The 144,179-nt window shown below is 43.2% G+C and overlaps 3 protein-coding genes and 2 long non-coding RNA genes across 8 annotated transcripts; 4 read left to right on the forward strand and 1 right to left on the reverse strand.

Moving 5' to 3' along the window:
• The first annotated feature begins 6,571 nt into the window (after positions 1 to 6,571).
• Positions 6,572 to 9,545, forward strand: LOC310772790. The gene is made up of 3 exons (XR_014552517.1): positions 6,572 to 6,906; positions 7,935 to 8,224; positions 9,411 to 9,545. It is a non-coding gene; the product is annotated as an uncharacterized lncRNA (long non-coding RNA).
• A 5-nt stretch (positions 9,546 to 9,550) lies between these two features.
• On the forward strand, positions 9,551 to 15,631 carry LOC310772791. Its single transcript, XR_014552518.1, has 3 exons — positions 9,551 to 9,648; positions 11,735 to 11,836; positions 13,032 to 15,631. It is a non-coding gene; the product is annotated as an uncharacterized lncRNA (long non-coding RNA).
• A 4,464-nt stretch (positions 15,632 to 20,095) lies between these two features.
• galcb (galactosylceramidase b) lies at positions 20,096 to 37,755 on the forward strand. 2 transcript variants are annotated; one of them, XM_083632547.1, is made up of 17 exons: positions 20,096 to 20,264; positions 20,821 to 20,889; positions 20,989 to 21,052; positions 22,194 to 22,307; positions 23,349 to 23,488; positions 26,009 to 26,047; positions 26,733 to 26,860; positions 29,040 to 29,195; positions 29,652 to 29,776; positions 32,050 to 32,177; positions 33,370 to 33,459; positions 33,544 to 33,633; positions 33,819 to 33,963; positions 35,660 to 35,840; positions 36,188 to 36,351; positions 36,659 to 36,735; positions 37,271 to 37,755. In XM_083632547.1, the coding sequence occupies exons 1-17, from the start codon at positions 20,124 to 20,126 to the stop codon at positions 37,412 to 37,414; spliced, it is 1,995 nt and encodes a 664-aa protein (XP_083488673.1). In that variant the 5' UTR covers positions 20,096 to 20,123; the 3' UTR covers positions 37,415 to 37,755. The 2 variants fall into 2 exon arrangements, with proteins under 2 accessions (XP_083488673.1, XP_083488672.1); XM_083632546.1 differs by lacking the exon at positions 26,733 to 26,860 and adding an exon at positions 27,863 to 27,993.
• Positions 37,756 to 39,406: 1,651 nt separating this feature from the next.
• ak7b (adenylate kinase 7b) lies at positions 39,407 to 71,144 on the forward strand (the record flags this gene model as incomplete). Its single annotated transcript, XM_083633207.1, has 17 exons — positions 39,407 to 39,571; positions 41,243 to 41,351; positions 43,439 to 43,533; positions 44,738 to 44,848; positions 44,930 to 45,013; positions 45,333 to 45,421; positions 47,237 to 47,327; positions 47,963 to 48,040; positions 48,190 to 48,342; positions 51,308 to 51,436; positions 51,636 to 51,741; positions 52,166 to 52,294; positions 52,576 to 52,641; positions 54,017 to 54,214; positions 60,210 to 60,430; positions 70,837 to 70,995; positions 71,097 to 71,144. 17 exons carry the CDS (start codon positions 39,407 to 39,409, stop codon positions 71,142 to 71,144), a joined length of 2,031 nt encoding a protein of 676 aa, XP_083489333.1.
• A 9,100-nt stretch (positions 71,145 to 80,244) lies between these two features.
• On the reverse strand, positions 80,245 to 86,421 carry LOC310773983 (GTPase IMAP family member 7-like). Of its 3 annotated transcripts, XR_014552568.1 has the most exons (3): positions 86,291 to 86,421; positions 80,902 to 82,789; positions 80,245 to 80,863 (listed from the first exon to the last, which is right to left on the reverse strand). XR_014552568.1 is itself a non-coding variant. In XM_083634028.1 (2 exons), exons 1-2 carry the CDS (start codon positions 86,310 to 86,312, stop codon positions 81,822 to 81,824), a joined length of 990 nt encoding a protein of 329 aa, XP_083490154.1. In that variant the 5' UTR covers positions 86,313 to 86,421; the 3' UTR covers positions 80,245 to 81,821. The 3 variants fall into 3 exon arrangements, 2 of the variants coding, with proteins under 2 accessions (XP_083490154.1, XP_083490155.1); XM_083634028.1 differs by having other exon boundaries at positions 80,245 to 82,789; XM_083634029.1 differs by having other exon boundaries at positions 80,245 to 82,808; positions 86,291 to 86,349.
• Positions 86,422 to 144,179: the final 57,758 nt, after the last annotated feature.

Below are 144,179 nucleotides of genomic sequence, written 5' to 3' on the forward strand. Positions count from 1 at the left end.
CTTGGGCAAAAGGTTGCTTGCTGTGCCACATAGGCCGCAATGCATTTTAAAACAGTCATATAATTTCTTTAATAATTACTATGTAAAAACTGAACACGCACAAATAACGATGAGACTCTCTTCTATCACCTGCAAAAAAAAGTTTATTGATCCCATTTTCCGTTCTTTAGTTATGAGCCGGAGAAGATAGCTTGATTGAACGAAAAACAGAGCTTTTTTTCTACGAGCTGAGATAATGAGCCTTTTGTGAAATTAAACATTTCAAGCACATCACTGACTCTGAAGCTAATTTTCTGATGTAGTCACACCTCAAAAATAATTTCCTTCAATAAAACAGTGAAGGCAAGGGAATTTTGTTTGGAAGAATAATATTTTTAGCTGAAACCAGCAGCGCTGGCGCCTGCATGCGCTGCTGGTTGCAGCTTCTTGCTGATCTTTTGCTGCTGGTGGGCATCGGATATTCTGGCTTGCGTTTGCCAACCCTGTCCTGCTGTCTGGGTCTGTGTTGTGTACTTGGCTCTGCGTGCCCACCTCCCCCCCTCCTCCTCCCCCCCCCCCCCGTTGTGGGAGGAGTGTCTCTCTGCTCTGCTGTTTTCTCTGCCTGTGCTCAGCACTGAAAAAGTCCGCTAGATCCTGCTTTTTTACAGCCGCGTGTACCAGCTCCCATGCTTCGAGTTGAGAATAATAACAAATCCACGGCTGATCATGTGTTGCAGCGGACACGGAGGCTGTTGCAGCGGACACCGAGCCGACCGAGGTGCTCAATTGTGATAGCAGATTGGCTGCTGCAGGGGCACAGCTAAACGTTGCTTCAATGAAGCCGCTGCATACGGACGGATGCGATGCGATTTCCTTCCCCCCAATGACTTCTTCTGTGTGTTTCACTCCACGTTCTCTCATCTGGAGAGCGCTGTCGCCACCTAAGGGTTCTGTAAAATAGGTTAGACACATTCAATACCTCTGAATATTGTAAGAGGCGATGTAAGAGGCATAGATCGACACCCCCCCGTCAAAAAAAAAAATCGAGTTATTGACGCCATTTGGCGTCGCTGGCACTCTACGGTAAATTTCTAATGACGCCATATGGCGTCGCTGGCACTGAATGTGTTAATGAACAATCAATCATATGACTGATTTTCCCTTCCTATCATTGGTGGGTATCTGTTGCTTCAAAAAGCTCAAAGTGTTCTGATAGGCTGATGACTAGAGCAGGGGTAATCTGCTGTGTAAGTGTGACGTTCTATTGGGCCTAGATTATGGAGAAGCATGTGTGTATGTCCGTCTATCTGTCTTCCTTTATTTTTGTGCCTCGAAGTCTAGTATTGTGACATCCCTAATTATGAAGTCATGGTAAAAAAAAAGTTTAGGTTGTTTTCCTATATGTCTGTATTTCATTTTTACCTCCAGGCGTCCAGCAGCTGTTGGTCTGTAAAAATGAGGTTCCCCATGAGCAGCAGGAGTGGAGCCCCAGTCTGGACCAGGAGGATCCAGAGCTCTCACACGTTAAAGAGGAACAGGAGGAACTCTGGATCAGTCAGGAGGGAGAGCAGCTTCAGGAGCACCCAGAGCCCCCACACATTAAAGAGGAACAGGAGAAAATCTGGATCAGTCAGGAGGGAGAGCAGTTTCAGGAGGACCCAGAGCCTGTACACATTAAAGAGGAACTGGAGGAAATCTGGACCAGTAAGGAGGGAGAGCAGCTGCCAGGGCTAGAGGAGGCCCATATCACCCAGTTCCCATTCACTCCTGTTCCTGTGAAGAGTGAAGACGAGGAAGAGAACCCTCAGTCCTCACAGCTTCATCAAAGCCAAACTGAGGAGAACAGAGAAGCAGAGCCTCTAGCCAGCAGCTCAAATGAACAGATGAAAACAGAAGCTGATGGAGAGGACAGTGAAGTATCAGAACCAGCCAGGAACTTAAATCCAGTTCATGATTTACAACCAACTAGAGAGGGCAAGACTCCAGACTCTTCTGAGACTGAAGACAGTGATGATTGGAAGGAGAGTTGTCAACCTGAGACTGAAGGCAGTGATGATGATTGGAAGGAGAGTTGTGAACCTCAGTCAAGTTTAGACTCACTGAAAAACAATGGACTTTGGTTGAAACGCTTTAGTTGCTCAGATTGTGGTAAAAGATTTGACAGTAGCGGAAAACTGCTGAGACACATGAGAGACCACACAAGAGAGAAGACATTTACTTGCTCAATCTGTGGTAAAAGTTTTGGTCAAGGAGGACACTTGAAGAGACATATGAGAGTCCACACAGGCGAGAAACAATTTACTTGCGTAGTCTGTGGTAAACGTTGTAGTCAAGGAGGACACTTGAAAAGACACATGAGAGTGCACACAGGAGAGAAGCCTTTTAATTGCTCAGTCTGTGGTAAAAGTTGTACTCAAAAAGGAGACTTGAAGGTGCATATGAGAGTCCACACAGGAGAGAAACCATTTACTTGCTCAGTCTGTGGTAAAAGTTATCGTAAAAAAGGACACTTGACGGTGCATATGAGAGTCCACACAGGAGTTACATTTACTTGCTCAGTCTGTGGTAAAAGTTGTAGTCAAGGAGGACACTTGAAGAGACACATGAGAGTCCACACAGGAGAGAAGCCATTTAATTGCTCAGTCTGTGGTAAAAGTTGTAGTCAAAAAGGAGACTTGAAGGTGCATATGAGAGTCCACACAGGAGAGAAACTATTTACTTGCTCAGTCTGTGGTAAAGGTTATAATCTAAAAGGAAACTTGAAGGTGCATATGAGAGTCCACACAGGAGAGAAACCATTTACTTGCTCAGTCTGTGGTAAAAGTTTTGCTTGTCAAGGAGACTTAAAGAGACACGTTATAATCCACACAGGCGAGAAACAATTTACTTGCGTAGTCTGTGGTAAAAGTTGTAGTCAAGGAGGACACTTGAAGAGACACATGAGAGTCCACACAGGAGAGAAGCCATTTAATTGCTCAGTCTGTGGTAAAAGTTGTAGTCAAAAAGGAGACTTGAAGGTGCATATGAGAGTCCACACAGGAGAGAAACTATTTACTTGCTCAGTCTGTGGTAAAGGTTATAATCTAAAAGGAAACTTGAAGGTGCATATGAGAGTCCACACAGGAGAGAAACCATTTACTTGCTCAGTCTGTGGTAAAAGTTTTGCTTGTCAAGGAGACTTAAAGAGACACGTTATAATCCACACAGGCGAGAAACAATTTACTTGCGTAGTCTGTGGTAAAAGTTGTAGTCAAGGAGGACACTTGAAAAGACACATGAGAGTGCACACAGGAGAGAAGCCATTTAATTGCTCAGTCTGTGGTAAAAGTTGTACTCAAAAAGGAGACTTGAAGGTGCATATGAGAGTCCACACAGGAGAGAAACCATTTACTTGCTCAGTCTGTGGTAAAAGTTATCGTAAAAAAGGACACTTGACGGTGCATATGAGAGTCCACACAGGAGTTACATTTACTTGCTCAGTCTGTGGTAAGACTGTTGGTCATGAAAATAACTTGAAAAGACACATGAGATCCCACACAGGAGAGTGACCACTTGGTTTGTGTGTGCATGTACAGTATCTTGAGCATCTTGAGGAAACAAAACAGGATTCAATCAACATCATGGACATACAACTGCAGAGTATTCATAAAACTTAAAGGAGCCTCAGGCCATCAGAGACATAACAGAGCTGGACAAGTATCTGAGATCATAACCAACAGCCAACAGTAAAGGTAACAATCCTGACATCCATGACATTTTCAATCCATGATGAGAATTGACACTTGCCTTTTTTCTCCAACTGGAGTTATTAATCAACAACAAGCACTGATCACTGAATATGAATCACTTGGTCTGCAAATGTTTGAATTTCATTGAACATACATGATATTGAGAACAATATTGATCCTGAGAAGAACAACTTCTTCATTAACAACACACAAAGCCACTATGAATACCACACTGAGAATTTAGCAGAAAAAAAATTGAGCAATATCAATTATACATTTAGAAGCCTGAATGCAAACATTTCACAGATCAATCATTGTTTAAGAGAATTGAACAATTGGTTCACTGCAATAGCAATATCTGAAACTTGGCTAAACGAGGATCAAACTACTGGGGTTGACATAGAGGTGTATCAGCGGTACTCTTTAAATAGGAATCTAAAAAAAGGTGGAGTGGCTTTATTCACCGCCAAAAACTATAAATGTAAATGAGTTGTTTGTTGTTGAATGATTTTACTGGGTTTAATTTATCCTTGAGGCAGAGGCGTTGTAAGGTAGCTCAGAGATGGAAGGCTCCTCATGCTTTGCCTTGTGAACAAGGGACCTGGCTGTCATGGAGAGGACAGTGGCCCATATGCGTGCCGCTAAAGTAGAAAATATTACGGAAATGGAATGCATTTATTGAAGCCATGCAGTTGGGGACCATGGGCGTCACCATGATAGCTAGGTTCCGTTTGTATTTTCCCACGTGTGACTGCTTGCTTGTTGATTCTGCCTGTCGTTTTGACATGTTCAAAATGGGTTCCATGAGGGCTGAGTTTTCTACATGTTGATGGGCATAGATAGTACTGTGAGCCAAATATATGTGTGGGTTTGTGGGCAGGGGTGTCCTGCGGGGAGGGGGGTTATGTTCTGATTGCATCTGTTTGTGTATGTATTTTTTTGTAGATGTTTGTGGTTCTTACGTTTTTCTTCCTTTATGTAAAAAAATATAAATAAAACTTTTTTATAAAAAAAAAGTCATCTAGTCATCCAGAGTCGTACCAAGACAAACAAGGAAGCTACAACATTCAAAATAATTATACAAAAATCAGAGGAGGTGTATGTACAGGAACTATTTGGCTCGGGGTCCACAACGGCGTCTACCCCTAACCCTGATTCATATTTTTAATGTATATCATGTCTGATAACATCATTATCTTACAAAACAACCTATTTTCATCCTTCAAAAAAACAAGCTCAACCAAGACCAAAATTATGGATTTGTACTGTCAAATTTCGCACTACGCGCGCTCGATGCCTAGGCTCGGCCTTGCCTGCCCTATTGGCGCGCGCGTGTGTGTGTGTTGCTCTCTAAATGTTATTGCATCAGTGATGTCACAATGCCTCCTTGTGTGTGTGTGTGTGTGTGCCTCATTATGATATCACTTATGACATCAACAGTGTGTGTGTGTGCCCTCCTATGACATCACTGATCAGTCTTGTCACAATGCCTCCTTGTGTGTGTGTGTCTGTGACATCACTGATCAGTCTTGTCACAATGCCTCCTTGTGTCTGTCTGCGTGTGTGTGTGCCCTTATGATATAATTTTTGACATCATCACTGATGACTTCACATCATTAGCTATTTAAACTAATTTAAAAAATCCGGGCACCGTCAGGGTGCCCTTTACACACCCTGAAGGTTTCAGCCCGATCGCACGTAAAACGGCATAGCTGTGGCCGAACACAGAACTTGAAACAAACAAACAAACAAAGTCCACATACCCAATTGTATATATAGATACCATCTGTTAGAAATGTGCATGTCATTGTGTTGTGCTATGAGCGACTATATGTTCCTGTTGGAAGAAAAAGTGTTAATATTTTGAAAGAATTCTTTGATTTTGCAGTGTTTTGTTTTGTGTAGCCTATGTGCCAGCGGCAGAGAAAGTAATGCAGTAAGTTGAAGTTACTTGGATTACTAATATTGTGATTTTGGAAATTGTAATCCCTTACACTGCCCGTTACTGGGGAAAATAATATATGCAGTAAATGATCATATTACTGAGTAACGTAACCAACACTGTTCCTGACAGGCAGGCAGCAGAGAGGAACAGGACGTTGTGTTAGCTGATCCAGTCTCACACTGCCCTCTGCTGGCTGAGAAGCTCCAACACATCACACTCAATCTGAGAGTTCAGAGTGGACGATATATTTTCAGGCTGAATCCTTACCATACATGTCTATCGCTGTCAAAAAAAATAATAATAAAAAATAAATAAATATATATTATGTATATTATATATATATATTATATATTATATATATATTATATATATATATATTATATATTATATATATATATATATATATATATATATATATATATATATATATATATATATATATATATATATATATATATATATATATATATATATATATACATACACACACACACACACACACACACACACACCAAGTGGGCTCGTTCAGTTGTAAGTCAAAGCCACATGTGAGATGTCACAAGCACTTTTATTAAAACAAGACTGATCAAAATGAAATAGAAAGACAGGTGTCTACACCACAGAGCTATTTTTTTGGAATTTGTGATCATAATTGCACAATGTCATATTAGGACCTAGGTGAAATAACTTTCTGGGAAACTGCTTGTAATGCTGGCCCCAGCAGTGCATTTATGGTGTTACTTTATTGCAATACATTTGGCAATCAAAGCAAAGCAGTGTGTTGTGAATGAGCCTACTGGTTTTTGGGCTGGTTTTATTGGCTGGTTGATTGTGCTGGTTTTGTCACACACCTGGCAACCCTGAGTCAGGATTCAGGAAAACTGGCTTTGTGAGGTTGCGCGCAAGATAGCGGCCGCTGTATGCAAACCTTCTTGACGGAGGCCTACTTCCAGATGTGTTTCCTTTAAGTCTAGTTTGCAACGTTAATGAACCAACAGAAGACTGCATGTATGGATGATGCTATCACCATATAAACTGATGCTCTGAGAGCGAGAAGAAGGAGCTCCTGTCTCTTAGCTGAAGAAGCTAACATTAATGCTTTAGCTGTGACGCTAGCGTTAGCTGTGAAGCTAATTAACGCTAGACCGAAGTAGGCTAGCTATGGAAATGAGCCATAGTTTGTCGCTGTGTGAACATGTAGAGTCCAGAAGCTGAGAGCGGTGGTGAAGCAGCGACTAGAGCAAGCTCGTTATGGTTGGTGACATTTAAATGTTATTTTCACATGACTCACACACACTTGATGCTATTGCTGTTATGAGCGGCCTGCCCTACGCCACGAAGCTCAGTTAGCTCCCGAGTCGTAGCTCCCTAACCTGGCGTCACCACCAGGCTCTCTCTCAGAGAAGAGTTACAGTTTAGAAGGAGAAAAAGACGACGACTGTTGTTTAGAGTTTTACATGGTTCATACGGTCATGAAAACCCTGGAAAAGTGAAAACCGAAATTTTAAATACAATTTCCAGGCCCCGTAAAAGTTATGCGCGTGTGTGTGTGTGCGTGCGTGTAAGTTTTGGAATAGTCATGGAAATATAGCTAAAGTTGCAATCTGAGCATCACACAGGGTTCCCATGGAAAACTTGGAAAAGTTATGGAATTTCACTATCTCATTTTCCAGGCCTGGAAAAGTTATGGAATTAGTCAAATCCTTGAAAGATTTGGAGAAGTCATGGCATTTTGTTAGAGTAATCTTCTGTGGATAACTTTCCACATAATGTAACATAAGCCGTTTTCACACATGCTTACACGAAAATTACCTAATGTCAGATTTATTTTCTGTAGCTGTTGATGTAACAATATAGCTCTAATATGTGTTGATTTGAGTGCTTCTTGAATTGTATAATTCATCTTTTGATGGAAAATGTGTTTTATTTCAATAGCTTCCATGTGACTCTCAAGCACTCAAATCAAATGAAGAGGTGTGTGTCCCATTTGCCCAGTGTAGTAATAATTTATGGTATTCATTCAGACCGCCTTACATTACATGGAAATTATATTATGGATTGTTGAAATGTTTTGAAATTTCATCCATGAAAATGTGGGGGAACTCTGACTGTAATGATAGGACACTATGTAGTCACAGTTTCGTCTCCTAAGGTTACGGTGTGTTGACTTCATGACTGAATATATACAAATCATTTGGAAACTTGATTTAAAAACAGTTTAAAAAGTAATTGAATTAAGTGATGCATTTGAAAAACTCACTGACTCTCCCTTTTCTGCACAGCAACTATCTCGTCGTCTGTGGGTGACTGCGTGCTCTCCTCACTGTCCCTCTGGCCCAGTCCAGCAGCACCATCAGAACCACCTGGCCGATTGGAGGTCGCCCTGAACGCCACGAGCCCAGCCTCCCTCAGTGACACAGAATACTTGGGAAAGATGTCAAAGGGACCAGCAACCTCAGAAACTCCAGTACAGAAGAGAGTGAGATACAGTGAGAGGAGATCTGGTGGTGATACTGTGTGTGGCACCGCAGCAGCACCAGGACAAAGCAGCAGTGTGCAGAAGAGCAGAGAGGTATTCACAGCAGAGCGGTCTACCACTCTCCAGAATAGTGGCGTAGAGACTAGTGATGCGCGGGTCACTCAGAACCCGCGGGTCCCGCGGGCTGGCCCGCCCCGCAGGCGGTCTGGGTTAGCAAATTATGAAAATATGGCGGGTGCGGGCGGGGCAGGCTCAGAACGTGACAAAGCAACATTATTAAATAATTTAGTTAGAGCGGTGAAACACGCAGAGTAACCCTTTATTAAGACATGAACTCGCTCTCACACACGTACACACAGAGCAGTAAAGCCCAATTTATGCTTTGTCTGCAGACACTTTTGAAACGGTCGCCGACAGAAATGAGGACTTGAGTCGACACTTTCAAGTGTCGGCGAGAGGTGTCTGCTACCTAGTGAAATGTCTAGTGTCGCTGACTACGTCACATAATGTCGCGCAAGTGTGATTGGCTATATAGAGACGGGCTGCGCGTGACTTCCTTGTTTTAGTTTTCGCTGAAATGAAATGAATGAACGTGTCCCTGCTATTTTTTATCAGCCTGTCCTTGATGTATGACTTCATGAAAATCACAAAGAACAACGTGACCAACTTCCCAGAGAGAGAGGAGGTGAGTCGTGTGGTTGTCTGTCGTTATATGCGGCTGCAGTTACATCTTGCCTCTGACGTGGGTTCACTGACAGCATTCCCTCTCTTGGCTGTCTGCACTAGTTCTCTGCCTCCCTCTGTCTATAGTGTCACGTGACCGTTGAGCCGAGGAGAGAAGCATAAATGCAGCAACATGAGCGACGCTTTCTAATAAGTATAAATTAAGCTTAAAACTGTTGTCGCGCACTGGCACGCATGTGTATGTCTGTGGGAGAGAGACATGAGTTTGGACATCTTGGAGAGCACTGCTGCGCTCAGTGTCCGGAGATATATTACATTAAATTGGCCGTTTGCGGGCTGCTGGGTTGGGTTGGGTTCAGCTTTTTCAGATATTTTAACGGGCTGGGCGGTGCGGCCTGGCTCCAATGACGGGTTGGGTCGGTGCGGCGGGCGTTAAAAAACCCTGACCCGCGCGCGCATCACTAGTAGATACAACACCACCACCACCCCGACTTGGAGCAACAGCAGATAAACCAGAGCCACAACGCGGACGCCCTTGAAGTCAATCCCTTTCAAGGTCGTTCAAATGCCAATCAAAAGCCTTTCCGTCTTGCAGAGTCCCGGTGGCGCTGGAGCAGGAGACGGTCAGCAAAAGGCTCCGGTCATGTTGCACCAGTGGGTGTCACACACGGCCAATAACACCCTCTCACTGCCAGCCTTGCTGCCATGTCCTCTGCCCGAGTTGACTCCAGGGGGCAGCGCCAAGCAAGTCATGAAAAGAACAACGCAAGACGAGCCTCCAGCTGAGCCATACACTAGCAAAGTCTGTGATAAAAGCTCCCCAGGCTGTTCTGGTAAGATTGCCTAAAAAAATGCCTTAATCATTAATACATTGAATCATTTCAACCTTTATGTTATTGCATGGATCAGATGTCCGCTCTGCACTGGAAACCTGAAATATCAGCTCTGTCCCAGAGTAGCCGAGGGCCCCACATCGTAGCACCACGCTCTTCCTGCGGAAACACAGCACGGTGTCGGAAACGGCTCCAAAAAAACAATTCCGCTCGAAAAACACGGTGTCATAGTAACGTAAATAACATGGCGTCATAGTAACGTAAATAACATGGCGTCATAGTAACGTAAATAACATGGCGTCATAGTAACGTAAATAACATGGCGTCATAGTAACGTAAATAAATGTGATGCGCGTTATCTATGTAGCTACAGAAAAATAACTAATACCATATAAAAGCATCTTTCTATGGGGGACAAAGTGGAAAGACGCACTCGGAGCGCAGGGGCGTATGCAGAAATTGAATTATAGGTGGGCCTGGATCAAATTGGGTGGGCCTGGATAGGAAGGGGTGCAGATGCCCGGCCGAAGGCCGGGCCCACTCGGGTGGCCGGCCGAAGGCCGGCCGCCCGAAAAATTTGACGTGTTATTTTACTAAAAATAATGCATTTGACCATCATTTCAAGTAGAATGATACCACCCAAGCAAGAATATTTCAAGTGTTTCAAGTGCTTTACTGAAATATTTGGACCATATAATGATAATACAATTATCTCAACCTTAAAAGGTTACATATAGGTGCCAAATGTTGCATACATGAATGCTTATACTTGTGTGTATACTGTTACTTTATACAGAAATTAGAACCACTGATCCATATACTGCTGTGAGTTTAAAAAATAACAACACTGAGGCTGCTTCAAGTTTGAACAAGACGCCTTCTGGTTTATTTATCCACAGAGAGAACAAAATTCCTAGATGTCATGAAGTTGTCATGCATTAGACTCTGGAGATGATGTGCCCTGCGTTTTTACAAAAGTAACAAAACCATTGGCTAGCAATGCAGCAGCAAGTTTGCCTCTAGAAAACAACCAATTAAAAAAAAAAAAAAAAATTTTTTTTTTTTTTTTTTTGGGTGGGCCAGGGCAAGAAGTGGGTGGGCGTGTGCCTACCCAGGCCCACCCGTAGATACGCCCCTGTCGGAGCGGGTCTAGGACCAGCCACTAATGTGCACCAGGCTCTTTCTCCTGAGACAGAGCCTGGTGACTCGAGGTTAGTCCCATAGTCTAAGAGGTTAGTCCCAGAGTCTAAGAGGTTAGTCCCAGAGTCTAAGAGGTTAGTCCCAGAGTCTAAGAGGTTAGTCCCAGAGTCTAAGCCATTTCTAAACATGCAGTGAATTCCTGAACTGCGAGTTTAGCAACAAATGTCCGTTATGAGCGCACTCCTGCGAGCACCGACTGGCAGAGCGGGTCTAGTTTAGCAGCTCCCCGCTCATTTCCAGAACATGTCTTGAATGGGCGGGTGGTGGTGAGAGGGAAAGCCAGCGAGACAAGGTTATTATAGTCTATAAGTAGTTGTTAAATGGCACTTTTACAAACCATTAATGTCCCTGTGCTATGTAATTTCATGAATGGATGTACAATACGTGGCTGGATTATTTGGAAGGGAGCCAAATTGGTGAGTTAGAGATATAACGTGACAGAAAGAAACGTAAGTTGTTATAATTGAAAATGTCATTCAATTTAAGGATGAATAGCCTGCTTGGAAGAACGAATGCTAGCTAGCAGCTATATAACGCCCTATAAACAGTCACCCAGTATGGGTCAAATATAAAGTTAAACTGTCAAATGACGTTTTAATTTTCAAATGAGTAAAAAAAAAGGCTCATTAAAAGAAAGAGGAGTGATGGCGATGATGGTGAGAAGGAGCAGGTTAGTAGGGGGAGGACTGTGGGTCTCTCTGCTGTCTGGAAGCAATGTTTTGAAAGGGGAGCAAATTGAGACATTTTTGTGCACACAAAAAATGTGCATGTGCGTGCTTCACCCAACCCCCCCGCACCGCTGCAACAGAGTGCCACTTTTTGAAAAAAAAAATTCTCATGATGCTTGATAACATGTTTACACTCAGTCCTATTTCTGTTTCCATAGTCCCAAGTGAGCATCCTGATCATATTGCCGACACTGAAGATGAGAGTCCTCCAATATCGCCACTGAACAACAATTTGTTCAATTTGCTGCTATATGCTTCAGGTACAAGACAACTTCCCCCCTGTATATACTATCATTTCCCGACTTCCTTAGAACACTCTGCCGATTTTCAACCAGCTTTGCATCGTTACAAAATCTGTAGTGCCTACTTTTAAAATGACCAGCTCTACATGATCAACCCCTCCCCCTGGAAAACAAAACCAAATCACTGAAAATACATGAAAGAATATACCTTAAAATAAAACCCTCCAAATCACAATACATTTCAATAGATCTCAGGCTGTTTTATGGTTGTTAGGGTTCCTATATGCAGTGATTATTATTGGAACACAGCCTATCATTAAAACAAATTGCAGTATATCTGAAATTGTAAACATTTTTGCATGCATTCATTTAGTTTGACAGTTATTGAGACTTGATTTGAGTTAAGTTGTGGACCAGTGATGTCATTCATGCAGAAATGACATCACTGGTCCACAATTTAACTCAAATCAACTGTCAATAACTGTCAAACTAAATGAATGCCTGCAAAACGATTTACAGTTTTTGGATATTAAGATGGGAACTGATCCATTTTAAAGCTGCATCACTGAAAGTATTGAAACCCATAGCTTTGAGCTGAATTGACAAGATACCATGGTCTACTATATCGAGCGGACAATCCGATGCATGGGTGCTGCCTGCCCGCCTGGAATCTCCGAGGGGCGCGCCATTATCGCTATTGCGGTAAATACAATATTCCTGGAATGCGAGTTTTAACGAGCCAGTTACATTTCTTTGCATTCTTAGGCATTACCGTTTTCTTTATTGTGTATATCAACATACAATTGGCCAAGTTAGTACCGGTAGTTAGTTTATGGGATAGGAATTCTGCCAGATGACAGGCACTAGGCGCCATTTTCTCCTTCATTTGGAAGAGAAAATTAATCTGAAATGAAGATTTGATTGACAGCTGCCATGTCGTGATATGATTGGTTGAAATGGGGTAGAAATTTGATAGTACTAGGTGACGTCAGCAAACTGTAGATTACGGTTATGAATGAAATCTTGAAAAATTAACTTTTGATGTGAAAAAGTGTGAAAAACTAAAGAAATTCGATTTTTGTGATTTCTTTTGGCATACATTATTAATTGGGTGCACTGCATAAACAGGTATTTGAACTAAAATAAAAGAGAAGTCATTTTTGGGTTCAGCTCGACTTTAATGTAAATGTGTCTATTTCATTTGTACCGCCAGACCTCCAGCAGCTGTTGGTCAGTAAAGAAGAGGTTCCGCCTGAGCAGCAGGAGTGGAGCCCTAGTGTGGACCAGGAGGACCGAGAGCCCCCACACATTAAAAAGGAAGAGGAGGAACTCTGGACCAGTCAGGGGAGAGAGCACCTTCAAGGGCCGGACGAGGCACATATCACCCAGTTCCCATTCACTCCTGTTCCTGTGAAGAGTGAAGATGAGGAAGAGAAACCTCAGTCCTCAGAGCTTCATCAAAGCCAAACTGAGGAGAACAGAGAGGTAGAGCCTCTAGCTACCCAGTTCCCACTCACTCCTGTTCCTGTGAAGAGTGAAGATGATGAAGAGAAACCTCAGTCCTCAGAGCTTCATCAAAGCCAAACTGAGGAGAACAGAGAGGTAGAGCCTCTAGCTACCCAGTTCCCACTCACTCCTGTTCCTGTGAAGAGTGAAGATGATGAAGAGAAACCTCAGGCATCACAGCTTCATCAAAGCCAAACTGAGGAGAACAGAGAGGCAGAGCCTCTAGCCAGCAGCTCAACTGAACAGATGGGAACGGAAGCTGATGGAGAGGACTGTGGACTATCAGAACCAGTCAGGAACTTGGATCCAGCTAGTGAAGTTGAAGATTCGGGTAGTTATTTACAACCAACTAGTGATGGCAAAACTCCAGACTCTCTTGAACCTGAGAGTGAAGACGCTGATGACGATTGGAAGGAGACTAGTGAATCTCAGTCCCGTTTAGACTCACTGAAAAACAATGAAGAACGTGTGGAGAAATGCATTAGTTGTGCAGATTGTGGTAAAAGGTTTGACCGCAGGGGGAAACTGCTGAGACACAAGATGAGAGTCCACACAGGAGAGAAGCCATTTAATTGTTCAGTCTGTTGTAAAAGTTTTGGCGATAGAGGAGATGTGAAGAGACACATGAGAGTCCACACAGGAGAGAAACCATTTAATTGCTCAGTCTGTGAGAAAGGTTTTGGTCATAAAGAAAACTTGAAGGTGCATATGAGAGTCCACACAGGTGAGAAACCATTTAATTGCTCAGTCTGTGGTAAAGGTTTTACTCATAAAGTAGGTATGCAGAAACATATGGTAGTCCACACAGGTGAGAAACCATTTAAATGCTCAGTCTGTGGTAAAAGTTTTGGGCAAGAAGGAAGCTTGAAGGTGCATATGAGAGTCCATACAGGAGAGAAACCATTTAATTGCTCAGTCTGTGGTAGAGATTTTAGTTACGAAGTCAACTTGAAGGTGCATATGAGAATTCACACAGGTGAGAAACCATTTAATTGCCCATTCTGTGATAAAGGTTTTGGTTCACAAGGAGATGTGAAGAAACATATTAGAGTCCACACAGGTGAGAGACCATTTAATTGCTCAGTCTGTGGTAAAGGTTTTGGGCAAGAAGGAAGCTTCAAGAGACACATGAGAGTCCACACAGGCGAGAAACCATTTAATTGCTCAGTCTGTGGTAAAAGTTTTGGTCATAGAGCACATGTGAATAGACATATGGTAGTCCACACAGGAGATAAATCATTTAATTGTTCAGACTGTGGTAAAAGTTATAGTCAAAAAGGAGACTTGAAGTTGCACATGAGAACCCACACAGGTGAGGAACCATTTAATTGCCCAATCTGTGATAAAGGTTTTCGTTCACAAGGAGATGTGAGGCAACATATTAGAATCCACACAGGTGAGAAACCATTTAATTGCTCAGTCTGTAATAAAGGTTTTGGGCAAGAAGGAAGCTTGAAGAGACACATGAGAGTGCACACAGGAGAGAAACCGTTTAATTGCGCAGTCTGTGGTAAAGGTTTTGGGCAAGAAGGAAACTTCAAGAGACACATGAGAGTTCACACAGGAGAGAAACCATTTAATTGCTCAGATTGTGGTAAAACCTATAGTCGAAAAGTAGACTTGACGGTGCATATGAGAGTCCACACAGGTGAGGAACCATTTAATTGCCCAGAGTAGGCATAGGCCGGTATCAGATTTTGAGTGAGGCAAAAATAATACCACAGTGTATTGTATGTACCTCTCGAATGTGTTACAGTATTGTAAAATCTCTGGGTAATTTTGTTTTTGTATTTTTGCCGTTGAACAAAATGTGTTTTATTTTTAAATAGCATACAGAACATTTGGAACATTAGTAAACATATGTTACGTTAACAGTTCCTTAGGGGTAATAGCAGACATGGGCATTATACAGCCCGGGGGCAAGACCTGGTCCTCTTGATGGTTCTGCCTGGCCCGGGAGTAAATTGTGCAACAAGTAACAAGTAACGTGCATGTGTGTATATGAGAATATGGAATTGTGTACTGGTTTGCATTTTCTTTTTTTTTTTTGTCATGCCGGGAGATTTTTGTTTAGTTTAGTTTTTTAATAGAAAAAGTTTTACCAAAAATGGAAGACTCCTGCATATTATAGATTAATTTTCATAATAAGATGCTGTTTGGAGTGATTTTCTAAATGCTGAAGAATAAGTGCACAGTATGCTTTCTATCATTCAATCTAGTGATAAAATTAGAGGTTACGGCATGACAAGAAATGCTTGGTCCCCAGCAGCAATCAGTTTATCATGTGGCCCCCTGGGAAAAAGTATTGCCCACCCCAGGGTTATAGTATAACATATAGAACATTCATTATTTAATTATTTTCTTAAGACTAGGCCGAACCTAGTATATGGCTGTGATGTGTTTAAATAATTATCATATTAAACTTTTATATCTCATTTTATATACATATATTTATATATCATTATAGTTCTCTAACCATTTGTGTTGCTTTGCACAGCCCAAGACAGCATTATTCTCCAATTTCTAAAAGTGATAGAATCTATGCTTTAACTCTGAAGGCAAAACCGCCTCACTTCCTGTCTCGTCCTACTCAGTCCCCCGCCCCCATGTTTTGCTGTCGGGACGTGTCCTAAACGCAGCATTTCACCATGCAGTGTAATATTTCTGTCGTTAAAGTGCGTTTGTGTTTCTTGAGACTCCTGTCAACTGGCGATCTGTAGCTGGTAATGGCTAGCACCAGCAACACTGCTGACGCAGGCCTGCCGTTCAGCCAAAAACAGCTCATACCATCAGAACGCTATTTCATTGCTAGCTACCGTCAAGGTGTGTTAGCCGTGAACTTTTCATCTGCTAGCCCGGCTAGTCGTCACAAGCTAGTTGGCAGGGTGTTACTCGCTAGCTGTCAAGGTCTAACGCCATGTTCAGACTAGGAGGCCAAATCTGATTTGTGAACTTTAGTGACCTATTAATGACTTTATCCAGATTGGTTTTATGAGTCTGGATGCTCCAAGTCTGATTTGTGTCACTTGTCCCAAACCACATATGGAGGTAGTTTCTAATCTGCTTTCAACTGATGTGACTTGAGTGCGGACGCGCAGATCCACCAAATCTGATTTGAACGTCACTCGCAAATCATGATCAAATGCTTCTGTGCAGGAAAGCCACGTCACCAACGTACGCATTTACTGATGCCCACGTCGTTACCATAGCATCCAAAGCAGATAGGCTGTTTAGGTCTGGACACACAGATCCGACTTGAGAATCAGATTTGTGGCAGTGCTGACACACTCCCAAATCAGATTTGGGAAACCAAGATAATGATGATTAATGACTTTATCAGCAAATCAGATTTGCCTGTAATGTGAACATGGCCTAAATAACCATTGCCTCCACTCCACAAAAATCCGGGAAGCAGCAAGAGAAAGAAGACGGTAATGTGGTAATACCATATCAGGGAGGGATACATAGCCGCCCCTCCATTGCTCCACCTGATGTCAACCTGCATGAGGTGTGCAAGCGGGCAGCGACCAGGCTGGCCATTGCCTGGCCCACCCCCACTGATGGATGAGAGTGAGAAGGATATTTACCACATAACATCTTGCCTTCTCACCACATCATTCACTACAAAGCAACTTGTGCCCGGCATGCATTAAAAAGAGGTTAAACATGATCACCATGCTCTCAGCCTATCAAGCCAAACGTTTCCAGGATGTGGGAAATATGTTGACAAGGGTATTGTGGATGCTGCAGTCTGGAAGGAGTTGTGTGCCGGCAGGTCCAGGGCTGTGGCCGCATCATGGGTTTGGCTGTGGTGAGAGAGAGAGAGCGCTCTAGCTTAACCTCTCCAGCCTGCGAGACGATAAAAAACAGGACTCCCCTTACGACCCATCAAGGCCTACAGGGTTTGTTTGGTGAAGCTGTCACAGCAGTAGGCTAGCGACCTGAGAAAGAAGCAGGGAGAGGCATTTGACCTTACCTCCCCCGCAAGATGACACCATAACCCAGAGGGGGCTTAGCAGCAATGGGAGGGGGGGCGGCTCAGTGCTAATTTCAAGGGACAAAAGCCCAGGTGACTGACCAGCCACTGTCTCACCAATGTGAAAGTCAGCATCAGAATCAAGCACCAAGGCTCCCACCTGCCTACAAGAAGCCTACATGTAGGAGCTGGCATTTGGGGAAAGAGCAGCAGTCAGCACTCAAGGAGATCCCTGCTCTGAGCCTCCCCAGGACAGACTGACTTTCCCCCCACCTCACAAGAGACGCAGAGGGCACGTTCCAGACCAGCGGTATCCCGTTCAAAGCTGCAGTGCAAAGGCCCACTAGGCGCTCGCCCTATTCACAGTTCCATAAAAGCACAAGTTCCCCCAGTGCTTCCCAGTTCAATCTGAAAAGTGTCACTAAGCACTTCACATTGTTTAAAATAGATATAAATAAATCCACCACTGACGCAGCCAGGCTACTCCATAAATCAGAAATATATGCCTAGGCTGGCCTGGCCTGCTACTAGTGACCCCAGTTAACATCACTGATGACGTGTCCCAGCGCTTTCTGAAGTATGTATTTGTAACACGTCATTAATGGAAATCAGCTCTGTGTATGTGGTAGTATGATGGAAAATGTGTGATATTAGAGCACTTTTAACAACTCTGTCATGGTTGGGGCGTCCAACTAGATTCCCTGCCTACCAACACGAGCGTCACAGCTTTGTGCCCCCGTGTTACCTCCGGCTTGGTTGGGCGTCCATACAGGCACGATTGGCTTTGTCTGGTGTCCTGGTCGCTGCACTAGTGCCTCCTTTGGTCAGCTGGGGCACCTGTTCGGGGTGGAAGGGAACTGGTGGGAATATCGTGATCCCCCCATGTGCTACGTCCTGCCATTGAAGCTCCCTGCTGTCAGGTGAAAAGAAGCATGCATGGTTGGTGCTAGTCTACGGCTCTCCTCTCTGAACGCCTATGCTGCTACTGTAGTTTTACAGTAGCCTGGGCTAGTTTTGCAGGGCCTTTCTTCTTCATGGTATATTCTTCTTCTGTGGTAGGCTACCGTCACCGAAGCGGCTCACTGCTACTTTCTCTTATCAATGGCACTTTCATAAGGTATTTGGACCTTTTATCATCCACATTTTAATATGAAACTTTACACATAGACTGTCAGATATCTGCGAATAAAAGCGACTTGCGACAGCTGACAATTAACCTCTTGAATAGCCTGCAGAGAAGTAGGAAGTACGTCACTCGGTCCCCAAACTAAAACTGGTCAGGTTTGGGTAGGCCTAGCTATAGACCAAATCACCGTGACGTCACCATGTAAACAAATTTACTTCCGGGTACCACTTGGGGAAGGCGGCAGGTTTAAATGTGCGTGTTGTCAAATAAATGCTGTCAAACCCTCTCGTTGTTTTCGGCCGACTACTTTCAATTTAAATGGTTAAACGGTTGGTAAACATGCTTGTCCGACGTATCTAGCCTTTCTTCTGTGTTTGTTTTAGTGTTAGCTAGCTAATAACGTTTGCTTGTCTGTCAAACTCGCCGTTTTTTTACGTTACAGACAGAGTAACCTCGCGTCACCAGGCTCTTCTCGGCGAGAAAGAGCCTGGTACAGACAGAGCTACTGACGCCACGTCAATTTAATTTAGCTTCAAGTCTACTCTGGTCTGGTCCAACAGGTAAATTAGCTAGTCTGGTCTCCACTAACGTTAGTGAAAGTGTTGTTATGAATGATATTAAACAACAACACAACACGGACAAACCATTTTTGTCTTCTTTGTCTGTTTTTGTCTTCAACATGTCAGTTTGTGCCGTTCACCGCCATTATAATGTGTGGACCCAGGGGTACCCGGAAGTAAATGTAAACATCCCGCTGATTTGGTCTATATGTGGTCGGGTATCCCACATATCCAAATATAATCGTTTGTGAGCAGTGTTGGGGGTAACTCATTACAAAAGTAACATATTATATGTAATATTACTTTTAGCAGTAACTCAGTAATATAACTTATTACTTATAGGATTTCAGTAATATTATACCAGTTAGGCTACTTTCTCAAGTAACTCAAGTTACAAATTGATTTAGGCTACATTTTATTAAATCTAAGCACATATTTAAAAAAGATACAATCATTTCCTAATCCAACTTATTTGTTTTTATGCAAATAACCACTATAGATGACAATAACAAAGGAAAAGAATAACATTTAGAATTTTGGATTGTTTACACACTGACTTCAAGGCGGTTGAAATAATTTTTCTGGATGGTTCCGGGGCAGCAATGTCATTCTGCTGCTGCTGTTGTTTTGGTAAAAGTAATGCAAAAGTAGTGTAGGCTACTAAGTAATGAGTTACTCTACACAGAAAGTAATATTGTAAAGGAACTTATTACTTTCAAATGAAAGTAACTAGTAATATGTAGTATATTACATTTTGAAAGTAACTTGCCCAACACTGTTCGTGAGTGACCATAAACATTCGGTTTAAGCGAGAACAAACAATAACAACGGGGAATCCCTTAAACCGAATGTTTTATGGTCACTCACGATTCTCTGGAAGACTTTTTGGCTCGGTTCGAGCCTTAAAACTCGTTATATTTTGGATTTATCGAAATGTCTACGGAGAAAATGCATGCGGAACTTACTTCCGGGGCAAATTACGTCACGAAAAGTCACGTGCCGGTTGAGCGCTATTCATCATTTTGAGGCCACATGACTGGGCAGCTGTCACATGACATAAAGGAGCCAGCAGCGTCCTGTGCGCATGCGCCCCGGGCAGTCATCTGAGTAGTTGTAGCTGGTGGTTGTAGCGACAGGATGATCTCCAGACTGGCTGCAGTTGTCCCTTTATTGCTCTTGATATCTTCAGACTCCTGCTCGTGTCAGAGCTATGTCCTGGACGACAAAGTGGGATTAGGACGAGTTTTTGACGGGATTGGAGGTTTGAGCGGCGGAGGGGTGAGTTTAACGTTAGTCTAGTCCACTACTTCCTGGTTTGATACAAGGAAGTTACCTATAAAGAAAGAAGAGACATCTCGCACGTGACAACAGCGTTCGAATTGAGCATTGGTCGTGATTAACCATAACCATATTAACCAAAATGCTTCCACCATTACGTGATGTTGAGTGATTTTTTTATTTCATGAAAATGTGCCTAATAGTAGTTTTCCTGGTTTGGTCTCCAAACATGATGACACTGTCCATCAGCTTAAGCCCCTTCCTTTGGTCCAAGATACATGACCGAACAGGGCATCAGTCAACATCATGTCAAATGTGTTTTCTTTAATCTGGTGGAAGCGTTTTTCAATCAGAGGTGATTGATGGTTTGTAGTGGGACTTTCAATGCCCCAATGCTGGCCCCAATGCAAAATTCGAACCCTGTGACGTTAGTGATGTCTTATCCTTGTTTTTTTACGGTTCTTGGTTTGATAGTATAAACAGTTGGTTGAATTTCTCTATTTTAATATAATTATCATGTGTTATTGTTGTTATTGTTCTCCTGGTTCCCATTTAGGCAACATCTCGTTTACTGGTCAACTATGCTGAACCATATCGCAGCCAGATATTAGACTACCTCTTCAAGGTATGATGATGATAATAATAATAATAATATGATTTGACATGACCAGTGCAGTAGTATAATACTTGAAAACCCACTGTTCTGCCTTTTTTAAATCTACAGCCTAACTTTGGAGCCTCCTTGCATATACTAAAGGTGGAAATCGGAGGGGACGCTCAAACGACTGGTGAGATTTTGTGCAGTAGTCTAAGCAGAAATGAGTTACAGAGTCATGTGATACAGTCATGTAGTGATGAGGTCAGTCACTGCACTTGGGTACAGTGCAGGCAGTAATGCGTCTATGGTCAGAATGAATAAAATAGCATTGGTTGCCTTACAAAGCAGTAGTCTTACACTGTTGTGGAGTACAAGATAAGATGAAACTTTATTGAGGGCCAATGTAGCAGGATACAGCGAGGAAAGACTGGGAGCAAGTCAAGCAGTGTGCGGACTCTATTTCTTTTTATATGTTTCATTGCTTTTGTCCTGCACCTGCAATTTGAGTGGATGTGCGCGCTCTACTTTTTATATATACAGCGAGGAAAGAAACATAAAATATACGAATGCAAATATAATCTAAACCAAGCAGTAGAAACAGTCAATGTAAAATGAATGCAAAGCATACAGTGGCATTATGCCCATAATTTCATCTGTTTCCTCCTGGCAGGGGAAAGATTATGGAGAATAGGCTACATTAGAGTTGGGCATATTTAGAACTGGTTCCGATTCCAAAGGAATTTAAACTCCAAACGAATCTAAATGGAATAACATTTTTAATTTTGATTCTGCTTGATTCCTAAACAAATTTGGGTTGCAGAATAAATATGAATTCCGAGTTCCCTTCCGAACATATTAAGTGGTGGACACGGACCACTACATTAAGTGTTAATCTAAATCTATGACAAGCAATGTTATGATATGAATATGACTGAATATGACTTGTGAAATGTTTTTTTCCCCTTATATTTTCTTTTCTTTTCTGTGAAACGTGTCCTGTTTTGACCCCGCCCCCCAAAGATTCGGAATTGAGAATTGTTACGAACCGGAGTGGCAGAGTCCAGAATCGGAATCGAAATCGAAACAAATCCAAACGATACGCAACCCTAGCTACAGTACAGTAGTGCTGGACAGTATAATGTTTGACCAATATGGATTTTTGACGGCTGCAACTGATAATAATATTTATGGACTGAAGCTGCTAATAGCCATATTTTGTGACCCAGACTAATGAAATGATTTAATAATTAATAAAATGCCAGTATCTGCCAAATATACAGTGTGAACGTAAATGATGTTACTTTCATTTCATGTGATCATTGTTTTTCTAGATGGAACAGAGCCATCTCACATGCACTATGAGAATGATGAGAACTACTTCCGGGGCTATGAGTGGTGGCTTATGAGGGAAGCTAAGAAGAGGAACCCAAATATCACACTAATAGGTGAGAGAGCATATTGCTATTATTGCTAAATGCTGCACAGTGCACACTGTAGTGAAGTAGGACCAACACATTAAAGCTACAACAAAGATCCTGTTATCAGAAGAAACTAGAAGACCTAAGGCATCCATTGGTACCAAGCATGATATGCTAGCTTGTTGGGAAGGAGGCTAAGTAATGCTCCAAACGTAGGTTACATTTGTGTGAGGGAAAACTATATTTCAAAAGGGTCCCTTGACCTCTCAGCTCAATTTATCTGAATGAAAATTGGTTCAATAGGTTTCCCCTTTACAGATAAGGTAGGACTTTTCACAGCCTACCATTAATAGCTTGTGGATTGATTTCTTCTGTTGTTGCTCATCACATTTTGTCTCAACAAATGTGTTATGCATACTTCTGATGAGTAACAGGGGAGAGAATGTTGGCAATCTAACATTGCATAGGCATGTTAACTTGACCTGTAATGATACATCCAGATCCAGATCCAATTAAAAAAAGAATTGCATATTTCTACTACATAGGTGACCTAGGTTTAATAAATCATCATATTCACAGCAGTGCAATAGACCTTCTCAGGAATTTAACTTGTAATAAAGTAATAACAAAATTACTGTTACTGTTAGTTCCGCGGCTCGCTCTGTCCAAGCCTGAGCTTGAATGGACCAAGCAAGTTGCTGGTCCAAACTGCTCATCTCAAACAAGCCTTGGAGGGGAAGGAGGACAGGAAGGAACAGGGTTTATGGGAATTGTGTTCTCCATTTTGAGAAACAATAGTACTAACAATCCCACCGGTGCAAGATAGATGCTACCAATTGTCTCCAACCATCGTCTCATTTGTTTTTGGTAATTATACCAAGGTAGCAATATTAATTTGACAATGATATATTGCTTTTTAAAATACTACTCAAGGCTGTGTGTGTGTGTGTGTGTGTGTGTGTGTGTGTGTGTGTGTGTGTGTGTGTGTGTGTGTGTGTGTGTGTGTGTGTGTGTGTGTGTGTGTGTGTGTGTGTGTGTGTGTGTGTGTGACATGTCATGTCTCTGCAGGTTTGCCATGGGCCTTTCCTGGTTGGGTAGGCCGTGGGAAGAACTGGCCCTATGACTTCCCTGATATCACCGCATCCTATGTGGTGACGTGGATCCTTGGCGCGAAGCAGTACCACAATCTGGATATTGATTATGTCGGGGTGTGTACTTTGCTTCTCATCCCTGTTCAGGCACCTTGTTATGCCTAGTACGCCTATAGAAGGGCCCTTATTGACCTTATTCACACGGTGGCCATTTGACTAATTGTTGATTGATTGATTGATTGATTGACTTTATTCAATACTTTGAAAATAAACATTTAAGAGCCAGCTTCTCATACACATTGAATACTCGGGATGCGGAACTCTGCATGGAAGAGCAAGTCCATCCCATTCTGTCCTATAGAAGCATACAAGCAATTTCACAATCCACAGATTCTCTACTGACAAACATATTTGAAACAAATGGAGCTCAAGAATCCAGACAGATATATTTACATTGTAATATATTTAGTTCATTATCGCAAGCTACAAGATCCTAGTCTTGGTAGCAGCTTATTAGCTGGTAAGCTAATTCTGGGCCAAATTAAAAAAGTAATTGTGGTTGTTTTAGTCAAGAGTGTTAGCTAGTTTGGTAACACGTTTATGTGTATTTTGTCCTCACTTATGTTTTTAAAGTTATAATCTCAAAGATTTTCATGTAAATAAAATGTCTGTCAAGTCACTATCTATCATCAACTGAGTTAACACAATGGTTATTGAGCCCATGGCCCATTGATGGAAGCCTTTGCATTTTCAGTATTGCAGCGTTTATGAACTGGGTGTCTGTGGTGACACCCCAGAGAGGGTAGGCAGAGCTAACGCAATAGACTGGCTCTTCAACTAACTAACGTTATTATAGGTTCCCGACAACTCTTGTGTGAAGTAGTAGGGTAACAACATGGTAACAACCTACTTTTTTCCAGGTGGTTACTATGGCTGAGCAAACGGACTTACCTGCAGTTACCGCTCATCATCGCTATAGTCACATTTATGTCACTCAGTATCATATACAGTGGGGAGAACAAGTATTTGATAGACTGCCGATTTTGCAGGTTTTCCCACTTACAATTGCAATAATAATAATAATGCAAATTAATTACTTAAAAATCATACAATGTGATTTTCTGGATTTTTGTTTTAGATTCCGTCTCTCACAGTTGAAGTGTACCTATGATAAAAATTACAGACCTCTACATGCTTTGTAAGTGGGAAAACCTGCAAAATCGGCAGTCTATCAAATACTTGTTCTCCCCACTGTAATAAGGATATGAGCCGCTGTTTGTCATAAAATAAGCTTTTTACAGGACGTACACATACACACATTACGCTGTGTATTCCTCATTTGCAGGAAAAGAGGAGGGAACTGAAATCTTTGAGATTATCGCTTTAAAGGAGAATTCAGTTTTTTTTACAACCTTGACCTTATTTCCAGCTTTAATTATGATTCTTAACTCCCCCTGAAAAGTGATCAGCAATAACATTATGTGCCGAGCAGTGGCCTGGAAACGAGGAATACGGGGCACATGAAATGCTTGTATTTACGTCCTGTAAATAGCTTATTTTATATGACACACAACGGCTCATATCCTTATTATATCATAGAGACAATGAACGCTGTATTTTTTTACCTTGGTGTAGTGTGTTCACCCTGTCTGTCTGCTGTCCGTCACATTGGTAGATATAGTAGCCCCTGTTCCCCCCGCTCCCCAGTTTGGAATCCTAATGACGTTAGTCCGGACCGGCTCAAATAAATACGGGTGGCCATCAAATTCAAATTCGTCGATATTCTCGAAATCAGATAAATATCCAGCCATCCTCCCGGTGTTTACCATGCCATGGACTGCCGTGGCGGCTTGATCAACTGCTCTGAGCTCTCAACTTTCATTGATGCGAGTCCCCGGATCTCAGGTCCCTGGATGGAAAACGGAGCAATGGATGGCTGGCAGAGGTAAATGGAGCCGGTGTAGGTACAGCATCTACGATTCTGTTCGCCCTACTAGAAGTGCTCGGCTCCGGGTCCACAACAGGGTCTAACCCTAACCCTGATTCATACTTTTAATGTCTATCATGTCCGATAACATCAGTAGCTTAGCGTTAGCTTGTTAGCTAATCTAAAACTGTCGGCCATTTTGCCCACGTTAATCCCACCACGTGTCCGACATACAGTCAATCAAATGCCTGCCCGAGCTGAAATGGGAGCCGAACGATTTTTGCACCGACACTGGTCACATTTATGTCAATATCATATAATAAGGATATGAGCCGCTGTGTGTCATAAAATAAGCTTTTTACAGGACGTACATACACACATTACACATGCCCCGTATTCCTCATTTGCAGGCCGCTGCTCGGTGCATAATAACATTGTTGATGATCTAAAAAAAAAAAGATCAGGGTGAGTTAAAAATCCTAATTAAAGCTGGAAATAAGGTCCAGGTTGTTGAATTCACCTTTAACTAATGCTACTTTTATAATCTTCCGGGTTTCCTACCCCAAGTGTTCAAAATGTGAATAAGGTCAATTATATAAGAGCTGTCCAACGTCTCAACCGTGCACACTATTCATAGCATCAGCTAGCATCTAGCAAAGCTAGATAAAGGCATCTGCTATGTAACTGAAATGCAATTTCATCTGTTTCAGATTTGGAATGAGCGGAACTTTGACAGCAAGTACATCAAGGTAATCCTAACCTTTTTACCTTTCAATGTCCTTTTATTGAAGTCATTGAAATGTTTCACTACAGTATGAGTAAGCATGATCCTAATGGAAGAAACAAACAAAGAAAAACAGCCACCAGCATTTGGTTTTGCCCCATGTGAGGGTTATACAGTAGGTGTCACACACAGCCGTCAACATGTGAGGGTTATACAGTAGGTGTCACACACAGCCGTCAACATGTGAGGGTTATACAGTAGGTGTCACACACAGCCGTCAACATGTGAGGGTTATACAGTAGGTGTCACACACAGCCGTCAACATGTGAGGGTTATACAGTAGGTGTCACACACAGCCGTCAACATGTGAGGGTTATACAGTAGGTGTCACACACAGCCGTCAACATGTGAGGGTTATACAGTAGGTGTCACACACAGCCGTCAACATGTGAGGGTTATACAGTAGGTGTCACACACAGCGGTCAACATGTGAGGGTTATACAGTAGGTGTCACACACAGCCGTCAACATGTGAGGGTTATACAGTAGGTGTCACACACAGCCGTCAACATGTGAGGGTTATACAGTAGGTGTCACACACAGCCGTCAACATGTGAGGGTTATACAGTAGGTGTCACACACAGCGGTCAAGAACCTTTTGAATAAATAAATAGCGCTGTTCCTCTGAGAGCATATCGTTTTGTCGCCAAGGTGCTCCGGGACATGCTGGATAAAGTCGGCCTAACTGATCTGGGCATCATCGCGGCGGACGGCGATTGGAGTGTCGCCAATACTATGAACGTTGACCCCTACCTTAACGATGCTGTTGAGGTGGTTGGGTAAGTAGACCTGGTTCAAAGTCACATGACCCCTACCTTAACGATGCTGTTGAGGTGGTTGGGTAAGTAGACCTGGTTCAAAGTCACATGACCCCTACCTTAATGATGCTGTTGAGGTGGTTGGGTAAGTAGACCTGGTTCAAAGTCACATGACCCCTACCTTAACGATGCTGTTGAGGTGGTTGGGTAAGTAGACCTGGTTCAAAGTCACACCAGGTGGCACACACAAACTCTTGAAACTTGCAATGCATAATCACTCCCTTGCCCCAATGGCAATCACAACGTCGCTGTAACTTTCTCTTTGAGTTCACTGGATGGGATTTTGGTGCCTGATAACTGATTTACAAAACATGTGATTTACATTTCTTTATTGCCCAGTTGGGCTCACTGGTTTGGTCTTTTTTTATTTTCATACGCTCTCATGAGGTAGGCCTGTGTTCAAGCCTCAACTGGGCAGTAAAGAAATTGTCGCTTCTTCTTATGAGACATACAGTATTTGGTGTGCTGGGTCAAGTAGACCTCAATGTTTGTGGCTGTTTTTCTCTTGTGCGTGGAGAGTCAACGTTAATAGTTCAGTGATGAAGTCACATGATATGCTACAATTGTGCATGCTGCTGTGTTTTATGCCCATGTGCATGCCACAGTATTTTCCACTCAAGCATGACATCATCACTAATAAGCATAGGTCACTGACTTTGATGTGTGAAGTTGATGGACATATACAGTATATTGCTGTGGTCATAAAACATATTTGTAATTGATATTGATGTTTCTTGATCCTTAGATCAAGAAAAGTTGAAGCCCTTGGAAAAAAAAAGCAAAAATCCCAATCAATTTGAAAATTAGTATTGTCCCCCCCCCCCCCCCCCCCCCATTCCTGAAGAACATTATTTTTGCATATACCAATTTCTTACCCGATCGTAGCAAATACTGTATAGCCTAGCCTAGCTGCCAATCACCTTCTTCCTCTCCTCTCCGTCTCCTTGTGCCTGGGTTCCCCAGCTCCTGCGCTACACTCTGGACAAGAGTGGCTTGGAGAGGGTCAGGATCATAGCCAGTGATAACCTGTGGGAGCCCATTACCCTGTTTATGCTGCTAGACCAAGAGCTCAGCAAAGCTGTAGACGTGATAGGGTAGGATCCTTTTCTGTGCCCGTGAAATGAAGCTTGTATGCATGGCCTCTTGCCTCCGTTTCGGAGACCTAACATCTCTCAGCCTTGAGAATCCTAACCTGATGCGATTGCATGTGATGTCATTGTATGGAAATGCTAAACCTGGAGTCATCTGTAAAAGATTTGAGCACACAATCTATTCATAGCTTTCAAGGGGCGTTACGTGCTGCCGGGAACGCCCACCTGACGGTCAAAAAAAAAACTTGTTCATTCCGTTGCCCGCCGAGTCGACTAGTTTCTCACGCTGTGTTTGTTCAGCCAAAGTGCCGGATAGCCTACCTGTTGTGCTATCGGTTGCACTAAACCGACGAGGAGACACGCCTGGCTTGTGCTTTTACAGAATCCCGTCGGAGAAAGAAAGGAGGAGGTTGTGGATTTGTGCGATTAGACGTGGTTCAGTCGCTGGGGAGGGCAAATGCAAATGGCTTTTTTTTCTACCATCAAAGTACACACGTCTTTGCTCTTTGCGGCCAACATTTCATCAAAGGTAAGCTCAAGTAACGTTAACGGGGTATTAATCATTATTGTAACGTTACTTGAGCTTACCTTTGATGAAATGTTGGCCGCAAAGAGCAAAGACGTGTGTACTTTGATGGTAGAAAAAAAAGCCATTTGCATTTGCCCTCCCCAGCGGCTGAACCACGTCTAATCGCACAAATCCACAACCTCCTCCTTTCTTTCTCCGACGGGATTCTGTAAAAGCACAAGCCAGGCGTGTCTCCTCGTCGGTTTAGTGCAACCGATAGCACAACAGGTAGGCTATCCTGCACAAGACAAATGTGACACCCCCTCTAACAAATGATTTCAGGGGTCCATTTTTTTTAGACTTGCAGTAGGAAGTTACCCAATTCTCAGCTATCTTAAAATTAACTTTTGTTTATATATATACATATATATATATATATATGTATATATATATATATATATACAGTATATATATATATAATCTTAAATGCGTGTATACAGTATATATATATATAATCTTAAATGCGTGTATGCCCTGGCAGGGCCCACTACCCAGGCACCACCACTGTGATGGAGGCCCTGAAGTGCCAGAAGAAGCTGTGGTCGTCGGAGGACTACAGCACCTTCAATGATGAGGAGGGAGCGGGCTGCTGGGCTCGGATCCTCAACCAGAACTACGTCAATGGACGCATGACTTCGTGAGTAGACTATATCACAGATTATTGCTTTAACTGAAATGTAGGAGATTGTATTGTAAGAATAGATGAGGACTACAATTTTGAATAATCCCTCCATGATCACACACTTGTGTATTTTAATCCTTGGTTCATGGAAGAGATTGTCCTCCTCCAGGGCCTTTTCTGGTGTTTCCTCGGGTATTGAAAACATGTAGACACTAGACAGTAAAGTCTATAGTCAGGTGTGTATTCACAAGGGAATGGGTGTCTGAACACTCCAGGATTCACATAGCAGTCTTTTTAAGATGGAAAAAGACTTGTATTACTGTTCTGAAGTCCAAAATAAGGAGAATACACCTTGGGTATTCATTCATCATTCAGCATATTTACGTCATCAGAAACAAATAGGCGGTCTTTAATATGCAGAGGAAAGTTTGTGTGCAGCTGTGTGGCTGAGGCTTGTGATTCTTCTTCCAGCACCATATCCTGGAACCTGGTTGCCAGCTACTATGAGCAACTGCCGTTTGGACGAGACGGGCTGATGACAGCCGAGGAGCCCTGGAGTGGCAACTATGTAGTGGAGTCTCCCATCTGGATCACAGGTCTGGATAGCCTCCTGCATTTTAAGAGGAATATTTTACAATTATGACATTTGGTATCCCTGTGCATCTATAGTACAGGAATACCTAAAGGGGAGAGTAGACAATGCAACCCAGAGATGTCGGAAAGTTTCAAATTCCGACTTCCAACTAGGAAAAATGTATAATGTCAAGTTCCTCAAGCTGGAAACTTGGGAAAGATTTCTCAACCCTCAAGGTTTGTCAAAATGGCAGCATACATTGTAAAGATATTTTTAATAGTTTTTAATCCTCATAGTACACTTTTTATTTCATGACCCTAAATCTAACAAAAATACGAATGTGGTAAATGGTTAAAGCAACTACGAGCAACATTTTCACTTGTTATGAAACAGTCTAAATGTAATGGTGATTCCTCACATCTGACCTCTAACAACAGATGAGACCAAAGCCGAGTGAATCGGCGAGTGCTCTCTTGTTGTTTATAGTCTCTCTCCGGGACGGAAAGACGTGGAAGTGAAACGAAACGGTTTATGGCAGCTGCCGTAAACCGTTTCGCTCTAACTACAAAATTACTTCCAAACAAACTGCTAGAATATAATGAGAGATGTTCGCGAGAGTAGAAAGCCCCTGGAAGTAGCGAGGAAAGCCGTTCTTCTTGTTTAGGGTCTGTTGCTAGGCAGAGCGAAACCATTTTGTTTTACTTCCGCGTTTTTGTGCTTTTGTCCCATGCGTGATTATTGACACTGAACATTTGTTTCACAAGTGAAAATAATTTTGTTCAGGGCCGTTAATGAAATCTCTGGGCTGGGCAGCAGTGTTTGTGATGTGGGAGATTCGAGGTGTCAAGAGGCAAGAGCTGTCAAAAGGTAACAAAAGACTCGCTCCTGGCCAAGCCTGGCGCTTGACTGCTGCGTAGGCGGTAGTGATGCACGGGTCAGGGTTTTTTAAGGCCCGCCCCAACCCAACCCGTCATTGGAGCCAGCCCGCCCCGCCCAGCCCGTTAAAATATCTGAAAATTCCGAACCCAGCCCAACCCAGGAGCCCGCAACGGCCAATTTAATGTAATATGTCTCTGGACTCAGGAGGAGCACAGCACAGCTTCCAAGGTGTGCAAAGTAGCTAATAACTCTGTCTCTCTCCCCTCTCTCTCACACACACACACACACACACACAGACACTCACATGCTGCCTGCGCGACAACAGTTGTAGCCTACTGCTCTGGATGAGTTGTGCGGCTGCTTTCATGTCGGTCTTTCTTCAATTAATCCATGGTCTTCAGATAGCGCGACTACGCTTCCCCAAAGTGCGGATGGCGTGACCACAGTGTTTCAAATGGAGGTAGCAGGTATAGAGGTAGGCACTAGGCAGGCTACAGAAACAGTTCTTATTCTTCCCCATTTCTTTTAATGACCTCATGCGCTCTCAATTGGCCATGTTACAGTAGTAGGCTACTAAACGTAGTAGTGCAGCAGGTGCGCAGACGGCTTGCAGATACGGCTAGACTAGCTGTCTGATTTCTTTTAATTACTTCATGCGCTCTCAATTCTTCACAGCCTACTCACGTTGCAGTAAATTTGACAAATAGATCACAGTCGAGTCCACAACAGAAAATCTGCGGTGGCATTAGTTTTATGGACACTTCAAATAATAATTACAGCGAATAATCCTTCCAAAATGTTTGTTTTGAGAGCACATAGGCTACCTCATTGAAGCGTTTCTTTACTCCATGTAGGCTATAGAGAGTGCAGCAGGAGTCTGTCTGATTGTGTGTACCTGAGAGAGAGTTCACGTCTTTAAGGTTAATTACTCTGCGTGTTTCACTGCTCTAAATTATTTAATAATGTTGCTTTGTCATGTTCTGAGTCTGCCCCGCCCGCACCCGCGATATTTTCATAATTTGCCAACCCAGCCCGCCGGTGGGGCGGCCCAGCCCGCGGGACCCGGCGGGTTCTGGGTGACCCGCACATCACTAGTAGGCGGGCACAGGGCATGGTTTTACCGCGGTGGGTTCCATAATAACGCATCCGCCACTCCCACGCCTTCTCGCTAGTGCGACTTTGACCTACTTAAACCTCGACTGTCGTTACGTTCAAGACCGTAATGACGACCTCTAGCGGTCAGCTCGCCCGCTACATCGATATCTGATGGGACAAGGTCATGTGACTAGCGGTCATGTGCACCTCACCCGCCCTCACCATTGAGTCTATGCAGCAACTGATGTTAATGAACAAGTGAGTTCATGTATTTTGGAGGAAGTATTCGTGCTAAAATGTATTACATTGTCTTCTTCCCAGCCCACACCACTCAGTTCACCCAGCCAGGATGGACCTACCTACAGACTGTAGGACATCTAGCACAAGGTGGAAGTTACGTTGCCCTGACAGACGGCAAAGGAAACCTCACTGTTGTTATAGAATCCATGGCAAGTTTTTTCCCCTTTTCTTATAAGTTGTGACACAATAATACGACACATCTTCTTTGTAGCATCCATGTTGTTTCCACATTACGACTTAAAAGCTCATGAACACACTGAAGTCACAAGAACGACTTCCCAACTCGTGCCCCAGCACGTGAATGCAGCATTTGTCATAGCCTAGCCGTAGCCTACAGTGTTTCCCCTAGTGTGTGTGTGTGTGTGTGTGTGTGTGTGTGTGTGTGTGTGTGTGTGTGTGTGTGTGTGTGTGTGTGTGTGTGTGTGTGTGTGTGTGTGTGTGTGTGTGTGTGTGTGTGTGTGTGTGTGTGTGATGACCGGCTCCTAGGCCACAACAAAAGAGGGAGATGTACTCAGACAACTTTAAACAATAATCTGAATTTATTACAAAAAGTAAAGAATATGCTACATAGAATACAATGGAGTGTGGTAGTCCGTATCAGTGGTGTCTGGAAGTGTATGGGTGCAGTGGGACATGTGTGCTGTGTGTTGTCAGTGTAAAACAAAAGACAACAGTGAGAGCAGCGTGGTCTCATGAGGTAAGAGTGGCTCTGCTGACTGGCAGGGCAGGTAGCCCTAAGTAGAAGGCCTGGCAGCAGTGATCAGGTGCTGCCCCATCTCCAATCAGGCTAATCAGCCCAGCTCAACAGCCAGCAACCTGCAATGCAAAACTAGAAACTGTATGCAGGCCAAAGTCATCGGGCAATAGGCCCTAGGGGTGTGTGTGTGTGTGTGTGTGTGTGTGTGTGTGGGGGGGGGGGGGGGGGGGTTGTTTTGAACATCACACAACCCGCGCAAAATGACTCGTATCACTACCAGAATTTGATCCATTCGGTCCGATGAGATTTGGAAAGTCTAGAAGAGCCGCATAACTGAATTATTTATCCCCATTCAAATGAGCAGAAACCGGACATTAGCCAGCTAGGCCCAAGGCCAGGTGGAAGTCTCTGGTGCACATGCTCCAGGCCAGCGTGGGAATGTCGCCGGGCGATATGAGGTTTAAAAACTCTGGTACTGTGTATATTCAGAGAGAGTTATCTGGTGACGATAGGCACAGCTATGTTACAGCTATATATATATAGCTATATCTAGCCATTTATTAACCTAAGAGACCAATGTTGCATTAAAAAACTAAAATGCACGTGAGATACATGAGCTTTTTTCTTTCCCATCTCCTTTGCAGACTCACGGTCATTCAGTTTGCATTAGGCCTCCACTCCCAGCCTACAATCTCACCTCCCAGAATGCAACCTTCCAGCTGAAGGGATCCTTTGTAAGTTCCTCTGTGATCTTCCATCAAACTGGAAAGCTAACGACTGATACTTTGGTCTGATTCAAGGGTATTTGTTGCTCCTAGGCCTCCATCAAGGCACTCCAAGTATGGCGCTCGAAGTTTGACTTCAAGACAAAAAAGCCTTCCTTCTTCGAGAAACTCGCTCCGCTGAAGGTGAGAGACGAGATGTGACAGCTTGACACAGCACTCAGATTTGGAAGTTGTTTGAGTGCGAGATTCAAGCTTTGAGCATGTTCTTTCCTCCATGGAAATTTCACATTGAGCCACAAAACAAATTCAGTAACTAAACTATACACGTTACGTTGTTATGTCTTTACACATGTTTATGACGGTTACAGCTTCTGGATGGCTCATTCACCTTGTCTGTGGCTGAAGATGAGGTTTATACATTAACCACCATTGCAACAGGCCAGAAAGGGAGATACCCAGACCCACCTCCCTCTGCTCGCTTCCCCCGCATCTACAAGGATGACTTTAATGTTGGTAAGTAACAGCACAGACAAGACAGAACTTCACCTGTTCACAGGGTTTCTGTTGCTCATAGAATTAGGCAAGAAGCCCCAAGAGGCCATGATTTACAGTGATTTTACAATGGCTGAGAGGTGTTGTGTGCCTTAAACAGCCCTTAGCTGTTGAGAGGTGTTGTGTGCCTTAAACAGCCCTTAGCTGTTGAGAGGTGTTGTGTGCCTTAAACAGCCCTTAGCTGTTGAGAGGTGTTGTGTGCCTTAAACAGCCCTTAGCTGTTGAGAGGTGTTGTGTGCCTTAAACAGCCCTTAGCTGTTGAGAGGTGTTGTGTGCCTTAAACAGCCCTTAGCTGTTGAGAGGTGTTGTGTGCTTTAAACAGCCCTTAGCGGTTGTCAAATCAGGGCCACAGTGTTGAAAAAGCATTTAGATGTGTTGCCTCCTGAAGAATGATGTTGCAGAATCAACTATGAACCTTTGCAAATCTCCAAGCAGTTTTTGTAGTGTATCTATATTTCTACACTCGCCTTTGCCTTACCATTGGCTGTAGATTTCTTATTTTTTATGTATTTTATTTTTATTATGCTATTACAGATACAGGCTTCATGAACTACATTCAGAGAGCCTAGCATTGATCTGCAGCTACTCATAAATATATGTGAGACTGATTAAGTATGATAAATAGAAGTCCTTGAGTTGTAGGGTCTGGTGCTGAGGAGGTGTTTGTTCAGTCTCTTCTTGAAGGCATCAACACTGCTTGATATAATGTCTCCAACAACCACGGGGGGAAGGCTGCTCCATGTTGCTATGGCAGAGTGGAGAAAGCTCCTGTCCAGGCATTTGGTGTTTGTCCTGGGCAGTGACAGGGCATGGTTGGGTGTTTGCCCTGGGCAGTGACAGGGCATGGTTGGGTGTGTTTGTCCTGGGCAGTGACAGGGCATGGTTGGGTGTTTGCCCTGGGCAGTGACAGGGCATGGTTGGGTGTTTGCCCTGGGCAGTGACAGGGCATGGTTGGGTGTTTGCCCTGGGCAGTGACAGGGCATGGTTGGGTGTGTTTGTCCTGGGCAGTGACAGGGCATGGTTGGGTGTGTTTGTCCTGGGCAGTGACAGGGCATGGTTGGGTGTGTTTGTCCTGGGCAGTGACAGGGCATGGTTGGGTGTTTGCCCTGGGCAGTGACAGGGCATGGTTGGGTGTTTGCCCTGGGCAGTGACAGGGCATGGTTGGGTGTTTGCCCTGGGCAGTGACAGGGCATGGTTGGGTGTTTGCCCTGGGCAGTGACAGGGCATGGTTGGGTGGGAGCCTCCGGGTGGTTCGACCTGGGACATGAGCGGGGGGTAGCAGCGCTTTCAGGTCTGCCGTAGTGTGCATTTTGAAAAGAACAGTTGTTGCAGCAACTGTTATGCGATGGCTGCCTGAGAGTTGTTTGTGAGGCATTCATCCAGGCAAGGCAGGAGTACTCCATGATGCTCCTGACCAGATGTTAGCTCGGCCTCTAGGATCAAGCTTGTTGGCCAACCTCCACATTGCTCCGAGAAGTTGTCCAGCATGTTTACAGATGTTAGAAAGATGGCTGGTCCATTGGAGTTTTCTGTCAAAGCGGAGTCCTAGAACGTGCATCTGCTCACTGATACAAAAAGATTTAGAAAACAGGCCTTTCATCGTCCCTTTCCGTCCCTTTCCTCTTTCTCCCACCCTCTGTATCCAAACCTCCATTAGCCAACCCTCCCTTCACTGAGGCTCCAGACTTTGCCGACCAGACGGGGGTGTTTGAGTACTACATCAACCTGACCGACGCTGGACCGCACGTCTTCACCTTACGCCAGGTTCTCACCCAGAGGCCCATCACATGGGCGACGGACGCCGACCAGACCATCAGTGTCATAGGCGACTACCAATGGTGAGACGAGGGCAGTTGCACAAGTCCAACACCTTAATGTAATCAATCATCTTCAAACCAACCAAGATATTTTGGGATAGATGTGGTATTATGTGCTTGCAAAATCAGTAAGTCCTCGGCCTAACAGGAGCAGAATCTCATCAAATTGTACAATTTGCTGTGATCATTTTGGTCTGTAATGACTGATATTCTTCACAAGTTGTGGAGACGCACACAACCAAGCCAATTAACAAACAATTTGTTGACAAAATAAATACGTTTCTCCTCATGTCACAGTGTACCCACTGAGTTAGACACCAGCCTGTGTGATTTCTCATGTGTGGCTTCTTTACGTGGCCGTGTTTCAGGGAGAACCTGACCGTCTCGTGTGACGTCTTCATGGAGAGCGTGAAGACCGGCGGTGTTTTCGTGGCGGCCAGAGTGGATAAAGGAGGCCAGTCGGTCCGCAACGCCATGGGAGTCTTCTTCTGGGTGTTCGCCGACGGCACCTACAAAGTGACCAACGACCTTGGTCAGTAGCCCTCTAATCGCCCTCTGCTTCATTAAGCTTTGTACCGTTTTGCATAGTACACAATACATACCATTCAACTTCAATTAACAGCCCGGGCTTTTATTTGCTTCAATCACTGAGTTCAAACCCGCCTATATTTGGGACAGGCTTCTATATGGGACCTTTATTTCCTTTAGCACAAAACTCTTGCTCAGCAAAGATGGGAATACTAACAAATTGTTTATAGTGGTCATCTCTCAATGTCATTGTCTCATTATCAGCAATTGGTGTATTGTTGAGTTATTTTGTGCTCTTCTTTCCTCAATAGCTGGTAAGACTGTGCTTGCAGAGGGGCAGTCTGGCACCCGGGCGTACGGTTGGCACACCTTAGCACTCACAGTCAAAGTAAGTACAGACTTCCTCTTTTGATCTTTATTTTATTTTTATTTTTTTACAGAGCTAGATATAGTCCATTGCCGACATAAAGTCCAGCACGATTCAGCCAAGTTTGGAATAAAAGGGTCCTGGTGCTCAACAGTGAGGGACAGTGTACATAGAAAAAAGTTCTACCTGGGCACTTCACACAGACAGGTATGTCCGTCTTCTTCAGAGTTGACTCTGAAGAAGACGGACATACCTGTCGAAACGCCAGTCAGCCCCTAAATAAACGTGCAGATGCCCCCCCCCCCCCTTCCCCCCCCCCACACACACACACACACACTCTCACAAGGTGGAAACAATACCAGCTCCACTGTCGCGCCTGGTAAAAAGCTGAGAGTCAGATGAGGCCACCTCTGCCGATGATGTGGTGTCTGGGCTGGGCCTTTCAGGACCCGGGGACCGGTCTAACAAGCACCGCAACATTTTTCTTGAGGAAAAAACAACAGGGTACAAGGTGTGGTTTCACACATACAATCATGTGTCTTTGTCTTTCCTCCAGGGCCAGTACGCCTCAGGATCTCTGAATGGATATCCACTATGGAAGAATGCTGTGGTGCTAAAGCCAAAGAATGGCTGGGCAGCCATAGGAACACACACATTCGAACTGGCTCAGTTCGATAACTTTGCTGTGGAGGCAGAATGATTGACTTGACACTGTGATCATGTTGTTGAAGCCATGCTGCCTTGATTAATTTATTGACCTGACTAATGCATTGTTTAACTCTTTAATGTGATATCTTGTTTACATTTTTTGGTCCAAAAGAGATGATCTGGGTTTTAGAATTGGTTTGTGGGAAGATGGATAGTTTGTAAAGTTTTATAAAAGCATCTATGACACATTTTATTATTTCTTTGAGTCAGTAAAATATTTTGCCTTGATAAATGAACACTGAAATTTAGAGTCTGAGATGATGAAGTCTTTTAGGTTTGTGTTTTATTGTTGATTAAAAAAAAGATGTAAAATTATTTTGCAATAAAGTATTTTCAAAATCAAGTGTTTTGTTATCGTTCACATCATGGTTGTACTACAGACAAAGGTATGTATACCTAACTCAGTGGAATGAAAGACTGCCATGTCTGCTCTGCCTATAGCTAAATAGTCTTGCTGGCCAGCCTCCCCTCCCTACCGGGGAGTCTGGCGGCGCATAGTTTTTTTTTTTTTTTCTGGCAGCGCATAGTCTGGGCACCTTTCACCCCGCTTTTTGTCATGGGGGCGTAAACCAAGGAATCGGAAATAAGTGCGCCAAAAAAACGTCTTTGTTGCCGTTAGCTTGACGCGGCGAGGTTACGTTATAGTAGAGCCTGAAAAGAACAACACAAGTTATATAGGCCTATGGCTTAAAATATGTGAGATTGTGAATCTGCAATGTTTCTACAAGAACTTCTTCAAAAACTTTGTTCGGTACGCCCATCTTTTGTTTTGTTGTTTGCCGTTTTATTTTCTGATTCGTTGTGTCTAATTGTCAAGTTAACCTAGTCTAGGGCGGAACCAGGCAGGGTGGGCGGCGCTTGGCGGCAGTGCCCTTGGAAAATAGTTTCCAGCAATCCAACTTGCCATTTTCAGCATGTAGCAACAAGCTAGCATGTAGGTTTCTGCCGTTAGCTTGCTAGCTGTTAGCATAGTTGTTTTCACTGAGGCGGCAGGACACTTTACAGCGACACACAGGGAGGAGGGAGCGGAATTCGCTCTGATTGACATGGTTGGAGCCAATGACAGAGCTTGTAATAAGCCGGGAGCAGACATCCGGCAGCGACTGAAACAGTCGCTCCAATAGGGAGCAGCTGTAGAGCAGGGGAGGGCGTATCCCAATTGCCTGTTTCCGTGCAGCCAGACGACTCTCACGGAAGGGAGGGGAGGCTGGCTAGCGACGCGAGGTATTGAGCATGTGGTCTCTCTGGGCGCACAGAGCGGAGGCGGTGACGCAACGCTACCGGCCGATTCACACACACGCTTTGCGCGACGCCTTGCGCATACGCTTTAATCGACGCCTACGCATATAGGCATTGCTTCATGCACGCCTGCCGCCTATTTTCGTTCACACAGGACGCCACGCTCTGCGCTACGCTGAACACATGAGCAGCGGTTTTTTTACACTTTTCAGATCTGATTTATAGCATGGGTGAGTCCTCTTTTTTATTGTAATGTGCAAGTGAGGATGTCTGTCTATTTCCTGGCCCGCTGTAATTGTTATTTTCCCTCGGGTAATCATGTGACTATGAGTCATCAACACCATGAGTGAAACTTGCATTGAGACAGGGGGGGTATATATACATCTGACAGAAAAGACGTTAATAGAGGAACACATGAAGGACAGCTCTCCTCTCCCACTATGCTCCACCCTCCCTTTTGGGCAAACTCGGTAGAAAATATGGCCCAAGTCCACCAGAAACAACAGCCAGCTTGACAGTTCAGCGCGCCTAGAGCTGAAAAATAGAACAGACGCCTAAACGATAAATGCAGCGCAGCGTAGGCACAGCGCGAGCGTGGCTTCAGCACAGCGTGGCAGCGGTATGTGTGAACGCTCTCGTCTGTTAACAAGGACGCCTAAATTTTAGGCGTTGCTTAGGCGTTGCTTTAAGCGTCGCTCTAGGCGTGTGTGTGAACCCGGCGTACCTTCTGCTGCGCATGGCCGTGATGGGCGCGCTCCCGCGTGGTGTCTGTGTGGAGACCGCGGCTCCATGGCAACAGCAGGACAAACACATCAGCATGTCAGAGCGGAGGATGGAGGAAGTCAAACAGGCACCCAGACGAGTTTTTATCAACAACATAGACTCATACGCCTCCAAATGTATTGCTCAGGTAAACTTTTCTAACTATAATTAAAGATTAAAGATAATTTCAATAGTGAGTAATCATGTTACAAACGAGGAATTTGTCTTTGAGCAGTAGGCTATGCAGCGCAGCGATCACAATGCTTGCAGAAGATGAACAGGGTCCATGTCCATGTAGCATTAGGCTACATGTCTATGCAAAGTTCTTCAAGTGATAATGATAAGGATGGGGTTATGTCAGTCTAAAATGTTGATGTAAGTAAAGCCCTCATCGTGTGCTGCAAAGCAAGAATCTGAATTGACCCATTTAGCCTACTCAGTGTAGGCTACATTTAGTCTAAACGACTCAAGCAGAAAGGCCTATCATTTAAATTACTTGAGTAAGAGTAAAAGTAGCCTATAGCATTATAAAAACACTTTCAATAATCTTCAAAAACAACATGCTACAATAGGCCTATCTGTACTTGAGTAGCCTACCTTCCACATCTGGTTAAATGATATGGCCCATTTCAGAATGTTATTGGACTATAATTAGGCTATTGGTGCATTAATGTATTAATCACTTTAATGTTGGAGTTAAGGTGGAAGTGGTAGGCTAATTTTACTTACTTTATATAGCCTATGGCTGGGTAACGTTGCGAGGCAGCTGGTTTGTTTTCACACGTGAAAACAAACCAGCTGGCAGTGGCAGGTTAGGGTATCTTGACCTATACAAATATAGGCTATCATAATTTATTTGTGGATGAATAACTTGTAACTAGTAAGGTTATAGCTAAAGCTGTCAAATAAATATTGTGGAGTAGGCCTACAAAGTATATTATTTCCCTCTGAAATGTAGGAGTAGCATGAAATGGAAATACGCAAAGTAGGCTACCTCTAAATTGTATTTAAGTACAGTACAGTTGAGTAAATGCACTTTGGTACATTCCACCACTTTTCGTCATGTGTGTTTACCCACTATTCAGCTGTTGTCTGAATGTGTGGTGGGAGCGCCTCTGGCTGGTGACGGGGAGGTGGAGAGTGAGGGAGAGGAGGAGAGCACGAGCACAGACCACAGCAGAGAAAGATGCTTTCAAATGGTCGGGACCGTTACCGACACATCCCACGAGGAAAGAATATATGTCCAAGAGGAGTATTTTGTAAGTATCTCTGAGCACACCTTACTGACTGTAACTTACTTACATCATGTTAATATAATGATGCTTAATATAAATAGTGAAGTTGATGCATATGTAGGCTATGAATTTCTTCCCAAACCCAAAGCCTTTCCAACAAGGCAAAGGGTGGCCACTTTAAATCATCTCAAATATAGACGGTTTTCACCAGAGCGCAACCCCACAGCACTTCCTTTTTCTCAGCATTCGGTAAACTGCAGAAATATTCACTCGACATCGTTACTTTTGTTTTCGCTGCTCAGCTGTATAGACGGTTTTCACGGAATGGTCAGTCCTGCACTTGAATGTTTTTTTCTGTTCTGTCCATAGCAAACACTGCAACAGGAAGTGAGCGGGGGTTCAATTTAGAATGTTTTTGTTGTCAAGTTAAAACCGTCTATAAGATAGTTTTGACTTGTTTAACACTTTTTTTGGTCACTGCATATTTCAGTTTGTGTCTTACTTCATAGTTTTTTTGATGTCTTTGCTGTTTGCTGTAGAAGCCCAGGTTTCTTACAACATATGATTTTGTGTTTGTATGCCAGCAACCGAGAAGGGAAGAGCTTCTCCACCACCTGATGGACTGTGACATCATCATCTACAACATTACCCAGCATGCCGATCAGGTGGACGAGGCATCCTGGGCCGTCTCAGGTGGTCATATCATCATGCTCCATTTTAAGTGCTGACCAGTAGCCTGTACTACAAAGCAAGATTAGTGGTTTAGCGAGGTAACTTCAGGTTTAACCCTGGTTTAGCCGTACTACAAAGCAAGTTAACTTCTAATCACCATGGCAACTCATGCTGCAAAGCTAACCTGGTCCCGACCAGGTTAGCTTCAGAGGATAAGATCAAAATCCATGACAGACCCATATAATCGGCTCTCTGGAGTCATTCACCATTCATATAAGATCGCCATAAGAAAAATAGATTGCAGTCAACTGAGAATAGAACAAGAAAAACATTCGTGGCTCTGTAGGTTACATAATTAAATTAAGCCTACTTACCACTTTATGTCTTAACAGCTCAACGATGCGTGGAGAAATATGATCACTATTAATCACCGCGGTGCATATCATCAACGGAGCCTCAAATGGAGTGAGGGTGATATTCTCCTACATGCCAGAAAAGCCTATACATATAATATAGATATGGGATAAATATGGGATAGCCCCAATACTAAATATGCAGGCTTCTTGCATGTTTCAGCTGGAACTGTGTCCTGTAGGCTGTATGCCAATATATGAGCAAAAATAGGCTAGTTTTTATCAATGATAACTATGCCCGCATCGTCTCAATTCAGTTCAGCAGTTTTCTCTTTTATATTAGGCTATTAGGCTTTATACTAGGCTATTTTATATATGAATTATTCGATCAGTGCAACCACACACATGAGTGATAGAGATCATTATTCATTGAGCATGCGTTTCTAAATCTATGGTCTAAATAGGCTTACAGATTGTGGAAATGTATAGACTGAGATTACACATTTACATTTGTTGCTGCTGTAGGAGACAGAAATCGCTGATCAAAGTAAATCAAATGACTGATGTGAATACAAGCTGCTAGTTTAGACAGCCCTTCAGCAGACTATATCCAACGCAGATTTTCATTCTGACATTAAATCGCGGATACATAAAATATCCGCTAAAACTCTGATCACGGTGTGCTTTCATTGAACGAGGAAATGGGTGTGGAAATGGGTGTGGGCGTGGATCAACTCAGCTGTTCATAATGTGATTGGCTAGCGCACCTCTTTCGCGTGGACGCGCGCCTGTGCACGAGCGAAAAACGTGCGCGTGCACAGGCAGATCCCAGCTCCAGTTATCGAGTAAAAAACCAGCGTCGTAGTATCCTTAAACTAGATAGCTTTGATCCTGTTCAGTCAAACCAGATCAAAGTGACAGATCGCGGGTCTGTTAAGACAGCTTCGTAGTACAGGGTACTGGTTACTGTGTGTATTTCTGTAATCTGCTCTGTGATTGATATGCCTGCTAATATCTGCCATATGATTCAGAAGGTATAGTAGCCTGATAGTGTGTGGACTTGCTTGATTTAGGGCTGGAGGAGTGGACGATAATTCGATATTATTGTTTACTGTCTTTCAGTGGGATCATTGTGATGATATGAATATATTTTAATAGAGCTCAACAGTCACGTGACTTTCCGTTATGTTTCCTGCCCCGGAAGTGAGTTCCCCATTCATTTTCTCCATAGACATTTAGAAAAAGTCCTTATAGAACGAGTTTTAAGGCTTGGAACAAACCCAACCCGTGACCTACTGTATCGTGAGTGACCATAAGACATTTAACTTGGAGCAAAAATAAAAACGGGTAAGAAAATCGAAAATTAGATTTTTGAATGGGCACTTCCGGGGCAAGAAATGCCTGTTCAACTCTACATTGTGACACAGACTTTCTGCTGTCTAAATTGATGATGACAAGCAAATTGTATTTAAACTGATCAAATGAGGTATGGTAGGAATATTATTTGAAAATCTAAGGTTTGTTTACTATTACTATTCGGTTCCACGAGATGGACATTAATTTGATTATTTAACGTGATTTTGCATACATGAACCATATCGTGATATACATGTATATTGATATCGTAACAAAAATCCTTATGATTATCATGATATCGATTTCAACCATATCGTCCGGCCCTATTTTGGGTATAGCCCCCCTGGACAAAACTGTGCTGGAATGGAGTAGGTTCTGACGGTGTTGTGCTGTTTCCAGCCCTGCACAAAGAAATGGGCAGTTTTAGTCGGCCAAAGATGTTCATCCTCATATCTACAGTGATGACCTGGGCCTGCAGCAAGCCGCTTGATCCCGTGAGTTCGATACCTTGAGTGTGTGTGTGTGTGTGTGTGTGTGTGTGTGTGTGTGTGTGTGTGTGTGTGTGTGTGTGTGTGTGTGTGGAGCCCTATCAAACTCAAAATCAAAGGACACGCGCAGCAACGTGTGTGTGCCTGCGTGATTAACATAGTACATTTTGGTATGCACGCACGCGCACTATGACGTGCGCAAACAACATCACGCGTGACAACAAGATGCGTACTGTACGTCTGCCACTGTTATATACATTTTGTTAAGCGTACACACACGCGCGCGCGTTCGCATTTTTGAAACTACGCCACCGGAAGTTTATCTGCATCGCGCGCAACAGTCTGCGTACGTGAACGCGTCGTGTAGTTCGCTTCCATTTTATTCTCGGGGGGGAGGGGGGAAGAGGAGAAGAAAGAAAGAAGAAATAATGATGTAACTTTATGCAATTTGCGAGCCTGCAAAGCGGGCGAGCCCTCTCGGGGAAACCTGACAAATAAGCTAATTTGTGTTTAAGTTTAAAAAAGTAAGCTGTTGCTAAAATGGAACCATGACGTATGACTCAATGGAACGATATAGTTATATTTATAGCTACAGTTATAGTTATATGTCTTGTCACTTCGATTCTACGGATGAGCTAGTATGTTAACTAGCTAGCTAACTTCTATGTTAGCTAAGTCCCCTGCCTGCTCCTGTAACCACTTCACCAGGCTCAAAACGGCACTGGGTGACCAAAAGTTTCGCTTGTTAACCAGTTCGAGTCACGCTCTTTCCAGTGGGAGCATCAGCTTTGAAATCCGTTGGCCGGTTGTTGAACTGTAAGCAATAATGCGGCTTTGAGCTAAGCTAACGTTACGCTGGTTGCCGACTGTAGCACGGACTTGAAGGCAAGAGACAAAGCTCTTGTGATTTTTTTTAAACAGCGCTGCCACCATGATGTTGGAGTGGGACAACCTATTAGCCTTCGGTTCTTATCAATGTAAGATCTTTGGCGCAGAATCAAATTGTTAGCTAAGCACGCTGAGCCCATTTTGAAAGTCATTGAAAAGTCATGGACTTTTATATCAGGACCACAGTTGGGGCCCTGTAGTTATGGGCTACTTTGACCCCAACATGTCGAGTACTGTATAAAGTTATCTAGTCAGTTTTTTCAAATTCATAGAATTGACTGTGATCATCAACTCTTTCTGTGTTGTCTGTGTGTTGTAATAGGATGAACCGGAGATTCCTTTCACCGATGAAGACTACAGGAGAAGAAGAACACATCCCAACTTCCAACGCCACATCGACCTGGAAAAACTGACGGTCAAAATGGGGAAAACGGTTAGTTTGAAATTCCTGTGCATCGTAATTTTTTTTGCGTAAGAACACATCACGTGGACAGATTATTGTTGTTGCTTTTAGAAACGCACGGTGTTCTCAACGTACGTGGTGGCATCAGGACTTCAGTACGGGATGGGAGAGCAAGTCTTCCACTTCTTTTTCAAGGTGAGATCTGACATCTACCTGTGGCTTCCAGTATGAGCACGATCCTGTTTTATAGTCCCAGTATGTAGATTTTGTCGATGATGAATCAGAATGTTGGGGTTGTGTGAGAACGAGGAATCTCACACTATGCCAAGCTGCTCCCTGCAGCGCACCAACTGGACAATGTCTATTTTCTCAAAATGAACCCCTATAAAACCATCCATTGCGCCTGAAGGCGTCATTGGCATCTGGCTATGACTACTCTATATCACTGTTTTTAACATGAGGTTTCAGGTTTGGGGTTTAGTTACTCTTCTGATATTCTGTTTGATTGTATTAGATGTCATGGCTGGGTCAGGCACATGCAATACCTGTCTTTGGAGAGGGCAACAACATTGTCCCCACTATTCACATCAATGACCTGGCCAGGTTAGACACACACACACACACACACACACTCACTTGGCACTCCAATACTAAAACAGTCATCAAAAAGGCTCAGCAACGGCTCTTCTTCTTAAGAAGACTGAAGCATTTTACCCACAACAGTCAGGTCCTCCTTAATTTTTATCGATGTATCATCGAGAGTATCCTCACCAGCTCTTTCACCGTATGGTTTGGTAATCTTACTGTGAAGGAGAAAACATCTCTAAACAGAGTTGTGCGCCGTGCTCGCAGGGCAACCGGGGCCGACCTGCCTGCATTAGAGGAGCTCTACAGCTCTAGACTTCTGGCCCGTGCTTCTAGCATTGTTAGAGACCCCGCAGGTCACCCAGCCGCTAACCTCTTTAACCTACTTCCCCTCGGCAGACGCTACCGCTCTATGAAATGCTCTACCACTCGTTTTGCAAAGAGCTTTTTTCCAAGTGCGGTACGCAGTCTGAATGTTAATACCAAACGCTAGATCCTACACCCGCCAAGCTGTAGACCATGCCTTACTTTTTGTTGCTTTTCCTTTGTATAAGATGTCTTATACCTAACTGTACATGCAATGTTGCCTCTATGCATAGGCACCTTATCTATCTTAATTCATGTGCACTTTAATTATCTTGCACTTTAAAACTTGAGCTGGTGAACTCGGCTCTATCCAATATGCACTTGTCTCTTTTTATCTTTTTAAAATTTTAACCTTTTTATTCCTTTTATTCTTTTACACGGTATCTAAATGTTTTTATATGCTGTCCTGTGATTTGTTATGTATGTTTTTAAGCTCCTAGCACCCCAATTCCAATGCAGTCCCTACTGTAAATGGCAAATAAAGTGACTTGACTTGACACACACACACACACACACACAGACAGACACACACACACACACAGACAAGATATGGGGCCCTATCTTGGTACAGGCGATATCCCCTATTTGCGCACCTGTTTGCACATGCCTTAAGGCAGGGAAAATAGTCCGCATTGCACTAGTGTCCAGGTGTTATGCCGATTTTTGCAACCACTACGCGGCAGCAGCTAAACACATCCCCACCTCACGAGAGCATATTGTAATGATTTATACAGAAATGTAACTGTTTAAAAGTTATATAATTGTCTGGGTAGATGTGACCTCCCTGTTTTCTAAGTTAAAACAGCCCTGAAATATGGTGGGGATGCAATTCTCGGCGGGGATGCGGAAACGTTCACGGCACGTGCCGCAGGCGCAAATTAGAGCCGTGCCAAATCATCTGCGCCCCCAAAATGCCAGCGCAAACGGGATTTGGGCGGTCTTAAGTACCAGAATTATTCACAGGTGTGGCCAGGCAATGCCGGGGGCGTTAGATCAATAAAACCAATCGGATTCCCGTCTTGCAATCGCTGTTCATGAGAGGCATGCAATATGCTGTAATTCTCTCCATGCGTAATAGAGTGGACTCACTCGTGCCGAGGACAAAGAGAGATGGAGAGAGCTTGTTGACAGATCGTCTGTGTTGCCAACGACCCTCACGGTTATGGGATAGGTGAAGGTGAATAGCCTATGTCCATTGTCCAACATGTTTTCTCAATTCATTTCACTCTTTGCGATGTGACAAAAGTTTCTCAGTGAGTTATAGTTGATTGCCTCATTGAATTATCTGCTAATAATACCCAATTCTAGCAGCAGAATTTGATGTCCTGGCGTGGCAAGGCTGTGCGTAATGACATATCCAAAAGGAATCAGCTGTCCCAACCACTAGAGATGAGCTGTATCCCCTTCTCTGTCTGATGATATTTGAGTATATTTCAGAGCTAACATTGTCATTTGTTGGCTTTCAAGTGTGATTCAGACCATCATTGACCATAAGCCCAAACCACACTACCTGCTGGCTGTGGACGATTCCAACAACACCATGGAGGACATTATGAAGGTGTGTAACTTAAAAGCCCTCTGAATGGGTTGAAAATGTAATGAAACCATTTAAATGTAATGTAAAAACATCTTCAGAATGTAATCTTAAAAAAAAAGGTTAGACCCCTTAGAACTGGATGTAATACTTGTAATAATGCATTACATTATCAGGAAGTATTACAATATCAGGTATACGTTATTTTTGAGTCTGTTTCACAGACATCTTATTATATTCTGACAAGTTATTACCTTATTTTTACAGTCTATGGTTATTACATTATCCAACATCATCCCAGCCTCTTTGTGTGGATATACTCCCTCCCCTACATGTATATTTATACCATACTTTTGTAGATATGTAGGTACATACTGTAGTATATATATATATATATACATACACACACACACACACACACACACACACACACACACACACACACACACACACACACACACACACACACACATATATATATGAGATGAGATAAACTTTATTGTCACTACATGGTACAAGTATCACGAGCGAAATTCTGCTTGGTTCCCTCTCAAAATATACATCTCTTTCATATACATACATACCGTACATACATACATACATACATACATACATAGTATACAATAGATTGATTGATACACTACTCTTTTCTCCACCAGACGGTTGCCTCTGCACTTGGACCAGGGAAGATCCAGAAAAAGCCATTTGAGGATGCCTTCCTCATGCAGGATTTGAGCGTTTGTTAAACCAAGTTACAATAAACACAGTTTATAGTCATGTACTGTACGTCAGAATTGTGGAGGCTGACTCCTTCCATAGACAACCCTAACTGACAACTCTACAAATCCCTAAAAGATGTTATTAACACATAACTTTCCCCCTCCAGCAAATCGAAATTGATTCCATGTCTGTCAACCTTCGCATGGAGGCTGTATACCTCAAAGAGTTGTTCCCCAGCCTGACTTGGGCTTGTGAGGCAGGTCCTCTGGAGAACATAGAGCTGGTGGTGGAGGAGTTCCGGCAGACCCGGGGACTGCTGGTATGTACTGGACCTACAGGAAATTCACACCACACACTCGCCCTGTGTTTGAAACCAGTCCCTATTACAGAAATACAGTAGTGGACTATAAAGTGTGTTCACCATTTTTTACTAGTGTCTGTAATTCTCAGCTCTTAATTTGATTCACCAGTCCACTATAAAATACCCACAATGCACTACAAATTCTAGTGAACAGCGAATGTACCCTACATTTGCTCCCATATACCACAATGCAATACTGTTGTGTTTACCAAAGCAGAAGAAGAGTGAGGTAGTGTCCAAAACTCGCTTGATCATTTCCCATATAGTTCACTATAATAAACACTATATTGGGAATAGTGAGTGAGTGAGTGAGTGAATCCGAACATGACTACTGTATCGCCATACTGTCACAAAAACATGCAACTGAAAATTTGATGTTTTATCCTTTTATTGAATTTACTTGAATTCTAAGTTTACATGGTTGTTTCATGTTCCATTAGTCAGTAAGAACTATTCTTCCTGGGGTCCCAGGGTTTATGAGGTTGTAGATCAGAGGTGCCCAAATGCTTTCCTATCAAGGACCAAAAACTAATCTGGATGGAGGGCCGTGGGCCAAAATTAAATGTTGATGTTATTTGAAATTACATTACATTAAAATGTATTATATTTGATAGACAATTTACATTCTAAATATAATATAAATGTTCAAAATAATAATACAAAAAAAAAGTTTTATAAAAAAATTAATAGAGGTAGATTTAGTTGATTGGGGGAAAAAAAGCTTAAACATTTTCAAAGGGACATACACCTTTCTGTCAGAAAGGGCATGCAACTCAAGGTATGTAACCCTTTCAGATATCTTGAGGTGTGGTGAAGCGACCCCTTTGAAAATGGCCGTGCCAATTTTTCCCTCGCCAAAATGTAGCCTAACTTTGGAGCATTATGTACTCCCCTTGCCGACAAGCTAGGCTGACATGGTACCAATCGATTCCTTAGGTTTTCTAGCTTCATAATGGTATAAGAACCATCACACTAGCTCTAAAAATGAGCCCGCTACAGCCTCCGAAGGACGGTAATATTAGCTGCAATTTATTTTTAATTTTTTTGTCAACTCCATGGTGGGCCAAAACAAATGGAGGGGGCAGGCTAAACGTAGACTCAGTACAAGATACTTTTACAAGATACTTTTATTGCCACACAACCAGGTTGGTGGTATTTAGTTTCAGTACAGTTTACTGTGAAGCTCTGCAAAAGACAGGACATACATGAATACATTTAACATTTAACATTTAACATTTAACCCCTCTTCCCAACAATAAATACATAAATACAGCACACAAACAAGTCAAACAGTCCAACAGGTGTTTAGAGGGTGTGAGGCCTAAGGGGGGAGAGGAAGTGGGGGTCCGATAGAGTTCAGGGTTCGTATGGCTGTTGGGAAAAAGCTGTCCTTGAAGCGGGTGGTTTTGGGGTGGATGGACCTGAAGCGTCTGCCTGAGGGTAGAGGCTGGAACAGATGGTGTGCTGGGTGGGAGGGGTCCTTGGCAATTTTGCCTGCACGGGTGACTGTACGGGAGGTGAAGATGGAGTCCAGGGAGGGGAGGTCACAACCAATGATTTTGGAGGCCTTTTTGATGATGCGTTGAAGTTTGTTTATAAGGGATTATAAGTGTTTATAAGGGATTATAAGTGTTAATCCGACTGAGAATATTATTATTTAAATCTTTAAGTGTATAAGTGTTTATAAGGGATTATAAGTGTTAATCCGACTGAGAATATTATTATTTAAATCTTTTCATAACGTTAGGTGGTGCTGTTGGAAACCTTGCATCGGAGAACCAATCATGAGTGTTGTGGGCGGGCCTGCTTTCTGGGGGCAGTGCACGTTCATGCAGAACCGGTGTCTCGCAAAACATCGCCGCGTTTGCAGAGAAACATATTAATCTCTTAGAAACAAACATAACCTGTTAATAGGACATGTTTCATCCGGCCCCGGCGGCTAGAGGTCTTTCCCCCAGCGATAAGCCCGACTCCCGAGGCTACGTTACAGAGCCTGCTGATGACTTCACAGTAGCAAGCGGACCACTTCCGGGTAGGAAATTTTTTTGTAAAATAAACAACAGGTATAAACTCTCTTTGCAGCACATCAGTGTCTTGCTCTATATTGGAACTATGAAACATTGCATTGCCGCTACCAAATAAAATTCTAATAATAAATGTAGGCGTGTCTGCTGCCGGCTGTTCTCGCCGGGCTCGAAGAGACAGATTTTGACAATGAAATTCCCAAACGTTTGCTGGTTAGGTGGCGCTGTTGGCGCCGCCTAACCAAATGTCTGGAAACCGAGACTAGGCTAAACGTGGCCCACGGGCCCCAAATTGGTCAGCCATGTTGTAGATTATAGATTAGGCCATAGGTAAGAAATTAGCGGGGGTTCGGAGCAAATTGCCTGTAAAATTGCCCTTGGAATTAGAATGACGGGGGCTTTTAAATGCCCCCGTAAAATAAAGAGTTAACTTTCTGTATTTTAACGTTACTCTGCATTTGCAAAGCATGACTCAAAAATGGCCAGCTAGGCATCCATACCTGCACAACCCCCACCCCTTCCTCCTACTAGTAGAGGGTTGCATGACAGATTTTTTCAAGTGGTTTCTGTGAATAAAGTCAAGTGGACATCGAGTAGTCCTAAAAAAAAGAAGAAGATATGTCTTGGTCACTGAGTTGATGACAGCAGCCCGTAATGCAGGAGGAATGTGAACAACGCAAAACTTATACTCACTGATCAAACATTTTCATCACAAAATCGTCACAGAAAACCTGCAGACATTGGGGTAAAACAACATTGCTTTTAACTGATGTAGGTATAATCAATGCTGTGAATATTTTCAGAATTGGAGCCAATATTAAAATGCTACTGGTATTGATATTGGTTCTGTTAATATTCTAACAGATAATGCATGACTCATTGTGGAGTGTTTTCTGCAGCCCATCCGTCTGTGTGTCCTGGGTCCTCCTGCAGTGGGCAAGAGCACCGTGGCTGAACAGATCTGTAAACACTACAAGCTCCATCACATCAGACTGAAAGAGACCATCTCTGAGACCATCGCCCAACTGGTCAGCTGCTCCTCAAACACCTAAAGTACCAGTACACGCAGAGACATGACACCTAAAGTACCAGTACATGTAGAGACATGACAGACAGACAGTTATCAGTATATATATAGTATATATAGTATCAGTACACAGTACCAGTACACACAGAGACATGACAGAAAACATAATGCAGATATTACATTTCTGTCCCTTTTTATAGGAAGCTGCTGTGAAGAACGATGATCCAGAGGCAGAGACGGAGGACTCTGCAGCAGAAGCTCAGGAGCTCCTGGACACCCTGAAGAAGAGTATGGATCAGAACGGAGGTAGAGACATTGGCCCCTATCGTATGCTTGCGCAAAGGCGGGGCAAATTGTATCTGCGTCTGCCCTGGCTGTCATCTGCTATCTTCCACCCTGCACACGTGCCGATTTTATTTTTTTATTTTTTACTTTCAGAGGTTGGTGGTGGATGATGGCAATATGTTATAGTTAAACTAAAACAATACATTTCATTCAGTTCAATTCAAAATCAACATTTTGACAGGGGGGGCAGACTGAGAGTAAGCTCTCTTTTTACAGAAGGAGAAATTAAATGTGAGCTGGATTCTCTTAGCAAATTTGAATACAGATAAACAGCATATGTCAAAAATATAATGCATGAAGTATTGAAGCGGGGTAGTGGCATGAGCGGGTCTAATCAGTCAATCCGTGTCCAGCAATAGATGAAATGAGCGTTGTTGTCCTTTAGGGCATCTGGAGGAGCAGCTTGTGATCAGGGTGATGAGGGATAAGCTGAAGTCTAAACCCTGCAGAAACCAAGGCTTCGTTCTGGATGCCTTTCCCAAGACCTACGAGCAAGCTAAGGACCTTTTCTATGGTGAGAGACTGACAAAAACCTGGTCCTACTTTACATTATTAGCTACATTATTAGCTTTAGCATTATTTTTGTATTTGTATTTATTTAGCACATATTAAAATAATCGGCATACAAAGACACCATCAAATGCAATTTAAATAAAAGAAAACATGCAAGGAGATTCCAAAAAGCCCTCAAGGGGCTTGACAAAGCGGCATCCCCCAAAATATCTTAAAGGCACAAAAAAGCATAGCTTATTATCTCAAGCTAATATTTATTTATTTATTTATTCGTCTTTTTAGCTGAAGAGGACGAACCAGGTGATGAAAGATCCAAGATTCCCCCATACAACAAGAATATTATCCCAGGTCTGTCCTCTCTTCTCATTTTCATTCATCTTCAACAGCAAGAAATTCACACACAAACGTGTTCATGCTGCCAGCTAGAAAAGGCCTAGAACTAGAACCTAGAACTGGCCTGTGATTGTACATCTGCACTCTTAAAGAGTACATCAAGAGCTTCAAATCTATTCGAAATACTTGTCATTGAAGCTTCGAAGCCCAAAAATGGTATTCGGGGACTGCCCTACTAGGATCAGTGTGGCCAGGGCCTTTGTCTTGTGTCTGGATGCCTCTGTAACAGTGTCCTCTGTCTGTGCTGTAGAGTTTGTCTTGTGTCTGGATGCCTCTGTAACAGTGTCCTCTGTCTGTGCTGTAGAGTTTGTCTTGTGTCTGGATGCCTCTGTAACAGTGTCCTCTGTCTGTGCTGCAGAGTTTGTCTTGTGTCTGGATTCCTCTGTAACAGTGTCCTCTGTCTGTGCTGCAGAGTTTGTCTTGTGTCTGGATGCCTCTGTAACAGTGTCCTCTGTCTGTGCTGTAGAGTTTGTCTTGTGTCTAGATGCCTCTGTAACAGTGTCCTCTGTCTGTGCTGTAGAGTTTGTCTTGTGTCTAGATGCCTCTGTAACAGTGTCCTCTGTCTGTGCTGCAGAGTTTGTCTTGTGTCTAGATGCCTCTGTAACAGTGTCTTCTGTCTGTGCTGCAGAGTTTGTCTTGTGTCTAGATTCCTCTGTAACAGTGTCCTCTGTCTGTGCTGTAGAGTTTGTCTTGTGTCTGGATGCCTCTGTAACAGTGTCCTCTGTCTGTGCTGTAGAGTTTGTCTTGTGTCTAGATGCCTCTGTAACAGTGTCCTCTGTCTGTGCTGCAGAGTTTGTCTTGTGTCTGGATGCCTCTGTAACAGTGTCCTCTGTCTGTGCTGTAGAGTTTGTCTTGTGTCTAGATGCCTCTGTAACAGTGTCCTCTGTCTGTGCTGCAGAGTTTGTCTTGTGTCTAGATGCCTCTGTAACAGTGTCCTCTGTCTGTGCTGTAGAGTTTGTCTTGTGTCTAGATGCCTCTGTAACAGTGTCCTCTGTCTGTGCTGCAGAGTTTGTCTTGTGTCTAGATGCCTCTGTAACAGTGTCCTCTGTCTGTGCTGTAGAGTTTGTCTTGTGTCTAGATGCCTCTGTAACAGTGTCCTCTGTCTGTGCTGCAGAGTTTGTCTTGTGTCTGGATGCCTCTGTAACAGTGTCCTCTGTCTGTGCTGCAGAGTTTGTCTTGTGTCTAGATGCCTCTGTAACAGTGTCCTCTGTCTGTGCTGCAGAGTTTGTCTTGTGTCTAGATGCCTCTGTAACAGTGTCCTCTGTCTGTGCTGCAGAGTTTGTCTTGTGTCTAGATGCCTCTGTAACAGTGTCCTCTGTCTGTGCTGCAGAGTTTGTCTTGTGTCTGGATTCCTCTGACACCTTCCTGAAGGATCGGGTGCTGAACCTGCCTGAGCGGCTGGTACAGGAAACCTCCTACCGTCAGGAAGACTTCCTGCGACGGCTGGCCAGCTACAGGGAGCTCAACGTGGAGGACGAGACCGTCCTCAACTACTTCCATGAACTGGACATTGTCCCTCAACGCATGGGTAATTACAGTATTGCCAGTGAACAGCTTTAAAGGCTACGGTGTATTGATTGATTGATTGATTGATTTTTATTTGTCTCAAACCAGCAGGTACAGATATCACAATCTTTGGATAAAAAAAAAATATGTATAAAAAAGAAAGAGAAATAACAATATGATATCAAGTTTGGTCCGAGAAGGGGCAGAAAGAAGCTTATCTAGTCCTGCCCCTTCCTTACAACATTATATTGCACTTATAGATTCTCACTCTTAGTAAAACTCTAAAAAAAAAACAGAGAGAAGACAAATTAACACTATTCACAAAAGCTGAGAGAGGTTTGTGTCACAATGGAACAACTTTTTACAGTGTGGCCACTAAGGTGAGGCGTCTAGAAGAGGGTCTGTCTGTCAGACTCTATACGGATGTCTGTTCATTCGCCAGCTGGAACAAAAATTACAACCAGTTCCACATGAACGTAACACGTGACGGACGCTCTGCCCGGGCAGCGCACAGACATTTAGAATATCAATATAGAGATCGCACATCTCCTCGTCTCATTTGCTGATGTAGGTAAGATGTGAGGCATCAGTATTACATGTAGACTGTTTAATAAGCAGTTAAAAGTTTACCTTTAGGAGTTTTTCCTTCTGACTGAGTGAGGGTAAACCCCTTATTGTATAGTGTAAATTATGGAGAGTTGTGACAATAATGTGTGCCTTGCTATGTTTGCATGTACAACTACTGTCAGTAGGCTACTCGTATCAAGACAATAGTACGATGCAGTGGATTTACTGCAATTCTTGTGAAAGTTATTTATTAATAATAAAGTTATTATTATTATTATAGGCGACTATCAAAGCCCAAAAATTAGTCGCCGAGAGGCTAATTGGGGGACTGACCTGGCCCGACGCGCTGGCTGTCGAGTACGAAAAATCACTGATCCAAAGAAAGTTACGTTTTGCAGATTTATTGCAGGTGAACATACAGCGTGAAACATCCATGAATTGCATCCAAAACAGCGATCTAGGCAACGTAAACGATAGCAATCAGCAAAGTGAGACTTCCCCCTCTCACCCTCTCTCCATTCACAAAACCCCAAGCAAGCAGGTAAACAGCTGATTTTACTACGAACCGTGCCGCCAATACCACGTCACCCAAATCCCCGTATGTGACAGTGACAGGTGACTCAAATCCCCGTATGTGACCAACAATTCATCATACAGTAATAACACACAATCATACCTAGCTCCTACAATTATTATGATACTTATCATGATATAATTTGCACTGTGCCGCTCATGGGCGAAGTTTGCGTTGGTTCAGGAAGTTCACTGAACCCCCTATTGGCCGTAGCCAAAAATGCATGAAGGGATTTAAATATTAACTATATTTTTAATTATAACACAGAACTAATCTTTTATTTGAATGCCTTTCAATGTTTATTATAAAACATTGTTCTGGTCTGATTTCCAATGCTTTGGTATGGTAGCCGGTTGCAACCGCCTGCATCTCGCACACATTTTTTGTACATTTAAATGAAAACTAGTTCTGCTCAAGCACTCCTCCTTTTAGCAACGTTCTCACTTCCCACACAGTTGATTAGCCTACAAGGTTTTCAGATCTGCTAGTTATTAGGCTACTTAGTTTGCTCCTCACTCACTCACTCCCTCGCTCCTTCTCTCTCCCCACGCGTCCTCCAAGTCCATGCGTACTCCAGAAACTAGTATAAACAGAACTACGACTCCTCCGTGGTGTCCGCACCTGTCCGTGTAGTGCAGGGGTGGGCAACTATTTTTCATGGGGGGCCACATGAGAAACCCAGATTGTTGCCGGGGGCCGAACAAATATTGTCATGCCGTAACCCATGGATGGACAACTTTGATGATAGAGAGGGCCACAAAAAATGTCCTCGCTACCAGGTTTTGCTGACGGCCGAACGGCGCCAGCGCGAACAATTTGGTGCATATGAAGCCAGGTTTAGAGGAATAACTCATTTTAAATTAACAGTTGTGATGTCATTATTCAGTCTTAACCAGTGTCTGGCAAGTTACTTTCAAAATGTAATATACTACATATTACTAGTTACTTTCATTTGAAAGTAATAAGTTACTTTACAATATTACTTTCTGTGTAGAGTAACTCGTTACTTATTGCATTACTTTTAGCAAAACAACAGCAGCAGCAGAATGACATCGCTGCCCCGGAACCATCCCAAACAAATAATTTCAACCGCCTTGAAGTCAGTGTAAACAATCCAAAATTCTAAATGTTATTCTTTTCCTTTGTTATTGTCATCTATAGTGGTTATTTGCATAAAAACAAACAGTTTGATTAGGAAATGATTGTATCTTTTTTAAATATGTGCTTTGATTTAATAAAATGTAACTAAATTTGTAACTTGAGTTACTTGACAAAGTAACTGGTATAATATTACTGAAATACTATAAGTAATAAGTTATATTACTGAGTTACTGCTAAAAGTAATATATTACATGTAATATGTTACTTTTGTAATGTGTTACCCCCAACACTGGTCTTAACCACCAATATTTGATCCTTTTCTCACTCACTCCTATGTCACCACCTGCTCTCAGGGCTTGAAATTAACTTTTTTGACCACCTGCCAATATGGCTGCTAGATTTTAAAGTTACCAGCCAATTAGAATTTCCACTAGCTGAAATGTTTTTCTTGAAATAAATCAGAATATGAGTGGGTTAATTTAAGCATAAGTATCAGTAAGTGTCCCGGGATGATCAAAGCCTGTGTTGAGGGTCACACGAACAAAAATGCAGTCTTGAAGCTAAATAAATCCAAAACCAATGAGTTATTTGAGTTATTTAAATTTCTACTTCAATGTAGCCTTTTAGTCATAAAGTGCATTGAAAGATTCCATATTCCAGACTGAAATGCTATAACAGAAGTGGAGTATTGGCCAGAATGACATGAACATTTGGACACTTATTCAGTGGGTATCTTGCATGTTGCGTTCAGGTGCACTGTGTGTGTAAAAAAAAAAAAAAAAGCTTTGCAATTCCATCGCGGCCCGCGGGCCGTATTTTACCCATGTGTGGTGTAGTGTAACGTCATGCTGCCACTCGGACAGCTCACCTACGCCACGGAATTGACCTATAGGAAAAGCACGTGTTATCATTTTGCGCACAGAATGGCTCCAACAAGACCTCCACTGGCATCTACACATTACACCTACATTAGATTGCATCGCTATTATAACTGCAATCAGGCTTAAATGGGTATGCTGATTTTAAAATACACCATTTACGCATCATTGGCAGAGGAGCAGAATGTGCACTCAATATGCAGAGTATTAATATAATTTATAAAATGGAAAACGCACGCTCACGCACTCTTGTCTCGATTTGCTGAAACCTATTATGAGCCAATATGTGAGTGGCATAGCCTTGATGTAAACAGCAGATAATGTGTAATAAACTCTCTGTGCCCTGGAGAGGTGTGTGACCTTCACCAGGTCTCCGTTCCTCCCTTTGACACCTGTGTCTCACTCAGGCTCTCGCTGCTCATCCAATGGGTTAGGCCAAGGACGTAGCTGGGGGGAGACACAGGGGACAAGTCCCCCCCCACACACTTTTTAAGAAGGCAGTATTTGTCCCCTGCACTTTTTGAAGTAAAAAGAATAATGTTATATTAAAGGAACTGAGATGTGGCAGGCACTAGGACCACGCGGCCGCTCAAACTCCAGCAACCGGCCCAGTATGCCATAAATAGAAGATGAAGTGGCCCATTGGTTCATTTTCTACTGAGTGACACTGGGCCGGGCAATCATAGGATCAGCCCCTCCCCCTCTGTGTCTGGGCTGGCCCAATCACATCTCCTGCTCTGCACCGGCCCAGCCACTCATCGTGCATTCATGTGCTCCTCGGATGGTTCCATTTTCCGAGTTGGCCAGTCGTTTCCGACGCGCGGGTGTTCATGTGCTTGTGGTGTCGGGAGGATCGGAAATATGGAAACCATAGCAACCAGAGGCAAAAAAATAGAAACAGCGTCCCAGTGCAGAGTTATGTTGCTATCCACGTAGGCTGAAACAATATGGAACTTTATATTAGTGGTTTTGAACTAGACTGGTTGTAGTCTGCAAGCAATATCTGTGGGAATGTAACATTACTGGTGGAGGCGCACCATGTAGATAAACGTTATTGCTCCTACCTGAGTTGTTATCATGCAATAGATATGTTTTCTAAGTAAACTAGGTCACTCTAGGAGGACAGCAACTAATGGTAATAATAGATTTCAGCTAAAAATCAACGTTGAAAAAACAGTTTGTGCTCGCTGGGTTATGGTAAACATTTGGGTTCACCTTCTCATATCATTTCACTTTTATTTGTTGTAGCCTGTCGTTCCAGAGTGATCTCTTCCAGCAGATGTTTGGGCTTTTCTCTGCCACCAACATTTCCTGCTCTACTGGAGACACATTTGCGCTTCTTTTGTGCTTCTTTTGTCCATCACGTTGCCACAAATTGGCCATCGTTTGGTCCATTTGTGCATTTGCAATTCATAACGTTAATTGATTATGTGCGTCTCCCTGCTCACTACTTTCAATAAATGCGCTGGCGGTACATTCTTCACTGTGGTTTAACTCATTCACCGCCAAAGACGTCTTTGACGTGTTATCAGAAATAGCCCTCCCCGCCAATGACGTGTTTGACGTGTTTTTGGTTTTATTACTGCAGCGCTTAGTTCAAACACTTACCCAGCCTGTGACACAGACACGGGTCCCTAACCTCAAAGTCAAGCCGACAGCACGTTATCAAACACATACCGCAGCTGTTGTTTGAAACGAGAAAGAAGGAGGAAAGGAGGAAAAACAGAGAAACGCGCTTCCTTGTACAGAGGAAAAAACGCCATTGAAACGCCTCTCGGCGCGCTGCACTGCTGCCTTGCTGCAGGGCGAACCTGGATTGCCTAGTCAAACCCGTGACGAACATGATCGATCCGGTTCCAGCAGCGCCTGGTCCCAAAGCCAAGCCGCGGACCCGTTCCTGTGTCGTGTGGCAGCATTCGTCCCAGCCCGAACGAGAGGAGGAAAACGAGCAGCAGAGGAGGCAAAACGCTGATGGGGAAGGAGGGGGAAGGAGGTGCGATCTAGCAGCAGCTGTGGACAGAACTCTCTCTCTCTCTGTGTGTGTGTGTGTGTGTGTGTGTGTGTGTGTGTGTGTGTGTGTGTGTGTGTGTGTGTGTCTGTGTCTGTGTGTGTCTGTCTGTCTGTCTGTCTGTCTGTCTGTGTGTCTGTCTGTACACTCACTCACACTGAGCAAACTGTATTGTTGAATGTAAAAAAAGCACTTCATATATATATATATATATATATATTTTTTTTTTTGTCATTTGTGTCATAATGAATAATATTTACATGTCTGATGTCAATACAGTTCAAAATAAAAGAATTGAGAGCGAGTTCTGCCTGATATTGTGTGCTGTACATAAATGCCATTTTCTGCAATTTCTTTTCTCAGAGAGACCTTTTGGGTGAAAACAGGGTGTATATAAATGGCTATAAGTAGAGTACAGAACATGCTAAAAGCTCACTTTTTTTTTCCTGGTGAACCCAGAGACGTACATCTTCATTTTGAGGTATTGCAAATCACTCTGGTGCTAATAGATAATTTACTGTGGGTCTTGAAATATGACCAACAATTATGAAAATCTTTGGCCTGTGCTAAATATTGGCAGTCCTAAACTGGCGGTGAATGAGTTAATTGCTTTTGTGCTGCGCCTGGAACGTTACATCGATATTAATGTTAAAGTTCCATGATGATCGATGTTCATTTTGATTTTGAGACAGGCTTAATCAATAAAGCGTATGTGTTCTAAGGAACTATGAAAGACACAGAAATTAAAGTCAAATTTAAGCATCAATTCTTTATATAGAAAAGTGCAGCTGGCAAGGGTGCAGCGGCCGCACCCCCACTTCCAACGTCTATGGTTCTCTCTCTCTCTCTCTCTCTCTCACAGTCTCTCTCTCGCTCTCTCCCTGTCCAGAGAACAGCACCGGTGACGACTCCGACTACCTGCTGCTGACCCAGAAGATCATCCAGACAGTGGGCCGGCCCAGGAATTATGGGCCCAGCAGCCAGGAGGTGGAGGAGGAGGAGAGGAGCAGGGCCGAGGAGAGGCTCAGGCAGCAGGCTCGGGCCAAGGCCGAGGAGGAGCAGTGTGAGGCGGAGGAGGCCACGCAGAGGGCTGCGTGCTGGGAAGAGTGGGTAGGTGCTGGGACTGGTAGGATGTGGAGGTGGCTGTTACACTGTAGCAAGGATGTCAACTATAGTCACCTATTAGGTGACAGTCACCTTCTTGATCCCAAAATAGGGCACTTAAAAAAACACGCCAACATTTTGGGAGATTAGTCAACAAGTCTGATATATTGACTCTATAAAACATTAAAAGGACAACGAATCTTTACTTCCTACCACGTTATGCAACAATGAAGCAACAATATCTCCTTTCAGCAAGGTGCCATCTTGCTTGTCTGATGTTATTTGTAACCGGAGTCTGCGTAGTAGAGTTCAGCTGAGCCCTCCCAGCCATGCCGCCGTCTGACGGAGGTTTGAGAGTGCGTAGCGGCGCGGAATACTTAGAACATCAACTAACTATTTAAAAACAAACTTATCCGATTTTTCTTTGCATTTGAACATACATTAGATACGATAAGAACTACCAAAATGACACAAACCATCTTTGGGAAAAATGTATTTGGTGTGTACTTTGACTGTTTAGTTTGGCTCATGTCCCATCGGCTAAGATGTACACGGTGAACAAATACTACTGATGAATCTGAACCCAACGCTTTCCCCCTCTGCTGCTCTTTCAAAATAAAGCACTCTTTGTAGCAGCTATGCAACACCTTCCTCTGCTGCTCTTTCAAAATAAAGCACTCTTTGTAGCAGCTATGCAACACCTTCCTCTGCTGCTCTTTCAAAATAAAGCACTCTTTGTAGCAGCTATGCAACACCTTCCTCTGCTGCTCTTTCAAAATAAAGCACTCTTTGTAGCAGCTATGCAACACCTTCCTCTGCTGCTCTTTCAAAATAAAGCACTCTTTGTAGCAGCTATGCAACACCTTCCTCTGCTGCTCTTTCAAAATAAAGCACTCTTTGTAGCAGCTATGCAACACCTTCCTCTGCTGCTTTTTCAAAATAAAGCACTCTTTGTAGCAGCTATGCAACACCTTCCTCTGCTGCTCTTTCAAAATAAAGCACTCTTTGTAGCAGCTATGCAACACCTTCCTCTGCTGCTCTTTCAAAATAAAGCACTCTTTGTAGCAGCTATGCAACACCTTCCTCTGCTGCTCTTTCAAAATAAAGCACTCTTTGTAGCAGCTATGCAACACCTTCCTCTGCTGCTCTTTCAAAATAAAGCACTCTTTGTAGCAGCTATGCAACACCTTCCTCTGCTGCTCTTTCAAAATAAAGCACTCTTTGGAGCAGCTATGCAACACCTTCCTCTGCTGCTCTTTCAAAATAAAGCACTCTTTGTAGCAGCTATGCAACACCTTCCTCTGCTGCTCTTTCAAAATAAAGCACTCTTTGTAGCAGCTATGCAACACCTTCTTCTGCTGCTCTTTCAAAATAAAGCACTCTTTGTAGCAGCTATGCAACACCTTCCTCTGCTGCTCTTTCAAAATAAAGCAATCTTTGTAGCAGCTATGCAACACCTTCCTCTGCTGCTCTTTCAAAATAAAGCACTCTTTGTAGCAGCTATGCAACCCCTTCCTCTGCTGCTCTTTCAAAATAAAGCACTCTTTGTAGCAGCTATGCAACACCTTCCTCTGCTGCTCTTTCAAAATAAAGCACTCTTTGTAGCAGCTATGCAACACCTTCCTCTGCTGCTCTTTCAAAATAAAGCACTCTTTGTAGCAGCTATGCAACACCTTCCTCTGCTGCTCTTTCAAAATAAAGCACTCTTTGTAGCAGCTATGCAACACCTTCCTCTGCTGCTTTTTCAAAATAAAGCACTCTTTGTAGCAGCTATGCAACACCTTCCTCTGCTGCTCTTTCAAAATAAAGCACTCTTTGTAGCAGCTACTGTATGCAACACCTTCCTCTGCTGCTCTTTCAAAATAAAGCACTCTTTGTAGCAGCTATGCAACACCTTCCTCTGCTGCTCTTTCAAAATAAAGCACTCTTTGTAGCAGCTATGCAACACCTTCCTCTGCTGCTCTTTCAAAATAAAGCACTCTTTGTAGCAGCTATGCAACACCTTCCTCTGCTGCTCTTTCAAAATAAAGCACTCTTTGTAGCAGCTATGCAACACCTTCAGTGGAGTCTGAGAGTCACACTTGACTATAAAGCAGCAGATACCCTCGGAGGTGTTGACTGGGAGTCGTGTCAGAGTAAATACAGCCACATTTTGGTCCACTTCCACGAAAATGACCCGTCACCAGAGGAAGCGCCAACAATGGGAAAGCAGTTCCCACACAAGAGGAAGACGTCACAAAAGGTATGTGGGCCTAGTAGCTATAATGTTTCAGCTAATAGTCCAATAGTTTCAGTTGGAAGGGATCGTGTTTCATGAAGTTAAGAGTAACGTTAGGTAAACGCTTTGTTGTTGTTGTTGTTGTTGTTGTTGTTGTTGTTTATTTACACATATAAAAACAATTACAAAAGAATACAATATATAATCAGCATTGAATGTGCAGGAGAATTGCCTAAAAACCCTCCAGGGGCTTAGGTGTGGCATTCTCCAGGTAGCGTATTATCATCAGATTTTCATCAGTATAAAATACCCCCCTCCCATCCCTCCACCCACACCCCCCACACCCCCCACCCCACACACACACACACACACACACACACACACTCACACACACACATAATGCATACAAGTGGAATAAATGCTAAACACTAAAGTGGGCATTTACTGTATGCTGTATAGCTTCAAGTTTTTGTAAGAAGAGTAAAAGAATTACAAGAAAATGAACAAAAGACAACAAAAATAAAACAAGCTATGTTTAGAGACAGCCATTAGACCACAGTTTGTATAGGCAGCCCATATGGAAAATATTTATTAGCTAGGAGAAGTGATTTCAATGCGCTTTTGAACTTCTGTGAAGAGAAATCCAAAAGATGTGAGGGCAAAGAATTCCATATCTTGGACCCTCTGTAGAGTATACTGAACTGGGATTGAAAAGTACGGGAATGGGGTGGTCTGAGGAGACTAGAGCTGCGTGTGGAGTAGTTATGAAATTGGTAACCATATGCAAACATGTCATGAAAAAAAGGGGGAAGGTTGCTTGTTGCTTTCTTGTAGTATTGCTTTGTATAAAACTGGAGAAGGATTAGGCCTAGCCTGGGTAAACCTAGCCTCCACGTGACCTCTATCTATGTGCTATCAGTCACATAGATAGAGGTCACCTGGAGGCTGGGTTTACCCAGGCTAGATTAGGCCTACACAAACATCCCATGCAAGGCCTCTATTTGCTATGCAGTATATCATACTATTATTAACAGCCAATATGCCATGTCACGCTTGACCCATAACATGTCGTTATTTATTTTACTGCCCGCCAGAGTTGAATGAAATGGTGGCCATTGGTTTATCATGATCATGTACTGTAGCTGCTTTCTAAGATATGAAGCCTTGTTAGCTAAGCTAACTTGAGAGGTTTTGATTGTTCAGGTTCTAGCACAACAGAAGGGCTAACAGAGTTGTGTTTTGTGTTCACAGGTCAATTGACTACCAAGCTGAAGGCCATACGGCTCAAATACAGGCAAGCAGTTGACTCTGGCAGGACAAGTGGCCATGGGTGAGTGGTCCTGCTGTATTTTGATCTGTGTGAGTCCATTTGGGGAGGCTCACCGGCGACAAACGCAATTCCCTTGGGTGTCGAGACCCCACTCGACAGCTCGTCTGGTTGATCTTCAATGGCCAGCTCGTCTGGGAGGTCTACGCCCGTGCCGGATGAGAACCCAGTTGGGGATGATGCAGTGTCTGAGGAGGTGTTCAGAGTAAACACTCTTCCCAAACAAATCAATAAAGGATCTGAATTGAACTCAATAAACTGAATTTCTAACTTTTGTTGTACAGTAGGCTACCTCCAATACACTGGATATTGTGTTTGCATTCCCACTCTTGATTATTGCTTGTTTACATTCTGCTTGGTGGTTCAGATTTATGCTATGTGGGTTCATGGCAGAGTGTAAAAAATCGTAAACATTTAAAATCGTCAGGCTAAATTCTGGCTGTCACCCCAAAAACCTACAATCCGCTACAGAAAAGTTAATATAATTATAATTATATTAATATATATTATATATATATTAATATAATTATATTATAATAATATAATTTTTTAACTGGCCCCTGGCCTCCTGTCATTTTGCAAAAGTGGCCCCCGGGCAAAGCAAGTTGAGTATCCCTGCACTGGTATGATTGATCATGATTAGAATTTAAGAACATGGGAAGAAAAGATCATCAAATGATGTTCAGAAGTTCAGGTTTATTTAGAACAAATCACCACGTCACACTTAACAAATGTTCACTGCATTCCAACTATTCCAGAGAATATACAGATCCATGCATGTTGCCATAACAATGGCATTGGCTGATAGGCCATGTTCACATTACAGGCAAATCCGATTTGCAGCAAAAGTCATTAATCATCATTATCTTGATTGGTTTCCCAAATCTGATTTGGGAGTGTGTGCACGATGCCACAAATCTGATTTGGGCAAGTGTTCAAGTCGGATCTGTGTGTCCAGATCTCCATATGTGGTTTGGGACAAGTGACACAAATCAGACTTGGAGCGTCCAGACTCATAAAACCAATCTGGATAGAATCATTAATAGGTCACTAAAGTTCACAAATCAGATTTGGCCTCCTAGTCTGGACATGGCCTAGATGCACAAAGAAAGCCCATATATTGAAACATGTCATGTTGTAAAAAGGAGAATGAGAAGAACAAACAAATGTATCAATATTTGCATTCCAACTATTCCAGATAATATACCGGAGCCATACACATTGCCATAGCCAAGGGCGAATACCTGGTTTCCCAAGTGAGGGGGACACAATAAAATGTGGAGCGCCTACCCTCTAGGGGGGTCCGGGGGCATGCTCCCCCGTAAGATTTTTTTTTTTACATTTGAAAGTAAAATGCATCAATTTGGTGCACTCTGACGGCAAAATTAAGAGGCTAGATCTATGAAGAACTACACACATCACTCAATACATGCCTTTTAGACACCACCTCCTCCAACTCATCAGAGCTCTGGTATGAAAGCAGTTGACATGAACAAGGCATAGTACAATACTGATGTGAAATCCAGAGCCATATTGAAATCACGTCGGTTGTATTATTATTTTTTTTATTTTTTTTATTAGTGTACTTTATTTTAAATTCAACCATGTTCACTGCTTACCATGTTCACTCCTTCCTCTTATTATCAAGAAAGTAAAATCACCTAACCCTTTATACAGCAGCACCATGTATTATTATTTTTATAATAATTATAATAATTATTATTATTATTATTATTCCACAGTGCACAGCAACACTTACAACCTAGCTGCAAAGAGCCGCTTGGCCCTGTATCAACCTCCCTGTCTTCAGGCACCTTCTCCACCTCATCTGATCTCTGATTTTTAAAAAAAACACATTTGAGTACCAGTTTAAAAAGTGGGGCGGACAGAATCTAGGTTTTGAAAAGTGGGGACATGTCCCCCCTGTCCCCAGTGGAAAATACTCCCCTGCCTTCATGTGAAGTTAGTGATACATTTGAGGTTAATGAGCCATGAAGACAGTAACTTAGTTGCAAGTAAATTGCCATGTTACAAACTAAAAACTTTAGTTGAATGAGTCGCATTGGTTAATTACAGTGCGGAGGTTTGCCTTGATCCTGGTAAAATAGGAAGTCAAGTCTGCCATTGGTCCATCATCTGCACTATGCATGCGATTTATGTAAAAAGAAGGCAGTTTCAGACAGCTATAGTCATCATTATAGTTTCCATATTCTTTAGAGCACCTTTTCTCATTATCAGAGACAACACACTTGTGCTCTGGAGCGGTGCACCAGCCCCCCGATCCCCTAAAACCTGCAATACATCTTCTGGTAAGTTTACTGAAGACGGTGTTGCTGAGCTTGTATTCCTTGTACCCATGCAGCAGAGTAGACAGGGTCTGCTGATACACACTGATGGCACCATAGACTGTATCATAGTTTATTGTATGTACAGGCGACATGCCGGACCGTGAAGAATGTTGAATCTGGCTATTCAGCCGAGCCGCATGGATCAGCATCTGGACATGGAAGGCAGCTCCATTCACCCACTGTTTGAGCCCAGGGGTGCTCCACTGGTTGTCATGTAGCAATGAGTTTCTGAGGCGTACGAGATCGCTACTCAGCTTAAACTCCAGCCTGTCAATGTCTTGCAGTATTCGTCTCTCTTGGCGGAGGTTTATCTGGTGACTCTTCAGGTACATTGACATTGTGTCCCGGACATCTTTGGCTTTCTCTTCAGCGAATATGCGGGTCATCATGCTATATGTATCTGGTTCCTTATTTGTGCTTCCCAAGACCAGGAACTCCATCATCATGGAAATCACGAGTGCTCCAAGTCCCACAGCGTTGGGGACTTTGTTCAGCGCGGCTACAGCAGAACCTATACTGTTGATGTAGTTCGGAAGATTGACCAGCTCGTTTTTGACCTCAAGGTTGGAGTTTGTCCCAGAATATTTAATCAGGGTCTTATCTATAGCAACATCTGGAATTAGGCAAGTTCCTTTAGCAAAATGGTAAAGATCAGCACTTAAAGCGTTATAGTCTGGTCCTGGGCTTGAAGGTCCAGAGCCCATGTTGGCACACTTGCTCTGAGAGGTTCCGAGAGAGAAAGAGCGTCTAACAGCGAGACAAAGTCCGAGAGAGTGCAGGTAGACAGCAACAGATTGAACAGCAGGGACTTCAGTATGCATGAGGAATGAGTCTGACACATATAAAGCCATGGTGACGACACTGGGAACCAATGGGGTATTTGAAAAGATAGGTGGTATCTGTTTGCCCTCGTACACTGTGCCAGCAGCCCAGGGTCCAGGAGTATAGATTTAACAAGACTAGCTAGACCTAGTTGAAGCCGGGCCTCCTCTTGGCTTCCAGACCCTACTATATGTGCTCTGTACTGCCCGTGACCTGCTCTTTCATTTTCAGTCAGGTTTTACCCTGGATATATTTTGATTTTAATACAATGTTGGAAAGATGTCATTTATGACCCTTTATTACATGGCTTTGTTGAATAGCCTACACTAGTTTGAATTTGATTGGTTAATCCCAGCATTCAGGGAGCATGGTGGTACAGTGGTAAGCGCTGTCGCCTCACAGCTAGAAGGTCCTGGGTTCGATTCCCACCTGGGACGCTGTGAGCGCTGAAGGAATGCGTGCCTGTTCGCATGCCCTCGAGTGCCCACCGCCCGGGAGGGGTTGTCAAAAGGGCCTTTCTGTGTGGAGTTTGCATGTTCTCCCCGTGCCCCCTGGGGGTTTCCTTCATATAGGAACCCCACACCAAAAACATGTAATATCCTGGTTGCTGATGTGGTGCCTCCTCTGGTCGTTCGGGGCGCCTGTTCGGAGGGAGGGGAACTTGTTGGAATAGCGTGATCCTCCCATGTGCTATGTCCTACCGGTGAAGCTTCCCCTGTCAGGTGAAAAGAAGCGGCTGGCTAACTGCCCATGTCTCGGAGGAAGCATGGAGCCAGTTTCGGCTCTCCCCAGATCAGCAGAGGGTGGAGCAGCAGCCAGGATACAAAAATAAAAAAATAGCACTAATGGGGGATAATAATGGGATAAAAAAATCAGGGGGAAAAAAAAATCCCAGCATTCTATGGAAGAGCCCTGGACGGGCCTAAAATTTAAGCCCAACCCGAGCCCGAGACAATCAAGCCTGGACCGGCCCGGGCCCTAAAGGCCGTTTCACACCAGTGCGGATCTCCGTGCGAATAATCGACATTAAAAAAAATCGACATTCGCAGATTTTTTTAAAAATTACTTGTAATTGAAGCTTGCACACCGCGACCAGACATTCATGTGGCATTTTATTTTTATTTTAGTTTATTTTTTATGGACATTGACGTCCGTGGATTTGACCAATGAAATCCTTTGTTTACAACTGATGTCATACCCAAGTAATCCATAGTCCCATGTGGTAAACCCTGACCACATGCTCATACAGTATAGGCTACATACTGTATTATGGATTGGGTTTTTTTTTTTAATCATTTTTTTTTAAATATATTTTATTTTTCAATTTTCAGAACAAAAGTGAAACAAACTCAGATACACACACAAAAACAAAACAAAAAACAAACAACACATACCGACATTACAACACAGTGCTACCAGACATGTAAGGTGCTTAGGTACTTAAAAAGGTAAAAAATATAATAATAATAATAATAAATTAAGGAGTCCTTTAAAGTAGCTGGACGAGTCACTCATTTCTAACCTCGTCAAAGTAGGCCAGGAACGGGTCCCAAATAGTCGAGAACTTCCGAAGTGAGTTCGCCCTCATGTACCTGAGTCTCTCCATGCGCACAACCGAAACCATGTCCGTCAGCCACAACTGAAAACATGGTGGAGAGTGAGACTTCCACTCCTTCAGAATGAGTCTCTTGGCAACAGTCGTCCCCTGCGTCAGAGATTGCTGCACAGCCGTAGGGAGGAGTAGAGAAGATTCAGAACAGCCAAAGATGGCAAGTTCCGCCTCCGGCTGAAGGGCTATTCCATAGGCCTTAGAGCGGAGGTTCTCAAATGTTTTTCAGCCAAGGACCCCTTACAAGATAGAAAATATACCGGGGACCCCCTGATTCTGATTTGTGATTTTGGGCTAAGCTTAATTGTTTCCACGGTAACATGCTTGACTTTTAAATTGATAGATTTGTTAGATTAGAATGTAATCCATGAACCATTTTAGATTTAAAGCATACAATATTTCCGTTGGGACTATGAAGCTTTTGCACACAAAACAAGTGTTTATTTTTATTTTCGTTTTGCGGACCCCCTGGCAAAGTGCCACGGACCCCTGGGGGTCCCCGGACCCCCATTTGAGAACCACTGCCTTAGAGTACCAGTCAAATATTTTGGCCCAGAATCTGGACAGTGAAGAACAAAACCAAAAAGCGTGTGACAGTGTACCCTCTAACACCTGACACCTATCACATAGTGGTGAGACAGAAGGGTAGATCCTGTGCAATCTAGACTTGGAATAGTGAAGTCGATGGGTGACTTTAAATTTAATCAGCTGGTGTCTGCTGTTAATTGAGCAAAGTTGGAACACAGACAGACTCCTGTCCCAAATAAATTCAGACAACTCAACACCAAGTTCCTCCTGCCATGCCTCTCTAATCCTCTCAGTGGAGGCCCTGATACAATCATCAAACAGGTACACAAATCTAGAAATAATATGCTTGGAGTGAGGGGGGGCTCAGCAAAACATCATCTCTAACTTGTAGGTATCTGAACCAATGCGTGTTGGGCAACTCAAATTTCCCCTTCAGAAGTTCAAAGGATGTGAAATGACCTATTATGGATGGATTCACCATACAGCGCCATCCCCCCTTCTTCTTTGCCTCTTCCTTTTCTAACAGTTGTTGCAATATTTTCATCTCATCCTCGATCTCTTTTGCTCTCTTTCATCACTGTGTGAACGTGTGTGTGTGCATGCCTGCGCCAGGGAGGCAGACAGAGAGTGTCTGTATAGCCTAAAACTACATCTTTATTTTATTTTATAATCATACTGTTCATTTCTTAAATTTGACTGGTATGCCTGGCTATGATATTCTGATATTTTTGTCCTAAAGCTATTTAAAAAAAGGAGGGGGGGGCAGTTTGGCCCGACCCAGGCCCTAGAGATAGTGATGTGAAAGTCAGCCTGACCTGGGTGAGGCCATGCCTCGGGGCCCCTCAGGCCCCTCAGGCACCAGAATGCAGGGCTCTATTCTGTTATGTCAGTAGGATATAACAGACCACTGCTATACTGTATAACAGACCGTATGCACAGTTCTGATCACACAGCCTAGATTATATCAATGCGCAGAAAGCATTCTGGTCAATTCTGTTGCTTTAATAATCAACTTGACAACGGGGGTGCCTCTAGTACTTGCCTATTGATTTCTTTAGCCATGTAATAAGCGGGATAATGATGGTTGAAAGAAAGAAGATGAATGAGATTCATTTTAATCTGGATTGTGCTTTCAAACTTGAATGTAAATTTTGAATAACAGAAAATAGACTTGTTTTTCCAACTTCACTCTGAGGTCACTGCCCTTGCAAGCAACTGTCCATGAGACAGTCACCAGGTTTCCATGAAGTTTCGTGAACAGATAGGACTTGGGCCAAGGAACAATTGATTACATTTTGGTGGTGATCCAGATGGGTTTTCTGGCAAAAATAGTTTTGTATAACTAACAGAGAAAGATGCTTGATTCCAACTCCTGAGGGGATGTTTGCAGTGCAAACAAAGTGCAAAACGGCCTAATGTAGACATGTCCCAACAATGTTAAGTAGCCTACTTGATAGATAACCTTTAGTGGAGTTTGACACTAATGTCAAGTACTTGATAGATAACCTTGATAGTTTGCTTCATATGGAGATTGATGCATTATGTTATGTATGTTGGCAGAGTAAGCGTTTGGAGGAGGTGAAGCAGCAGGAGAACGAGCTGCTGGAGGCCCGCTCGCTCCCTCTGAGGAGCTACCTGATGAAGAACATCATGCCCACCCTCAACCAAGGCCTGATCCAATGCTGCCAAGCCCGGCCGCAGGACCCAGTGGACTTCCTGGTAACAAACTCGCGTATATTCTATTAAAGGAGTGTTCATGAGACATTGTTCTAGCTCTCACGCTCTGATCTGATGACCTGTTTTGTCTTGGCTTGTTTCAGGCGGAGTACCTCTTGAAGAACAACCCCCGATATCAAGATGACAATTGAAATTTAAGGAGGGAAATAAAGTTTTCTGATGCAGGTACATTTCATTAACCTGAGGCAGCTGGATTTGCATCCATCTTGCCACTCTCCAATCTATCGGTTTGAATCAATCGTCCTATGAGGCAGTTATGGGCGGGCTTTAGGTGTGACGCCAGTGAGAGCGAGCCCGTGATAGATATGATGGACAGATGGTTCATCCAATCACCTGCCAGGTATTTTTCGAAAGTGCCTGCCCTTTGAAACGGTTTCAAACGGTTATGTGAAAACAAACAATCTGGCAGCGTCAGGTTAACATTTCATTTCTCGTCATTAACATACAAGACTAGGTTCAGGTTTCTATACCTCTATGTTGATCCAATCTGTTGTATAATAAATATGGTTCCACAGAACAGCTTGGTGTAAAATGCACATTTTTGCATCATAATGTATGGCACTCTTTGGAATATTAGACACCCAAGTTAATTCAATTCAGCTTGAATATTGGGGTGGGACCTCATGACACTGCATGTCAGCCATCGCATTCCAACTGTCCCTCAATTCACGCTGGGACTTTGATTAGGTCTGATTTTGTAAGCGGCCCATTCTCTGCCCCTTATATTTACCCACAGCTTTGTTTGTGCTCCCATGTGTCGGGAATGATTTAAAGGAACAGCTCAGGGACTGCTGCTCTAGCTGCTGCTAGCTGTACTTTCATATAGGAACTAGCTAGCATGCTGCTCTAGCTGCTGCTAGCTGTACTTTCATATAGGAACTAGCTAGCATGCTGCTCTAGCTGCTGCTAGCTGTACTTTCATATAGGAACTAGCTAGCAGCTAATGACTGCTGCTCTAGCTGCTGCTAGCTGTACTTTCATATAGGAACTAGCTAGCAGCTAAGTACTGCTGCTCTAGCTGCTGCTAGCTTCACTTTCATATAGGAACTAGCTAGCAGCTAAGTACTGCTGCTCTAGCTGCTGCTAGCTTCACTTTCATATAGGAACTAGCTAGCAGCTAAGTACTGCTGCTCTAGCTGCTGCTAGCTGTACTTTCATATAGGAACTAGCTAGCAGCTAATGGGAGCAGTTCGGTCAAAAGAAAATGGTTCATGAAACTGCTCACAATACCCCATGCGAGATAATAAAGTTTTATTTAACCTTTATTTATCCAGGGAGGAGCATTGAGAGCATGCTCTCTTTTTCAAGGATGCCCTGATTACAGTGTACATCACAATTAAAACAATTAAAATCAATAATAAGATTGTGGCATATATAAAACAATAAAATTATGAAAAAATAAGTCCCACACAGGATGTATCCAGGTAAAAAGAGAAGGAAAAAACATAATGGGGAGTCTTCATAGTTCCCTCATTCTATTATCCTTGTGGGAGTCTTAGGGGATCAATCTGTGCATCACCTTATATATGCATATACACATATGTATATACAGTATATATAATTATACATACAGAAAAAGAATAGCCTTAAATTACAGAAGTAACCTAAAGAAAAGGAGTTGCACACTCAAAATCTCCTCTGCTGTGTTTTAATGGGTTACACCTTAAAACACAGCAGAGAATCTCCTCTGCTGTGTTTTAATGGGTTACACCTTAAAACACAGCAGAGAAGATTTTCAGTGTGCGACTTCTTTTCTTTATGTTACTTTGAATTTTCATTAGTCTGCACCTCTTCAAACTTTGTGGGTGTGCTCCACTCTATATACCTTAAATTAAAGAAGAAAAAAGTCTCAGTCCCACCCAGGATTGTTTTGTTTTATTTCCATTTGCAAGAGTCAGTTTAAAGAAAGACAAAAGGGTGAGGAAAGGCCACTCCCATAAAAAATAAGAGTTAAATCCATCCCACAGCATGAGCTCCATTCAATGATTGAGATTAGGAGAATATCGGTCTATTCACCTCCACTCTGTTTCTCCTATCTCTTGATCCCTTCAATAAACGTCTCCACTTCACTGGGGCTCTCTATGCGTGTATGATCACCGTGTGTTACCAGTGGTCGGGCAGGGAACAGCTGCCATAACCAATCCCCATACTGTATCTCTTAGTTTCTGTGGCACCGTGTCAAATCTCTTTTGTTGTTTGTGCACTTCGGCGGACAGGTCCGGGTAAAACCTCACGGGCTGCTCTTTAAACAGGACTTGTTTCTTTGCCCTCACTGTATTGAGCACAAGAACCTTCTCTCTGTAGCTCTGAAACAGCATTATCATTGTTCTTGGTGGTGTGCTGGCGTCCTTTCTCGCCCGTATGTGCTCTCTCCAGGCTCAGCTTAGTGCGCTCCAAACCCAGTGCGTCTGGAATACATCTTTCAAGAAATGCACATGCATCAGTTCCTTCTGCTTTTTCTGGCAGGCCGATTAGTCTCAAATTTGCTCTTCTTGATCTTGATTCGAGATCTTCCACTTTAGCTCCCAGGTCTTTTTTTTTTTTGTCTCAAGTAACTTTACTTTAGCAATTAAAAGATGTTACATCATCTTCGGTGGAGGATATGCGTACTTCAGCCTGGGTTACACGTTCTGTGCCGATCAAATCTTGTGTTTACTTCAGCTTTCATACTGCTGATGGCTGCGAGGATGGTATCTGTATCTGTATCTGTATCTGTATCGTCCTTTTGTGTTGTAACAGGATCATCCGGTATCATCCACTTCAGTTTCTAATGCTGCGCGCCTGCTGCTTGGTTTCATGGATTTTTCTTCTGTCCCATTGTTGCCTCAACACTTTATCTAACAAGCAGTTTAGTGTTTAGAAGCAAAAAAGTGTGAGTTTAACCAGGATTTGAGAGAAATTCCGCAGAGTAGCGAGGAGCACACCTGCTTAGCACGCCACCATACGGGAAGTATGAAAACAGTTGCAATTCTTATGCAGTACATCCTCAAGTACATCCTCAAGTAGTGCCTTGAACGACTCTATGGAGACCAGTCGGTCCAGTTTGAGAGTCCTGAATCTTGTTGCATCTATCAGGAGCATAAACGATTAGGGCTGCTCCGATCCGGCTAAGCCACGATCCGATTCCGATTCCTGGGGTCACGATCTGATTCCAGAATCGATTCTCGATTCCAACGATTCTCGATTCCAACGATTCTCGATTCCAGAATCTAGAATTGATTCTCAATTACCGGTATGTAGTTTTATATTGCAATAACACACAAAGGTAAATCTAAGACAAAAAATGACAAATGTATTAATGCTGAACTTCAAATTCAACTTCTGAAGTATTACAGTCAGGGCCTAAATTCATTTTGCAAACTAGGGGGGAATTCCCCCCTTATGTTCTTCAGATAAGATGGATTTATAGGCTGGGGGGGATCTGTAGACTTTGAGAAGGATTTAACCAGAGTTCTTAAGTGCAAGAGGTGGTGGCACCGTGGCAGTACAGTACACAAATGACATGAACATTTGGACACTTATTCAGCCGGTATCTTGCATGTTGCGTTCAGGTGCACTGTAAAAAAAATATTTTTATTTTTTATTTTTTTACAATACAAAGAAGAATCGATTCTTGGGAGTTTGGAATCGATCCAGGAATCGTGGCATTAAGAATCGCGATCCTTTCAAGAATCGATTTTTTTGGAGCACCCCTATAAACGATTCTTTCCTGACTTACTATTCATACGTGGAGTGACCAGTCTAATGTGTGTCTGAGAACGTGTCTGATATACTGAAACTTAAAAGTGAAGACAATAGAATGGAAGCTTACCACACAAGGCCTTATAAAAAAAAGACAATGCTTATCTCTACGAACAGTAGAGAAGGACAACCCACTTTTTTTTTTTAATATAAAACACAATGATGAGTGTGAAACCCATCACCAGTAATAAACCGCAGAGCACTGTGAAATACTGCATCAAGAGGCTTCAGCATGAAGGTGAAGCATGCATGTATGTAAAGTACATCACCATAATCAAACACAGACATTATTATTGTATTATAATCTCATTATTAGAGATTGCACAATGGTCTTTCTACTAAGGAGAGAAAAACAAAGAAACCAATCTTTCCCCTCAGCTGGTTGATTAGTTCATCTGAATCTGAATCTTCTGGAGGTCTTTCCAACATCAGGGTCCGCTTGGCTTCTGTGCAAGCCTTCATTTCATGGCCTCCGGCTCAACGCCTGGTTTCCAAGAATTCAAGGTCACGTGACTAGTGTCACTGTGCCCGCCCTCTTGCCCGCATAATGGCAGGGGACGCCTTTCTCTTTGTAAAATAACAACAGGGGCTCGTGACCGAACGTTAGTGTTTGAGGAGTTGGGAGTGAGAGTGGGTTGAACGTTAGTGTTTGAGGAGTTGGGAGCGAGAGTGGGTTGTAACTATAGCTCATCTAAAACATTATTTAGAATATTTCATCTATAAAGGCCAGTTAGGCAATGTTTGTACCTGACATGTTTCGGCTGCTGTTTCTGCAGTCTTCATCAGAGGTGTCACGTGATGTTGGTGTGACGTCATTTATGCTGTGTTATGGAGTTTTTTCTCATCCCACCTGAAGTGGTGGGATGACCGTGCCCCCCTGGCGTGTGCCAGGGCAGTTCCATCGGTGGATCAGAGAGGCGGTTGAAATCAGGAAGCGCGCCCCAAAGACTGTCAACCGGGATGAAGGAGCTTACCAGCTATCCCACACCTGGGACACAGTCCTGCAACGTCGCCCCCTGCCGTCAGATGGACCATCAGACGGCAGGGGGCGCCCTGCCCTGGCACACGCCAGGGGGGCACGGTCATCCCACCACTTCAGGTGGGATGAGAAAAAACTCCATATAACCGCACCATAAATGACGTCACACCAACATCACGTGACACCTCTGATGAAGACTGCAGAAACAGCAGCCGAAACATGTCAGGTACAAACATTGCCTAACTGGCCTTTATAGATGAAATATTCTAAATAATACAGTATATACAAGTAGGCCAAATGAACCTCTTTAGTATCATCTAAAACAGAACATCCCTTCCAGTTTTCCGAACTGGAAAAAAATGAGTCGGAGATACTCACACAGAAGTGAGAAAGTTTTTGGGGATGATCAGGGATTTATAATAACTGCGGAGATCGTCTGCAATATTGGTGATTCTATTGAAAAAGAATAGTATGGCAGCTCATTAAAAAATCAAAGTAATGAACATGAACTGTTCATTTTTGGGGACTGTGAACTTAGTGACATTTGACCTTTAGGCCAGACATCAGAAAAGTTTTTACTTGAGTTGTTAGTTTGGATATCTCTTGCCTGCTTCCTGTCTATGTAACATTCTCAGAGCTGAGGCAGCCCCTAACCCTGTAACAGTGGCATTATAACACTAGGTGGTAGTCTTAGCTCACCTATGAGGTGATAGGAGCGAGTCACACTCAGTTGAAAGAGGATGATTGTGAGATTTACAAGACGTCCTCGCCTTAGATCATCTAAGAGGAAATGTGTTTTAATGCTTCTAATTTAAATGATTTAATGTACAATCCAATGTACAGCGGCCTCTCAACCTGAACTCTGGCCTCTCTCATGTGTAGAGCAAATGACAAATGGTAAGGCACGGCAAGTTTATTTGTATATCACATGAGAGTGCTTTACATCAAATAGATAAAAGGGAAGAACATAGAGAAAAAAATACAAAGTGAAAAATATACAATTAATGTAAAAGAACAAGCACATTGCATTACATTAGAAGAATCAAATCAAGTCAAATAGAAAGATATTTTACCCCCCTAAAGGAAACATAGAATCAAGTGGAGTTACTTCTTGGCATTGAGTAGTGACTCTTACAGTGGTGACACTGTCAACCAGTACACCGGTAGTCCTAACCTACTGTAATCATGCCCTCTTCCAGGTTCAGCATGGGAACTAAGGGATTTCACCTCCATTCATTTTTCCATAAACGCTTCGAAAAACCCTTATTAAAAGAGTTTTACTTGGTCAAACCAAGTGATAAAAGAAAGTGACCCCCCCCCCCCCCCTTTACTTTTGGTCCAAGTGACATAGTGTTCTATTACCTGATTCTGTAGCTGAAACGCTTTGTTTGACCAAGTAAAACTCTTTTTATAAGAAATTTTCAAAACATCTAGTTGTTTACTGGCACCATTCACCCATGCAATTGACAGTTCTAATACTAGTGAGAAAGGACAACTTCCATCGTCTCACATAGACTAATAGGTTTCCACCTTAATTGAGACTTATGCATGCAAGTGCCTTATGTTTGACGCCAGGTTACCCCACATTCCCTTCATATGTGGGAGGGGCATAGCAACAAGCTTTTTAAAATCACACATAGCTGCATCTACACTCGTTAAATAGCCCAAATATCCCCAGATGTTGTGTCGATTTGTTTTATCAGAACTGCCAAGTTTCACCAAAAGTTTGGAGTGAGACTTGAGGTGAAGGGACCGTCGGCGGCGATAGAAAACAGGTGTGGAACAGGCAGACATAGAGAAGAACACATTTAGACATTAAACAGGGGCAGACAGGGGGGACCTCCGGTGGCCACAAGCATGGTGGCATCAGGCCTTGATGCGTTATTATGGAGATTTTTTATTTTTTTAATGCGGCCTTGATGCCATGACAATATTAAGGTAAAATAGTATTGGGGTTTTAAAGAGCATGGTGCACGTTAGAGACCACTTTTTATTAATATGTGGGACTTGTAGCAATAGGATTCTCTTTTGTTTTTTGTTTCCCCACACATATCTGCATCTAGACTGTTATTTGTAAAGCAGCTGGCACACGCGCCTGAAAACGCGCAAATCGAACATAACACATGTGACATTCCCTCGGATCATTAAAACCAGCCTGAGACCAGCCTGGAGTCGGGTTCCGTCAGCTGAGATGGACGGTGGGGTGCACGGTCTCTGCTCCTCCAAAATTATATTTCCAAATAGGCATTATTTTGCTAAACCGATTGCATATTGGGGTTTGCATATTGGTGTACTAGTTACGTTTGTCTACTAAAACTTCATAAAGTGCCATATTAACCATAGATATTAACCTTTATAGAGCCCCAACTAAACGGTTGCCTTGGGGGGGAAATGGCGTCGTGGATTTTTCTCCTGCTCCTTCAGTGCCGAAATGCATTCTGGGCAGTGTTGAATTATCGTACCAGAGGGTCAAAATGATTGTTGTTGGAGGTAAATTATCGTACAAATTATGTAATTATTATTACAGTACCGTAAGTACAGTAGCCTGAGTGACGCCACAGGTGTTATCTGCCCAGCTGGCTTTTATTTTATTTTATTTTATTTATTTATTTTAGCATGTGCATTATATTGCCACCTTTTTCTCCATATTTCTGCCCTGGGGGCATGTTTTATTTATTTATTTTCTTATTTTTATGTCTTTTGGGGGTATTTTCATAAGAATCTTGAGCCCAAACTGTAAATAAAAATTAAATAAAAAATATTTGCACCATGCTCTTTAAGTATTTTTTACAGTAAAAACAACAACAAAGAAAAAATGAAAGAAACTGATTACAAACACGAAATGAAGAAATACATTTTATTATTATTCTCATTATTGGAGGAGACATTTAGACTTATGCCTAATTGACCCTCTTGGTAAAAACGTCATTTCTCTTTCAACTTCAGCCTTCAGGTCCTGCATCCTTTGTCGCTCTTCTGCTTTCAGCTCCTTTAAAAGCTTTCGCTGTTCTTTGTTTCTCGTGCTTTTTGCTTTTCTGAACATCTTTGTGGTGTAGTGGCCCCCGCCATTATCCATCGCCATCTTGTCAATTTGATCAAGGAGCTGGTTGATCTGTGAGTGGTCCTTCACTTCATTGTTGAAGACGTGATATCGCCCGTGGCATGTCTGAATGATGTCTTTCAGGTCTTCACTCTGTGAAACAAAGTCTTCAATTGTTTTTGTCTTCAGTTTGTCTCCATGAGTGAACAACACCATGGAGTATTTTGCCGACTCTTCACCAAAAGTGGTTTGAATCATCTTGACTGTTTCTTTCTCCTCCTGTGTGAACCTGCCCAGCTGAAGAACGACCAGGAAGGCATGAGGACCGGGAGCAGACAGAGAGATGCACATCTTGATCCTCTTCAACACTTCCTCTTGGGTAAAGTTTGTGTCAAACAGCCCTGGAGTATCGATAACGGCAACCTTTCGTCCTCCCACCTCCCCCTTGGCTTTCTTGCATTCAGATGTCTGGGAAGTCGGAGACAGTTCAGACTCAAAAGCTTCTCTTCCCAATATGGTGTTTCCTGCTGCACTCTTCCCTACTCCGGTCTTCCCAACCAAAATTATTCTGAGTGCATCAGTCTTCCTAGACCCTGTAAAGATAAAACATGCCACAATCTTTTTTTTATGATTTTACACTGCTACTGCCGAACCTCAGATTGTAGGTTAGTAAAGATATTGTATCGTACATCACAGTGCAAGGTGCCTGACATTTACCTGACATTTACCTTTACCTAGAATGTCAAGCAGTTAACATGGTAAGAATCCAGATAGAAAGGCCTTCACAGTGGGCATCTACAGTAGTAATAGCCATACTGCTGAGTTATTTTAGTGATGTCAATCCACTCAAGCAACTTTCTTTAGACTTTCCAGCCCTCAATCCATTATCCTAGACATATAATAATCACAATAATCATCAGCAGCATCTTTATTTACATAGTACTGTTCAAAACGGTTACAAGGTGCTTTACAAAAGAAATAAGATTGACAGCAAAGGCAATAAAAGCAGGGTAGAAACTATAAAAGCAAGGCAAGAACCATGGGAGGTCAAAAACAATTAGTAAAACTCCTTACACACCGGGGGCGATTTTTCTTCTTCATGCGATTAATTCGCACGTCAATAGTATTTTTCAAACCCTTAAAGGAACACTCCGCCCATTTTCAACCAGCTTTGTATCATTAGAACATCAGTAGTATATCAGAAAACTGTAAACGGTTTTGAAGTCTGTCATTTAATTTGACAGTTATTGAGTGTTAAAGTGTGGACCAGTGACATCACTGGTCCACACTAACTCAAATTTCTAACTCATTAACTCAAATCAACTCTCAATAACTGTCAAACTATTCATCATTCATCTAGTTTGACAGTTATTGAGAGTTGATTTGAGTTAATGAGTTATTAATTTGAGTTAGTGTGGACCAGTGACATCACTGGTCCACACTAACTCAAATTAATAAAATTAACTGGTCCACACTTTAACACTCAATAACTGTCAAATTAAATGACAGACTTCAAAACAGTTTACAGTTTTCTGATATACTACTGATGTTCTAATGATACAAAGCTGGTTGAAAATGGGCAGAGTGTTCCTTTAATTAATGCACCCTTATTGAAAAGTGTTACACATTAGCTAACATTAATTGATGGTTATGATTATTAAGTATTAACTAAGTATTAATTAACCCTTAATTAATGTACCCTTATTATAAAGTGTTACATCAGTCTGCGGGAAGGAAGGGGAAGTGTGAATATATAAACATTGGTTGACTTTTTACAGATATAAAAAAATGAAATATTCATCAGTTGAAATAAACAAGATGTGTCAAAGCTCAAATACACACACACACACACACACACACACACACACACACACACACACACACACACCTACAAGCTAGATTTACATTGACCATTGACAGACACTATTTAATTCATGGTGATTTGATTGATGTAACTGGGTGGGCTCAAGATGACCTTCTGAACAATGGAAGGTTATGTCCAATTTGAAGCTGAAAATAAGATGGGGCCTAGAATTGAACCCTGTGGGCCTCCACTGTGATGTCTGCTGATGATGAGTTACCCTGTGGGCCTCCACTGTGATGTCTGCTGATGAGTTACCCTGTGGGCCTCCACTGTGATGTCTGCTGATGATGAGTTGCCTTTGTTGACTGAAAGCCCTCTGTTTGAGATATCACAGTTCAACCAGTGAGTTTGTGCATGAGACCACCCAGTTCCTCAGGCAATCTAATAACACATCAATAACACCACAGTCTTCAGTATTGAAGGCAACAATGAGATCTAAAGGAATTCAAATTGAACATTCCCACGTATCTGCTGCTAAAAGAAAGTTGTTGGTCATGCGACCAGCCTCTGTGCTGCTGAACCAAATTGCAATTTCTCAAAGATATTTTGTTGGGTTGATACAAGGTTACTAAAAAACCTTAGGTTGGCTTGTAGTTTGCAGGAGACATGCGTTCATGAAGAGGAATGTTCAAAATCCACCTAGACAGTTTTACATAATTTATTGAGAGGCTTATGTACACAAAGATCAATATTCTATTGCAATAAAACATATTTTTTAAATCATGTTATTCAATATTCACTCAGTATTAGTATTCATTGTCAAACCAAGAAATTGTTAAAGATGTAGAATAATACAAGTTAAATTGTTACACATCGTGAAAACGTGATCACAGTGTCATGTGTCATATAAATTAGCATCTGTATACTAAGGGTTTACATATTTGCAGTTGCAGATTAAGCAAATTAAAGCTGCAGTAGACAGTTTTAAACAACATCAATGGAATGTTAACCATAACAACATAGTAGAGAGTAGAACTTGAATAACGCGTGTTTGTGTGCTGTGATTTGCTCGTTAGATTAGTTGTTAGTTGCTAGTTAGATTGGTTGTTTTTTTGTCACCCACAACCAAAATTCCAAAATTATAATGAAATAATGCTGCCTACTGCAGCTTTAATGAAGCAGCCTTGTAGCATGACTTCAGCAACAACAAAATCAGTCAATCATTAGGATTGAACTGTATATCCTTATTGCACGTTGCATTTATCTGAGATTTGAATTGTGACTGCACCAATGACAGCTCCAAGAGCTGCTCCAGCTGCTGCTCCTACTACCATGCCAACTGGCCCTCCTGCAATTCCAAGCAAACCTCCAATGGTGGCACCACAAGCTGTTGCTATGATCATTACCGGAGCTGTGACGAAGGCATTTGATCTTTCAGCTTGATCTCTGGCTGTGGCCTCATATCTGAGATGTACAATTTTCTCTTCCCTGTGAAGGGTTTTTCCCACAAATTTGACTCTCAGCTCTCCCAGTTCCTTTTGCCTCTGTTCCTCAGACTCTTTCAGGAGTCTTTCTTTCTCCTTTTCTATGGCTTCTTCTGCTTTCGTGAACATCTCGTTGGTGTAGTGGCCCCCGCCATTATCCATCGCCATCTTGTCAATTTTATCAAGGAGCCGGTTGATCTGTGAGTGGTCCTTCACTTCGTTGTTGAAGACGTGATATCGCCCGTGGCATGTCTGAATGATGTCTTTCAGGTCTTCACTCTGTGAAACAAAGCCTTTAATTGTTGTTGTCTTCAGTTTATCGCCATGAGTGAACAACACCATTGAGTATTTCGCAGACTCTTCACCAAAAGTGGTTTGAATCATCTTGACTGTTTCTTTCTCCTCCTGTGTGAACCTGCCCAGCTGAAGAATGACCAGGAAGGCATGAGGACCAGGAGCAGACAGAGAGATGCACATCTTGATCCTCTTCAACACTTCCTCTTGGGTAAAGTTTGTGTCAAACAGCCCTGGAGTATCGATAACGGCAACCTTTCGTCCTCCCAACTCTCCCTTGGCTTTCTTGCATTCAGATGTCTGGGAAGTCGGAGACAGTTCAGACTCAAAAGCTTCTCTTCCCAATATGGTGTTTCCTGCTGCACTCTTCCCTACTCCGGTCTTCCCAACTAGGACAATCCTCCGTTCATAGGATTCTGGTAAACGTCCAGACCCTGTCATACAAAAATATACCTTTTGTCATACAAAAATATACCTTTTGTCATACAAAAATATACCTTTTGTCATACAGTGCGTGGATACCTTTTGTCATACAGTGCGTGGATGTTAGAAAAGTGAATACTAGTTGCACACCTTGCACTGAAATGCACAAACTTCATGGTTGAGATAAGATTTTTTGCATGTCAGTGCATGTTTTCAATTTCAGGCAGTAGCAAAGTTACAATGACCAGAGGTTAATAATTACATATATGAAATAACAATGAAGCCTATAAATATGTACCAGTATGTTTTATTTCATTTCTCCTCCCCCCCCCCCGATTTATTCTACCGTTTCCTTGTCTTTTACTTTTTACTTTCTGCCATTGTCTGGTTTTGTTTTATTTCCTGTGAAGCACTTTGTCATTGCAATCTGAAAAAGACCTGCTCACAGCATAATTAAATATACGGAGTAAAAATATAAACGCAACACTTTTGTTTTTGCTCAAATGTTTCATGAGTTAAAATAAAGAATTTTTCTATGCACACTAAAAGCTTATTTCTCTCAAATTTGGTTAAAATCCGTGTTGTCTTCTCCTTTCTCCTCCTTAAAATATATATCTTTTTTAAATAATAAAAATAAAATAAATAAAAATCATGTGGGGGGAAGGGTGTCACTCAGAACCTGCAATAGCATTCAGTAGTATGTAAAGCAACACCATTCAGCAAACATGTCCTGGAATATCCCAGAGGAGCCACCGAACTTGCCGTTTAAGTACAGCGACATGGTTATGACGTAGTTACGACATGGGAAGTAGTGTACACTATACATTCAGGCAGTGTCTCGTCATAGACGCGTGTTCAATGGGTCAGCATGGGGGAACTCCTCCCGTTCTTCCCAGGCAGCAGAGTTAGCATTTAGCTGCTAGCCCAGCCCAGGCAGACAGGATCGCGAATTCAACCTCCGCATCTGAACAGACCTCTCCGTCCCTGCTCCTGAATCCCCAATCCTGTAGTTTAGAGCTGCAGCACCTCCTGCTGGTGAGTCAGATCATTGAGATATATTATTGGTTTTCAGACTGTATATATATGGACGTAGCTATCCCATTCAATTTCATTCCTGGCGGAGATCAAACGACGGGTTTTAGTGCGACGGAGAGGGTTGAGAGGGTGGAGCTAGGGGGGCCGTGGGATGAGCACTGATTAGCATAACCTATGGGGGTGATCTTACGTGCTGACAAACAGGCCCACCTTAGCTCACAGTGGCAGCTCCTCAAGCTAGGTCAGACTGCTAACAAGCTAGCTAACAGGCTATGGGCTACATGCAGGCCATCCACCTCTGTTCTCGTTGCTCCGGTCGGGACCGTGAGGCAGTGAAGAGTCATCCCACATTCACGTTACGTTGAGGTAGGCTAAATTAACACAAAACTACAATAAAGGTTTAACCAAAGATTTATCTGTTATTGACATTATAGCTATTATAACATACTAAACATATAAATAGTGGGACATTGCAGAAATATGGCCAGATATTAGTGTCTTGTTTCGCACTGTGTGCAAAGGAGTCCCGGATGACGACGTGCTATTTTAAACTTTTATTTTATTTAGCGGAGCGGGCAGGCAGGTGGACTGTATGACAGGAAGGCAAACTTCACACTGGCTTGACTGACTACTGAAGACACGCCTACACTTGATGTGGACCTATCCCAATCAGTTCTGATCAACATCCAATAGGGGTCAATAGACTCTAGAGCAGTGGTTCTCAAATGGGGGTCCGGGGACCCCCAGGGGTCCGTGGCACTTTGCCAGGGGGTCCGCGAAAAGTTTTCAGGAAAATAAAAATAATATATATATATATTTTTTTTTACGGAAAAATATTGTATGCTTTAAATCTAAAATGCTTCATGGTTTACATTCTAATCTAACAAACCTATGAATTTAAAAGTCAAGCCCAAAATCACAAATCAGAATGAGGGGGTCCCCGGTATATTTTTTATCTTGTAAGGGGTCCTTGGCTGAAAAACATTTGAGAACCTCTGCAATAGAGTATCACATTAACATGTCCTAGGTTTAACCATAGACTGTAAACTCGCCAGTAAACAGGCGAGTTGTAAAAGATATGACCTCCCCCACAGCAGCGTAAGGAGTCAGCCCCGGGCCCCGATGCAAGATGGTCAAACCGGGCCCTGATAGGATGGCGCAGCACACCGCAGCAGTGCTGTGAGCCCGACACCCTGCACCCCACCTCGGCGTGCAGCGGAGTGGAGCCCCGGGCCGGCCGTCTGGAGCTCCTGTGGCGTCGAAAACCGGGTTTCTGAAACTGGGCAGGCACTACTTCACAATTCCCCCCGGAACTGTGTAACACCAGAGAGGCTGACAAGCGCACTCACCCAGTTCGCTGCAATATACAGCAGGGGCCCGGCCGACGCTCGGCCACACACGAGCCGGGCGACCGGGCCCCAAGCACGCCGGGCCCCGATGCAGTCGCGTTCCGCGACTGCAGACGGCTCATGGTAGTGACATCAACATTCAATTCAAGGGCAACAGATCTGGAGCATGTCAAATGCATGCTCCCTCATGACTTGTGACATCTGTGTCACTGTGTTGTGTGATAAAACTGCACATTTTAGAGTGGGCTTTTATTGTGACCAGCCCAAGGCACATGCAATAATCATGACAATCAAGACAAATGTCTCCCATGTGAGACAAATAAAGTGAACCTTGACCTTGATGCTGTTGAATCAGCATCTTGATATGCCACGCCTGTCAGGTGGATGGATTACATCGGCTAAATGCTCACTAACACTGATTTAAACAAAATTTATGAACAAAATATGAGCGAAATAAGCCTTTTGTGTGCTTAGAAAAAGTATTTTATCTTTTATCTCAACTCATTAAAGATGGGAGCAAAAACAATTGTGTTGCATTTAAATTTCATTGAGAAAATGTCTTCCATGTGGTGCATTCAAGGGATTCTTTCCAAAATATTAATAAATCATCATCACTTTTCAACACTCAGTGTATCTATTTTTTATTTTATTTATGTTTTTATTCAACAATTTGTGGGAAAATATGAATACAAGAAAATATCGATTATAATTCTTAAATATACCTTTTTGCATGTATCTTGTTAAGTTGAGGTTAGTGTAATATTTTACCCCTTGTTATCTCACAGCAATAGCGTACACTTTGATATTTCTTGCATGCTACAGATTTGACTACAGTTATTCATTTAACAATACTTTTCGTGTGGAATAAACTAAAACAGAATTAATTTGGCACAGTTGTAAATGTTGTCTGGTTCAACTATATCACTAATTTTCTCAAAGACAACATATAAGACAAAATACAGAGAACATGTGAGATAAAACCAGCACAAATAAATAAATAAACAAATACATAAATAAATGTGTATTGACAGTATTTTGAGAAGAGTTAATGAGGTGAATCACAGCAACTGGAAAGTTGTTTGTGGAAAATTATGTCATCTATCAAAATTATATGTAATGTGATCTTACCTTTGTAGGTTACGACACTCATGTTGAACAGCCGCACTAAGTGGAAAAGGATCCCACTGTTGTGTGTCTTGTGATGTCTCAATGCCGAGTGAATTCTTCTTCACAACTTTAGAAGTCTTACCTCTGCGTGGGTGTCGCCGCTGAAGGACTGGAATTTACCACCACAAGGAAGTGGTGAGGCCGTAATGCTGATAGCCCACAAGCAGAACCAGCTGAGCGAGGCGGAGTGCAGCGTGTCACTGGACCGGCTGGAGCTAAGCTCTCCCAGCCCCCACGCCAAACCTAACCTCCCCCAGACCCTAACCCTGGCCTAAACCTAACCTCTTCCACCCCCCACGCCTAAACCTAAGGTCGGCATTGCGGGTGGTCAGCATAGCGGGTGGACACCAAGGAAGTTCAGTGTGTTTTTGTTCACTGCCACAGAGCATGTCCTATGTTCAAAATCACATGCACCATCATTAAAGTTAGCTCTAGGATTTCAATGTTGTTCTCTTGGGCGGCACCTACATGTGGCAATGAGTGGTAATTGCAGGTGAGATCCAAACAGTGTTGCATAGTGACATTAGTCAGTTTGTTTGGCCATAGTAACCATAGTAACCAGCAGTAACTCTAGCAGAGATCAGAAAGAAACTAGCTTGTTATCCTCCTTCACACAAGAGTTGTCAGGAACCTAATCTGCACAGTGAATCTAGTGTGTTAGCTCCACCCACCCTGTGAACCTACAGACACCAAGTTCATAAAGTTGCAATACTGAAAATGCAAAGGCTTCTATCAATGGGCCATAGGCAAAATCACCATTGTGTTAACTCACTATCAGATAAATATTGAGTTAACAACTATTTATTTACATGATAATCTTTGAGATGATACCGTTTAAATAATATCCCAAACTGTTTTGCCAAGTCAACATTTTGCGAGCTGAGAAAATAACTTTCAGGTAAAATGTGTTTCTAAAATCAAAGACATAGGCTAAGCCCCGGCACTATGGTACATGTGTGCCTTTTCTTCCCCCTATTCCTTCTGTGTGTCAATAACTGTTTCTCCAGTGACCTCTCAAATTCAATACCTAGTGAGATGTAGGCTATCACTCACAACAGCCATCCTGTAACTGGTCTGTCCTGGATCATGGTATAGCCTACAACAGGGATGGGCAACTTTGATGATAGAGAGGGCCACAAAAAAATGTCCTCGCTACCAGAGGGCCAGATTTTGCTGAGGGCTGGGGGCCGAACGGCGCCGGCGGGAAAAATTTGGGGAATTTGAAGGCAGGTTTAGAGGAATAACTCACTTGCTAAAGCATTCATTCTCCCAAACGGGTGCCATTTGGGTCCACAATGTTTGATGAGGTGCATAAGGCACAAAACATGTGTCAAAGTCTGTCTCCAAAGCTCAAACCTATTAATTCAAGTGTTCTTGTTAACATGATATATGAGAAAATACTATTATTAAAGAGTAACATACTATGTTTAATCATTTTTCATTAGTACATGGCATTTGTAGCCTGTCCGTATTGAACAACACGAATATCACCAAAATAAATGTCAGATTTTTATCAAACCTTTATTAAAAAACTATTAATCAGATTTATATTGATCCAAATTATGAACATTATTTTGGTTTAAAAAAAATCAGATTTGTGTGCTTCCATCAGTTCTTACCACCCCGTCACACTAACTTGTTTTGTCTATAAATACTCTTGCTTTAAGTTACAGTGCTTTGAGTTCAGCTCCCAAGTGTTTATGTAATGTTTTCCTGTCTATCTGGTACTATATCTCCTGTACTCAAATATAAAAGAATGACGTTGTCTAGGAGCAGGAGGGGTTGAATCAGACATTTCAGAGGCTCGACAAAGATACAGTATCAGTACAGTATACTGTATCATCTGCTGAGATCAAATGCTGACAACCATCTTGACAAACATGGAACTGTTGAGCAGGTCTCTCAATCAGTTGTTTTGAATGTCACGTTGTGGTGTCACATGGCAAAGTTCAAGAAGATGTCAAATCTAAACTGAAGTCTGAATTTCTTTGTGGTCTGAATAAATAAATATATATATATATATTTTTTTATATATATTTAAGGACAGTTTATTAAGTTGAAACAATTTCGCAATTTTTTCCATGCCCTTGTTTGCTTCTGATATTAGAGAATCAAAGTTAGTGTGTAGAATTAAACTGATATCATCAGCAAAAGAAATGGCTGGACTCTGTTTCCAGGCAACTAGATGATTCTCGTCAAACTTTTGTTTTTTAAAAGAATACCCGCTCACTTTTTGGCGCAACTAGGCTTCCGATATAATAAGGTTGCTCCATGCGACCCTACCTGTGACTTCAACGTGCAAAAATAAGGTGAGTTTAATGCCTGACACAGATTCCCGAACGGATTTCTGCTGGTCCAAGAGCCTGAGGGCTAGGCCTGGGATATGGCTTGTGTCCATGATGACATGAGAAGATATGCTAGAAATGCGCTGCTTTTGTCCTCGCCATGGGAGTTACCAGAAATGGCTGTTTGTCCGTACTGTTCGTAACAACCAACCCATGTCAACAAGGGAAAGCAAAAGGTATGAATGGTATGAACCACAAGACTAAAACAACCTAACACTTCCTTGTTAAGCTGCATTCCATTAGCTGCAAACGGACACAATTGCTTGTCCACAAATCTGCTGATTCTTTTCTGTTGTCATTCTGTTATCCTGTTGTCATCCTGGAGATAATGGATGCAAAGGCTACAATGCTCATTTGCAAGAGACCATTCATTTTTGGCTCTTAAATTCTCATGTTGTTGGAATTTCCTTTCAAGTTGAAGTTACTGCAAACTGCCACTTGATGTCAGTATTGTCTGAGTATAACACTACCAGGCAACCCTGATGACTGAAAACATACCCCCCCCCCCCCCCCCCCCCCACACACACACACACAATGCCCATTCAAGTGTCCAGTACATAGTCAGTCACTGATTACCGTACTATTTACTCCACAATGAACAAAGAATGGCAGCTTCTTGAAAAGCAATTTAATTTGGGCAGCACTTTGGTCAATTACCTGTCAGAGGATTTCAATGTGAACAGTCTGTGTGTTTGACAGCCTCGCCTCGGCCCTTCAAATCATATTGTTTGTAAAATCCCACATTAACTTGTTTGTTCTAAGAATTAATTTTACAAACCAAACACCTTTCTTTTTCCGCCGGTGATGCCACTGAATGTTTAAAGTGGATGAGAGCAGTCAGTTAAATTATGAACCATTTGCATACTGTGACATTTCAGAACTGGCAAAGTCTCTGTGTAGGTGGGCTGCAGTCTTCATGGCAACCTGTCAAGATCCCTCTGACTTCCTGCATTTGACACCAAAGTCACCCCTTGACTGTGATTTGTTTTGTTTTTTGTTTTTTTATCTTTAGCTATTCAGACAGGTTGGGCCTTTGTCTATCGATCTTTATTTTTGACATTATTGCTTGGTTCTTTCAAAGTTATGAGTTTGCCAAATCCAGCATGCTAATGCTAAGTCTGTTTTGTCAGAGATTTGATGAGGGAAGTGGCTGAGTTTCTATTCATAGCACCGACTGAGGTTGAATAGCCTCTATTCTGGTTATTTCTCTTGCTGTTCCTGTCAGTTTTCACAGATCTTACCTTTGTGTGGCACAGCCAGTGATTTAACCGGCCCTTTTCTCTGACTGATTAGTGCCCGTTTTGCAAGACATGTCTGTGGCCGACATGACTGTCTTTCAGAGGCTGTAGGAGACTCATTTTTAAAGCTAGAGTGAAGATACTGGTATCATATGAAACTAGAAGACCTGACACCATTGCTTGTCCACAACCAGGTCATGCTTGTGAAAAAGGGGGCTAAATAACACTCCAATAAACACAATTTTGGTGAGGGAAAAACCGGCACAGCCATTTTCAAAGGGGTCCCTTGACCTCTCACTTCAAGATATCTGAATGGGAATGGGTTCGATGGGTCCCCATGAGTCTCCCCTTTACAGACATGCATACTTTATGCTAATCCCATGCAGCTTTTGGCAGTATAAATGTGTCATTCTCACCTATTCTATTTGAGTATTTCTGCATACTGGAGTCCATAAACAGTTTTGGAATTGCATAAATTGGGAGAGCTGAGACTCTTGTAGACTCAATGAGTCTGATTACATTAGTCCCTATAGTAGGCATTTCATTGTAGTGAGAGCATTTCTCTAAACTTGACCTCACTATGATAATGATACAAGTTTATTTAGGAAAAACCCCTTGAGATGAATCATCGTGTGTGTGTGTGTGTCTAGCTCAGCCGCTGTGTGGCCTCGCCCACATCATCACTGACATGATGACATCATCAGTGATGTTACAATGCCTCCTTGTGTGTGTGTGTGTGCCCCTTATGACATCACTGACGACATCAACAGTGGGACAAAATTTAAACAGAAAAGAGAACAAAGAGCCCACATTGCCAAATTATATATATATATATGGTGTGTAACCCCGGGTTAAATACCCAGAGATCAAATTTATTCTGTTTTATAAATCCCTGAGTAATAATGGCCATACCTTACAATAATATAGGTCCTGTCCCCTTTAAGAACATTGCCCTGTCACTTTCACTTTTATAGTTTGGTAACGCTGTCAAACATTTCCCACCCGAGATGTGACAAACTAACTTGCTTCTCGTCTTTGGCTGCTTCTGATTGGTCAGTCTAGAGGTAGGCTACATCACGTTTCTCTAAAATACTATTGGCTAATGGGGTAGCTGGGCGGGACTGAAGTTTTGGGGTTTGGTGGAGAGTTTTGCTATCTGCGGTGTGTTTTTCCTTTTAAGGTAGTGGCTAGCTACACAAAGCAAGCCAAGTCTATAATTTTGTAACACTCTATATGTAGCAAGACTCAGTTGTAATATGTGTGTCTGTACGGCTAAAAGTTTGCATGCTATGCTGTCGGAGAACTCACCCAATGCATATTGTAGCCTGAAGCTAACTGAGAGGCTAGGTTTCTGCCTGCTAGCATTAGATAACGTGGAGGCTGCTAGTGTTTTCCGTTCTGGAGGAGACGACCAGCCATACCAGATAGCACACCGTGTGACCAGGAAAAGCACGTGCAACGAGGGAGCTCCATCCATGTCCATTCATCGCCACTGGGACTGTCGGCACTGTTTTCATCCATCGCCAGCACTGAGGTGAGACTACCCGTTTCCTTCTTTCTTCATCCGCGGGACCGAGGGGGACCAGAGGGGGACCAGCGTGTGGGACACATGAGTCCTGGAGAGGATTCACCCATCAAGAGGATTTCTTGTAAAAGAAGAGCATTTCTGGGAGGTCGGAGACTGTTGAACTGTTGCTAGCACCAGTTCAGCTCTGAGGTATCCACACACACACATTACATACTGTACCGTGCGCGATCCGGCCTGCAACTGGGGGGTTATTTTATGTTAGTGTTTTGCCGGCTTTATTTGTTTTGTGGGCCCACACTAGTAAAGGTACAGTTGCTGTTGAGTATTACCAACATTTGAGTATTTAGTGGTAACATTTATAGACTGTATATACTTATGGTCTCAGTCATTTTTCTACAAGTTAAAGAAAAGTATATCATTTTGGGTGTTGGTACTGACAAGAGTCAGCATTTGATATTCTAAGGTTTAAAGGTACTTACCTGCATACAGGGCTGTAGTGGTGGCTAAACGCACGTAAACACCGTTTACGTACCTTTTTCAATGCTCTGCAGCGTTTAGGCACCTTTTAAGATCGTTTACTCACATGTTTAAATCGTTTATGCACACTTATTATTGCACGAGTTTTAACACGTTCGCGTAAACTCCGTTGATGCGGAGACCACGCCAAGCACGTCACACACCAAAAGAAAAGAAAAAAGATTACAAATGGGCATGGCACTGACCAGGATCTCCGCGAACCGTAGCCTATTTTTGTGGAGCGCTCCGCGGGAAAGGTAGCCTACACGGCCCCGGTCACGTTGGTGCCTTTATCGAGCTGTGCCTGCCTGCCCAGACAGCGCTCCCTTCAAACAACTTAACGGTGCCATTGTGCCAGCGATGCGCAATGTGCATTTGGAGATGTGCATTTGGAGACCAGCTCATGGTGAGCTGAACATCGGTAAGGTTGGTTAAAAATGTGTGTCCGGAGTGGGGAAAATCATATAGGCTCACCGTTTTACAACTGAAGAGTGAATCACTGGTGTAAGAAACATGATTGATTTCCCTCTGATCAAGTAAAGTTTGTAACATTAGGTGCGTGCGAGTCGACTTGAATAGTCCAGGTGCTACTGTATAAAGCCAATATAATACGACCATGTTGAAAACTATCTAGAAACATACTGGTGTTTGTTGTGCCGAGATCTGTATAAATAAATATTGGCTGACTAAAATTTAGTGGCCAGAGTGGCAGAACCACTTTTATTTCCATGTACAGTATGTTGTCTACCTATCCTTGCCCAATGTGTTTGTGGACAGTTTGAATTATATATTGGTATTCAAGAATCACAGATTCAATCTGTCTACATATTTTTAGCTATAAAGCTGAAGCTGACAATCACAGGTACAGTGTGTGTGTGAGAGAGAGAGAACTATATTACTCTTCAAACTGTATATACTGGGTTCATACAAGGTCATTTAAAGTAGGCTACCTACTGTATAATTTAACTTTTCATACCTGGAGAAATTCAACAAATGTTCAATAAATACATTTTATATTGATTGTTTAGGCCTAATTATTTGTAAAGTCACAACACATTAGAGATGTGTGTAGTTCATTTTGCTCTCAAATGCACCAGGTTGATGAATTTGACTTTAAAATGTAAAAAAAAAAATCTTCCGGGGGAGAATCCCCCCGGACCCCCCTTGAGGGGCAAGGCCCATCCCATAGCCAGCTACTTTTTCTATCTGGCTGGCTACTCAGAAATGTGGGGGAACCCCCTGATATACCTTATAGGGCTATATGATTCAGATTAAGTTGTTCTATATACTCTCATATTTTGTCTTGTATATCGGTCACGGAAGCTTATTTATCCGCCGTTATAACACTGCCGGTGCCACGTGAGAAAGCTGCCTCGAGTCAAAAGTATACTTTACCCACCTTTTTTTTTTACCACTACAGCACTGCCTGCATACTTACCTGCATTTTGATTTCCACCTTTTGGGGTAGTGAAAAGGCTACAGTAGCCTATAGACGGTTTTCACCAGCTGCAACTCCACAGCACTTCCGTTTTCTCAACTTCTTCTTCAGTGTTTTATGACGGTTGGCATCCTTAAATGTTGCATTACCACCACCTACTGAATTGTAACATATTCACCGTGCTAAGTCTGCTAACTCTTTACAGTGTCCACTTTCTCAGCTGTTCAGAGGGAAACACTGACATACCTCTATTTCTATTTGTTTATTTTTGCTATGTAAATGTTTAAATATTAAGATAGGCCTATGCATGCAATAACGTACTGATAGTCAGCTCAGCTTACTCTGTAACATGTAGCTTTTATTAGCCTATCAGGCTAGCTCCGGACCAGACGACAACGCTTCCTACTACCCAGCGTCTGCACGTCTTTCCAAACTATTACAAAACATAAAGACCGAAATAGGCTACGTTGTTACTGTGTCTGTCGGAGACACGGCCTAACGTTAACATTTAATATGAGCCGACTATCAGCCTGCGCTCAACTATGTATACAGGAAGTAAACCGGATATTCAGGTGGGTTGTGACGGTTGTTATTGTTGTCAAGTTAAAACTGTCTATACATATCTGAGTTAATTAACTTAACTTGAGCCAGAAAAATAACTGTTTTTTGTTTATTTTATTTCATGCCGCTTATTTACATCTGTGGAAAAGAAATATGTTATATTTTTTATATAAAAATCCCTCTTTTAAATCCCGCTTGTAAACCCTCTTCAGGTTTACAAGCAGAGGGGTTAAGATACAAGGTAAAGCATTAAGACAGTACACATATCATACTTTAAGTTATATTTTATTAGGGTTAAAACGCCACATGACATAAATAGGGGTGGGGTTTTACATAAAAGGACCCAGGGCGCTTACTCCCATCCTAGTATAGCGGGAAAAGCGATATATATACAGGGCTTAAAATTCACTTTGCAAACTAGGGGGGAATTCCCCCCTTATGTTCTTCAGATGGGGGGGATTTATAGATTTTGGGGGGGATCTATAGACTTTGGGGGGGGGATTTTTTCAGGTGATACTATAACGATAGATAGATATAGATAGAGTACTTTATTCATCCCCGTAGGGAAATTCTGGCGTTACAGCAGCAGTAGCATCAATGACAGCAACAACTAATTAAACAATATAAAGTTACACAAATTAAAAAAAGTAAAGTGCAGAGCAAAAACAGCAGTATCAACATATTGCTAGAAAGAAGCAAGAAACAATACAATACGTAAATATGCAAACTACAATATATACAACTTTACCTCCACCGCCGTTACATCTTTCGTTTCCCGGAAACTGTACGTATATTACATAATAATACTATTATTTCTATGACTAAAGCTGTACACTGTTTGATTATTTATATTATAATTGCAATGACTATGCCGTACCCTGTATGGCTTATTATATTACATGGTAATATAGCTATGACTATGCATTGTGAGTGTGCAAAGTGCAAAGTTGGCATGAGTGTGCACTGTGCATGTGCAGTATGGATTCAACACTCAGGAGGGTCATTATAGGAGGGTGGGAGGGGAGGGGAGGTGGGGGGGGAGAGAGGGAGGGGTAGGGAGAGGAGGGCCCTCCCCTCTCGGCATGTCCAGGAGTTATTGTATATTGTTATTGCGGTGGGCACGAAATACCTCCTGTAACGGTCCTTGCTGCAGGGGAGCTGACGGAGCCTCTGACTGAAACCGCTCCGTTGTCCAGCTAGCAGGTCGTGTAGGGGTTGTGTCGTGTCATCCATGATTTTAAGTATTTTTTGTAGCATCCTTCCCTCCACAACCACCTCCAGGGGCTCCAGAGTGGTCCCCACCACAGAGCCTGCTCTCCTAAAAAAAATACCTGCTTCTCCTGTCCGATAAGCGATAATACTGTAATTTCACATTTTTGTATTTAAAAAAGGAAGTAGTTTATGCACACCTGAGTCTAAATTACTATGGCAGGGGTACTCAATTAAAATTCAAAGAGGTCCAGATAGAGAAGATTTCCTCAAGCGAAGGTCCGGAACATTGTAACGTAGCTTGCGTTATGATTCAGTGCCATTGAATTTAGGCTACTTCAATGATTGCAGTAGCCTAATGGTACAATGTCTGTATGTTTAGTTTAGTTTAGTTTATTAAGTTTATTTGTCAGGGACCATGTGCAAAAAATAACATTGATCTCAAAGAGAAAAGATGCTTTGCACCAGATTATAGCAAATTGCTATTTTCCATCTGCAGTCCCAGGGCAGGGTTGCCAGCACAAACAACAATACAATATATTATATTACATAACAGATATCAACATAACAGATATTAATAACATCATATCAATATCAATAACAGATATCAACACATCTTCGTTATACAGATTATACATATCACTACAAATCATATACACATAATCACAATTTATATACAATACACAAGGTATAAATATCACATTATGCAGTTCTGAAAAGACGAATTAGTAATAAAGCAGACTAATGTGGGCATTGTTGGTTATTTATAATCCATTTCTTAACTTCACGTGAAAAAGTATTAAAATCTGTACAGACTTTCAGGTCAGTGGGGAGTTTGTTCCAGTCCTGTATAACTTTAAATGAGAAGCAGGATTGAGCAAAGGCAGAGCCTCTTTTTGGAACTCTACACTCCCCCCTTGAGGTCGACCTTGTAGTTCTGCTGCTGGTCTCAGAGCAGAGTTGCACAAAGGTCTTTAGGGGTGGGGGAGCAGCATTATATATGATCTTAAAAACCATACGGATATTGGAGTACATAATTGTATTTTGAAAAGTTAACATTTTATATCGGGAGATTATATGGCAGTAGTGATATTGTCGTGCTTTCTTATCAAATATTTTCAGGGCTTGTTTGTGGAGTGACTCAAGTGGCTTTATAGGGTTGTCTTATTTGCCTGAGACCAACATAATATACAGTAGGAAAAATGAGAGAAAATCATTGCGTTTAAAAAGATCTTGGATGCCACAGTGGTGAGTGAGTTTCTAATTTGTCTAAAATTGGCTAGATTATATTTCAGTGTCTGGCTCATTTTTCTTATATGCTTTTTAAAGCTCAGAGTGGGATCCAAAATGATGCCTAAGTATTTAAACTCATCAACATTTTTTATTTTTTGTCCATTTACAAAAATGTCAGGACAATCACCATGTCTCTGTTTGTTAGAGAAATACATGGTGACTGTCTTTCCAACATTCAAGGTTAGACAGGAGTCCTTTAGCCACGTTGCCACTTTGTCCATAGCTAGTGAGAGTTTGGCAGCAACATGAGATGCGTCTTTGCCATGAGTGTATATGCCTGTATCATCAGCATACATCAATATTTCACATACAGATGGCAGATCATTGATATATACGCTGAATAATAATGGTCCAAAGATTGAGCCCTGAGGTACTCCTATTGTGCAGGCTTTAGAGGATGACAAAACATCATTAATCCGAACACATTGGGTACGGCCTGATATATATGATTTTATCCAGTTTATTGTGTGTGAGGAAAGTTTATAATTAGACAGTTTGGAGAGAAGTATATGGTGATTTACAGTATCGAAAGCCTTGCGTAGGTCAAGAAATCCTGCGCCTACAACCCCACCTTTGTCCAGGTTGGATTTAATGCCTTCAATGAAGTAGCAACAAGCTGTTTCGGTTGAATGTTTTGATCTGAAACCAAACTGCATAGGATGAAGCAGAGTTTCAGCATCAAAATGAGCTACCAGTTGTTCTACAGCCACTTTTTCAACAGCCTTTGATATGGCAGGAAGTATGCTAATAGGTCTATAGGTCTATAGGTCTATGTAGTCAACGACTGACTGTTAAATCAAAATAAACATCAACAATGTTTATTTCGTTTTCATATTTAACTGGATTAATTATAAATAACTAGCCTATTATAATAATAAATACATGTTCTTTTCTCATTTCAAGTAAAAATAATGGCTGCATTTAAAAAATAGCATACAACAGAGTGCTTTGGAAAAATGTGCATGTTAAAATGAAGTGCTTTCTCAGCCAACAAACCTGCTTTTCTCTTGATAGAAGTGAGCTCCCGCTCTGTCTATCTGTCTGTCTATCTGCCTGTCTGTCTGTCTTTCTATCTATCGATCGATCGTTCGCAATGCAAACTTCGCATGTCGTTGGGCAGTGAATGTGTGTGTGCCCTCAGTCTGGATTTGAGTGTGTGCATTTGCTCATGTGTGGCGCTTCCATAGACAGCTGGTCGGGATCGCATCACACTTCACGAGACATACTGGTTTTGAACTGCTCGTGAGACCAATGAATGAACATGAGTCTGCCTGCTCTGAATTAAAACTAAAGCTTTGTTTTCGCGTTCTACTTGTTTCTTTTGAGCACTCTTGCATTTCTCCGAGTCTCGCCTCTCCGTCCGTGTGTCTCTCCTGCTGTAGGTGATATTTTTTTCCCCATGATGGCGAAGGCTAGACAAAGGCATGACCCGCCCCTCTCTGCCTCTGATTGGCCTAGTGTCAAACGTTCATCCAATCACATTCCCTTGGCTAATCTGCATCTCTTTCTACAGTCTGTGCTCAGTGGGTCAGACAGACAGCCGTTTCGCTTGCTAAGCACCGTTCCGCACAAACATAGATCGGCCTGCGCAAACCATTGCGGGATTACTCCCCCTTTATAAATTGAAAATGTGCGGGAATTTGGGAAAATGTGCGCGATTCCCGCAATCCCGCGGCCCGCGCCAAATTTTAAGCCCTGTAGAGAGAGAGAGAAAGAGAAAGAGAGAGAGAAGCAGACAGTTACATTTTGTTTCATGCCTACATCTACTGTACTGTAAGTGGTAATATTTCAAAAGCTTTGAGCTTCATTGACTGCATATTCTTAGTTTTCTGTCACTAATGTGGGAATTCATATTAAAGAGAAAGCCACTAAATGTCAGATCTGAAATATGGTAGATGCCTGTTAGGCCTAGAGTCAGTCTCAGTGTTCACTAACTGTCCAATACAGACAGAAACAACACAATCTGTCCATCATATTGCTGTCACAATAGATATACAGAAATAGATGTATTTTCGGGGGACAAGGAAAGTTTCTGGTTGAGAATTAAGAGTACTGCTATAATAAAAGCGCTGCTTTGGACTTCGAGCACTTCCCAATGTCAGGAAGGTGGCAACAAGACTACCAAGGTTACTGCTTGCAAATTAAGTTAAGCATAGTTTGGTTGCAAAGAAATCGACATGATATGTCCGTTTGTAAAATGTGTGTCTATATTTCTCTATCATATGATTGTTTGATGTGTTATTATTACTACTGTAATTTGTTACTGTTGTCAGCTAGCCCTCCTTTCCCTGTTCTCTCCATATAGTCTCTCATACTCCCCCTGCTCTCCCTCCCCACCTCCTCCCATTCCCGAACCCCCCCCCCCCTCCACTTTTCTAAAGCATGGCATCCATTCCATGTTAAAGCATGGCACCCATTATCTTTCTTTCCCCCTTCCCCTGCTCCTTTCCCCACCTCTCCTTCTCCGTTCTCTCCTCCCCCACAATTCCCATTCTCTCCCCACCTCCTCCCTCTCCCTGCTCTCTTCTCCCCCACATCCCCCCGCTCTCCCTCCCCTCTCATGCTCTCTCCTCTTCCCCCCTTCCCCTGCTCCTTCCCCACCTCCTATACTCCCCAACATTTCCCATTCCCTCCCCACCCCATCACTCTCTCACATTCCCCCTGCTCTCCCTCCCTTCTCCTGCTCTCTCCTCCGCTCTCTCCTATATTTCTATATTTTCTATATTTCTCTATCAATTGTTCAATGTGTTATCATTATTCTGTAATTTGCTACTGTTGTGTCAACTAGAATTAGCTAGACATATTTTCTGTGAAGCCCTCTTAGTTACTGCAGACAAACACTCTGCTAAATGAGGTTACAAACATGGATTTACAATAATGAAAACTTTGTAAAATACAAGGGGGAAAACACACTATCTATCAGAAATTGCAAATCGTTCCACCCGCTTATATTACTATTATTTTCGATGGATATTCACAGAAAAACTATGAGAAAATAGAGAAAAGAAAACTAAAAGCCAACATAAACCACAAATCAATACGCCTGCTCAGTGGTAAGAAGACGTAATAAGCGAGCATTTGTAAATAAATTCTGTCTGCCCTTTCCACTCTTATTCCCTCCCATCTCACCAGTCCAATTATTATAATAATAAAAAAATGAAAGTTGTTGAATGGTTGCTTAATCTTTAATAATAAGGTCATGGATCATTTGATTTGCATTTGAGGTAGGTCGCTGTTTGTTTCACATCACTAATTAACCTAGTTTTCTTTTTGATGTACCATGAAATTGGTTGTACTAGTCCCCTTAATGCTCATTACTTAACGTGTCAAAAGCACAACTTCTGCAAATTGCCTGAAGCTCTCATTAAGAAAACAGCATTTAAAAAAAATATATATTTCTTTAATAATGTATAAAATTAATGATAGTGACCAAACGAGAGGCACCTCAGGTTTTTCTTGAAGGTTTGAAAAAAAGGGGGTGGGGGGGGGGGTAGGTAGCTGGTCAGATACAGTATAAGGGGGGGGGGGGGGGGAGAAAGAAAAGGAAAACCTTGATTCCTCAGACATGATGAGCCTGCCAGAATAAAAGGTTGGCAATGTATGTTTCTGCAATCCGTGGATGCATAGAATATCACGTTTCTGAACCAAAACACGTTGCATAGAATAGATACATGTATATCAACATTATACACGTCATTCAGTCTGCTGTTGAAATAGTGCTGGGGCCAGTAAGGGTGTTGTGGTGTTGTGGCCAGTAAGGGTGTTGTGACCAGGGTGGATGGGGGGCAGTGTTGCCAGGTGGGAAATGTTGAATTATCGTACCTGAGGGTCAAAATTATCGTTTTTTTGAGGGAAATTATGGTGCGCGAGCAGCTTCTTCTTCTTATGGCTTCCGGCAGACTTGCGTCTTCCACCACTTATCTAGCCTCAGCCAGGAAGGATTTATGACATCACTGATGACATCACAATTGCTCGAGTGACATCACTGATGACATCACAATTCCTATTTTATGACATCACAGTCAATGGACACCACTGATGATGTCACAAACAGACACAGCCCGCAAAATCGTGAATAACCACCGCCCGCCCACTTAGGCAATTCTAATGATGATGATGATTTAAATCTCATTTTTAAAATCACAACACATTCAACTTTCCATTTTAAATGAGGTGCTTTTTACTTTTAAAGTTCATTTTACAACAGTAAGTACTTCCACTGAGGTAAAGGAACAGCAAAATCCTGCAGGATCACTTCTCCTCAAGGTTGGGGGACCATGTTTCCTGCAGGACCACTTCCTCTCCTTCAGGTTGGGGGACCATGTTTGCTGCAGGACCACTTCCTCTCATCCATGTTTGGGGACCAGTTTCCTGCAGGACCACTTCCTCTCCTCCAGGTTGGGGGACCATTGGCCCGTTCCAATACCCATACTTCCATACTATTTAGTAGGCAAAAAAAGAATTAGTATGTCCCAATACATAGTATGTCAGATGCAGTATGCCAAGAGTACCAGGCTGTTGTACTACATCAGCTCCTATTTCGGAGTATGCATTGATGCATGCTGCGCCAGCCAATCTTCCCCACAATCCTTTGCGCAGCGGAAGTTCTTCTTCTTCTAATGTTTTATGGCGGTTGGCAAACAACTTTTTGTGCATTACCACCACCTACTGGAGTTACGTCGCACTGACTGAGCTGCGTGTATAATCCACGCCCACCTCCATGAACACGTCAATAACTATGATAAAAACACTGACAGAAATATGCACGTTATTATACTGTTAAGAATGAGACTGCATGTAATATCATCACATCAGTTTATTAGAAACAGCAACATACATTACAATATAACAGCAATTTGTTTATTTGATTGTCTGTTCCAATTTTGTAAATGCTTAGTCTGAATTGTTTGTATAATGTACTGTTTGTTATTGCCAGACTTTGTTTATTGAAAAAAAAAAAATCAAATGTGGCGCTGCGGACGTCGGCGGAAGTGAGCAAGAGGTCGGAGTTCAGGAAGCTCACCTGACGACAGATGTGTGTCCCAATAGTATGGATTTTGCATGCATGCTACACACTACAATCCATACTTTGTGAGGGCAGCGGCAGTACATACTACAAGAAAAAAGTACAAGTATGGGTATTGGAACGCAGCTCATGTTTCCTGCAGGACCACTTCCTCTCCTCCATGTTTGAGGACAATAGGCTCGTTTGAGATGAGCAAATTCTGCGCAGATTCGACCAGCGCCTTGCTTGCCCCGTTGCATGATGGTTAGAAAGTTGTCCGACTTGCTCCGTCCTGCCCGACTGCGTGAGTCACGTGACTCTCGCGAGAGCGAGGCGGGCGCAGATTTGGAGCGAGGCGCCGCAGTTGCTCCCCACCAACTGCGCCGACTGTGGATGACAGAGGATGACGAGAAACGCATCAAGCTGAGCGCCCATTGGTTCAACACAGGTGCATCACAAACCCACAGTGAAGTGTAGAAACTTCAATTTTATATATATTCCAAGCTGTCACTCCATATTTTACATAAATACCACCTGGAATGCCTACATTAAAATTAAAATAAGGAATCTGAAGATCTGTGTTATTTGAGCAGTGAGTGTGGGTGGCGCTAATGCATGTTTTAATTTGTTTACAAACCGCTGTTAAACCAAACTGTAGAAGTCAAGTCAAGTCAAGTCAAGTCAAATTTTATTTATATAGCACCTTTCATACACAAAGGCAATTCAAGGTGCTTTACAAAAAAATAATCGAAAAAACAAGCAGCAAAGCAATGCACATATAAAAAAACACATAAAAAACACAGCCGACAGTTTTAGTTAAAATATATACTCAAATTAACAAACATGAAACATTATTTCTGTTTTAAATAAGTTACAAGGCACTCTTCAGTATTATTATTACATGTACAGTCCATTTGTTGGAAATGTACAGGAAAAATCTTTTTAAAATTACAGGCCGAGAGAGGCAGTAGTTTAGTAGCAGTTAAAAGCAAGAGTAAACATAAAGGTCTTTAGCTTGGATTTAAAAATAGGCAGAGTAGGGGCAGATCTAATGTGTTCAGGGAGTTTGTTCCAGTTATGAGAGGCATAGTGGGAGAACGCGGCTTCACCATGTTTAGATTTGGTCCTTGTAGAAGAAGAAAAGCAGCAGTGAGTGTGCCGTCGGGGGTGTTCGACTTGTTGACGCCTCGCCTGACTGTGCTCGCCTGCTCTCGTCTGCTTTCCAGGCGAGGCGGCAGTCATCTCAAACGAGCCTCATGTTTCCTGCAGGACCACTTCCTCTCCTCCAGGTTCGGGGACCATGTTTCCTGCAGGACCACTTCCTATCCTCCATGTTTGAGGACCATGTTTCCTGCAGGACCACTTCCTCTCCTCCAGGTTCGGGGACCATGTTTCCTGCAGGACCACTTCCTCTCATCCAGGTTGGGGGACCATTGTTTGGAGGTCACTGCTGGTGAGAAGGGAGAGACCACCATCTGCCTTGCCAGTTTGAATGCTGCCGTGGGGCAGTGGCACCACAATGATTATATTCACAGCGAAGGCACAGCGGCTCCTGGGTGCCTCGTGAAAATGTCTGACAACAGCTGGATAAACAGTTGTTTTTTTTAGTAGGGGCGCAATTCATGTTGCAAAGCCTGTCAAGAGACGTCTAGTTAGGGCTGCACGATATATCGTTTACACATCGTCATCGCAATGTGCACATGCGCGATAGTCACATGGCAGGACGTGCAATGTCAAAAGCAAATTAACTCGTCATGTTGCTTGATAAACTCTCACTTTAGGGGAGGAGCCTACTGAGTGAAATGCAGTCTCTCTCAAAGGAGAGAGACGCCCCGCTACTGTACTCACTCATTTAGTGCTTAGCTTCAACACAACAAACATGCACAGAGAGCTCAATAGGCTACATGCACAACTTCTTTACTTCCTGAAATTAGTACAGCTTCTTTATTTCCTGTCCTACACTATTGGATGAACTGATTAATCAGGTGTGCCTGATCATTGTTGTGACTGCAGCACACCTGACATTAATCAGTTCATCCAATAGTGATGACAGGAAATAAAGAAGCTGTACTAATTTCAGGAAGTAGTGGAGTTGTGCATGTAGCCCATTGAATTATTTTTGCTTATGTTGCGTTGCTGACAGTAGCCCGTCTGTAAACGATGTGATTGCGGAGGCGGACGTGTCCACAGATTTACCGCTATTACATGCTGACACCATAGACCCGCCCACTTTCACCAATGATGAAAAAAACTTCAGATTTTGACTAGGACATCCTCTTGATATATCTGCCACGCCCATTTCTGGCATTTATGGCGCCCCCTTTTGGTCGAATTGCACAATTTGACACACATGGTCTGTGATGATCTCTGAACATCTCCACCAAGTTTCGTGACGATTCATTAATCAATCATGAAGTTATGACAATTTAGCTGAGAGGCCACGCCCTCTCACAACTTTAAGGGTATCTCCGCAACCAAAGTAGATTTCAAAAATCCAAAAATCAGGATTGTAGAGCTTGCTCCATATATCGTCGCTGTCGTTCCAGGACCTCGAATTTCCAAAACAGAAACTTTTCAGGAAGTAAAAAAAACCTGTATGCTCTTAAACTACTGAACCAAATGTCGTTGTTGGCACATGTCTTAATTATAGTTAGTTTCCCGCTGAATGTGTCATTACTTTATTAATATCTTACCTGGATAAGCTCAAATGATGTTGTTTATATTATCAGTCCGACTTGGAAGCACTTTCTCACGGCCAGTCAAGCGGGAGGCAGTCGCATGCTCATGCACGAGCCCCCAAGCTCCAGGCCGCGGGGGCGCGCGCAGGAGCAACAGCATTGCCCCTCGCCTCTCATGGCCGAAGCGGGGGCTTTGGCATGGGGTGAGAAATAGTCTGACATAACGTAGCGTTAACGTTACTTTATTCTCGTCAGAAAACACTCCGATTTGCATGTTAAAACAAGTTTGCAGCCTAGGAATAACTGGAAAACATTGTATTGATCTATTAACGTCAGAGGAAGCCAGGATTAGTCAAAACGATATGAGAAATACACAGCACGTCTGCCGTGTGTCTTTTCCGGGTTTATTGTCCTGCGTGGGGGGGTACACACGGAGGTAGGGGGGGAATTTCGAGGTTTGACTGACAGATTGAGGGCGATTGGCGTTACGAGATTTACTCACAAGCTCGTTTTAATGCTTTTCCATTGGTTGCATTTGTTAAAAACCACACAGAGACGTGAAGGGTGACCAATGGCATTGATTCATGACAAAAAATAAAAAAGTGAAAAAAGGCACATTCGAGGTCCTGGAACGACAGCGACGATATGCTTCCTGGCGACTTCCTGGCGATTTTCCAGGCGGACCTTGAGGGTCCTTGATGCAAATTTCTAGAGCAGGTTCACCTGAACATGTGGAGAAAAATTGCTTGAACATCAGACAAACGTGGAAGTTATGCCCTTTAACGTAAAAACCTTTAATTATAGTGCCACCTTCAGGCCAATATCTGTCATTGTGAAACATTTCAGGTCTCTGCGATTTACTAACTCAGAGGAATTTGCGTCGAGGCAGATGAAGAAGAACGAGGACAACACGGAGAATAATAAACCAGCACAAAAACAATAGGGCTTCAGCCCCTTCGGAGCTTGAACCCCTAAAAATCAGCCAGTGAAAATGACCTGCAACTGGCGCAAACCGGCTGAGGAGTTTTGCCTGTATTTAGAGAGAAAAAACAGGCAGGTGGTCAAACAGTTGGTGAAACGTTCCGTCGTCTTTACGGATGTCGTTTTGGACATCTGGCGAAGATACGAGGCAGAAAAGCAGAACGGCGAGGGCAGAGATGCCTCGTCTTGATAAAGAAGGCGTATGAGAAAAGTAAATTGAAGAGGAGAGAGCAGCTGGGGAGATCTCAATTGCTGCAGAGGTCAAAAGCTGGTGCCTGCGGCGCCTGGGGAAAAGGCCAACGTACATCATTGCAATGATCTTTCTCATTACGCTTACTGTCCCGCTTGCCTGCCCTGCTATGGGAATAAATATGACAGTGTGCCTGGTGCAGTCTGGACACTACATCCTGGCTGCTGCTGGTGCAGTCTGGACACTACATCCTGGCTGCTGGGAAAAAGATGGAGCACATAAAAGTCAAAATGATGTGTCTTACAGCCGAGCCAGGTGATAGATGGAAATGAGAAAGCTGTACTTGGATTTATTGACAGAGCTGCAATTGTACAAATACGGATCCATGATGGAGGGGCTTGTCCACCGCAGCAATGATCATAAGACAAAATCAGCTGAAAGGCAAAGTCCAAAAGTTGACTCTCCCTGTATACAGTACGTGTGTGTCTGACTCCTCCTGTATACAGTACGTGTGTGTCTGACTCTCCCTGTATACAGTACGTGTGTGTCTGACTCTCCCTGTATACAGTACGTGTGTGTCTGACTCTCCCTGTATACAGTACGTGTGTCTGACTCTCCCTGTATACAGTACGTGTGTGTCTGACTCTCTCTGTATACAGTACGTGTGTGTCTGACTCTCCCTGTATACAGTACGTGTGTGTCTGACTCCTCCTGTATACAGTACGTGTGTGTCTGACTCCTCCTGTATACAGTACGTGTGTGTCTGACTCTCCCTGTATACAGTACGTGTGTGTCTGACTCTCCCTGTATACAGTACGTGTGTGTCTGACTCTCTCTGTATACAGTACGTGTGTGTCTGACTCTCCCTGTATACAGTATGTGTGTGTCTGACTCTCCCTGTATACAGTACGTGTGTGTCTGACTCCTCCTGTATACAGTACATGTGTGTCTGACTCCTCCTGTATACAGTACGTGTGTGTCTGACTCCTCCTGTATACAGTACGTGTGTGTCTGACTCCTCCTGTATACAGTACGTGTGTGTCTGACTCTCTCTGTATACAGTACGTGTGTGTCTGACACTCCCTGTATACAGTACGTGTGTGTCTGACTCCTCCTGTATACAGTATGTGTGTGTCTGACTCTCCCTGTATACAGTACGTGTGTGTCTGACTCCTCCTGTATACAGTACGTGTGTGTCTGACTCCTCCTGTATACAGTACGTGTGTGTCTGACTCTCTCTGTATACAGTATGTGTGTGTCTGACTCTCCCTGTATACAGTACGTGTGTGTCTGACTCCTCCTGTATACAGTATGTGTGTGTCTGACTCTCCCTGTATACAGTACGTGTGTGTCTGACTCTCCCTGTATACAGTACATGTGTGTCTGACTCTCCCTGTATACAGTACGTGTGTGTGTGTCTGACTCTCCCTGTATACAGTACATGTGTGTGTCTGACTCTCCCTGTATACAGTACGTGTGTGTGTCTGACTCTCCCTGTATACAGTACGTGTGTGTCTGACTCTCCCTGTATACAGTACGTGTGTGTCTGACTCTCTCTGTATACAGTACATGTGTGTCTGACTCCTCCTGTATACAGTACGTGTGTGTCTGACTCCTCCTGTATACAGTACGTGTGTGTGTGTCTGACTCTCTCTGTATAGAGTACGTGTGTGTCTGACTCCTGTATACAGTATGTGTGTGTCTGACTCTCCCTGTATACAGTACGTGTGTGTCTGACTCTCCCTGTATACACTACGTGTGTGTCTGACTCTCCCTGTATACAGTACGTGTGTGTCTGACTCCTCCTGTATACAGTACGTGTGTGTCTGACTCCTCCTGTATACAGTATGTGTGTGTCTGACTCTCTCTGTATACAGTACATGTGTGTCTGACTCCTCCTGTATACAGTACGTGTGTGTCTGACTCCCCCTGTATACACTACGTGTGTGTCTGACTCTCCCTGTATACAGTACGTGTGTGTCTGACTCCCCCTGTATACACTACGTGTGTGTCTGACTCTCCCTGTATACAGTACGTGTGTGTCTGACTCCTCCTGTATACAGTATGTGTGTGTCTGACTCTCCCTGTATACAGTACGTGTGTGTCTGACTCTCCCTGTATACACTACGTGTGTGTCTGACTCTCCCTGTATACAGTACGTGTGTGTCTGACTCCTCCTGTATACAGTACGTGTGTGTCTGACTCCTCCTGTATACAGTACGTGTGTGTCTGACTCCTTAATTGCCCCATCAAACAAACACAAATAAGAGTGATGTTGACAGAGGCGAGGTGTAGCGGGCTTTCTGCTGTAAATTGGTCTGCGGATGGATGGAATGGAACGATGTTCGCAGTGGCCGGCCTCCCGCCGCACATCGATCGTGAGCGGGGACCACCTTGAAGTCTGTTCTGTTGTCATCGCTAACTAGTAGTGGAGGGATGGATCGCTGTCGTATATGAATACCTAGAGAGGGACGATGCTCGAAGGGGATGTGTCGACGCTCCGCTGCCACCGGTTCATATCAGCAATCTTCTCTCTGGGATTCTCTTAAGAAGCTTAGGGCGCACGGCGGCAGGCATCCATTTGTTATTGGCTGTTGTGGAGTATGTAGGACAGTGGACCCAGGGGGATATGGCTGAATCAACAGGGTCACCCAAGGACTCTTTATTCTGTGTTCCTGCAAAGCAACATGGGCCAGGAATCAACTGGAGGCAGCTGCAGGTAGCCAGGCTTTCCTCTGCAAACACCCCATTTACACCTGCATGGTTTTTAAATGCGACCTGTATCCAGATAGGTTTTAACACGTTCACTGCCAATGACGTGTTAATACGTAAAAAAAAATCCAACGGTTGACTGCCAATGAATACGTCAAAAAAAATAAATGTTTTTACCCTTTTACATCTTCTATATAAATATGGGAGCCACCGAACGTGTACAACCCATTCCACCGACCCACTAAGTGGCGACAGTGCTCTCCAGACTAGAAAAAGCCAACCAAAACTGCAGGGGAACGCGCGATGAAACCATTCTCATACTGTAAAATGGATTGGCGAAAACGCTTTCGTTTTCGCGCTGGTTGCTGGCGGTGGGGGATTGCAAATTTGCATAATAGATTATGGGTGCAACACACTTTGAAACACGCAGCATAAATAAGACCAGAATCGCAAAAGCTTCATCAAAGCTCTCAACCGAAATCCCAAGAAACGAGCGAGCCCATCCAGACTTGCCCAGCGGCCGCCAGCAGACAGGAGCAGCAGCAGCCAGCAGAAACTCGCTTGTGACACGCCCGCTGCAGACAAGAAGAACACACACGGAGGGAGGAGTTTGAAGGAGAGGGGGTTTCCTGCTGTTATGGAGGAAATTACTGTTCAAAACTATTGTTTAGATGTCTGATGTCTTACTGATGCCAAAAATGAATGGTTAAAGTGACTGTTGTATCGAATTTCACAAAAAGCTATTTATCTCAGCTTAAATTTTCAGACGCTGAAACCATGCTGTATTCAAGTGCTAATGCCTACATAACTACTAACTCTACAAACTAACTCTTTTAGACAGAGAAAGCACACATTCTATTAGTTCTTTTGAGATATTTTGTGTTCACAAAATCTTAGCAGAAAAGAATCCTCGGGTCTTGAAAGATGAGCCAGAATCCTCAAAAAAAACCTTTGGCAGAAGCTACCTACAGTAAAAAAAAAACGGCTGGCAGTGAATGTGTTAAATGCGACCTGTATCCAGATAGGTTTTAAATGCGACCTGTATCCAGATAGGTTTTAAATGCGACCTGTATCCAGATAGGTTTTAAATGCGACCTGTATCCAGATAGGTTTTAAATGCGACCTGTATCCAGATAGGTTATCTGGATAATGGTAGCGTTTAAAAACCAGGTGTAAATGGGATGTACTGGGCCTGTGCACCCAGCGTGTTAGGAGCAGTTTATTTAAACTCGGGAGCAGTTCCTCAGTTTGGTTGGTTGGTTTGGTCAGGAGAGGATAATGCCGTTCCAACATGTTGGACACAAAAATGCGAGTCTCAGTCCTCAAGGGATTATTATATACACTATGTTCAAAGTCAAGAAGAACACATGTTTGTTTTTTATGGTGCCATTTGCTAAATGTGCCATCAAAAACACAAACCCATTTCGCTCATGGTGTTCTTTTCTTTTCTTCTTTAAAACAAGTCAGTAGCAATCTATAACAAAATGCTATGCTTATTCTAAACTATAAATAAAATGTCCAATTAAATCAAATGACTGTTTTTATTTATTTTTACATATGCAGATATGCATTGTTGATTGCTCGATAATATACAAATGATGTTGTCCAATGTCAATTTGCCCATGATGACATGTGACGATAGCTAGCTAGCATAGGTGAATCTGACCTGACCACAAAAGTACTGAGTGAGCAGTCGTGCCTTACATACGACGGACGGAGTTTTAGGGCCATGCATGATGAAAAATAAAAATTACAGGAGGATTTTTTTTTGTTTACAAAAAAAAAAAAAAAAAACATTTTGAGAAAAAAGTCGAAATGTTGAGATTAAAGACGAAATTTCGTGAATAAAGTCGAAATTTTGTGAATGAAGTCGAAATTTAAGCACCAGCCAGAAGAAAAAAAAAATCTGAGGAGCAACTTTTTTTTTCCCAAGAATAAAGTCGAAATGTTGAGATTAAAGTCGAAATTTCGTGAATAAAGTCGAAATTTCGTGAATACATTAAATTGTATGATCATATTCAGCCAGTGACATGGAGATTTACAATGGTGGAGCAAAAAAAAAAAATCAAGGGTGCCCAAAATTTTTATAAAAACGTCCCCGGCTCCCCCCCTGCAAACTCCGCCCATGACGGGCTGAGCACTCGATTTGATTGCACAAGTATGAAAATCTCAGAGGGCCAGTGGATTTCCTCAGGGGACCACAGGTATTTCTGAAAGACAAGCAGCTCATTCCAATCAGCCATCTGGGCCCATACACTCTTTGTTGCCAGCGGTGAGTTAGGATATCAAAGAAGAGACACATCAGACCAGAGAGGCTACCCAGCCAGCCAGCCTCAGCGTCTGACAGACGGTCCTGGTAGTGACAGCTAACCTTCAACAACAAACAGAGGCCTTGAACATCAGCCAGAAGCTTCCACAAACTTCACTTTACTTTCAGACATGGAGTCCCTGGAGACGACAATAATAGGCAACTCATGACATCGGACAACGAGGCATTTTAGACATTTTATTTGCACTATACTTTCATTTCTACAGAAGTAAATGTTTGAATTTACCCAGAAATCCAGTAGTGTGTGGTCAGTAAACTGCACACAGTGCTTTCATGTTTGCCAACCTGGACGGTTTGTCATGCTTTATACAAAAGGAACGGGAGAGGAAAAAGATCTAGGGCCCTATCATCGTAAAAGTGGTAATTTAGTGGTAATTAAAAGTGGTAATTTAGCGCTTGGGTGTGTTTAGCGCAGATCGCAGCACAGATTGTGGCCGTGCTGAATAGGGGTGGGGGAAAAAATCGATACACCACAGTATCGCGATATTTTGCCTGACGATATTGTATCGATATTTGGACGCCAAGTATCGATATTGCAAGCAAAAAAAAAAAAAAAAAAAAAAAAAATTTTTTTTTTTTTGCCGGCCATGCCAGTCCACCGGGCTACTATAAACTTTAGTTCCAAGGCCAGCAGTAAACAAATGGTTGCATATTTTCATTTTGTTTTAAAAGTAACAGTTTTGACATAACAGTAATTTACAAATTCCCCAGTTACTGAATGGGCTGCACAAGATGTTTTGTGTAAGTGAAGTGAAGTTGCAAAAACTACATAAGTACAGTGGACTGTAAGTAGACTGTAACAAACAGTTCAGTTTGTCAGGTGCATGCAACTATGACATGACTTTATGAAAGTTGTTGGTCTGTCTACTTGACAATGTTGCTGCAATAAAATGGTTGAAGTCAGATGTACAGACTGAAAAATTGTTCTTATATAAACCAGATGTTGACAAAGTTTTCCTTTGGGGACATCATTTGCAGTTGAAAAAGTAAGAAATCGCAATATATCGAGATATCGCAATATTCAATATATCGCAATATCGATATATCGCAATATCGAAAATATCGCAGTATCGCAATACTATCGTATCGTGACTCAAGTATCGTTTCAGTATCGTATCGTGGGCATCTGGTGATTCCCACCCCTAGTGCTGAAGCACATTGGGATTGTCCCTGCCGTGCTAAATGCCTGTGCGTTTGGTGCACACTCGGCGCAAAGCTCCAAATGGATGTGTTTAGGTGGAGAATGATTCACAGGTGTGGCCTTGTGCCGGTTGGGCGTTATATCAATCAAACCAGTCAGATTCCCGTCTCGCATTCCCTTTAATACAGTTTGTGCGATGCATGCTGTAATTCTCTCCATGCGTAATTTGGACATCTCACAACAACCGTCACATCATATACCTGTTGAACACATCTGTGATTTGCAGCTTTTAATTGATGCAATTTGGGTTCTTTGGTTGACTGGAAAATAGAAACGTGTATATATATATATATATATGTATATATATTAGGGCTGTCAGCGTTAACGCGTTAATCGCGCGTTAATGCGTGCCGATCATAACGCATTTTTTTTTTTTTTATCGCGTTAATCGCATGCCGCTATTTTGTCCCTTCGTCGCACCCGTACTTGTAGTCAAGCCGTTCGGTTTCCTGTCTCCTGCTTGTGCAGGAGGCATGGAAGAGAATGACAGCAATACGCTTTTAAATGGCTCGTTTTACTTAAAAAAAAAACTCCCCAAATGGCACAGTGGACAAGTCAAGAGCCGTAGTTTGCACCTTGTGTAAAACGGAATTAAAATATCACCGAAGTACATCGAGTTTGAGGCGAGACATCACCTAAAAGTAGCTAGCAGCGAGCTAGCTAGCGCGAGACTCATCGCTCATTCTTCCTTCAGAGTCTCGGATGCGCGGGTCCTCTAACCACTGAGAGGTCGGCTCCAATGGCTTCACGCAATATACACGTTATCAATACACAGTTTCCAATACCGAGCCATTATTCACATGGAAGTGCCAACGTTTTTAGCTCAGACACAGCCTTCTTCGGCTGTGTCATTTTGGGTTTCGACTGCTCCACAGCGCCGACATTGTTACCTCCTGTCTACATTCCAAATCAAAAATTCAAGATCACAAAGTACATTTATTTGCATTCATATGATTCCCAATCACGACACACTGGCAAGAATGAATAATATCTAATTAAAAATGCTTTGAAATGCAAAATAATGGCATTTTAAACATGCGATACAAAGATGCGATTAATCGCGATTAACTACCGTAAATTTCGGACTATAAGCCGCTGCTTTTCCCCCGTTTTTTGGCCCTGCGGCTTATATAAAGGTGCGGCTTATCTATGGATTTTTTCAGAAAAAAAATCAGTTTTAATTCCGTTTTACACAAGGTGCAAACTACGGCTCTTGACTTGTCCACTGTGCCATTTGGGGAGTTTTTTTTAAAGTAAAACGAGCCATTTAAAAGCGGATTGCTGTCATTCTCTTCCATGAATCCTGCACAAGCAGGAGACAGGAAACCGAACGGCTTGACTACAAGTACGGGTGCGACGAAGGGACAAAATAGCGGCATGCGATTAACGCGATAAAAAAAAAAAAAATGCGTTATGATCGGCACGCATTAACGCGCGATTAACGCGTTAACGCTGACAGCCCTAATATATATACATATATATATATATATATATATACACGTTTCTATTTTCCAGTCAACCAAAGAACCCAAATTGCATCAATTAAAAGCTGCAAATCACAGATGTGTTCAACAGGTATATGATGTGACGGTTGTTGTGAGATGTCCAAATTACGCATGGAGAGAATTACAGCATGCATCGCACAAACTGTATTAAAGGGAGACATTAAGACATGTTGGGCCCTATCATCTTGGTTTGGCATGGGGGCGGGGCGCTGGATGCTATCGTGCCCAGCGTGCAAATTGGCACTTGCGGGAGGTGGCCGAAAGCATAAGATGCAGGGAAGATAGCATAAGACATGCGTTACGGTGTACAAACCGGCGCGCAAGCGCTAAAAGCAGATAGCGTTTGTACGACAATAGCGCCCGTTGAGTAATCCAATTTTAGTAACATTACTGATGCCCATTGAGACTGTAAGCACCTTAATCCACCCTATCTAAGCAGCAATCCCATTGCTTGACGAAACTGTCCCCATACCCATGCTCAGGATGAAAACCTAAACTGTCTGCCTCCACTGATGTCCTATGTGGTGGCCTGCGGTGAAAAGTTAACGTTTTCATTTAACATTTAATTATTCCACAACATTTCATTTTCTACAGTGGCATTCCACCAAAACCATAACAATAAATAGGTTCCCTTTCATTTGATGAAAATAATTATTCACCATAATGTATCGAGATTAAAGTAACCAAATCACTCAAAACCTCACAATACCTGTGCAAATGTACTTGTGACATGTGAAGGGTTCTTGTGTGTGTGTGTGTGTGTGTGTGTGTGTGTGTGTGTGTGTGTGTGTGTGTGTGTGTGAGAGAGTGAGAGTGTGTGTGTGTGTGTGTGAGAGTGAGAGTGTGTGTGTGTGTGTGTGTGTGTGTGTGTGTGTGTGTGTGTGTGTGTGTGTGTGTGAGAGAGACAACATGCCCCAAAATCAATGTGACGATTTCCTTTATGCCCCATCTTCATTGTATAGCAGGTTATAAATGACTCTGACTTCCACACACTTTAGCATCCTGGGCTTCCAGCGGCTAAACGCTTAGCTGGGGCTCATCTGATGAATTATGACTATTTTCAGGCACTCTGGGAAGTATCAGCACTAATAAGCATTTTCATTTACAATAAAGTATCCTATTAATCTCACTGGTGTGAACCTGACTGCTACAATGAACATAATATATTGCATGTGCAAATGAGCAACACACATAAAAACAGCAACAGTATTGCTGTGACAGCCCTTGGCCCTTTAGGCCCAATTGGCCTGTTTGTTTAGTTGCTGAGCTGGGAGGAGAGACTCATCACCACCTACCTACAGTAATCGGCTAACCTCCAACACCTGTGTGGGTGTGGCTGCTCACTCCTGTAAAGGGAGGCCTGAGCAGTCAGTCTCTCTCCTCCTTGCCCTGTTCAGTTGATTTGTTTCGGTTGGGTTTGACATTTGATTTGTGCCTTTACACTCACACAAAGTGGGGGCTCGTCAAAACAACTTGTGTAGTACACTTTTGGGTGGAGTATCACACATGGCAGTAGTATTTGGTTAATTTGGAGAGCATTTTTGTTAACATTTTGTTAATTGGAGAATTAATCTAATTAATCTTGGACTCAATCTTGTGAGGTAAGCTGCTAATTGAAAATGTTTGGTGTGGCATTTTGTTTTACTGTTGTTCTCCTCTGTGGCAGCAGGTTCTAATAGAGAGTCTGTTGCATGTTTTTGTTTATTTTTAGGTGACAGATACTGTAATGCGGGTAGAGCTTCCCATGTTCCTTTTCCCCTACATCGGCTCGGGATCACGCTTCAGGGACTCTTGGGGGGTCGCTGTTTTACAGTTGCCTTCCAACCCCTGATTTAAATGTGTATAATTACCCACCGCAAGTATCTGTACGAAGAAGTCGCAGGGGAGGAATTCAGGTTTTTGGCCACTTTTGTTCGTAGAGTTTACCTCAATTTGGTTAATTTAGTTTTCTAGATTTTGGTCGGTGGTTATGGGTACCGTTTTGGATGAGTTCATTCAGTCTCCATCTGAGGTGTTGCTGGAGCAATGCACCAAAGAACAATTGGTTAAGCTGGCTCAGCATTACAAAATAGACGTTGACCCCAGGCGTTCGAAGGAAACAATAAAAAGTAGCATAAGGGCCAACCTGGAAGAATCTGGTGTGCTGTTGGGCGGGGGAGGTAAGATTGGCGCAACTTCTCCTATGGCTGGGTTAACATTTGAACAGCAGAAGGAATTGCTGCTGTTAAAATTGGAACATGAGAGCTCCAGTTCCTCAGAAAAGGCAACCAGGTCCTCCTTCCACAGGTCAGCTGGATTCTTCTTCTGTAGGTTCTTCAGCTCCGTGATCTACAGGAAAGTAGTTGGGTCAGAAATGAGGAAGATCTACCCAAGATAGACCAATTCATCAAATCACCAATCTCACACAAAGTCAGTTTAAAAAAACAAGCAGAATCATAACATCCTGATGGAATGTTGCAAAAAAGGAACGAATGAGATTGGATTTGGAATTGCAGAAATTGGGATTGATAAAAGAAGGGAAAATGTCGGCATCTGCTTTAAAGGTGGAAACTTCGGGTTCACGCTTTGATGTTACAAGTAACTTGAGGTTAGTGCCAAAGTTTAATGAAAAAGATGTAGATACATTTTTTATTATGTTTGAACGTGTTGCTGTTTCTAGAAACTGGCCTGATGAGGAACAAACTCTAATGTTGCAGTGTGTTTTTACAGGCAAAGCACAAGAAGCTTACTCTGCGTTATCGGCGGAGGACTGTAAAGTTTACCACACTGTAAAATCAGCTGTCTTGAAGGCATACGAGTTAGTTCCTGAGGCATACCGCCAACGTTTCAGGGGCTGGCGTAAGACTTTGTTGTCACATTTTAACCGCTGGTGCTCCTCATCTGGAGTGAAAACTTTTGACAAATTATGTGACTCGGTAGTTCTCGAACAGTTCAAACAGTCTGTTCCTGATTACATCGCAACATATGTAAATGAACACAAAGTCACATGTCCAAGTGAGGCAGCAGTGCTGGCCGACGAATATGTGTCAGTCGCCGGTTTCCTTTAGACAAGAGCAGATCTGGGGGCTGTGTTCCAGTAAGAGGGATGGGCATGCAAACTCTGTTTGTGCCTGTGCATAAGATGTTCCTGTCCTGTGATCTTGTACAGGGAGACGTGGAGGTCGGTGTTCATCCCGAACTGCCAGTCAAAGGAGTTGACATCATTCTGGGAAATGACTTGGCAGGTTCCCGTGTGTGGGCGGATAATGTAAGACCAGACGATTTACAAATACCTGATGTGTCACTGTCAATGCAAACACAAACATGTGCTTCACTTATAGAACCTCCAGAGGCCGCTGGACCAGAGCAGGCGAATTCTGCACTCTGGGCTCCAGAGCAGCAAGGTGTCATCGAGTCGGAGCAAGCGGTGTCTCCTGTGTGTGCCGTGACTCGTGCAATGGCTGCTGCTCTGGCTGATAGTGAGGCAGTTTCAGAAAACTCTGGAGAGGTAAAAAAAAAGTTTGCATTTTCAGTGCCAGGTGAACTTTCGGTTTCTCGCGTAGAGCTAGTGAAAGCACAACGAGAAGACAAGTCTCTGGAAGACTTGTATGACCTGATTTTGTCTCCCTCTCACGGGGGGAAAGTTAAGCAGGGGTATTTCCTGCAGGAAGACCTATTGCTTAGGATGTGGGCTCCTCATGGGGAGACATTCAGTGGTGATCCCATAGTGTGATCCCATTGTACTGCCTGAAAAATTTCAGAGATCAGTCATTCAAACGGCTCACGATAATGTGGCAGGACATATGGGGGTAAAAAAAACCTACCATCGCGTGCTCCAGTACTTTTTCTGGCCACGTTTAAAACGTGAAGTTTCGGATTATATAAAGACCTGTCATGTTTGTCAGCTCACAAGCAAACCGAATCAAACTATAAAACCGGCACCTTTGTATCCAATCCCTGCAGTGAGTCAGCCATTCGAACATCTGATAATTGACTGTGTGGGCCCTCTTCCTCGGTCCAAGTCAGGCTGTTCTTATTTGTTGACTGTAATGTGTCAGGCAACGAGATATCCGGCTGCATATCCACTGCGTACAATCACTGCTAAATCTGTGGTAAAAGCCATCACTCAGTTCATATCGGTGTTTGGCATTCCCAAAATAATACAAAGTGATCAAGGGTCGAATTTTACATCACGGCTGTTCACACAAGTTCTTAAACAACTTCATATAAAGCATAATACATCCTCTGCATACCATCCACAGAGCCAAGGTGCACTTGAGCGCTTTCATCAGCATTTAAAATCGTTGCTGCGCTCTTACTGCACAGAGTTGAAGGCGGATTGGCAAGAGGGTTTACCGTGGCTCTTGTTGGCAGCTAGAGAAGTTGTTCAAGAAAGTACGGGATTTAGTCCTAATGAGCTTGTTTTTGCGCACACTGTCCGTGGTCCATTGTCTGTGGTACAGGATCAATGGATGTTAACTGACCCTCCACAGAACTTGATTACTTATGTTAACGGTTTCAGACAGAGGCTTTACGAGGCTGGGGAATTGGCAAAACAAAACTTACAAGCCTCTCAGAAAAAAATGAAAAGATTGTTTGACCGCACTGTAGAGCGACGGGAATTTGTTGCTGGCGACCAGGTTTTGGTTTTGCTGCCGCTTGTTGAAACTCCTTTCCAAGCAAAATTCTTTGGTCCTTGTACTGTAATCCGTCGGGTTTCAGAACAAAATTACCTGATTGAAATGCCTAATAAGAGAAAGTCGAGTAAAATTTGTCATGTTAATTTGCTCAAACCTTATTATGCACGTGATAAGGCTGCTCAAAGTTGTCCAGTGTTAATAGCCAACACTTCCATGTCAGAACTTGAAGAGGCAATGTCTGAGGAAAGTGTGGTGCAGCCCCGGCTTAGAAACACTCAAAGTTAGCTACAGTGCTGGGACATTTGAATGAGACTCAATGTATACAGCTTGCTGACATGATACAAAGTTATCCATGTCTGTTCTCAGACACTCCTACCTGTACTAACCTAATAGAACATGATGTTGATGTGGGCGACGCTAAACCCATCACTCAGCGGTTCTATCGGGTTAATCCAGAAAAACGGAAAATACTAGAGTGTGAGGTGGCATACATGTTGGAAAATGGTAATGCTGAACCTTCCTACTCTAGTTGGGCTTCTCCCTGTCTTTTAGTTAGTAAACCTGACTCTACACATAGGCCTTGCACTGACTTTCGGAAAGTGAATGCCGTAACAAAACCTGACTCCTTCCCCATGCCGAGGATGGAAGATTGTATCGATCAGGTGGGAGCAGCCAAATATGTCAGATTTGATCTCCTTAAAGGATACTGGCAGGTTCCCCTTTCTGAAAGAGCCAGAGAAATTTGTGCTTTTGTAACACCATCAGATCTGTACTCTTACACGGTCATGCCATTTGGACTACGCAATGCCCCAGCCACGTTTCAAAGATTGATGAACAAGGTTGTGCGTGGGCTGGAGGTTTGCGCAGTCTATTTGGATGACATAGTAATTTATAGTGAGACATGGGAAGAACATATTAAAAGAGTGCACGCTTTATTTGACAGGCTGGTTTGGGCCCGTTTGACCATCAACCTATCCAAATGTGAGTTTGCTAAAGCTACAGTGACATATTTGGGTAAGGTTGTGGGTCAAGATCAAGTGCGCACTGTTCAGGCCATATGGCAATAGAGGCCTTTCCTATTCCATCTACTAAGCGCGAGTTGTTGCGTTTCCTTGGGATGGCTGGTTACTATCGGGCGTTCTGTGCACATTTTGCCACTGTAACGGCCCCACTGACTGAGTTGCAAAAGGCGGATGTTAAATATGTTTGGTCTCACGTTTGTCAACAGGCTTTTGACAAAGTGAAGAGTCTGTTGACTTCGTCTCCAGTGCTTGCGGCTCCCCGGCAGGACCGGCCCTTTAAGTTACAAGTAGATGCCAGTGATGTTGGGGCTGGGGCAGTCTTGTTACAGTCGGATGAGAATGGGGTGGAAAAACCAGTCAGCTACTTATCTAAGAAGTTTAAAATCTACCAAAGACATTATTCAGTCATATAGAAGGAAGCACTCGCACTGATTCTGGCCCTTCAACATTTTGATGTTTACGTTTGGTCGGGTTCGCAGTTGGTCGTCTATACTGACCATAACCCATTGACCTTTTTGCTTTCTCTTCAAAATCCTAACCATAGATTGATGCGGTGGGCCTTATTCCTCCAACCGTATCAATTGGACATACGTCATATCAAAGGCAAAGACAATATAGTTGCTGATTCGTTGTCCCGTGCACCTTGGGCTTAGAATGTCCTTTTGGATTTCTTTATCTTTTCGTATTTTTACTGTCCACAATTTTCTTGTACTCTTAAAAGTGCTTCCTCCGGATCCAAAGGTTGCTGGGTCTTGAAGATTGGGGGTGGGTGGAGGTATTTGGAAAGATTTAGGAATTAAATTTTGATATTTCTAGAACATTGTTTATAGTAATGGATTAGTTAAAAAAAATCTTAGAAACAGTTGATTTTTCAGATATTTGTTTTTTTTTGTTTTTTTGTTCCAGAAGTAATATTGGTTAACACTAAAGTTAGAAAAAAAATCTAGCTTGATATGCACATAGAAAAACTATATATATAAAAAAAAAGAAATTGAATGTTGTATTGATATTTGTTTTTTTGTTCCAGGGTCTGAGGTGGGACCTCGTTCTTAAGGAGGGGGGGTGTGACAGCCCTTGGCCCTTTAGGCCCAGTTGGCCTGTTTGTTTAGTTGCTGAGCTGGGAGGAGAGACTCATCACCACCTACCTACAGTAATCAGCTAACCTCCAACACCTGTGTGGGTGTGGCTGCTCACTCCTGTAAAGGGAGGCCTGAGCAGTCAGTCTCTCTCCTCCTTGCCCTGTTCAGTTGATTTGTTTCGGTTGGGTTTGACATTTGATTTGTGCCTTTACACTCATCCACACATTACAGACACTACTGATTGACCTTTTTATTTAGTTTATTTAAAATAAATTTGATTATTTTGTATAAAAGTCATGTGTGGTCTCCACTTTTGTCTACGCCTTGAGCCAGGTCGTGACAATTGCAAAATCCTGTTTGAATATCTTCAAATCATGAATAACTACTGTAGCCCATACCCGGGGGTACGCGCACCACAACTCTGCACACTCTGTAGCATAAAGCTTTTATTAGCCTCTCAGGCTATCTCTGGACAAGACAACTATGCTTCCTACTACCCAGTGTGTGCATGTCTTTCCGACACGAGTGGTTATTATGGTAACTATCAACAACTACTACTACTAACTACTACAAGACATAAAGGGCCCTATCGTCGTATCGCTTACGCACCGGTTTGCATGCCTTAACCCTCAGATGGTCTTCGTCTTTTGGTCACACCGAGGGCCTTCGGGTCAATTTGACCCGGCTCATGTTCAACCATTCTAAAGTCGTTATAAACCCCAAAAATCCTACTAATCATAGTTCGTTCTTCATTTTAATAAAGAGCTACTCAAGTTTATTTATTATCTCCGCGAGGAGATTATGAGATTGTCGCTGTCAGTGCGTCTGTCTGTCTGTGCGTGCGTGTGTTCCTGTGCGTGCGTGTGTTCCTTGTGTGTTCCTCCCGGATCTCGAGAACCGTTGGTCGGATCTACTTCAAACTTTGGGAGTGTACTAATGAGTACGTGATGGAGTACAGTGACCTGTTTTCGTGCAATTCGGTATAGCGCCACCTACTGGCAACACAGTGCGTGTGTTCCTTGTGTGTTCCTCCCGGATCTCCAGAACCGTTGGTCGGATCTACTTCAAACTTTAGGAGTGTACTAAGGAGTACGTGACGGAGAACAGTGACCTGTTTTCGTGCAATTCGGCATAGCGCCACCTACTGGCAACACAACAAGTGGTTTATCTTGAGAACCCCTCGTCCGATCAACTTCAAACTCGGGGAGTGCGCTTAGGGGGACCCAACGGAGTGCAGGGAGCTGAATTCCAGGCAATTCGGCATAGCGCCACCTACTGGCAACAAATAAAACATCTTGCAATTCGCCTTAGCACCACCTACTTGCAACAAAAAATGCTTATCTCAACAACTCTTTCCCGGGGTTTCTTCGAGAAAATTCCGCCCACACAGGGGTGCTGCGTCTATGTGCCGACAGGCCGCAGAGCCGACAGGCCGCAATGCCGATAGCCCACAAGCAGAACCAGCTCATGAGCGAGGCGGCGTGCAGCGTGTCGGTGGACCGGCTGGAGCTAACCTCTCCCAGCCCCCACGCCAAACCTAATCTCCCCCCACGCCTAAACCTAACCTCTCCCAGACCCTAACCCAAAACCTAACCTCTCCCACCCCCCACGCCTAAACCTAAGGTCGGCATTGCGGGTGGTCGGCATAGCGGGTGGACACCCCACACAGGTGCAAGAGAGGTGACCTGTAGCTAAAAATAGCAAAGTATCAAAACATACTGTCAACTCTGAGTGAACTTTCATTGTGTGTGTGTGTGTGTGTGTGTGTGTGTGTGTGTGTGTGTGTCTGTGTGTGTGTCAGAATGCAATGTTTACTAGAAAATACCAATATGACTAACATTTTCAAAGAAAGAAATTGTCTAAATTTCACTTCTGACCCCTTTTAGCCTCCACTTTCAATGGCCGGGTCAAATTGACCCGAAGACCATGGGTGTTATATGTTGATGCAGGGGGGGGGGGGTAGCAAATGCATGAAATGTATCATTTTCATATCACATGTTTAGTACAGTAAATGAGCCAAGCAGAAGAAGTTTCATAGAGAAAAAAATATTTTAACATACTTTTCCTTGATGTTGAAATTTTAAAACGGGTCAAATTGACCCGAAGACCATGCGAGGGTTAATGCGTGCCATATGCTATCTTCCCTGCCTTAAGAGGTATAGCTAGGCGATAGCAGTCCGCCTTGCGCAAGTGCCAATTCCCCTACTTCTGTAACTGTCTAAAAATGATATAATTGTCTGGGTAGACGTGACCGCCCTGTTTTTAAGTTAAAACAGCCCCGAAATATGGTGGGGATGCAATTCTCGGTGGGGGTGTGGGGGTGTGGAACTCGGCATGGCACCGGGCGCAGGCACAAGTTGGAGGCGTGCCAAGTCATCTGCGCATTATTCACAGGTGTGGCCTGGCAATGCCTGGGCGTTATATCAATCAAACCAATCAGATCCGTGTCTCGCAGTCCCTAATACAGTTTGTGCGAGGCATGCAATATCCTGTAATTCTCCCCATGTAATTTGTATAGGCCTATCTCACAACAACACCATCACATCATATACCTGTTAAAAACCTGTTTGATACAATTCGGGTTCTTTTGTTGACTGGAAAATAGAAACGTGTTTGCAACGGGGAAACAGGGACATTTGATTGCCAATAATATTGCAGATCATCAGGCCTGCAAAGAGCATCCTGCAAGGCACTGTACAAGGAGGCAGGAAACGGGGGTGACAAAATAAAAGATGGGAGGAGAACATCCAAGAGTGGACTCAATAAAAACTCTGAAACAGTGAGAGCTGCCGAGGACAGAGAGAGATGGAGAGAGCTTGTCGACAGATTGTCTGTGCTGCCCCAACAACACTCCGAGTTATGGGATAGGTGAAGGTGAATATTGCAAGTAGGCTACAATGTCCACGTTTTCTCAATTCATTTCCCATTAACCCCTCTTTGCGATGGGATAAAAGTTTCTCAGTGAGTTATACATGTAGTTGATAGCCTCACTGAATTCTCTGCTGTTACCCAATTTTAGCAGAGAATACTGGTGCGCCAAGCACAGTGGGGCATTTTTGCTGCTAAGAGCTGGTTAAGAACTGCTATTAGGTGCTCTTAAAATTGCACGTAAAGAATTTGCAGCATTCTGACGATAGCAGAAAGCAAACATTTTGCGGAGCCATGCCTGGTTTGGCGTGCATGGGGTAGGCGTGCCCATGCCTACCCCATGCACGCCCAGTATAATTATAACGGGCATAGAGGTAATAGTGCGGCAGGGAGAATACAAATGCGTTTGTGCACCCCCAATTTGGATTGCATGCAGCGCTAAACGAGCGCAAAACAAGCGCAAATGCAAAATTACCGCTTTTGCGACGATAGGGCCCAGAGACCGAAATAGGCTACGTTGTTACTGTCATTCGGAGACACGGCCTAACGTTAACATTTAATATGAGCCAAATATCAGCTCAGCTCAGCTATGTATACTCTACAGCAGTGGTTCTCAAATGGGGGTCCGTGGCACTTTGCCAGGGGGTCCGCGAAAAGTTTTCAAGTAAATTTTATATATACTGGGTCTTGAAATATATACCCCGGGATATATTTTCTATCTTGTAAGGGGTCCTTGGCTAAAAAACATTTGAGAACCTCTGCTGTACAGGAAGTAGACCGGATATCCTTCTTCTTCTCTGGGGTATAACTGGCTATTCAGGTGGGTTGTGACCGTTTGTTATTGTTAAGTTTTAACTGTCTATATGCCACATAAAAGTGGTACACATCATCTGAAAGCTGAGAACCCAAAGGTTAATTTGAGGTGCAGCTCAGAACTGTGTGTCAAGGGTTTCTAGTCTTCGATCTGTAATACACATTGTGTTTTGATTAGGCGTCTATTCAAATGTTTAGAGCAGGCATCACCAAATGGCGGACTGCGTTCTGGGTCCGGACCCAGACGCTGTCCTATGCGGACCCACACCTATAACTGATAAATCATTGAGAATTATTAAAGTTTGACGGAGCGTTTCAATTTTAACTGGCACAGCGTTTCTAGACTTCACAGTACTAGTTCACCAGAGCCTCAGACATCACAGACCAATTGCATGCATTGATAACCACATGTGATGCTACTCAGCCAATCAGCTGCTGCAAGGACAGTAATGGCGTCTCCCATTTCCAGAAAGATCAATGAGGAAAACACAGCCTTAAGTGCAGTTCTTGCAGAAATAGACTCAATAACAACAATTAAACACGAACACTATGATGCGCCAGCGGAGTTTATCGCCGGAAAAGATGTTTTCGTCGTTCTTCTGAGATGGATGGATTATTTTGGACTGCATGTGGAGACGCTGATTGGCTGGAGGAGTTGTCTGTCAAGGCAAGTACTCCTCCCCACTGATAGCAGTCTTCTCTGCTGCGTTCTGCCTCCGCTTATGCTGAAATGGATGCTGGGATAGCATTTTTGGCAAAATGTGAACTTTGCATTGAAACAGTACTTGGGCTGCGACTGATGACGTTTCACAGGGACACAAGAACACACAAGAACCATATTGAGAAAGGGCCAGTAATATAAGGGCCAGTAATATCAGCCGTGGACAAAAAGGGCAATTGGACATCAAGGAGCAAAAGGGCTTCACCAACGAACCACCCCCCTTCCCCTGCACATGCCTGGTACTACTACTTTCATGTACTTTCTCCTCTGTATGATGAATTTAGACATGTGCTTTTCGAGAAAATGAGCTTGCTATATACGGTAATGATTTTTTTTATTTGGATGATTATAAAAAATTTGAATTATGTTTTAGAAAGGGAGCATTCCATGCAGCCAATTTCATTTCTAAAGCCTGGGAAAAGAGAAAAAATATGCTGTATATTTGATTTGAGTTCTATAATGTGTACGTTTGTGTATATGTATCCAGTGTGGATATGTTTATATATACATACACACTGTGTGTGTGTGTGTATATATGCATACATACTGTATGTTTATGTCAAGTTGTTTACACACCATGCAAGATTGTTGTCTTTAGTGTCTTATAAGCCCATGCGGGCTGGGCACCCTATGTGCATGACACTTGAATAAAAATATCTATCTACTTTCTTGTCATTCAAGTAACATTGATTTCTCTGGCCTCTAAACAATTTCTCAGCTGGCATAACAGAAGGACTGACTGTGTTGTGAATGAATTAGGGCTGACTGTGTTATGAATGAATTAGGACTGACTGTGTTATGAATGAATTAGGGCTGACTGTGTTATGAATGAATTAGGGCTGACTGTTATGAATGAATTAGGACTGACTGTGTTGTGAATGAATTAGGACTGACTGTGTTATGAATGGAAAGTCCTCTGATTTTACTATCTCGCTCTCCTCCATTTCCTATTGAGAGAGTGCCAGGCGGATGGATGCACTGTATAACTTCATTAGTTGTTTCTATGGCAAAGCATGAACATATGGAGATGGATGGAGTTTTGGTACATCTCACATAACAGGTCTCGTCTCTTTCGCTCTGATTTGGGTGCATTTATATCCAACATCATTAACAGCAAGCCTTTGTGTTTCATGTTCTGCTTAACTACCCCAGTGAATGCTTTTGATGGCTGATATTTCACAGGCCTGTCAGAAGAATCCATTTAATTTCAGAAGGAACAATACTTCTCTAATGCACAGTGGGGGTGGAGAGGGAAATAAATGGACCTACTAAGTTTGTTCCCTATGTTTTGGTCTCTTAGATGAAAGACGGGGTCCACCCGCTATGCCGACCACCTGCTATGCCGACCACCCGCAATGCCGACCTTAGGTTTAGGCGTGGGGGTGGGAGAGGTTAGGTTTTGGGTTAGGGTCTGGGGGAGGTTAGGTTTAGGCATGGCATGGGGGGAGGTTAGGTTTGGCGTGGGGGCTGGGAGAGGTTAGGTTTTGGGTTAGGGTCTGGGGGAGGTTAGGTTTAGGCATGGGGGGAGGTTAAGTTTGGCGTGGGGGCTGGGAGAGGTATAGCTCCACCGACACGCTGCACGCCGCCTCGCTCAGCTGGTTCTGCTTGTGGGCTATCAGCATTGCGACCTGTCGGCACTGCGGCCTGTCGGCACATAGACGCGGCACCTGAAAGACAGCCTTTGCCTGACAGCATTCCTTCACCAATGTAAAATTCCATTACTTTTCCATGACCTTCCATGACTAAGTCTGAGAGCCATATCTTATGCCAAAATGCAAATCTTTGCTTTCTAGCACTCAAAATATTTTCATTTTTTACAGATTTCCCCCCCATTTTCTCCCCAATTGTACTTTGGCCCCCGCTCACTGCCCCACCCCCTCTGCAGATCTGGGGAGAGCCATAGACACACACATGCCTCCTCCGATACATGTGCCAGGCAGCCACTTTTTTTCACCCGACAGCGGGAAGCTTCACCGGCAGGTAGGGCTGTTCGATTTTGCCAAAACATTTAATTGACGATTTTTTCTCTCAAAACTCAATTTTCAATTTCGATTTTTTTATACTATTGTACTTCTCAAAAAATGTGTTGCCTTGCAGAGCTCTTTTTTTCATCTTTTTTTCATAAGTGACAAATTACGCTTTTACTCTGAAGGCAGAACAACCCAACTTCCTGTTTTAGCCTAACTTGCTAGGCCTAACTTCCTGGCTGTTGCTTGCTAACCTGCAGTCACTTGACACTGATGGATTTGCGCTTTTGGAGGTGAGTCCTAAGGTCCTAACGTTACTTGGTGGCCTCACGTGTTGTTATGTGAACTAAAGGCAACATTTCAGCGTCCAGTGATAACGTCTTTGTTCGTGCGTGAAATAAGTTAATTGCTGCTGTCTTTAGCCAGCAGTAGTCACAGCCTCCCAGAGAGACTTTACAGCGGGGACAAAAGACGAGTAGTGTCATGTACGCGTGCTGCTACAGCACGTGTACATGACAGAGAGCCGTCCCACAGTCACGTAATTACCCTAGTTAAAAAAATCGATTTTACGATTTTCATTTTAATTAATTCGATTACGATTCAAAATCGATTTATCGAGCAGCACTACCGGCAGGACGTACTGTAGCATGTGGGCCGATCACTACTATTCCCACCAGTTCCCTTCCACCCCGAACAGGCCGCAGACACAGCCAATCGTGCCTGTATGGACGCCCGACCAAGCCGGAGGTAACACGGGGCATGAACCTGCGACCCTCGTGTTGGTAGGCAGGGAATCCACTGCTACACTACCCGGACACATTTTTAAAATTCCCTGATAGTCTTCTGGAATAAACCACTCTAATAACAATTCCCTAATCTTTTAGTTCAAATTGGCTGGGTGCCGGTGTCTGTGGCGGTCAGTCACGATTGTGATGTCATCAGTGAGGTCACTTGAGCAATTGTGATGTCATCAGTGATGTCATCAGTGGTGTCACTCAAGCAATTGTTGTGATGTGCAACTATGATGTAGTATGAGCCAGGGTGGGAATTTCTTCATTTTAGGGGCAAGTCGTGGTCACATTTTTTTAGGGCACAGGGCCACATGCCAGAGCACACAGTCCATTGACATCGTGAAGAGCGATTTTTCTGAAATGTGTGTTAACACGTTAATTGCCAAGAACGAGTTGAGTCGTCAAACACAATCCAGCTGTTCACTGCCAGCGACGAGTAGAGTCGTCAAAAAAATGATTTTTTTTTTTTGACCGTGGGATGTGCATCTAACCCTTTTACGTCTCCTATACAATTATTGGAGGTATTGAATGTGTATAATCTATTTTACCGACCCACTAAGTGTTGACAGTGCTCCCCCAGACGAGCGAAATCAAAGAAAAAACTGCCGCGGGAGCAAGCCATTCAAGGAAATGGCGAGGCGATTTTACAGTAATCCATTCCAGACTTGTCTTGCCCGAGAGCGGCCGCGCAGGCAGCGGCACACAGAGAGCGGAGAGCGATTTGCAAAATAGATTATAGGTGAAACACACTTTGAAACACCTCAGAAAGGCCAGAATCAACATCTGCCCATCGCCCACGCATTCCCCCGGCCCATCTTGACTCGCACAAGGAGCGTCCGCACGCAGGCAAGCAGGCACGCAGGCAGGCAGGCAGGCAGCAGCAACGCGCTTCTGACACGCCCGCTGTAGAGCCAGGAGGAAGGAGGAGAAGACACACGGAGGGAGGAGTTTGAATGAGAGGGGTGTTTCCTGTTGTTATGGAGGAAATTACTGTTCAAAACTATTGTTTAGAATGTCTGACGGTCTTACTGATGCCAAAAATGAATGGTTAAAGTGACTGTTCTATCGAAATCACAAAAAGCCATTTATCTCTGAATAAATTTCCAGACGCTGAAACCATGCTGTACTCAACGGCTAATATCTACATAACTACTAACTCTACAAACTAACTCTTTTAGACAGAGAAAGCACACATTCTATTAGTACTTTTCTGAACTTTGTGTTCACAAAGTCCAACCAGAAAATTATGCTCGGCTCTTGTAAAATGAGCCAGAATCCTCAAAAAAAGGCCTGGCAGAAGCTACCTACAGTAAAAAAAAAACGGCTGGCAGTCAATGTGTTAAAATGAGCCAATGACACATCCTTTGCACAGGGCAGGCTACCTTAAACTGAGACCACTGATGATTTTAAAGCAACTGACAGTAGCAGGCTGGTAGCACGGCACTGCCAAGGTGGCCTTAGGGATTTTTATAAGCATTTTACGAAATGTCTATGGGAAAATATGGGGGAAAAGTGGCATCGACTTGGCTCTACTGTTGAAAGCAGTACCAACATTTGACTCGTAGTTTGTTAAAACAGAAAGAAAGCCTGGGGCTGTTTGACTGATAGATGAATGTGGAAGCTGCAATAGAGATGTGCTACATCCCCCGCCTCATTAGGGAGTCAAAGCTCAAGCATTCTCTAAGTCCACAAAGTCAGCTTTGACTCATTGACAGCTGATAGCTGGAGCTCCAGGCTTTGTCTCCTATTGACATTGCAGATGATCTGGTCTTGGTTGTCTGATTTGAAGCGTGGAGAGGGAGTTAATTGCTTCTACAGTATTTGTTTGAACTCGCCAAGATCCAGGGAATAACACGATGGAATCCAGCTTCATGGTGGATTTGTTGCTCTTTGAGTGAGCGGCCAGATGGCGTATCGATTGAATCTTAGTCTTGTTTTTGGCAGCACACACGTGTCATCCGCATCTTTCATGTTTGATCAACTTGTCTTTGTGAACTGGTGAAAAACACTGGTGAAATACCGGTGAAAAACACCCGTGAAATACCGGTGAAATACCGGTGAAAAACAGGTGAAATACCGGTGAAATACCGGTGAAAAACACCGGTATCACACGCTGCGACGCTGTGTGATACCGGTGTTTTTCAGCTCTGCTCACTACCACTTACTTTGCCAATTCCTCGCCTATACTTTTTGCTATCTTCATCTTTTTTCTGCCTGCGATCTCCACATCGCTATTCAATAACTTCCCTCTCAATCTGCAGACGTCTTACCACCGACTTTCTACATAAATCCTGAAACAACTGTTCTATCGCTAAACGTTAGCCTAGCCACCCGCTAGCAGCTAACGCTAACCATCCTATGATGCCCTCGCTTTCCCTCCTGGATAATCAACATGCTACGGGTCTATCCAATATGACGACGCTTAGTGGATCCGTGGAATCACGCTCATTTCTTTCAGATGACAAAATTTTCTTCAAGTTGCCTGAGGCTACTTCAACACCAGCTCCTTCAGCTGGTCCTGTCCATCGCCCAACAACTAACTACAGCAGCTGAGCGTCTGGTCCGTCAACCTACGCTACCAGCTTCTGTTCCCACTAAAGGTCTCATTATGCTTTCCGCATCAGCGAGGAACGCGAGTGTCCAAATCAGCAGACACGCCCCTCCGCAAGGCTCCGTGCGGACGGTTTTCGAGCGGCCGTGCGCACGCCGAAATTTGTAACTACGCGGATGTGGACGGGCGGACAAAGTGGAGTTTTCAAGACTCGCGCTCAATTCCGCCTGCAGAAACCCACACAGAGTATACAAGCTCCACACGTTTCCTCGTCGGATTCCGTGTCTCTCATTTCCGTGCGGCGGGCCAAAGCGTCAAGCATAATCCAGGCTTAAGGCCCTGGGTCCCCGGTCATCACAACGGCGTGAGCTGCTACTGGCAGCAGCACTACGTGCCCCTGACATGGCTAACGCTAGCCATCCCCCTGCTGAACCGGGTAGGATCGATCCATGGCACCCATTCTCTTTCTCTTTCCCCCTTCCCCTGCTCCTTCCCCACCTCTCCTTCCCTGCTCTCTTCTCCCCCACATTTCCCATTCCCTCCCCACCTCCTCCCTTTCCCTGCTCGCTCCTCCCCCACATCCCCCCGCTCTCCCTCCCTTCTCCTTCTCTCTCCTCCCTTCCCCTGCTCCTTCCCCACTTCCTCTCCTCCTCAACATTTCCCATTCCCTCCCCACCTCATCACTTTCCTGCTCTCTCCTCTCACATTCCCCCTGCTCTCCCTCCCCTGCACCACCCCCTTCTCCTCCCTTTCCTGATCTCTCCTCCCCCACTATTCTAAAGCATAGCAGCCATTCTACCCTAAAGCATGGCACCCATTCTATTCTATAATTATATATTTTCTATATTTCTCAATTATATGATTGTTCAATGTGTTATTAGTGGCCGGGCCAGCGAAGCGGCAGGGCCACTTATTGTATTTGCCTGTATTATTCTTCTTCCTCCCGGGAAGTTCGACTTCTCATGGATGAAAACTAACCAAACTTTGCACAAAGGTCCAGTCCCATGCCAAACGTCTTTGACACAAATTTGGGGCCAATTGATTGATTGATTGAATACTTTATTGAAACAATGGCACGAGAAATACAGCGTAAGACCAGATTCATTGAAACAAAAGGAATAAAACACAACAAAGCCCGAGGGCTTATTTCCATTGTGGTCCTAGACGTGAAGCAAATGGAGTGAGTGTATGTGTGCATGTATGAGCGCGTGTGTGCGCGAGGGACATTTAATAAACTAAACATTATATGCGTTACACACATAAATAAATACAGGAAAAACCATCTATATGTATATACATACATATAAATACATAATATACAAAAACACGCGTACACACTTCCACCCCTGTACACATACCTAAATACACACATAAATATACATGTAACAAAAACAATACAACCTTTACACTTCTGCAATAATCATTTCGAATCAATTCTTGCAGAAAGGGCCAACCTTAGGGGCCGCTCTGTAGCCACTGTTTTAAGGTGGACTTATACGTGAGTTTGGACCCTAGATCTTTTATATTTTCGGGGAGACTGTTCCACAGAATCGCTGCTGAGTATAAAAAAGTAAATTTACCTATTAAGGTTTTAAATTTAAAAGGAACAACGTTGTTTGAGCTTCCCCTGGTGGAGTGACTGTGCACCTCGCTAACCCTCAGGAAATAGCCAGAGAGGTACACAGGGGCTTTCAGGTTAATGATCCTGTGGACCATACACAGCTTGATATGAGAGACCCTCTCCTCAACTCTCAGCCACCCGAGACTGAGGAAGTGAGAGCGGAGGAGAGAGGCTCTGGGGTGTAGGCCCTGGACAACCCTCACCAGTTTATTTTGGGCCGTCTGAAGTCTGGTTTTAAGTTTGGCTGCAGTGGATGTGAACCACGAGGAGCAGGCGTAGTCGAAATGGCATTGAATTAGAGCATTTGCCAGTATCAACAGCGTAGCACTGTTTATGACTGGGGAGATGCGAGCTAAAAATTTGGTCTTTTGATTGACCTTAGAGATAACTTTTAAGGCCATCTTTTCGCCTGAGAGCTTGTTGTCAAGGATACATCCCAAGTAGGTGATCTCCTCCTTTGAGGGTACGGACACGTCACCCACCATAATTGAAAATCCCGGGGATTTTTTAAGCTTAAATTTGGACGCAAATAAAATTGACTCTGTTTTTCCTAAGTGGAGAGACAATCTGTTGTCCGAGAGCCAAACCCCAACATTTGAAAGTTCCATGCTGAGCTTTTTTTCTACCTCCCCTTTGTCCGCGTCGGAGAACAGGAGGGCGGAGTCATCAGCGAACAGGAACAGAGGGCAGTCACAGGCAGATTTCATGTCATTTATGTACACCAAAAATAATAATGGACCTAAAATGCTCCCCTGGGGGACCCCGCAGCTAATGGGGAGGGGGCGGGACAGTGTCCCATTTATGTCTACCACCTGCCGTCTATTTTCCAGGTAAGACCGAACCCAGTCGAGGGACGTGCTGTTGAAGCCCAGAGCCCTAAGTTTACCGAGTAAGATGCTATGGTTAACTGTATCGAATGCTTTTTGCAAGTCCAGCATGACCATGCCACAATACTTACCGGTATCCACTTCCTTTCGGATGTGATCCGTTAGGTAGAGCAAACAGGTGTCGGTTGAGTATGATTTTCTAAAACCAGACTGGAAATCAAACAGGAGCCTATGAGACGTGAGATAACTGTTAATTTGTTCAAAGATGACTCTTTCCATTATTTTGGATATGGAAGAGAGAACTGAGACGGGGCGGTAGTTACCATGTTCTAGTTTGCTACCTTTTTTGTGCAGAGGGATAACTCTGGCGTGTTTGAACTCCTGAGGAAACTGACCAGATTTGATAGACAGATTTATAATGTGTGTGATAACGGGTGAAATGATATCTGCAGCGTCTCGTATGAACCTGCTTGGGATGTTGTCGACACCTGTAGCTTTGGAAGGTTTAAGGGCCCTGAGCCTCAACAGCACGTCCTCATCGGACACAGCCCTAAGCTGAAAGCCATCCGCCTGGACTCCCAGATCCCTGTAAAAACTGTCCACATGGTCCTGGCCATACCGCCCAGAGAGGGAGGGGAGCTTGTTTACAAGTGTGTCTGCAATAGTAGTAAAATATTCATTAAATATACCCGCAACCTTGGATTTGTCCGAGGTGAGGGTGCCATCCTGCATAAGGTTCAAGTTGAGAGTTTTTGTTTTTAGCTTGTTGTTGTAACCCAATTGCTTAAGAGATTTCCAGAGCTTTTGAGGATCATCTTTGTTCTCTGTAATAACTTCATTGTAGTGCTCTGATTTGGCCTTTTTGATCAATCTAAAGACTTTATTCCTCAGTTGTTTAAAGATGCCAAAGGATAATTCATCCTTTTTATTCCTATGTACATGCAGACTATTATTTCTAGCCTTAATGGCTTCGATAATGTCTGCATTGAACCAGGGCTCTGTTCTGGTTTTGAATCTAACCGATTTGACAGGGGCCAACTTATTTAACACTCTCAAAAACATGAATTTAAAAAGGCACCAAGCTTCATCAACAGACTTCAAACTGAGGACACGGGACAGGTCCAGCTTTCCCAGCTCGTGCAATAAGGACTCAGCTGTATATTTCCTCAGAGGTCTAATTTTGACCGTGTGATGGCAATTTGTTACCGGTCTTTGAGTTTTACGAGTGCAATAAATGATTGCATGATCACTTAAGGCACAATCGATTACACCACTGCTGGAAATGTTGTGCCTGTCCGATACTACAATAAGATCTATAAGAGTCTGTGAAGAAGTGGATACTCTGGTACATGTTGAAATTAATTGATGGAGACTGAAGGTTTTACAAAAATCAATAAAAGCTTTATAAATTAAGGAGTCCTTTTTCAAAACATTTGTGTTCCAGTCTCCGATCAGGATGACTTCACGTTTCCCGTGGTCAACGGCGCTGGTGCATGACTCCTCCAAGTGGTCATAAAAACCCGATTGTGTCGGGGGCCTATACAAAATCCCAACTAAGATGGGTTTTGTTTTGGGCAGTAAAATGTCCAACCAAATTGCCTCGGAATGCACACTGTCAAGGTCATTTCTAATGTTAAAACAAATGTCAGAGCGAACGTATCCGCAGACCCCCCCCCCTTTACGATTTCTGTCCTTTCTTACTACTATATAGTTTTGAATTTCAATCTCTGAGTCATTAATGGAATTGTCCAGCCAAGTCTCAGAAAAAGAGATAACATGGGCCTTGTTTTTGTTGACCATAAACCTAATTTCATCTATCTTACTTAAGAGACTCCTCACATTGAGATGTATAATGTGAAGACCTCGAGATGCAAGAATCCTGTCCAGGTGGGAGGGACTGACGGGCGAGTCGATGCTTCTAGAATTATAGCCACTAGGACTAGTCGGAGAATTAGGGCCAGGGTTGAGTTCAACATTACCAGATAAGAAAAGTAATAAGACAAAAAAACATTTTTTCCTGACTGAGAGCTTGGGAGCAGGCTGACTACCCCCAGGCATAATCATTGGACTGCAGTGGCTCAGCGGACCAGAGAAAAATGACAGCAACCAGTCAAATGGGCTATACAATGAGACAAGGTAGGACAGAGCCTCTTCAACGTTAGCCTGGACTATCCAGGGGGGGCACAAATGGAAACAGGTAATACATGAGCCCGTTCCCCGGTTATAGTACAAAAGATTACATATTTCCCCTTGATCGTTGGGGACCCCTTTGTCTCTTGAGACCTCCAGGTCAATGATGACGGGCAGGGAGAGCAGTACCAGGAGGGCAAACCATACCACTGCCATGATAATAGAAGCTGAGGTTGAAGTTACGATTGTCAGTTAGCAGTTTATAGCGAGCGTCTGGACCGAGATATCCAGGAGAGACGAGGTTGGCATTAGCCTCTTACCATGGATGTACCTGGAGAGCCGATGTGGAGATCGGCTGGCAATGCCAGCAATACCCGGAGACCAGCCAGTAGCACCCGGCTTGGAACAGCAACAGCCCCCGGCGGATAGCCAGCAGCTCCTGGTCCGGCTCCGAAGCAGCACTCGATGTCACGCTAGCAGCCTCCGGTCTGGGTCCGCCGCAGCACCCGGTGGACAGCTAGAGGCTCCCGGCTTGGCTCCGAAGCAGCGCCCGATGACCAGCCAGTAGCCCCCGGCCTGGGTCCGCAGCAGCACTCGGTGGACAGCTAGTAGCTCCCGGCTTGGCTCCGAAGACAGCACTCGATGACCGGCTAGCAGCTCCCGCCTGGATTAGCATCAGCCTCCGGTGAACAGCTAGCAGCTCCCGTAGCAGTGCGGAGTGCTGTAGCCTGGCCTAGCTAGGCCAATCTGGGCTATCCAGCCGATTCGATGAGAATTCCGCTCTTTGTACAGAGATTTCGGCTCAAAAAAGACACACGCCGTGGTCCGAGACCAGCAACCAAGTCACTCGAAAAAAATATATATCCGTCGTATGAACGATGCTCAACGTTATACGTTGCTTCGCCGCTGCTATGGCAGCCTCGTCGTCCTGTTTGTTGACTATGGGAACAAGGCTCTCGCCTCCTCATATGCCGTCTAACTAACTGTAAGAGAAAAATAGAGGATTCCGCTCTATAAACAGAGAGTTCGGCTCTAGACAAGCAGTGGATGCTGCAAACACAGTACCGTAGTTAACTTGCCTGTCGAGGCACTACAGCGACCGTCTAAAGTTTAAAACTTAAAAAATTCATAAAAAATCAGGCATACATGGCTACGGCTTTGCAACTTTCACCGAAATGTGCGCCTAAATGAGGGGAAACCTTTGTACAATGCAACCTATGGCCAATTATGAAGTCTAAAGACCGCAAAACTGCAAAAACTGCAAAAATGAATTAAACCCTACTCCTCCCACATTTTTTCTTCAAACGACACCAAACTTCAGCATCTGCATCATTAGACTGTTCTACACAAAAGTATCGAAACAGATTTTCGATCGGTCAAAAATTGAGCTCACAGTGCATCAAAACGTTGAATTCTGGCCCCGTGTATAGCCTAATTGCCTTAATTACCTATGGCAATTAGGTTGTATTTGTGATGTCATCAGTCAGTCAAGCAATTGTGATGCCATCACTGATGTCACTCGACCAATTGTGATGTCATAATAGCTCAAAGCCTTGAGAGGCCCAGCCCAGCCCAGCCACGACCCATTGCTGCGCAGCAGCCACTTTTTTGGCGCGTAATAACTCCCACAATTTCTGCGCCACATAGACATGCCCGAACTCAAAACATGCGGCTTATTGAGGACAGGTGTGCTATGACTTTTCTAAGGGTTTGGTCAAGCGGTTTGGCACTTCTTTTGAATGGACCCAGACCCGGGCCGGGTCCGGGTCGGAACCTCGGGTATTCGGGGGGTCGGGCATACCCGAAGACCTCTAGCTCAAAGCCTTGAGACTTGCCACGACCCATTGCTGCGCAGCAGCTATAATTATTACTACTGTAATTTGCTACTGTTGTGTCAGCTAGAATTAGCTAGACATATTTTCTGTGAAGCTCTGAGACATGCTTGTGAATTAGGGCTATACAAATAAACTTGACTTGACTTGAGTTCTCCTCAGTGTGAGATTTAGGATCATGTTTGGTGCTGGGATCCCTAGCTTCTCCTGAGCCTCTGTGGTAGCCTAAGCACATCCTTCTTTTTACAACCCGGAGAGCACTCACTCACTCACTCACTCACTCACTCACTCACTCACTCACTCATTCACTCACTCACTCACTCACTCCTCTAATACAGTATAGCTCAACTGGTCTAGCCTCAGTGATGTCCCTGTCCCACATTGTCCCTTAGTCATTAAGTCGTGACCCAAATTTCTTTTTTTTATACCACTGAAATTAGTTTCACAAAAAATAGTGCAGTAAAAGTAATACACAATGGCTTCATGCACTGTTAAAAACATGAAATTAACGAAAAAGTGCAACAAAAGCGCAACTAGGTCTAAAAACCCAATGAAATAAAAAGGCAAACTTATCTTGAATTACAGGCGTATATGTTTTTTAAACAAGTTAAACTGGATGCTCATCAAGTTTGTTTCAAGAATCTGAATTGGAGACAGCAACATTGGGGATATTTGGAGCTATCCCAAGCCCCCCACCCCCCCCCCCCCCCCCCAGCAAATCAGTTATAAACATGCAGAGAGGTTAGTAAAGTAGAGTACGAGCAGAAACCGTAAAATGAGGCTGATATCTGAACGTACAAACAGGGAGTGTAGCATTTATTAGCATCTGTAACTGTGGGGCGCAGTTTCCCCCAAAATAGGAAAACTACATAATGGGGGTATAAGGTTAGGGTAAATACCAGGGTAAGCCAATCAGAGAGCGGGCCATGCCTTCGCCATAGTCCGTGACACACTCAAAACAGCCCTGCGTCCCACGTTTGGGTCCCCAACCACCAGTTGAGAAACCCTGCTCTAATACCCTTCAAAAAGGGGCATCATAAATATGGAAGGTTTCTTCCCTCACGAGGGAAAAGGTCTTCCTTGACATGTCTTTAAATTACCCCACAAAAAACCTCAAGTGTCAGGCAGAATTTTACTCATGACCTTTTGCCTACTGCAACTTGGGACAAGACTGTTAAGAGACGTTTACGGTGTCTTGTAAAGGGCGGGGGCAGCTGTATGAGAACCTTCACAGGACATTTCTCACATTTACCTGAAAGGGCTGGATTGTCATTAGGTACTGGGTAATAGAGTACCGCATGAGTCCGGAAAGCACTTCGGATTGTCAGGGGAAAAGGCTATGGCGTTTTAGAATGGGGATTTCGCTTAAATGCATGAAATAAGGTCTGTGGTTAACAAAAGTTTATGGGAGTGATATTTCAGCAGGATCATCTTCACATGGAGCACTTGTATGACTTTTGAAGCGTAATGTGTTTTGTAAAAATGCGATCTTCAGAAAACGTTTAAAAAACGTTCTTGCAGTCGTGTGAGTAAGTGCATGTGTGCACTGCATACGTCAGGGTTGGGAGCTGTAACCAGGAAGTAGCGGTGACCTCTGAGAATAATGACTCATATTAGTCTCACGTGGTCAGAACCAACGTCTTACGTCAGCACGCTTCCAGCGATGGAGGGTCTCAATCACAACTCAAATTCCCGGGTTCCGCCGACAGGTATTGTGTGGCGATATTGTGGCGGTAATTGACTGGGCTGTTACGGAAGACCGGCATGCCGTCCGTCGTTGGTCAATTCATATGTCTGTCACGCCTCTTTTTTGTCTTGGGACTGTTTATGTTTTAGTGTTTTATGTTTTTTTTTTTTTTTTTTAATAGGCTTCGCCTCGGACGGTTCATGCCTCCGCTTCGACCAATAATTTCTGATAATGTACACCTCTTCATGCATTAACCTTTTACGTATACAACTGTCCTATCAGTGTGTCATTATCTACTGTGCAAAAACCACGAGGGGCCAAAAAACTAAAACAGCGAGCTTGTGGATGCCTCCAAAAATGATGTATACAGAAAGTCTCTATCTCTCTCTCTCTGTTCTGTAGGCAGTGCCATGGTCTCTCTATCTCTCTCTCTGTTCTGTAGGCAGTGCCAAGGTCTCTCTATCTCTCTCTCTGTTCTGTAGGCAGTGCCATGGTCTCTCTATCTCTCTCTCTGTTCTGTAGGCAGTGCCAAGTGTGCAGGGGCAGGCTCTGATAGAGTAAAATCACAGCCTATAGCTGCCCAAGGGGTCCACCCTAGTGTTGTTTTGTCAAGTGAAGTACGACAACGGCAATATCGGCCCTTTTATTCATCTCGTAGGGATTGGAGAGTCCCAAAAGTGCTGCATTGTCAATTGTGCTCTTTGCATTGTCATCAAAATCTGGATAGTGGTAAAAGAGGGGCCCATAGTGATTAACTGCAGCATCAAGTTTAAAGTGCTTTTCAGCCATATCCTGAGATCTATCTTTGTAATATGTCTTATTTCAGTTTGCGATAACACAGCAGCAGCTCAACAACCATTTTTCTTTTACTTTAAAAAGTTGTCATTAAATGTTTCTTCCCTGCCTGCGGCTGCGACTCGGTCAATAAATCTGCTTTGCCAAATATGCTCGTGATCATTTTCTGGTTTAGACTGATAATACTGGCAGTGAATAAAAACTCATAAACACACTGCGATTCCACAAAGATGTTTAATTGATCTGTTTTGCAGAATTTGGAGAGTTAGAGGTTTAAAGACTTAAACGTTCTGCTGTACTGAAGCATATGACTAGAATATGTTAGCTAACCTTATGAGAAACAATACGTACACTTTTTCTAATTCATTGCTTTTTTATTGTGTTCAGCTTTACTGCTAGCGCAGCTTGTGGGAGCAAGTGCCGCTCAGAAATCTGGCAGTTTGTTTCTGCCTTGCTTATCGGCAAAAACCGTACATCCAAAATATAACGTGGGACTTTATTATCAACCGGTGCTCTGGTAAAGGGCATGAATATAATCTAGTCGAAAGAAGTGTCGTACACTCTGGCTCCATATGCATTTGTATTTATTGAATTGAATGATGGGTTTTCTTCCAGTCTCACCACAACTTTTGGTGTGCGCTACTTTTCCTTTTATGAATATAATCCCAAACAGCTCAGATTTTAATGCACATACAGCAAGCTTCCAGCAAACCTGTCAACGCATCTTTGTATCGCATGTTTAAAATGCCATTATTTTGCATTTCAAAGCATTGTTAATTAGATATTAATAATTCTTACCAGTGTGTCGTGATTTGGAATCAAATGAATGCAAATAAATGTACTTTGTGATCTTGAATTTTTTATTTATTTTCAGTTCAATAGAAGTGCAATGTAGACAGGAGGTAACAATGTCTACAAAATGTATCTTGAATAGAAAATAAATGCACAATTGTAAACAGTGCAGTATACGCTCCAGAACCGATACTTCCGACGGCGGCACTGTGACGCAGTCGAAACCCAAAATGAAACAGCCGAAGAAGGCTGTGTCTGAGCTAAAAACTTTGGCACTTCCATGTGAATAATGGCTCTGTTTTGGAAACTGTGTATTGATAACATGTCTATCGCGTGAAGCCATTGGAGCAGACCTCCCAGTGGTTAGAGGACCCGCGCATCCGAGACTCTGAAGGAAGAATGAGTGATGACGAGTCTCGCGCTAGCTAGCTGGCTGCTAGCTGGCCGCTAGCTGCTCCGGTATGCTTAGCTTTTAGGTGATAGCTCAAACTCGATGTACTTCGGTGATATTTTAATTCTGTTTTACACACGGTGCAAACTACTGCTCTTGACTTGTCCACTGTGCCATTTGGGGAGTTTTTTAAAGTAAAACGAGCCATGCGATTAACGCGAAAAAATGTTATGTTTGGCCGTTAATCGCAGCGCGATTAACGCGTTAACGCTGACAGCCCTAATGTATATATATATATATATATACTGTATACTGTATACTTAAGCATTAGCATGCATGTGAATAGGGTTTTAGAATCACTTAAACGCAAAAAATATGGTTTGTCTATAGTATAGACCCTTTTCACCGCAACCGTTGTGAGGTGGTAAAGCAGGACGTAAAGCAGGTGTAACCAATACCATTGATGGTTCCATTCCATTTAGGTGTTCCAGTGCCAGGGCCCCCATTTATGTTATTGGTTGTACCTACTTTACTTCCTGCTTTACCGCCTCAAAACTGATGCTGTGAAAAGGGCCTTTAGTAGGTGTCAGTCTGTGATTCGTGCAGTCTGAATGCCATTCCCCTGTATGGAAAAAGAAAACAGACCAACAGACAAACTTAACTGACTACTACATCTCTGCACAGTATATTATACCTCTTAAATACTGATACATAAATGATGTGGGAGATAAATGAGAGAGAGCGAGCAGCAGGTCTGACAGATGGGGATACTTTGCCTCAAGTGTAGAGTTTAGCCTCAGGCTTGCAGCAGGTACACAGGCAGCTATCCTCCTGGAATCTGACCAGAGGAACTGGGCCAAATTAATTAGCATTATCAAGCCCTCTGCCAAAATGGCTGCCTTTCCTGTGTCCCCTGATAAAACATGCAGAAACATATGCTCCAAGAAGTTATCTTGCCTCAGTGTCAGTAATATTTAGACATCACTTTTATGGGGGTATATTAAGAAAAGTAAAAAAAAAAAAATCACAAGTAAAATAGGTAGCTTATAATGTAATTTTTTGCGTAGATAAATGTAATCTCTCGAGACAGACTTTCGACTTGCATCAAAAATCTGTCGACAAGCTGAATAACAAGGGGGCAGGGTCGCATGCTGCTTTACCAAATCAAAATGGAGTGGACATAACAGTCAACCGAGTCAACCGGTGTGTAGTAACACTTACCATGTACAGCCTGTAGCAATGAGCTAGCGTTGTTGTTGTTGTTGTTGTTGTTTCACAGCGGCTGAGGAATTGGAGGGACGCACGCAGGGAACGAAAAATGAAATCCATAATGGTCCGAGCCGGTCGGTCTGACCACGTGAGACTTGGTCTGACCACGTGAGACTTGGTCTGACCACGTGAGACTTGGTCTGACCACATGAGACTTGGTCTGACCATGTGAGACTTGGTCTGACCACGTGAGACTAGGATGGCCAATGGCAGAGCTTGCAGGGAGCAGAAAGGGATTTTCTTCCGCTGCCGACAGAGCGGAAATCTCTGGCAGAGCCCCTTGAGTTATTCAGGCATTCAAATGAGCCTGCCCCCAGAGGTTAGAGTAAAAATACAAATGTTTTTTAACCATTGGGTTCCCAGATTGAGATAAATGTGACATCACGTCCCACAATAAAAGCGACAAGATTAGTCATGAGTGAATTATGCAACACTTGCATGGCCTTACCCCAACTGCTATAATTGCCATGACCATTTTATATGAATCGCTAATGTTAGCGAGTTGGCTAGTCAATAACTGATGTTGCAAACAAACCCATTAGCAGGCTGATATTCACAGCGGCCTATATTCACATGTATGAACATGCAAAGTCTAAATTTTGATGAGAAAGGACGCAATTAGCAATTTTATGGGGTGTAACGTTAAAGCAATATAACAAGTACCGGTAGACTAAGGAATGACTGTGGGCAGGGAGTAATAAGTAAAGCAATGATAATATTACATTCAAAAGAGTAATGAGTGATATAGCGTAACGAGCCCAACACTGACTGTAAACCAGGGTTTGTTGTTGGAGAATTTACGAAAAGTTTTAGTTTGCACACAAAAGTGTCAGCAAGATCATCCAGGGCTGTAGCAGCCTCAAAGACACTCCAATCAGTACAGGCAAAGCAGTCCTGTTACTGCTTTGCCTCAGTGGTCCACCTCTTCACCGTTTTGACCACTGGCTTCGCAGATTTAAATTTGTGCCTATAAATTGGAATAAGATGAACCATACAGTGATCAGAGTCCCAAGGCTGCACGGTGCCACATCTATGAGCGAGGCGGCGTGCAGCGTGTCGGGGGACCGGCTGGCTGGAGCTAACCTCTCCCACCCCTCATGCCTAAACCTAACCTATCCCACCCCACCCCACCCCCCACGCCTAAACCTAACCCAGGGCCGGTTCCAGAACAAGATGACTAGGGGTGCATCCTAGATAGGAAGGGGTGCAGATGCCCGGCCGAAGGCCGGGCCCACTCGGGTGGCCGGCCAAAGGCCGGCCGCCCGAAAAACTTTGACATGTTATTTTACTAAAAATAATGCGTTTGACCATCATTTCAAGTAGAATGATACCACCCAAGCAAGAATATTTCAAGTGTTTCAAGTGCTTTACTGAAATATTTGGACCATATAATGATAATACAATTATCTCAACCTTAAAAGGTTACATATAGGTGCCAAAAAGCCATAAAATCACATCAAAGAACAAAGAAAAACAACAACTATAATTCAAGTTTAAACAGTAAGTGTGCAGCTGTAGCATTTATAAAAAAAAAAAAAAAAAAAAAAAGTTTTTTTTTTTTTTTTTTTTTTTTTACTTTTCAACTGAGCATGCAGACAATTAAAATAAGGGTGCAATGCATGCTTTTGCACCCCCGTAGAACCGGGCCTGACCTAACCTCTCCCAGCCCCCACGCCTAAACCTAACCTCTCCCACCCCACGCCTAAACCTAACCTCTCCCACCCCCCACGCCTAAACCTAACCTCTCCCACCCCACCCCACCCCCCATGCCTAAACCTAACCTCTCCCAGCCCCCACGCCTAAACCTAACCTCTCCCACACCACCCCCCACGCCTAAACCTAACCTCTCCCAGCCCCCACGCCTAAACCTAACCTCTCCCACCCCACCCCCCACGCCTAAACCTAACCTCTCCCAGCCCCCACGCCTAAACCTAACCTCTCCCAGCCCCCACGCCTAAACCTAACCTCTCCCAGCCCCCACGCCTAAACCTAACCTCTCCCACCCCCCATGCCTAAACCTAACCTCTCCCAGAGCCTAACCCTAAAACCTAACGTCGGACGCTTGACGAGTTGGGAGTGAGAATGTGTCGGGCTGTCAGCACTGCGGGTGGTGGGCATAGCGGGTGGACCCCGGCTGCACAGGGCACAGAGCGATATGCATACTTTAAAACTGTATAGCAGTTGTCTGGTGGGGCACTTGATACTGTCAGGGTATTGTCTGTATCCTGGCATTTGACAGAACCTGTGACTTGACTTGCCGAAGAAAAAGTGACTTGGGATTAAACTTGAGTTAAGACTTGGACCAAAATGACTTGGTCCCATGTCTGCTCTGTCACAATTGTTTTGTGAGACTGTGTTGGACTGACAGGTGCAAATATGTAAACAAGAAAAGAGAAAATAAAGCGAGTGCCACCTATACATCATTCCAACACAGCACTGTTTGTTGAACCTCACAGTATCTGAATACCCTTGACACCAGAGGTCTATATGTGACACACCTGGCAAAATTGACCCGTGAACGGGTCACTTTCGGTTAAGCTCAACGCCAAACGTCCACCTACCACTTTTGATTGCTTCTGCGTTGCTGCCTCGGAAAAGATAAAAACCTTCTAATGCAAAGAAGCACAGAATGATTTCCTCTCCGTTTAACCAGCCGGTCCTCCACACACATGGATGCCTGATGTGCACACGCACATTTCAATCTTCCACGGGTTGTTGCCATATAGGTTGCCTTTTAAATCTGCTCTCTGTGGTCTGGAGTATGTGTTTAAATCTGCTCTCTGTGGTCTGGAGTATGTGTTTAAATCTGCTCTCTGTGGTCTGGAGTATGTGTTTAAATCTGCTCTCTGTGGTCTGGAGTATGTGTTTAAATCTGCTCTCTGTGGTCTGGAGTATGTGTTTAAATCTGCTCTCTGTGGTCTGGAGTATGTGTTTAAATCTGCTCTCTGTGGTCTGGAGTATGTGTTTAAATCTGCTCTCTGTGGTCTGGAGTATGTGTTTAAATCTGCTCTCTGTGGTCTGGAGTATGTGTTTAAATCTGCTCTTTGTGGTCTGGAGTATGTGTTTAAATCTGCTCTCTGTGGTCTGGAGTATGTGTTTAAATCTGCTCTCTGTGGTCTGGAGTATGTGTTTAAATCTGCTCTCTGTGGTCTGGAGTATGTGTTTAAATCTGCTCTTTGTGGTCTGGAGTATGTGTTTAAATCTGCTCTCTGTGGTCTGGAGTATGTGTTTAAATCTGCTCTCTGTGGTCTGGAGTATGTGTTTAAATCTGCTCTCTGTGGTCTGGAGTATGTGTTTAAATCTGCTCTCTGTGGTCTGGAGTATGTGCAAGGCTTTAAATGAATGG

This window comes from Poromitra crassiceps, assembly GCF_964638095.1.
Source record: "Poromitra crassiceps genome assembly, chromosome: 3".
NCBI classification, from domain to species: Eukaryota; Metazoa; Chordata; class Actinopteri; order Beryciformes; family Melamphaidae; genus Poromitra; species Poromitra crassiceps.

What these genes read in the sequence shown, in the direction of transcription:
- LOC310773983 (XM_083634028.1), bottom strand. Translation starts at nt 86,312, where the DNA reads ATGAGTGTCGTAACCTACAAAG. An exon ending in GAGTGTCGTAACCTACAAAG is followed by an intron (nt 82,790 to 86,290) that starts GTAAGATCACAT and finishes TTTGTATGACAG; the next exon opens with GGTCTGGACGTTTACCAGAA.
- galcb (XM_083632546.1), top strand. Translation starts at nt 20,124, where the DNA reads ATGATCTCCAGACTGGCTGCAGTTGTCCCTTTATTGCTCTTGATATCT. An exon ending in CAAAGTGACCAACGACCTTG is followed by an intron (nt 36,352 to 36,658) that starts GTCAGTAGCCCT and finishes TTTCCTCAATAG; the next exon opens with CTGGTAAGACTGTGCTTGCA. An exon ending in CCTTAGCACTCACAGTCAAA is followed by an intron (nt 36,736 to 37,270) that starts GTAAGTACAGAC and finishes TCTTTCCTCCAG; the next exon opens with GGCCAGTACGCCTCAGGATC.